Below are 144,179 nucleotides of genomic sequence, written 5' to 3'. Positions count from 1 at the left end.
AATTTGCTATACCACATTAAAAAAAAACACTATAAAGCTATAGTATATATAAAACAGCGTGTTTAGTGGCTTAGAAATAGACAATCAATTAATAGAACAAAATAGAAAATATGTAAATGAACGTATATACATTTAAGAACTTATTTTATAATAACGTGACCAACTCATTAAACAATATTTTATTCTCAGTTGGAAAAAATGAGTATGAAAGTAAAAAATTAATGGAATATCATCATTAAAAAATAATGAAAAGATTACTTACTGACATAGAAAGTTTTCCAATATATCCATATATTATAAAGTGAAAAATGATAGGTCATGGAACAATATGCATACTATAATTCCATTCTGATGTAAGATGCAGGTACATTTGTACATGTTTGAATGTAAATGCATAGAAAAGAGTCTTTAAGACAGATGTGAAGCTATTTACAGTGGATACTTTTAGAGAGGAAACTGGAATGTGGAGGGGATATGGAGAAAGTTCTCATTTTGATCTGTTTTGTTCTAGATTATTTTAATCTTTCAAACTGAAAATGTATTCATGCATTTTTTAAAAATTATGCATTCAGTAATAATTGTCCAGGAGGAAAAACAACAAAAAACAAAGAGCAATTCCATAATACACCATGGGAAAGAACTTGGGTGCCTACAAAATAGACCTGGAGCTTTGGGAAGATCAGGAAACTCTCTGGACTCATCCTCTGCATGCTCCAGGCCTGCCCACTGTCTTCAGACACAGCCCATTATATCTAGAAGCAGTTCCACCTCTCTGTCTGGGCCAAGTTCAAGAGCTGTCCCCTTGAATTTGGCCCTCACTCAGATGACCATCTGGTTTCTGGGACTGCCTTCACCCATGGACTTCATTCTTCTGACATTCCCTTGCTTTAGCTCCTCACCCCCAGGCCAGTCCTGGCTCATCCAGCCCAATGGGGGAAATCCAGACCTTCCCATCTGAAGGGTGCAGAAAGTGGATGCCAAAGTCACGGCTCCAGTGCACCTGAGCCACATGTACCACCCCCCAAGAAGAAGCAAGAAACCACATGGCAACCTCTGAGCATCCATCTTTTGTCATCACCCCCAGCCTTTTACACCATTATTATTTTCACACAGCAAACTATTTCCCACTAGAATGAGGGACAAGAGGGACTTGATCTTGTCCACTGTTTATCCCATCCCCAGAACTTGGAAGCATGCCTGGTAGGCACTCAAAGAACTCACTGGGTAAGCTCAGGAAGTCACATGTCCTGTCTTTAAATCCACCAAGTGTGGTCAATTTCAAATTCTGGAGACATGTACTCACAGTAAACAGAAAAGGAGTCTCTTCCTCTGCCTTGTCCAGCCCTGAGCAGCTGAGCACCCAGAAGGCCCGGACGCCTCCTGATAAGATCCACCCTTCTGATTTCTGGCCTCTCGGGGTCGGGTGCAGGGTGCCCTTCTCCTGCCTGGTGGGCAAGTCCCATTTCCTCTCCTCAGAATTTTTCAACAAATCGTGAACCACCTTAACTTGTAGGCCTCGGGCCATTTTCCTCCTCTGAGCCTGAGTTTTCATTTGCTGAATAAAGTAATCCCCAAATCCCCACGTCGAGGACAAGTCAGGACTCTGCAGTCAGCACCATTCCTGGCTTCTGGGATAGCAGTCACGGAATTTGCATTTTTCTGCGAGCTTGGTCTCATAAATTCCCCCAACACACCCTGGCTGAGGATTTATCAGACTAAAGATTTTCATGTCTCCTTTTCACAACCAAACTCAAGGAGAATTTCTAATTTTCTGCAGAGCCCCAGTGCTCCACAGGCTTCTTTCCCAGGGTTTTGCTTCACCAAAAATATTGATTGCTTGAGGAAAAAGCCACAATCGATCGAGCTTTCCCAAAAGCCTTAATGAGCAGAGCTTCTGCCAGCCTGAGCCATGATGGTTGATGTTCCAGCAGGAGTTGAGGAGGACTTTGTCACAGGACACAGCCGTACACAGCCCCCCAAGAGGGAGACTAACAGGTACCTAATTAACTAGCTCACTCTGCATGGAGGCAAGAGCTCTGGGCAAGGAGGCCTTGCAGCTGGAGAACAGAAAGGTCTAAGTAGGGGGAAGAGAAGAAGTCCCTTTGCATCCTGTGAGACTGTGGGAATGAGGACTAACTTCCCTGGGCCTCAGTCTCCTCATCTGTGAAATGGCTATGATCACGCTCCCCTCCTGCAGTTCCAGGACTGTTACCAGACAGAGTGATCAAATCCAGGTGCCCAACAACTGCTTCCTTTCCTTTCCCTCCAGACTTTTATAAGCCTGGAACTAACTCCCCCACTAAGAAAATGAACCTCTCAGACAGTTTTTCTGTTTTTGTTTTTGTTTTTCCTGTAATCATGTGAAAGTATCAAACCAAAGTTTCATTTGGAGCATGGACTTTGCACTTAGCACTGGGCCAAAGCAGCCCAGGAGATGGTAAAGAAACCTAAGTGGCTTCTGCTGCCTGGGGAGAATTTATAACTTGCTTGAAAACTTAAAAGGGAATATTTGCCAGCAATGGATGTCTGAACGAGGCAGCTTTTACTCCAAAGCCCTGGGGACAGAGTCTGGCGCTGGCTGCTGCCAGCCGTGCCATGTGGACCATTACTTCGTGTCGTGGAGCCCACTTCTGTATGTCTGAAACTGACTTTTTAACACCACCCTCTGGGGTTGTGGTGGAGATTTTTAAAAACATAAATAAAATGGTGTAGGTGAAACATTCAGTATTGTGCCAGGAGTGTAGCAGACATGCCTCAATGCTTTTTGAATTTTATGACCCAACAATCGGGGAATAAATAAGTGCAAGGCATCCAATGTACGATGGAGCCACACTAGATGGAAATGAACAGAAAATGCTGAGAAGCCGCAGCCATGGTCCTTGCATCTTGATTCACAGCAGCTTTTGCTGTTGCCCTGAGCCTCCTTCCCAGCAGGAGGCAGCATGCACAGGTAAGCAGATAGACATGTACTGCAATGCCGGACATACTTGGGTTCCAAATCCAGTTTCACAAGTCACCTGCTGTGTGACCTTGGCTGGGTAGTGGACCTCCTAGACTTCTGTATCTTCTCGTGGCTATAGGATGGCCACAATGACAGTCACCTTCTCACAGGCTGGGTGAGGATGAAATGGTGAAGGATGCATGGGACTGGACCACGGTGAGGCTCAGATGTGAGTTAATATCAGGAGAGTTTCTGATCCTGTCCCTCTTTAGGAATGGGGCTTCCCAAGGCCTTGGTGAGGAGCATGGAAGAGAGTCAAGGAGGGAAGGAAGCGAGAGGGATGGAGGCCCCTCACACATGCAGCGTGAAGGGGCCAGGAAGGGAGTCAGCATCACACCAGGAAGAGGGAGAAGAAAAATGGGGTCCCTTAAGCCCCAGAAACTCCTCAGTCCCAGGTAAGCCAGGACAGTTGGTCACCATAAGGGTGTGACTAAAGCAGCAGCACGGGGAGGAGCTGGGCCCAGGCAAGAGGACAGTGCAGCAGAAGCCAGGGGAGTACCGGAGGGGTCCGTGCAAGGGGAGCTAAGCCCCAAGGAGAGTGTTTCCCAGCCCTGGGGCTATTGCTCAGAGCAGAAGCTCAACACAGTGCCTTTGCTTATAAGGACATCTTATCAACCACCTCCCTTGCCCTACACACCCACTAGCACCCTGCCTGGTTTGCAGCAATATTGTTTCCCAAGCTGGTGAGTTTCCTGCCATGGGACTGCCACCAAGAGAGGGGATGCTGGAAGAGCCACTGGCCCTTCCCTCCAACTAGTGAGAGCCCGGGAATAAACAGAGATGCTAGGAGGAAAATGAGCCATCAAGACTAGAGGACAGAACAAGGAAATGGGAATGTGCCCAGGCCCCAAGCAAGGAAGCACTGACAGCTGAAATCCTCAAAGGGATTTGTAATAAATCCCACAAATAAATAAATTTGTGCATGTGTTTAACTTCACAGTTTAACGAATGTGACTATAACTGCATAAACCATGACAGGCAGTAATAATCATGAGGACAGCTAACATTTCTGAGCATTTACTGTGTGCCCGGCACTGACAGGTTGTATCCTCTTTAAACCCTCAGAGCAATCCCATCACGAATGTACAGTCTCTGTGCCCATTGTATAGATTAGGAAGCTGAGACTTCCTGAGGGCCACTCAGGAAGGGCTGATTGGCCAAGTCTGGGCTTTGACCATTTACACCTAAGAACTGCAAGTCGGGGAAGCAGCTAGGGTAGGGTGTCCCTGGAGAAAGAGAACCAAGCATGGCTTTCCTGACATAAGAGAAGCCTTTTTTTTTTTTTTTTTTTTTTTTTTTTTTTTTTTTTTTTGTGATACGCGGGCCTCTCACTGTCGTGGCCTCTCCCGTTGAGGAGCACAGGCTCCGGACGCGCAGGCTTAGTGACCATGGCTCACGGGCTTAGTTGCTCCGCGGCATGTGGGATCTTCCCGGACCAGGGCACGAACCCGTGACCCCTGCATCGGCAGGCGGATTCTCAACCACTGCGCCACCAGGGAAGCCCAAGAGAGGCCATTTTTGACCTAAGCCATTTTGTGATCTAAGCCTGGCCACAATGCTTGCCTTTGAACAGGTCTCAGTAATTAATGATCTTAAGGGAACAAAGAATGCATGTCAAGTGGAACTTAAGAGATGATGATGTTGAGTTTTTCTGACCCTCATGGGTTCAATCAACTAAAGCTTGGACTCTGTCAACCGCCCAAGCCGCTTCATAAATATGTATGTACCCTTAGCTTAAAATTTCGCCCAGTTTTGCAATTTGCGGAGACACTGCTTTGGGAAAGATTCCCAGTGTTCTCCTTACTTGCTGGAAGTAATACATCCTTCCTTCCCCTGATCTTTGGTTTGGCTGTCTCTTTTGGCTAGACACCCAAAAAGAGGTGAACCCAGTTTTTTTTGTAACACCCCCAAAACAAAGATCTGTTACTCAAATAAGGGGGAGCACTGCTGGGCAGGCAGCACCCAAGCCCACAGCCCACTGTACCTCAAGACACACTATCATTCAGTGCTTGTCTTTAGCACCAGCCGTATGCAGTAAAATCCAATCTCAAATTAAAGCCTTGCCTCAGCCCTTTTGTGTTTCAGTTGTAGAGTCATTAAAAGTAAAATAACTTCTAGAGGCACAGTCATTGGCCATACGTTCCACATCCTCCAGCCCCCAAGTGCATGTTTTCACATTTCGAATTTTCCGCCGTTCAGTTAAAATAGTTGTTTCTGACAATTAGTCAAGAATTCTCCCTCAACCTAAGAAACGTATTATTATTATTTTTTCTTTCTATCTCCAGGAGAACGGGGTGTGTATTTATAAGAACCTAATTATCAACTCCTTCAAAAGAATCAGGCTGCTTGGGCTGCATTTGTGGCATTGGACTCAACAGCACTGAAAACGCTACTTGCACCATATTACAATTATCGTCATCAATCATGCTCCCTTCGAAGCACTAAGTGGGGACATTTTCTCTGGAAGGGAAACAAAGCAGACCCTTTCTCAACGACAAGTAAGTAGCAGCATGAGAGGCAAATGGCTTAGTGGTCTGAGTCATCCAGATGAGAGTTCTGATCCCAGTCCTGCCCTCAGTCTTGACCTTGGATGAGTCACTTAACATTTCAGCATCTCAGTTTCCTCATCTGTAGAGTGGGGATGAAATGGTTTCCCTCACATCATCGTGTGAGGTTAGCAAAATAATGCATGTCACGGCAAGTCCCAGAGTGCCTGACCCAAAAGAAACACTTGCTAAATGGTAGTGGCATTTCAGTTTGATATCTTTGTATCAATATTATTTCATCAAATGAAGATGATGGGCTGGCATGCTCTCAGTAAACTGCAGAGTCCTCTTATAAACTATTGTCCATTGTCCAGGTAAGGAGCTCACCTTTTAGACCTGAGGAAGTTACCCTCCCCCACCACCTCTTCCTTGGGAGAAGCCCAGATCATAAAGCTCCAAGAGACATGAAAAGACCAGCAGCTTCGGTTCCCTGGCCTCAGTTTCCCCATCTGTAAAGTTGGCTGGTCATCTCTACTCCCTGGTTCATTGTGAATATTATAAAACTATATGAAGTGTCCTCCTCAGCACCCAGCACCTAGTTGCTACTCCATCAGGGGGGTTTCTTCCTTCTGGTGCCCACTAAGCCATCTGGTACTTCCCTACGAGGGAAGCAGCACGAGAATCTGTGTTCCCACTGGATCAGAGAGGTCAATGGACCTCTTTGATGACTCTTAGCTGGCTAAAGCTGGAATGTAAACTCAGTCTCTGGGTTCTTATTCTCTTTCAGTCTCCACAGGCACCTCATTCATTCACTCAACAAAGATCTCCTGAGTGCTTCCCATGGGCCAGGCTGTGGGCTGGGCTACTGCACCAGTCCAAGCTTGGTTTAACCAGGGTCTGAGCCAGGGTAGTGGCCACACGGAAGGGTAAGGGTGCAGCTTCTGTGTCTCTCCTTTCTATGCCTCCTCCTCTCTCTTCCCTGCTTATTCTTCCTCTTATTTTCTTCTCTCTGGGGCTTCACTACCCACACAGCCACACTCTGATGAAGTTAATAATCAGGGTGTCAGCTTTAAATACCAGTTAGCTCAAGGAAGAGAACCTACTTGCCAAAAAAAAAAAAAAAAAAAAACACCTAACAAAATTCCAGTTGAGCTAACCCATTACCATGGTGCCCAGACTGTACGACATGGTTATATTTCATTGATTCATTCATTTTCATCCATTTATTCTTGAAACAAGTATTTATGCACACCTCTCTATTAGGTGTTAGATATGGTTCTAGGCCAGAGGCCAGCAGGCTTCTTCTGTAAATGGTAAGATCTGTGAATATTTAAATATAATGTGAATATTTAAGGCTTGTGGGCCATATGGTTTCTGTCACAACTACACATTCAGTGCTGTTATTGTAGCATAGACAGTACACAAGGAAACAGAGGTGGCTATGTTCCAGTAACATTTTATTTACAGAGAGAGGGGGTGGGCTGGAGTTTGCCCACCCCCTGCTCTGGGCACTAGGACCCAGAGGAGAAGGAGACCCAGGTGCCCCTTGTGGAGGTCAGAGTCTGAATGTGAACATATTTCCGGATGGAACACTGTGATAAGAGCGAGGATAAAGGGGGCAATGATGATGATAGACAGCAGTTAATTATATGCAGCACCTACTACATGCCGGAAACTTCACCTGAGTTATTTCATTTATTTTTCCAACAACCCTAAGGAGGTATTGTGTATCATCGTTTATAGATGAGAAAAATGAGGCTCAGATGGGGAAATGACTTGCCTGGACCACATGGCAGTGATGGGTGGAGACTTTGAAGGGGAGAGGGTTGGTGTGCAGACAGGCCCTCCAGTGGTGACCCATTGCCGAGCCTGGTGGAAATACCAGTTGGGGGAGCCCCTCTCCTCCTGCCGCCGAAGACAACACTTTCTCTCACTGGACAAAGCGAGCATGGATCCCAGGAGTGTCCACTGTCCTGGAAGCATCCCCAGGGCAGGAACTGAGTATGGTCCACTCTATCTCCCCAGGGCCCTGTATGAGGTCTTGGAAAGCTTGCTGAGTTGTTGGCTAGTTGCCTCCCCCAAGGAAACACAGCGTCTGTGACTGGATCAGGCAGAACTCCCTCCAATTTTTGGCTCCGCCCTCCTAAGAGCTCATCAGTTTGACCTAAGGGCAGGTGTGTGTGTGCCCCACTCTCAGGACTGAAGGCTGCATCCCACACTCTCACTGAAAGAGAGGGGGTGCGGCTTCTAACCTACTCAGGTCACTGCAGCCTTAGCAGCAGCTGTCACAGGAAGAGGTTAAAGAGGGAAAATAACTTTCTTTAACACACACCCAGAGGAACATTCATTTCCTAGTAAATCCTACCTGGGAAAAGCGAAATCAGCCAACACTTCCGTAAATGAAACATCACATTCATCTTCTGTGAATCCATTCTTTTTTTTTTTTTTTTTTTTTTTTTTTGCGGTACGCGGGCCTCTCACTGTTGTGGCCTCTTCCATTGCGGAGCACAGGCTCCGGACGCGCAGGCTCAGCGGCCAAGGCTCACGGGCCCAGCCGCTCCGCGGCATGTGGGATCCTCCCGGACCGGGGCACGAACCCGTGTCCCCTGCATCGGCAGGCGGACTCTCAACCACTGCACCACCAGGGAAGCCCTGTGAATCCATTCTGATCTCTCACTTTCCCAATACAGCAGGCAGATGTGTGTCGACTAGAAACGACTGTCCAGGGTTACTTATTCCTGTATTTTGAAAAAATGAACAGAAAAGGTAATCAAATTTTTTTGCCCATTAAAAATTTAATTTTCCATACCTATTATAACTAAGGTCAGAAATGCAGGAGTTGGATGACATTAATTGTTTTTTACTTCTGCTTTTCAGTCTGCAGTGGCACATTTGTGAGCTTCCTAGGAATGAAACGTAGTAGCCTTTCATCACATCTCAAAGAGTTCCAGCCCACAGGATTGATTACTGTGACGATTGCTTTTCTGAAGCATGTGCCCTCTTGGGGTGGGTAAGAGTAGTCCAAAGAGGTCCAAAGAGGGACACATTTTAAATCATTGTCATTGAGCTGACTGCCAGTCTGTTTCTGGGTAAATTCATGTCATAGAAATCTGCAAGGAATTTTTTTAAGAGATAGGAAACAATATATTCCTTTTGATACTATCTGGATGCCAGGAGTATGTTTCTAAACTTCATCTCAAGCACTGGGCCCAAAATGTGTCATTACCCTTCAGGCTGCTAGTTGAAGGACCGTGTATAAGAGAATGTGTGTGGTAGGGTTTGGTCTATATTCAGAAAGAAGAATTTAAAACACTCATTATCTCAGTTCCTCTCTCTAGGGGAAAAAGCAGGCTGTAGGGATGCCAAAAACTGTAGCTATATCTGTTTGGAAGCCCTTTCTCTTCTACATTCATTTAAAGGAAAGCTATCATAGGGAGACCTGAGATTTTCACATTGTTTTCCATCTTCATTCTTTTGCACCCGCTGATCTTCTTGCCTTAGATGCCCTTTCTCACTATGTCTGCATAAAGGACGTCTACTCTTCCTTTAAAAAGGCAGCTCAGAATTCTGCTTTGAATGTGGTGAGTTAACTCCTAGCAGACACCAGTTCTCCCAGAAATTACCACTATAAACTATGCACAGTATACAAAAAGCAACTACACTGAAGGCTCTGGAGACTGATCAAAAGCAGGCACATTTTGGAAGGGAGTCAAAACATAGAAAGGACTGGCACAGGGTGAGTTCCCCATTCTTGCAGCTTTGGTCTGGGGGTGGGCTGTGATCTTGGAGTGGTGATAGAAAACCCACCATCTTTCTGAGCTGAGGAACAAGGAGATAGAGCCCATCAGAAAGTGAGGGTAGGAATCTAGGAGAGGAGAGAGCTAGAGAAGGGGTTCCCCAGGTTCTGAGTATAAACTTCATTCATGTGCCTGTCCAACCCCATGGACCGTGCATGCCTGGGGAAGACTTGAAAGAGCCCAATAAGGATGAAATACTGCCCTGAGAGTTGGCTGACCACACCCACAGGCAAACCAGAGATGACAGTCTGAATCTAACTAACTGTTTAAAAAAAAAAACCATCAACATTCTTGGGAGGGATATACCAGCAATTAGGAGTTTCCACAGCATGAAAACCAAAGTGTTCAGGGTAAAATCCAAAATTACCCAATATATGAAGAACTAGGAAAATACAACCCATTTGCAAGGGAAAAGAAAGCTGAAAGTGGTAAAACACATGATGATTCTGATGTTAGAATCATTAGAAGAAAACTATAATTGTGTTCAATGAGGGAAGAGAAAATATGCTAAAGGTGAAAAGGAAATATTAACAGAGAAAGAGAATGTGTGTTTGTGTTTATACCAAAAGGGAAATCCAGACCAGAAATACCTAATATTTGAAATTTAAAATATACTAGGTGGATAATATTGGACTTCCAGCTTTAGCTTAGGATACAGAAAGCTAGAAAGAACACTGTTCTCACCTTTACAAAAACCACAACAAAATCCAGACAATCAGAAAAATTTAAAACATTTCTTGAATTCATTGCATACAGACACTGGGCCTATTATATTCAAATTGTTGAAAACTTAAAACAGTACCTTGGACGTAGCCAGAGGAGAGAAAGATACGTTGCATTCAAAGGAACAAAGATAAGAAGTCCTACAGGTATGATTAGAAACTATGCGATCCAGAAGACAACAGGGTGACATCTTTAAAGTGATGAAAGAAAAATGCTGCCAACATGGCACTTTATTCCAGACAAAGACACCTGTTAAAAAGGAGAGAAATGAAGAATTTCTCAGACAAACAAAAACAAATAATTCATTGCCAGAAGACCTACACTATAAGAAATGTTAGATGTTCATCAGACTGAAGGAATATAATCCCAGGAAGAAACTTGGAACTACAGAAAAAAAAAGGGGGGGCGGGTTGGGAGGAGGAAGCACTAAAAATAGAAAAAAATGAAGTTAAATTTCAAGATCATTTTTTCTTATTTTTAGCTGCATCAAATCATAACTATCTAGACCAATAAGAGTAGAAATGTGTTGTGTGTTTATAGCATATAAAAAAATTAAAATGTATGTTAACAGTAGCACAAAATACTGGTGGGAAGAATTGGCTGTGTACTATTGTAAGGTCCTTACACTACAAGCAATATAATACTGAACAATATCATACTTGAAGATAAATACTTCTGTTCTTCAGGACACTGTTTAAAAAATGAAAAGACAAAAACTAAATTAAAATAACAAAAAATAAAAAAACAGAAAAAAGACAATCACAGACTGGGTGAAAACATTTACAGATCATATCTCTGATAGAGGACTTGGATCCAGAATATATAAAGAACTCTCAAAACGCAATAATAAGAAAACAAACAATGCAAGAAAAAATGAGGGAAATATTTGAACAGACACTTTATTAAAGAATATGTACAACTGGCAAATAAGTACATGAGGATATGCTTAATGTTGTTAGTTATTAAGAAAATGCAAATTAAAGCCACAGTGAGATACCACTTTGCATGTATTAGAATAGATACATAAAAAATTCTTTCGACTTTCAACATCAAATGTTGATGAGGATGAAGAGCAATTTGAACTTTCATACATAGCTGGTAGGAGTGTGAAATGATACTGTCACTGTAGAAAACAGTTTGGCAGATTCTTGTAAAGTTAAATAGACACACATCACAGGACCCAACAAATCCATTCTTAGGTATTCACCCAAATGAAATGAAAGGTGTACACAAATGTTTATAGTGGCTTTATTTTCAACCAACCAAATACAAGCCTAAATATTCTTTAACTGGTAAATGTAAGAACAAACTATGGTACATCCTTACAATGGAATACCACTCGGCTACAAAAAGAAACTAACCCTTGGTACATGATCGAGATTCAACGGCATGGAAAAATCTCAAATTCGTCATGATAAGTGAATGGAGCCAGCTTCAAAAGGCTATATACTGCATAATTCCATTTATATGATATTCTGGAAACATAAACTATAGGGACAGGAAACAGATCTGTAGCTGCCAGAGGCTGAGAGTGGGAGAAGAGTTGACTACAAGGGACCTGGGGGAATTTGAGGGATGATTAATGGAACTGTTCTATATCTTGACTGTGGTGATGGTTACACAGCTCTATACATATGTCAAAACTTGCAGAGCCATATACTGAAAAGGGTAAATTTTACTGAAGGTAAATCATACCTTATTTTTATTTATTTATTTATTTATTTATTTATTTTTGGCTGTGTTGGGTCTTCGTTTCTGTGCGAGGGCTTTCTCTAGTTGTGACGAGCGGGGGCCACTCTTCATCACGGTGCACGGGCCTCTCACTGTCGCGGAACACAGGCTCTAGGCGCGCAGGCTTCAGTAGTTGTGGCTCGCAGGCTCTAGAGCACAGGCTCAGTAGTTGGGGTGCACGGGCGTAGTTGCTCCCTGGTCTTCCTAGACCAGGGCTCGATCCCGTGTCCCCTGCATTGACAGGCAGATCCTCAACCACTGTGCCACCAGGGAAGCTCTATTTTTTTAAAAAGAAAAAAATCACTATAATGACTGAAAGTAGCCATACACATTCTGCATGAGTCCATTTATATGGAATCCTAGGCAAGGCAAATTAATGTATATTAATGAAATTCGGATCAACAGTTGCCTGAGACTGTTGGCTGGGTGAAGGAGGCGTGGACTGGAAAGGAGTATGAGGAGTGTTTTGGGAATGACAGAAATAATTCTGTATCTTGATTGTGACACTTTTTCATGGATGCATACATCTGTCAGAAGTCTCTGAACGTTATCTTTTAAATGGATGCAGTTTATTGTATATAAATCATACCTCAAGGAAGTTGATTTTTAAAAATCCACCTCAAATTTTGTGTCGTCTGTGAAGACCTCCCCAGGCATCATGGATTCTCCCTTCCTCTGGACTCCATGGATATATTCTACACATGGGTACCTTTCACAGAACTGGCTTTTCATGTCTCGTTCTTCTCCAACACCCAGCACAGAGCCTAGAATTCATTCTTTCAAAATAATTATTTCATTACAAATATGTAATTGTACCTATTAAGAGCTAGGCAATGACTGTGCCTTCATGAACATTACAGTACAGCTGGAGAGAAAGATAATAATCTCGTAGATAAGTAAACATAACTTCTCTGAGCCTCATTTTCCTCACTTGTAAAATAGAGGTAATAATACACATCGGGTCATTGCAAAGATTATAACAACCTTATAACATTATATGATGTTATACTAATGTCAGTGCCTGACACATAGTGAGCACTCAGTAAGTGGTGGCTATTATTGTCATTATTAAATTTAATTACTACTGTGACAATGGGTAGGAAGGAAATTAACTTCTTTCAGTGATAGAAAAAATGAGAAAGTAAATACTTTAGAAAGGGTCATGGGGTACCTTTCTTCGAGGGGACATTTAAGCTGGAACTTGAAATCTGAGAAGCCACCAGCCAGGCAAAGTATGTTCCTGGCAGATGGAAGAGCCTATGTGATGCCCTTGAGACAGGGAGTTGGTGGGCCTCTTGGAGAAGCTGTAAAGAAATCAGGTGGCTTCAGCCCAAGCAGGGAAGAGAGTAGAGGAGATGAGAGAGAGGCAGGGGCCCCTGCACGAGGGCCTCATAGGCACTGACATGGTTTTGGCAAATCTTGGTAAATGTTGGAGGGATAGGTGCCTGTGTTGATGGATGGACAGATGGAAGCATGGATGATTGGATAGTTGGATGGATGGACGGTTGGATGGTTGGATGGATGGATGTATACATGGTCAGATAGATGGCCACTCAACTCGGAAGTCACACAGAACTGAGTGAGCCATCTTTGCCTCTAAGCAGCTATGCAAACTCAGGCAAGTGCCTTACCCTATCCCAACCCCTGCTTCCACATCTGAAAAAATAGTGTTTAGAATAGTAGTGATGCCACAGGATTATTGAAAGAATCAAGTAGGATCATGCACAGAGGCTGCCATTTAGTAAATTTCTCTCACTGTCTCTCCTCCCCCCGCCATATGCATGCGTGCACGTGTGTGTGTGTGTGTGTGTGTGTGTGTGTGTGTGTGTGTGTTTCATACACCCATCATGGTCAGGAGCCTTGCCTCAGCTTGGCAAAACCAGAAACAGGACTTGGTGAAGCACCTGGAGCCAACCGGGCTCAGAATCCATCAGACTCACCAGGGTTGGATGCATAAACCGGAAGTCATGTTCTGTCTTGCCCTGAGAAAGAGGGACTGGGCCATTGAATGAGGACATTCTTGGAGGTCTTCAGAAGCTGACTAAGGCAGGGCAGGGTCAGGGAATGGATGGATCTCAGCAGCAGGGCAAAGCGAGGGAAAGGACAAGGAAAATGGTGAACGTGTACGCAAGTCTTCTTAGGATGGGAAGCACTTACACAGATTTTCTCATTTGATCCTCCCTACAAAGCTAGGAGGAGAGTACTATTTTTATCAACATCCCCATTTCATAGATGAGGAGCCAGAGGCTCAGAGAAGTATGTCAGGCTTCCCACCAAGGCACCCGGTTCAGTTAAGGGTGTGCTGAGAAAGTATGGATGGCCTTGGCATTGAATTTCTGACTGTGAGGAAACTTATCTGTCTTCTCTCTGGCAACAAACAAATGTGTACATTTTCTGCGTGTTCTTTGATATGGGAAATGATAAGAAGCACCAGAGCGATTAATTTGCTCAAGGTCACCCACTGGTGAGTGGTAGAGGGGAGATTCAGACCCTGGCTCCCAAGCCCAATCTCCACATCAGGGAAAGCCCTGCTATGCACACACCCGAGCCCCAAGATCTCACTCCATGGCCACCCTGCTCTCCTCACCTTGGGCAGAATGCAGTCAGTCATGAGCCTCTTTACCCCTCCCACAGGCCTGGCGGGGCAAATACAACTCCATCCACTCTATAGATGAGGAAATTAGAGCGCCCTTCATGCTCTCTTCCCACTTGTAGAACTTTGTCCAGGCTGTGCCTTCTCTGCCTACCCAGAACAGGGCCAGTGGGGGCGGGATAGATGATGCTTGGTTCTAGAACTTCCAGAGGCCCTCAGTCAGCAGGTCCTTTGTAAGCCTGGTGACCACTTCCTCACCCAACCTTCCAGGCTCAGCTCAAATCCCACCCCTTTTGTCCCACCCCCAGAAAAACCTAGTAATTCCTCCTCACGCCAAGGCTTCCTTACAGCAGCTCCTCCTGGGATTATAACTGGCTCTGCATCAGCAGCATCCCATTCTGGAAAGAACTTTGGAGGGAAATATCCGCAGGGTGGAGGGCCATGCACAGGGCTGGGATTTACTGGGAGACAGAATTAACAGAACTTGGAGATGAAGTGGATATGGGAAGAATGCTAGAGGAAGGAGGCATCAATACTCCCAGCTCTCTGGTATAAGCAATGGTGGAAGACGATGCCATTTGCTGAGAGGGGATGGAGGAAGCCAGCTGGGGCATCCGTGGAGGGGCAATTGGAAGTCCCATGAAAGCTGGAGTCCCAGCACCAATGACAACAAATCTCACAGCAAAGAAATCTTGACAAGGAGTTGAAGAGTCACCAAAAAGCTCCCTTTCCCTCAAGTCCCAGCCATTACATTTCTAGACCTTTATTTAGATGATGGAAACACCTAGAAAGAAATGGAACCAGGAATTTTCAGTGTGGATGAGCTCAGTCAAGCTCAGATGGCTGGGAAATCACCTACCTTTTTGATTCCAGCTGCTGTGTAATGAACTTCCTGTTCGTGGGGAGGAAGTAGAGAAGGGAAGGGGGAGGGGCGATGAATGTCAACAGCATCTGGGGTCCTGGGCTAAGCAAAGAGTTGGCCTTGGAGTCAGGAGGTCTGCGTTCTGACCCCAGTGCCACCTCTAATGAAGGCTGTTAAGTCTGGCCCTTTCTCTGGAATGTCTGGAAACTTTCTCCTTGTTTCAAGGCCACTTTCTGTGACTCTTGTCTCACTCTCAGCAGAGTTAGACATTTTTCTCTTTGCTCCTCAGCACCTTGTTCATCCCTCAATTACGGCAGCTGCCATATTTAATTATGATCATTCCTGGTCAGTGGCAGAAGTAGAAAGAATCAGGAAATCAGACAGTCTGGGGTTCCTGTTCCAAGCTCTTTCTCTCACTACGTGTGACCCTGGGGAAGTCCCTTTTCCTCTCTGGGTCTCTAGCCCTCACTGTTGTAAGGTTTCAAACATAGGAAGAAAAATGCACATAAACTGCTTGTTATCATTATGGGCACATGTTAACTGCACAATAAAGATCAGGTCCTTGCCCCAAGAAGATGGCAAGCTCTATTAGAATTGGGACCCTCTATCTTCTGCATCTCCAAGGATCTGGGCTTTGCCACCAGCTTGAAGTGTGTTCATGTCCTGGCTCTTCCCCTTACCAGGTAAGTGACCTTAAGGCAGGTCATTTTATTTCTCTGAGCTGCAATTTCCTAATCTGTAAAATGGTGGTTTTTGTTAGGAAAAATCATAAATGTGAAGTGTCTGGTAATGTCTGGCACTCCTCATTACTATAAAAGCCTCAAATTGTTGAATTAAGCCTTTCAAACTGCAGAGTCTGAGATCAGGAACGGTTTCTATCTTCACTAGTGTAACCCAAGGGCTGCCATATTCAGTTGCACAAATTGTGCACTGCACTATTCCAGAGCACCCTTCATACAGATTTTTTTTTTTTTTTTTTTTTGTGGTACGCGAACTTCTCACTGTTGTGGCCTCTCCCGTTGCGGAGCACAGGCTCCGGACGCGCAGGCTCAGCGGCCACGGCTCACGGGCCCAGACGCTCTGCGGCATGTGGGATCTTCCCGGACCGGGGCACGAACCCGTGTCCCCTGCATCGGCAGGCGGATTCTCAACCACTGCGCCACCAGGGAAGCCCCTTCATACAGATTTGATGTGAATTGTGCCAACTAGAGTTGTGCAGTGTGTCAGCCCTGCAAGTACCATGCCTGGCATTGTTCTAGGTGCTGTAAACAGGATCAATTCCTGCTCTCATAGAGTTTATATCATAGTAAGGAGGGGGGAAAATAAACAAGACAATAAATTAAATGTTACCAATAAATGCAAGAGGAAAGGGGGTGATGTGACAGACAGTGACTAGGCTAGGGAAGCCTTTAAGGTGACAGTGACATGAGCTGTGGCATGAATGTCAGCTGTGCAAATATGGAGTGAGGCGTTACAGGGAAATCACAAAGACAAAGCTTGAGTGTGCACAGAAGTGGGCCGAGGGCCAGCCATCGTGGGCACACAGTCCCAGGTAAGGACGGCATGCCCTTCGAAGGGCTCCAGGCAGCCTCAGGAGATTTCCTTCAGGGGCAAGACATGATAGAGTTTGTGATCTACAAAAGGGACGGGTGTGGGCTTCCCTGGTGGCGCAGTGGTTGAGAGTCCGCCTGCCGATGCAGGAGACACTGGTTCGTGCCCCGGTCCGGGAAGATCCCACATGCCGCGGAGCAACTAAGCCCGTGAGCCATGGCCGCTAGGCCTGCGCGTCCGGAGCCTGTGCTCCGCAAGGGGAGAGGCCACAACAGTGAGAGGCCCGCATACCACAAAAAAAAAAAAAAAAAAAAGGGACGGGTGGAAGCAGGGACCAATCAGGAGGCTGATGCAGTCATCCTGGTGGGAGATAAGGGCCCCTAGGACCAGAGGGTGAGTATTAGAATCAGAGAATCCAGTTAGTGCATATATCAGAAGTAGAGAAGTAGTAGACACAAATGAATGGGCTATGGAAGAGAAGGACTGAGAATTGTTCTCGTCTCTGGTGGATGGAGAGCTGCTTATGGAGTTGGGAAGCCTGGAAGAGGGATGGGTTTGAGGAGAGTCTGCAGTGCTATGAGGCAGCCTCGTGAAGCTGGTAAGGCTCAACTGATGCTCAGTAAAACCCACTGGATGAATGAATGAATGAATGAACAAATGAAAGAACGAGGCTCCATGTCCTCTCTAACCTGGGGAAAATAATTCCTCCCTTTGTGACGATCAAATGAGCTCGTGGGGGTCATGGAGAGAGAACGTTGCCTCTGATGCTGCCCTGAAGAGGGACAAATGGTCCCAGTGGTCTGACCCTGAGCTGCCCCCCGTCCTCCCATCCACCCCCTCCGTGGTGGATGGGAGGTGGCATTCCTGGTGTCCTGTGGAGGGGCCAGGCCTCTGCAGGACAGAGCTTCTGCTCATTCCTTATGCTTTCCTGTAACTCCCTAACCCTGCTGTTCTCCACACTGCTCCGCTCCCTCCCCCCATTTGGTCTTTTCATTTTCTGGCAGGCGTCTCTAACACTGTGGATTTGTGAAAATGTCAGTGCTCTTCTTTCTGCCCCATTTCACTTTAAATGCTCTTCAGAGAGACCTGCAACTTCACAGCAGAGCTATGGGACCAGAGAGAATTGGGCTTAGATCCTGTTAGTTACAAGCTGTGCTGCCTTGAGCAAGTCGCTTCCTGTCTTCTGAGCCTCAGTTCCTCACCTGCGAAATGGGCTACTTATTCAGCCTGAGAACTTACCCTCGAATGGACCCTAGACCTCAGCAGAAAGTCTGGCCCAGAAGAATAGCAGATTGAAAGCTAATGCTCAGCTTTCTCCCAAATGAATGTGAGATCCCAGGAAGATCGCTTCCCGGATTCAAACATCTACTCTTCCGCTGTCAATTCATTCAGAAAGTATTCCTTGGGCCTATCCTGTGTGCCAGGGCCTGGACCAGATATTGGAGCAGATGAAGTGTAAGTGAGATGTGGAATCCCAGTTCTTGGTAAAGGAGAGTCATGTGAATGGGCAGAGAGGGGGCTGCAGGATGACCTGGCAGTCAAAAGTCACCCGCAGTCAGCCTCCAGGAAGGCTGCTGAGAGGAGGGGTGTCTGAGCTAAAACCTGGAGGAGAAGGAGGAGCTCCCAAGGTGAAGGTGGGGGATGTCATGTGCTCTGAGGCAACCAAAAGCAGGAAGCTTAGAGAAAAGGAAGCACAAACAAAAAGGAGGGAGGAGGAAGCATGAATAATGGAAGCAACGCCATCCCATCAAAGAGCGCCTGGCTGCTTCAGGCCACAGGCAGCAGTGCTATTCAACTTAAGGAGTATCCTGAGGGCACTGGCAGTGTGCATGGGCTGGGGCAGGAGCACAGGATCTGATTTCTGGTTGCTTTGCAGAGAATGAATTGTGGATGGTAGATGAAGCAGGGAGTGCTGAGATCAGGCAGGAAATCAAAGCCGAATTCCCCTTCCACTCCTGAGCCCTGGAATCAGAAGGCCCTCGGTTTAAATCTCATTTCCACCACTTAATATTTAGGTGGAATTGGATAAGCCACTTTTCCTCTCTAAATCATGAGTTTCTCGCCTATAAAATGGGAGTAGTTATAAGATGCATCTTGGAGATGCTAAAAAAAATTAAATGAGTTGATCCATGGACAGTGGTTGGCACAGAACAAGTGCTCAGTAAACGGAAGCTATTACAATTGCTCCTTTTCCTGCCTGTTGTGCGTGTAATCACCCACCTCCCTAACATACCTTTGGACTTCAGGGTATGTGAAGTCCAAAGTCCCTCCCCATTTTCACAGCCAGTTCCAAGGCAACCGCTGTGAGCAGGTCTGGGTTGAGGGGTGAGTGGCAGAGAGGCCTCAAAGGGTTTGCGCTGTAGCTCTGTTGCCTAGCAACAGCGTCAGCCTCTGCATCATTGCAGAGCCAGGCCACATCAGGCACCCTCAAAACAAAGGCAGCAGCAGAGATGACTCACAGCCAGTCTTCGGGAGCTGGTGGGAGCAGGGCCTTTTGTGAGGGGTGAGGGGGATCATGTATACCCAAATTCCAGCTCTAGGGAGGGACCAGCCTCCATTCTAGCTCCTGCTTTCCCCCCAGGGGACCATCCCTCTCACCATCCCCTGGACCTTCTGGTATAAGGTGGAGACAAAGAGTTGATCATGTGCCCACTGTATGCCAGAGCACTCTGTGTGCATTATGTGTGCCATCCTCAGAACAGTTCTTTTTCAATTTACCATGGAGGACTCCGAGACCCAGAGAGGATAATATTCACAGTCAGAGTCTAGCTAGCCTCAAAGCCCATGCTCTTGTCATTATGCTGCAGGGTGCCTCCCAGATCCTGCTCCCCGGCCGTCACCTCCCTGAAGAGCTCTAGACCCAAATAGCCAAGCACTCCTGGCACCCATGGAGGAACCATGAGCACCACACTCAAGAAGGTCCAAACTGGGCTCCTCTTCCTCCCTCATCCAGCTCCTGCCCCTCCTGAGCCCTCTTCTCTGTGATGACACCAGTACCTACCGGGCAGCCACATCGAATAAAGTAGGTGTCATCGTGGGCCTTTCCCTTCCTCCTCGACCTCAATGCCAGTCACCAAATCAGCAAATGTCCCTTTCTCCCCCCACCCTTTCTTCTCCGTTCGTCTGTCCAGCGCTCATCTAGCCATGGTCTCCTGGACGGTATGTGCTCGCCCCAGGCCAGCCTCGGCCTCCTGCCCCATGCTCCACCCTGCAGCTCCTGCCAAAGGCCAAATCTGACCATGGCACTTTTTGCTTCAACCCTATATGGCTCCACCAACCACAATTTGAAGCCCAAACTTCTTACCAGGGCCTGCAAGATCCCTCACAATCCAGTCCCCATGCCAGCTGCCCACAGCGCATGCACAGACATTCGTGCACACACATGTTTACAGACATACACTCACACACACACACATACACACACACACACACACACACACACACAGCAATCCTGGAAGAGGGTCCTGCTCTCCATCAAGCCTTCAGATGAACGCAGCACCGGCCAGCACCTGGATGGACAGTTTCATGAGAGACCCCCGACCCAGAACCACCCAGCTAACTCACTCTGGGATTCCTGACCCACCGAAACTGTGAGATAATAAACGTTGGTTGTAAGCTGCTAAACTGTGGGGTAATTTGCTCCACAGCCATAGATAACTAAAACCTTTCCTAGAGTAGATCACCTAACCTCGCTATGCCTCCATTTCCTCATCTGTAAAATGGGGTTAATAAGAACACGTGGACAGCACTTCCCTGGTGGCACAGTGGTTAAGAATCCACCTGCCAATTCAGGCGACAGGGGTTCGAGCCCTGGTCCAGGAAGATCCCACATGCCGCAGCACAACTATGTCCGTGCACCGCAACTACTGAGCCTTCGTTCTAGAGCCCATGAGCCACAACTACTGAAGCCCGTGCACCTAGAGCCCATGCTCAGCATTCAACGAGAGAAGCCACCACCATGAGAAGCCCACACACCGCAACGAAGAGTAGCCCTGCTCACCACAACTAGAGAAAGCCCATGTGTAGCAACCAAGACCCAACGCAGCCAAAAATAAATTAATTAATTAATTTTTTTTAAAAAGAGTTACTGACTAGGAACTGCTTATCACAGTGCCCAGCGTGTATGAAACATTCAATAATTATCAGGTATTACTATGATTTCTATTATTATTTATTATAAAAGGTTTCTTTTTCATTTCCAAAGACTTTCATTTCCAAAGTGTGACTTTCCTGAGTAACACTGAACAGCATTTTAAAAATTTTTGGTATTTTATTTTTAAATATAACTTGTTATGTTTGATAGTTTGTGGAATAACATCCTCCCATATTCTCTATATTAAATGCTAAATATCAAAAAAAGAACAAAATTAAGGGCTTGCCTTAATTAGGGCTTGCCTAATACCCGAACAAGTGTTCTCAGCTTATTATGTCTTCCATAAAAAAACCTATGTACTGTGATCACTGGATGTCAATGCCATTACTCTGCTGAGAAAAAATTTCAACCTGATGATTGACAGCCTTTTCCTGCAAAGTGACGCTTCCCCTAAAAAACAATAACGATAACAATAATAATAGGTAACCATTATCTTCCACCTAGTTCTCACTCTGCTAAGTGCCTTATGTGCATAAACCCTCACATTCAGGAGCATCCAGTCAGGGACCGACGGGAACTCGAAGCTCAGAGAGCGAAGCACCGTGGCTGAGGTCCCCCAGGGAACAAGCGGCAGACCCAGGACACAAACATGCTCCACCTGACATAAAAGCTGCTGCTCAGGGGCCTTTCGAGACCGGATGTCTCCTCTCACCTCCCCAGGCACTTCCAGAAAGGCTGTCATTAGCTGTGGCCAGAGCTGTACACCTGCTCTGAAGTCAGAAGCACTTCTTTTCTGAGGCTACGTCTTTAGAACACACTCCCATCTGCACTGCAGGGACACGGGGACGCAGGGGGCCCTCCAAAGCTGGGGGGCCACCTTTTGCTTCAGGGTGTGGCACATGTCCCTAACCCCCATGCCATCCATTTGCTGCCCCATAGCCCTCTGAGGCCTCCAGATCCGAGGAAGGCCAAAGGCCTGGAGTGAATGAAAGTGCTGGCCAGTCACAGCTGGGTGATTCCAGCACCCCCTTACTGAGACGTCACAAAGGCCAAGGCACCGGAAAGCAGGAGGGGCCTGGCTCCTTGGCTCAGGGCTTCCACTCAGAGTTCTGCCATCAACACCCTCCTTGAACTTGTCTGTTTGGGAAGTCCTGCTCCACCCCCATCTCTTACCCAACAGACACCCCAGCAGGTGTCAGCTGTGGCTGGAAGCCAAACAGGGACCTCGCCAATGGTCACCAAGAAAGCCGTCTCTTCTGGCCTTTTTTCCTGGGCTCAAGGACAGGAGACTGTGCAGGACTGAGACTCTGGCACCTGTGTGAGGCCCATCAGACGTTAAAGTTCAAACGCTTTGGGTCCATCTGCCAAAACGTGGACTAGTTTTCAGACCTTCTTTCTCACCCAGCAGGAAGAACCACACACCTCTCAATTAGAGCCTGAAAGAGGGCAGGCTCTCCTTCTCGTTATCTCCCAGAGGCAGGGGGACAGAGAGCCTTTATGCACCTGGAGATGTGCTGTTTGCACAATCTTACAATGAGAAAGCCAGACCCTGAGAGCAGGCAGAAGAGGCCACATAGCTTAACTCTCACCCCTTTGCCTCCCCTGTCTCCTTGTTTAGGGGATACTCAGCTTCTCCTTGCATACCTCAACTGACGGAGAGCTTACCACCTCCCAAGATGGCCCTCTCTGGAACCCAGATTTTGGAATCAGAGCGCTGGATTGGATATTCAGTTCAGCACATGACCCTGGGGAAGCCTCTTCACTCCTGTGGGTTCCAGTGTCTCCCTTTCCATAAACAGGGCTTGTGGTCTCACAGGTCTGCAGGGAGATTCAAATACAATATTGGCTATGGATGTACTTTTGAAATGGAAAGCCACGTGCAGCAGTGAGGGTTATTTTTGTAGTAATTGCTGTCATTATGAGGCTGTCATACAGCACAAGTTGTTCCGGAGCTTCTCTGATGTAGAACCCACACTCGCTCCCCATTAGCTCCTACGCTCTGGATCTTCCCGCTGTGGGTTAATCACGCGGTTGTGGTGAGAGAGAGAATATTTGTCAGCTTTGTGAAGACGCCGATCCAATCTGAGAATTGTCATTCTGGAAAAATATAGACCAAGGGTGCGCTCACTTAGACTCCTCATTAATGAGCTAGTCACAAGGCCACATGCACCCAAGAGAGGTACATGCTCTCACCGCCCCCCATTCCTTCTTTCTGTCAGCAAGCATTCTAGTGCCTTCCACGGGAGAAACAGAGAGATCACCCCACATAGTCCCAACACACGGCACCCCTCTACTCTGTCTCCTGCTGATATATTTCCTTCTCTCCTGCTTATCACTATCAGACATTTTTTATTCATCCATTTGTTCCCCATCTGTACTCTCCTGCTAGAACAGAGCCTTCTCTGTCATGTTCTCCACTAGGTTACCAGTGCCAGCCCAGGACCTGGCATATGAGATATTGAATCTATGTTTGTTGCATGAATTTATAAATAAATGGTGAGCAAAGTGCAGCCTCTGAACCCAAAGAACTCTGTCTGCTGGGGAACAACAGACAAGCATTCAGGTGGTGTCAGTTCAATGTGATCATGATAACAGATGAACAAGGAATAGTAGGGACAAAACAAGAAGAGGCAGGAACTCTGCTTCCACGGAGTCCAGGAAGGTTTCCCTGGGCAGAGACTTGAGTTGGGCCTTGAGGGGTGAGTAGGAGTTAGCCAGGTGGGTGAAGAAACTGTGGTGCAAAGAACCAGGGTGTTGAACAAGGAGATGCATTGGTGGTAGGACACACTGTTCCTTATGGCTGAAGTATAGGGAGAGAGCTCTGGAGCACTGAAAGAAGTGAGGCTGGGGGTCTGTTCCTAAAATGCAAGGTCACGACTTGAGTGCTTCATCAAAGAGCAATGTGGTGTTCTGAGAGCTCTGGGCAGGACTGTGTTGGGGTCAGAATCACAGTTTGGAAGGTCACTTCGGTGCAGTGGGTTAGAGAGGGGGTGACTGGAGACAGGGAGGCCAGGGAGGGGTTGGGTCCAGGAGAGGGGCAGGGCCTCCTGAATGGGGCAAGGGCAGGGAGTTAAGGAGATAGGAATGAGAATGTCTAGAGTCAAGATGAGAACAAAATTAGGAACAAAGAAGAGCTGAGAGATTTTTACATGAAAAACTCATCTGCTTTATGATGTTAGCACTAGTCTAGATTCCCCAGGTAGAAAGGGAGGAGATGAGACCACATGTTGATATTTACTATGTGCCAGATACTTTTCGTTCATTGCTTCGCTCAGTCCACGAGGTGGGCATTATTCTCTCCATTTAACAGACAAAGAAACTGAGGCTCAGAGAGGTTGAAGAATCTGCCCAAGTTTTCACATGGAGGGCAGAGCCAGGAATCAAACAGTTCCTTCTGACATTAAAATCCAAGTTCCTCACCTTATATCACCTGCCTCCCAGAAGACTCAGTGGGGGACAGGTTTTGGAAAGAGGGGAAGAAAAGAAAGTAGCAAGGGACAAAACTGTGCTGCCTGCTATGGTCTGAACGTGTCCCCCCAAAATTTATATGTTGAAATCCTAACCCCTAAAGATGATATTAGGAGGTGGGGCCTTTGGAAGGTGCTTAAGTCATGAGGGTGGAGCACTCATAAGTGGGATTAGTGCCTTTCTAAAAGAGGCTCCAGGGAGCTCCCTTGCCCCTATTTCACCATGGGAGGACACAGACAGAAGGTGCTGACTTGAACAAGGAAGAGGACATTCCCTGGAAGGCAGCAACCATGGTGGCACCTTGATCTTGGGCTTCCAGCTTTTGGAATCATGAGCAACACATTTCTGTCATTTGTAAGGTAGCCAGTTGGTGGTATGGTGTTATAGCAGCCCAAACCTACCAAGACACTGCTCTTGGAATTCACCTTCAAGTGGATCTTTCTTTCTCATTGCCAAATTCTGTCTTGTCTAAATATCAGTAGTAAAGAGAACAAATTATCTTTTTTCTTCTGTGCTAATTATGCCAACATCAAATATTTTTAAAAATCCTTCCTCATTCCTGATTCAGGTACTAATTTCTTTTTCATACTTTTAAACTGAGACTGTGGAGACACAAATACACAGATATTGGCTGAAAAGTATAAATAAAAAGATTCTGGCCTTCTATAATTGCCCTTCGCTCAGTGTCTCCTCTATTCTGGGTTCTGGACATGGAAGATGCAGAGATAAATAAGCTATGACTTCATTGCTCCCAGGCTGGTGAAGAAGGCAGCTGTGTAAACAGACAGTGGCCCCTGATGACACTGGGGCTGTGGTGGAAGAATAATTAACAGACGGGGAGACCCTCAGCAAGGGCACCCAAGCCAAGCCTGGGAAACCAGAGAGTCCTTCCTGGAGGAGGTGATGAACTTCAAGTGGGAAAGGGCACTGAGCCGGGAAGAGGGGAGGGAAAAAGCATTCTAGGCCAAAGATTGTGTGAGCCGTGGCCCAGAGGCGAGCGTGGTTGGCACAGCCAGGGGATAGGAGGATGAGAACATGAGGGCAAGGTGGGAGATGATAGCTGTAGGAATCTGCAGAGCACACTCTGTGTGCCAGACCCCTGTCCTCAGCATGGGGTACGGGGAGAGCGAACAGTAGCAGCTCTCAAGGGGCATACGGTCTGGTTAGAGAGATGGAAACCTAGATTATTATATTATAGTCATAATAATAATGCAGTACAGCAGGTGCTATGGCTGAGCTTTGCCCAGGGGCTGTGGGGATCCCTAGGTAAGCACAGGAGAAGAGTTTTGAAAGACTTCTCAGAGGGCAAAATGACTGCAACAATGTTTCTTCTTTCCTTCCTTCTCCCAAGAGGTAGTACAGGATGTGGCTGAGAGTGCCAGCTCTGTTCACATCTCCATTCTGCCCACTTAGCAGCTCTGTGACCTTGGCCAAGTCTCTTAAACTCTGTTTCCTCATGGGATTGTTATAGAATTAAACACGTTAATATATTTAAAGTACTTAAAACCATACCTACCGCAAAAGTAAGTGCTCTCTGTGTTGGATGTGGTAGATTCACTTATTCAGTATCTGTGTATTAAGGTGCACTGCATGCCAGACATTGTTCTAATCACGGGAGACATGATAGGGGACCAAATAAACAAGGTCCTTGCCTTCATGCAGTTAAGATTCTAGGGAGGGAAGATAAGTAATAAGGATGCAAACAATAGATGAACAAGATAATGTGTGCTAGTGGTAAGTGCTGTGATGGAACTACATCAGAGGAGCGGGTGACTTGGTCTGCTCAGGGAAGGCCTTTTAGATGAGCTAATTCTCTGAGGATGAGGAGAAGCCAGCCGGGGAAGAGCTGGAGACAGAGAGAGCCAGACATTGGCCGGGGCAGGTCCAATGACCCTGCATGAATGCATGAAAAATCAGCTCAAGACTTCCCACTAGGATGTCTCCCAAGATGTCAGGAACCAGTGTGGCATGTTCAAGGAGGGCAAAGAAGATCAGTGGGGCCAGGGCAAGATTCAGAAGAGGAAAAATGGGAAGAGATGAGATGAATAAAGTATGGCCCAGAAAGATGGGATTTGATGGAGTTGGGGCGAGAAGACCCTTTACGTGGGAGAGTCCTTATGGGCAAAGGCTCAAATGTATGGGTCTGTTTTGCTCATGGCCGCAGCTGGAATTTAGGGTGGATGGTGAGGGTAATGGTTGGAGAGGACGTTGCGCGGATAAGAGGGTATTTGAGTTTTAGCCTCTATGCAACGAGAGACACCACAGACCAGACTTGGTGTTTTAGAAAGATCGCTGTACCATGTTAGTTTCTTCCGGCTGCTGTAATGAAGTGCCACAAACTGGGTGGCTTAAAACAGAAATTTATTGTCTCACAGTCCTAGAGGCTAAAAGTCTGAAGTCAAGGTGTCAGCAGGGCTGTGCTCTCTCTGAAAGCTGGAGTGGAAAACCTGCCTTTCCTCTTCCGAGCTTCTGGTTATTTGACGGCAATCTTTGGCATTCCTTGGTTTGTCCAAGCTTCCTACAGAGCTTCAATCTTTACCTCTATCATCACATGGCTTTCTCCCTCATATGTTTGTGTCTTCTGTCTTTTTTTTCCTTCGAATAAGGATACCAGTCAAATTGGATTAGGACCCACCCTAATGACCTCCACTTGATTACTTATTTCCAAGTAAAGTCATATTCACAAGTACCAGGGATTAGGATTTCAACATATCTTTAGAGGATGTAATTAAACCTATAATAAGTATGGATAATATCAGAGTTGTCTCTGGCCCAAATTAGCAGGTATCTGTATGCTGGAAAACACAAGAGGCTGGCCTTGGAGAAAAGGTGAAGACCCATGAGAGCTGTTTTTTGCAGATTCCAACCATAAGCATTTGCCTTTAAGACCTTCTCGGACTTCCCTAGTGGCACAGTGGTTAAGAATCCTCCTGCCAATGCAGGGGACATGGGTTCAAGCCCTGGTCTGGGAAGATCCCACATGCCGCGGAGCAACTAAGCCCTTGCACCACAACTACTGAGCCCGTGAGCCACAACTACTGAGCCCACGGGCCTAGAGCCCGTGCCCTGCAACAAGAGGAGCCACCACAATGAGAAGCCCACGCACCACAATGAAGAGTAGGCCCCGCTCACCGCAACTAGAGAAAGCCCTCGCACAGCAACGAAGACCCAATGCAGCAAAAAATAAAATTAATTAGTTAATTAAAAAAATAAAATAAATAGAGTCCATTAAAAAAAAGACCTTCTCAAAACAGTGTCTGGTGGGATTTGTTGCCTGGATCCACACAGCAGCCACCTTCCCACTGATGATATGAATCAGTAATCTTTTCTTAAAAGGCTGTGAAAGTCAGGACCTTATCTCCTGACTGGAGATGGTTTTGACTTCCCTGACTTCAAACGCACTTCAGAGGCACACACTGTTTGCCTGCTACCTCTGCCTGAACAGGACCTGTATGCTGGTCACCCCCAAGAGGGGCGTCTCTCTGCCTCTCTGGTGTCAGTGGTGGGAGGTAAGAGGAGGTGGTGGGGTGGAAGACTGAGACTTACCACTCTCTGCCATGTGCCCGCACGGGTGCTGGGCTCAGGAAGGAACCAGAATTTGAACCCAAAGGCACTAAACTTCTCAGCCTTTGACACAGTCACGCCTCATCCATCCCACACCCTCCACCCCCAGCCTGGAAGCACTAAATAAGCTGCAGGCTTGCAGAGTCCTTCTAGATCCTTTGTGTGTGTCAGGATAGACTAGTTGCTGTAACAAAGACATCTCGGTGGATCATCATGAGAAAGGCTCTGGCTCATTCACACAGAAGTTCAAAGTGAGTGTTCCTGGGTGGTAGATTCCCTGGGTAATAAGGAAGAACCGTGCAGGTCTAAGATTTTACCCGGCTTGCAAGCTAGCAAGTTGGCTTGCTACCATTCTGCAGATGCTGGCAGAAAGCACAGGACCCTGAGTCAGAGGCAAAGGATGTGAGTGTCAAGTGCACATTGGTTCTCCTTGTTCCCAAGCTCCACAGCAAAGATGCAGAGCAGCCCAGGTGGCTGCTGCACAGCGGGCTTACATCACAGACGAGGAGCCCCATGCTTCTGGAACCCAAATCTTTTGGCCTGGGTGGTAAGTCGATCTGATCTTTGCCCTGAAAGGAAGTATTATCTTTATTCTACTAGGGCAGCAAGGCAAATATTCCCTCTGCTGCAGAAGCAGACACCATCTTTATCTCCCAAAGCTGTTCACTGTACAAACATCCTTGAAAAAATAGTCTGGAACAAAAGCTGTCAGTGCGTATGCTCAGAAGACATACAGAAAGGAGAAAGTCCCATGAACAATAATCTCCCAACAGTAGCTCCCCAGTCAGCAAGGACTCAAGGGCCCAGTTTCCTTCCAAACCCTCCTCCACATCCTTAGAGCTTTCTCTATACAGATGGAAAATGGGGGAAGAGGACAAAGGATCAAGAGGGAGAGAGGATTTAACAGTGTAGGCTGGAAGTAGTGTGCTGGTATTTCACTTGCCAGAACTCGGTCACTGAGCCATGCTTTCCACAGGAGACTGAGAAATGTAGTGTAGCTTGTGCCCAGAAGGAAGAGAAGAAAAGGAATGCTTTGGTGAACCACTAGCCAGGCTCTGCTGTTCTGCTTTTTTTTTTTTTTTTAATTGAAGTATAGTTGAGTTACAATGTTGTGTTAGTTTCAGGTGTACAGCAGAGTGATTCAGATTCTTTTCAGATTCTTTTCCCTTATAAGTTATTACAAAATATTGAGTATGGTTCCCTGTGCTATACAGTAGGACCTTATTGTTGATCTATTTTATATCTAGTAGTGTTTATATGTGAATCCCAAACTCCTAATTTATCAGTTCCCCACCTGCTTCCCTCTTTGGTAACCATGAGTTTGTTTTCTGTGTCTGTCGGTCTATTTCTGTTTTGCAAATAAGTTCATTTGTATCATTTTTTAGATTCCACATATAAGTGATATCATGATATTTGTCTTTCTCTGTCTGACTTACTTCACTTAGTATGATCATCTCTAGGTCCATTCATGTTGCTCCAAATGGCATTATTTTATTCTTTTTTATGGCTGAGTAATATTCCATTGTATATACCACATCTTCTTTATCCTTTTATCTGTCAGTGGACATTTAGATTGCTTCCATATCTTGTCTGCCATTCTGCTTTAATTCTAAGCTAAACTTTACAAAGATGTCCCAAGGATTTCCAGGAATCTCCTGGGAAATAAAGGTAAGGATAATGGGGAGTGGGACTGAGAAACAGAAAGAAAGAAGGGAGGACCACTCCTCTGAGTATATAGTAAAATATCTATTTAACAAGAGTACTAGATTAGAAAAATGAGAAGCACAATTTTAAATGCTTGAGACTATACTTCCCTAGGATGACAACCATCCCAGACTGAGTGTTTCTCAAGATGTGGGACTTTGGGTATTAAAACCGGGAGAGTCGTGGGTCAACTGAGGCAGCTGGTCACCAAATGTCTTGGCTGCGTAGTCTCAGGAAATGATTTTCTCTTTCCGAGCCTCACTTTCTTCACTTAGAAAGTGAGGCATACCCTTGTAGGCCACCTTACAGATGTGTGATGAGGGACCCAAGGAGATGGTGTGTGGAAAAATCTTTTATGAAGGATCACATGCATGTGAGTGTATTTTGGAATATGTTTTTAGAACCCAGAAGGTTGAAGTGGGGCAGAGAGAATTGGATCCAAGTAGGGGGAAAGCTCAGAGATGCCATCATTGAACAGCTTAACCTATAAAATGAGGAAACATGAGATTCAGGACAATAAGCCAGAGGAAACTCACCCAAGCCCCACCCCAGAGAGTCTGTGGCAGAACTAGGCCTCTTAGCAGTGAGTTCAGTACCTTTCCTCTGCCTCTCATGGAATTTCTTGACTTCTACTCCCTGTTTCTAGCAGGACACTTGTGGAGTCCACGACACCCTCCCAAAGATGAGTACTCAAAGCCATTCTTGCTGTAGATGAGAAGACTCCTTGTAAATGTTCAAACCCACATTCACCTGGTCCTCTGTCTTTTTGGCTGTCAACTGGTTGGGAGAGGAAATTTTTGTCACTGTCATGAGTATTTATTTCCTTCAGTAAACTCTGGCATTGTATTATGAGAGCCCTAAAATATTGATATTCCCCATGATTTGGAGTCAGTAGGGAATAAAGTAGTTTGCACAAATCCTGATCCTGGTTTATAACTCAGATATTTAAAAGTGAACTCCAGCATTTCTGTTCAAATTTCAAATAAAAACCTCATATTCAGTCTGGGTCTGCTCAATTTTCTAACCTTCACTGGAGTATAAATATGATTTGCTTTCTTCTTGAGTCCAGAAATTTGCTTTACTAAGTCTCCTAACCATTTTTGTTTAAAAAGGCTAATTTATCATGGCAGCATGTGTAGGATTAAGCAGAGAATCTGCTCAAATGGACTGCCCCAATCTTTATCAGCGATGAAACATTTACATGCTTCATCATGAACACACCATCATGTATTGACAACCAAAATGGAATTCATGTTTTTTTTCTCTCCAAATCTGGTTCTCTTCCCAGGTTCCCTGTCCTAGTAATGCCAGCACAGTCACTTAGATGCCCAGAAACACAAGAATATTCTAGACTCTTCCCTCTCCCTCCCCCCTCCCCACACTCAATCTGGCACGTGCCTCAGCATTTCCGTCTCCTCAAGTATTATCTTCTAAATCAGTTGACATTGCTGCAGCCCTACTACTTACTTAGTTCAAGTCTTATCTTCTTTCCCCTGGACTATTACAATAGCACCCTGATCGGGTCCTCTGTCCCCCGTTCTCCCACCTCTGATTTCTACACAACCTAGGCTAGCGGTCATACACCATTCTGATTGTCTGCATTTTTCTTTATTTTACATTTCTCTCCTTCCTCCCTGATTCTTTATGAGCATTACCCCCGTCGGCACTCAGCCTAATGTGTCTCATATGTGGCCTTAAATATGTGCTGATTCTTATCAGCTAAGTGAGGTTGCTTGGTATAAAATGAGTTTTAATTTAAATAAGTAGTATCATGCTATTACGTTCATTTGGTTTCCCTTCTGTCTCTCACAGTTTTGTTGCAGGGAGACCTTTACATGTAGCTGTAAATACACCAAGTCTGTGGTTTCTGGCTTCTGCAGAGTACTCCACACTGCGCATCCACCATATTTTACTTGTTCTTGCCCCAATGGTGGCCACTCAGGTTGCCTTCCATCTTCTCTTCCCCCTCCATTCAAAGCTTAGAAATGACCATCCTAGGACATGCTCCTTTGCAGACCTTGGAAGCCATTTATCTGAGCTGTATACCTAGCAGTGTGTTAACAGGAACATATGGCATATGGACATATGCATGCTTCATTTTGCTAAGTGATGCAGAGCACTTTCCAGAAGGACTCTACCAGTTTATGTTCTTGCTTCTGAGCAGGGGAGTTCTGGTCTCCCCACATCCCCATCGGCATGTGGAATTATCCACTTACTAATGTTTGCCAAATTAATACATGTAAATCCATTATCACAGCATTGTTCTCACTTCCATTTCCCTCATCACTAGTGACTTTGAGCCCTTCTTCATATAGTGCTTAGCCATAGGAATTTCCTCTTCTGCTCCACTCCTTTGCCCAATGTCCTATTGAATTCTGTCTTTTTAAAAAAAAAAAAATGATTTGTAAGAGTTCTTTATATATTACAGGTACCAGCAACTTGTTGATATGACATACTGCAAAAATCTTTATTCAGCCTGTCATTTGTCTATTAACTTTTCTGGTACAATTCTTCATTGAGAATGAATCCTCCATTTTAATGTCAGATTCATCCAGATTTGCTCTATGGCTTGTCAGGGCACCGCTTTTCCCCCCAGTTTACTCCTGGTCCCAACCATGTGATGATGGCTGAGACAGCCACGTGCCTTCAGGGTTATCTTGGCTTTGTGGACACAAGCAATTGGGTCACAGGTGGGCACCTGACCCCACTGGGCCAGTGATCCCATTATTAAGGGAGGCGAAATGGGGACTGAGTGCAAATCAATCAGTCTCTTTCCAGGTGGCTGTCAAATTTGGGAGCTGTTGTTGACTATTTTCTACAGTGATAAAGCTGACCTGCAGGGTGACACCAAAATGTAATAGGTATGTGGAGAGAAGCAGAGGAAGGGCAGGATAGGAGGGCATCACAAATTTCCTTTCCATTCTCTGGTTCCTGAGTTCCAGCTCTGTAGAACGACCCAGCATATTCTTGACTTGTATTTTCCAGTTACCTTACAGAAAGCCATATTTGGGCATTCAAACACCATTTTTAAATTAACCACATCCTTTTGCCACATCTACTGCCATTTGCTTAATACTATTCTTTCAATTGACCAGATATTTTTTCTTAAACCTTTTGATTTAAAGAGGAAATTTCATATCAAGACTATAAGTAGAAAGTTAGCAGTATTTGCTATACCTAGAGGTAATGATGGAAGTAAATAGAAATAAAACGATGTAAATGTTAACTAGATACCATCACATGCTGAAGAAATGCATTCAGGCAGAGTAGACCTAAACTGAGACTTTCTTCTCAATGTAATCAGGATTTATAGAGATTTAGGGAGATAGTAACCCTTTCTTGGTGTGATTCAATGTTATGTAGTGCCTTCTCTCCAAACTCCTAAAAGCATCTCCCTGTCTCAGTGGTACCTTTAAAAGCTAGTGTTCTAATACATCTTTCCTCTCTCTCTCTCTCTGACAGGTTTTTATTTTTCTTTTCCTTAATCTATGTTTAATAATAGGTTTCTGATCATTGAAACCAAAAACAAAATAACAAAATGAGGTTTCTGCAGTTAAGGGGCTCAGTAGTTCTAATTTATCATTAAGAACCAGGCTTATGGGAAAATGGTGTAGATCACCTCCTTGGACAGTTGTCCAGGACTCAGGCATAGGAACCCCTCCTAGAAGCAAGGGAGTCTGGGAAATGTAGTCCAAATCTCAACAGCTGATTCTTTGCAATAAGTCTACACCATGGAATGGATGCATGGATCTCTTATGGATGGTGTCTGCCACACACTGTCACCAACAGCTCGCACAGGGCTGAATATGTTATAGGAGCTCAGATGAGAGAGGGAAGAAAGGTAGGAAAAAGGGTCAGAGGAAAAAAATGTGCTCTATTCCTTTCCTTTAGGTGAGAAAAATTATATTCATCCTTCAGTCTCATTATTTTAAATGAGCATGAACTACTTTTTCCACAGCTATATGGATAGTCAGCATAAAGCAGTGAAAACCTTACGGTTTTATTAAGCAGATTAATTTTCACTCCCAGAATCTTTCTGGGAGTATATCATGTATAGATTAATTCGTGAAAGGTCACTTGGAAAATACTTTTCTATAAATTAAATCTTATCCTCCCCTGACCTTCATGATGCTATCAGAGTTGAGTTTCTCTGGGAGCATATTTCTAAGTCCTATCATCTTTAAGAATCCAGTGAAACATATAATATCACAAACTTGAGTGTGAGTGTGTGATGGTTCTCAAAACAAGTCACACAATAAAATGGCCTGGGACTAAGAATTGCTCTGAAGTTGTACTAGTTTTCTAAGCGTACAGTAACAAAGTATCACAAGCTGGGTGGCTTAAACAACAGAAATTGATTGTCTCATAGCTCTGGAGGCCAGAAGTCTGAGATGAAGATGTTGGTGAGGTTGGTCCCATCCATTCACTATGAGGAAGAAGCCATCCCATGCTTCTCTCCTGGTTTCTGGTGATTTGTTAGTCATCTTTGGCACTCCTTGGCTTGTGGATATATCACCTTGATCTCTGCCTCCATGTTCACATGGTATTCTCCCTAGGGCATGTTTGTCTTTGTGTCCAAATTTCCCCTTTTGATTGCGACACCCGTCATATTGGATTATATGACCTTAACGATCATCTGGAAAGACCCTACAGTATTTCCAAAGAAGGTTGCATTCTGAGGTTCTGGGGGGTTAGGACTTCAACATATGAATTTGTGGGGATGCAATTCAACCCATAGCAGTCATTGTCTCAAAATCAAAATGTTCAAAGGAGAAATAGTAGGGACCATGTAAGAGAACAAAATGAACTGCATGGAAGCCAGCCAGCCTTTGTGATGCCTCCTGGTCCACAGCTAGAGAACAGAAAACACTTCTGATTTCTCCAACCTGTTTTCCCAGGACTTAAAATAGCAACTGACCCCTAAAACAATGGGCTGCGGGCTTGTCGAGAGGATTAGAAGGTGGGTCCTAGAGGTGGATGGCCTGGGCTCTGATCCAGGCTTACATTGAACCAACTATATGAATTTATACATGAGCCTCTGTTTTCTCATCTGTAACCTAGGCTGATGCAGACCTCATAAGATTGTTCCGATGATTCAGTGAGCAAAATGCCTGGTAAGTAGTCCCCAGCAGGCGTTGTGCTAAGCACTGGGTACAGAGTGGTGCTTAGGACAAGCTTACCTTAAAAGAGTTGTATGGGGACCCGCCACACGCCCATCGCCTAGATGTGATCAGTGCTTTGCTGCATCTCCTCCATCACATACCTCTGCACCTCTCTACCCCCTCTAGCCTTCTTTTACTCCATCTCATTTTTAATGCATTTCAAAGTAAGTTGCCAACATCAGTACTCTAGCTCCTCAACATTTCAACATGCATATCATTGACCAGCATTCAATATATTTTTTATTTTAAGATAAAATTTAGTACAATGAAATGCACAAATCTTAAAAGCACCCATTGGTGGGTTTTGACAAGTGATACCCCTGAAATGCAAGCATTTATCAAGACACAGAACATTTCCATCACTCCAGAACCTTCCCTCATGCCCCTTCTGAGTCAATCTCCACATTTGCCTACTCCCCAGAGGTAGCCATTGTCCTGATTTCTATCATTAGAGACAAGTTTTGATTGTTACAAAACTATATATGGAATCAGACAGTAGGTACTCTTTGAGGCAAGCTTCTTTCACTCATATAATGTTCTTAAGATGCATCCATGTTATTGCATGTCTCAGTGGGTTGTTCCTTTTGTTTCTCAGTCACCTTCCATTATATAGATAGATCACAGCTTGTTTACCCATCCTCTTACTTATGGACACCTGTGCTGTTTCCTGTGTTTTGACTGTTCTGAAAAAGTCTGCTATGGATATTCTTACACGAGTCTTTGTGTGCACATGTGCTTTCATATTTCTTGGGAATGCAATTGTGGGTCATAAGGTAGGGATATGTTTAGTTGTTTTTTTAAAAAAAAAAACAAACTCCAGAATGTTCTACAAAGTAGCTAAATCATTCTACACTCCCTTCACTTTCCTACGATTTTGAAAAAGGAAGATCACCCTGGTGGCCTCTGAGGAAGGTAAACTGGAGGAGGAAGGGCCCAGACCAGGCAGGTTATGGACTGAGAGGCCTTTGCAACATTCTGGAGTAGGTGACAGGAGCTGCACAAGTGCCTCCTAAATCACCAAGACCTTGCTCATCTTTCTAAAAGGTTTATAATGCAGCAGGATTTTGATCCTGTGTGTGTGCTCAGAATAATCCCAAACTACTACCAGGACACAAGACAGGGCTGAGAGAGAGAAGTCTTCATTCTGAATTTAGACAGTAATTTCTTGGGAGAAAAGAGACTTGTAAATGTGGACTATTTTAACATTTGTGCCAGTGTATTCTCTTATTAACTCTAACAAGGTTTCACCTATTTAATATGGGAGGTGGGCCAGTCTGGGCTGAGAAATGAGGATATTTCCGTGCTGTTTCTCCATTCCTTCACCGCCCTGCAGCTGGTGCAGTGAATGGCCTCCCCAGCAGCTCCCAGCAGCAGAGTGTGGGTGCTGCCCAGAGAGCTAAGCCTGTGTTGGGGTCTCTAGCCCTCTCAGTGAAGCTGGGAACCCCTTAACAAATTTTAATCAATCCCTTTTTCTCCTATACTAGCTGGCAATCTTCAAACTGGGGTGGGGTGCAGATCCCTGAGAGGATGCAAAGTCTCCAGTTTTAGGGAATCAATTTCCAGATCTTCAGCTTCCAAAAGCCCTTGTTTCTAAAATGGGCTCTCTGGTAACTTCCAGGGTCTGCCTGTTCTTTCCCACCTTCTCTTTCACAATCACACCTCTTGCACTTCACAAAAGAAAGGCTTGCTTCTCCTCCAGCTTATTATTGCTATAAAGGGCAAAGATCTCCAGGACCAAATAAAGGGAAAAAATTTCAGAACGATAGCTCCAGAGTCGGGGAGCCCCTTAGCAAAGACGTATAGTGAGGAACACTGGAACAACCTCTTTGCAGGATCCCTCTAACTTTATTCAACCATCTATTTATCTGTCTTTCCATCTATTGGTCTGTCTATCTAACTTAGAATTGTTTGTTTATTTTTTAATTTTTATCGAAATATAGTTGATTTATAATGTTGTGTTAGTTTCAGGTGTACAGCAAAGTGATTCAGTTATACATATACATATATTCTTTTTTAGATTCTTTTCCATTATAGTTTATTATAAAATATTGAGTATAGTTCCCTGTGCTATACAGTAAGTCCTTGTTGGTTATCTATTTTATATACTAACCTAGAATTAGAATTCAGAAGTGTAATAGTTGTCTCATGGTCTAGTTTATTTGAACTAAGTGATGAAGTCAGATGCTTTCTTTCACACACTTTGATTTGGCTGATAGTTTCAGTAACTGGCCTTGTCATTTAGGCATGGGGGCTGACATTCTTCAAAACTGAAAGCACTAAATGTGCAGCTTCAAGATTTCAAAGAAAATATATCTAAATCAAATACTTATACAGTGAATAATAAGGTACATCTTTTACAGGCGCCTAAACTCGTGACTTAAAAGAATTTATGTTATTAACCTGAAAAAATGTGCAAGAGAAAACAAAACTTTTAAAATTATTATTGTTTCAGGGGGATTTGGAATAAAATTTTCCAAGACCTCTGCCTTGGGATATCACCCTTCATCCAAACTGGCTTCTCAAGGTGTTTCTTCCAAATAAATACTATTGTGCTCTTTTCAGGAGGAAGTCTGGAGAATTGAATTCTCCCCAGCTCATAACTTAAGGGGAAAGAAATGATAAAGCTGTCCCTTTGCTTTGGGGAAAGGAAATGCATTTGCAGAGGATTTGATCAGCCACAATAAAGCTGCCTGATGGGCCTTGATGACAGACTGGACATGTCAGAGACCAGCAGAATCACAGGGTGCTCTTTTCGGCCATCCATATCCCGAAGGCCTCCATTGAAAGAGGCTTTCTTACCAGAATTGCAGGAAGGGGCTGCAGGCCGAAGCCCAACCAAAAAGTACCACTTGCTGCTTTTCAACCAACAAGCCTTTGCCACCTTCACTTGGAGGACAGCTCTCCTCCAACGAGGAGGCGTCCGTATCAGCAGCGGCCCCTCTGCTTGCTTAGGAAGCGTGGAGAGAGGATGCACCTGCCTGCAAGGACTGGCTCGAGCCCAGCTCCACCGTTTATGCGTGTTGCTGAGAAAAAGGTCAAAGAACAAGTAATTAAAAGCACCACTTCTCACGCTGGAGAAAATACAACAATGACTTGAAAAGATTTTCCTGTTTTCTTTCCAAACGCAATTAGATGCCAACCACCTTGACTGATCTCAAGTCCAAATAGCTGATGCTATTTTATCTAACTCATGATTACAAAAGCGTTGGAGAGCTAACAGCAAATATGCTAGGGAGAAAGTTTGTTTTCCAGCTCATCTAGTCCACACAAAGTTTTTCTCTTATTTTTTTCCTCCCGGCCAGCTCATGGTTGGGCTGCGGTGGTAGGTTATTGTCTATGGAGTGTGCTTCCCTCACCACACTGTGAAATTAACTCCCAGCACCAGAGTTCATGGCGGACTCCCTTCCCATGGCCCCCTCTAAGCTGTTTGTAACGCTGCATCCTGCCTTGCAAGGGTCAATCTGGGATCTCTGTAAGGGTAGCGCCAGGTCCTCCCACCTGTGAGTCCCCAGCAGCTGATCCAGGCAGCCTAGGCGCTGCCTGAATGATTGCGGGACATTTAAAAGAATGAAAGGGCATCCCTCTGGAGCTGTACGTGTTTGGCATCTGTCACTATCTCCTTGAAGGTGGGGTCTGCATTTTAGACGTCACTGGCTCCCCCGTTTCTAGCAGAGACTCTACATGTGGGAGGTGATCAGTGAACACTGAACTGGATGGATCACTCAACTTTGTATTCATTTATTGTAACAGCTACACAGTGACTAGTTGCTACATACGGCTCAGAGAAAGAGCACAGCCTTTGGCGTCTCCATTCGTTTGCTAGGGCTGCCAGGACAAGGACAACAGACTGAGTGGCTTAAAATAACAGAAATTTACTGTCCTCATCGCTCTGGAGGATAAGTCCAAGATCAAAGTGTTGGTGGTTTGATTGGGTCTGGGCTGTGAGGGAGAGTCTGCCCTGCCCTTCTCTAGCTTCTGGTGGTTTGCAGTTAGTCTTTGCGTGTCTCGGTTTGTAGATGCATCATTCCAATCCTCTGCCTGCACAAGGGGCTCACCTAGTGTCTCTGGTTCTGTGCCCAAACTCACTCTTTTTAGAAGGACACCAGTCACATTGGATTAGGGACAACCAATGACCTTACTTTAACTTGGCTACCTCCCTAAAGACCCTATTCACAAGTAAGGTCACAATTTGAGACACTAAGGTTTAGGACTTCAATGAATCTTTTGGGGGAACACATTTTTAAAATTTTATTTTATTTAATACAGCTGGTTCTTATTAGTTATCTATTTTACACATATTCGTGTTTATATGTCAATCCCAATCTCCCAGTTCATCCCACCACCCCGCCCGCCCCACTTTCCTCCCTTGGTGTCCATACATCTGTTCTCTACAACTGTGTCTCTATTTCTGCCTAGCAAACAGGTTCATCTGAACCATTTTTCTAGATTCCACATAAATGCATTAATATATGATATTTATTTTTCTCTTTCTGACTTACTTCACTCTTTATGACAGCCTCTAGGTCCATCCACGTCTGTACAAATGACCCAATTTCGCACCTTTTTATGGCTGAGTAATATTGCATTGTATATATGTACCACATATTCTTTATCTATTCCTCTGCTCATGGACATTTAGGTTGTTTCAATGTCCTGGCTATTGTAAATAGTGCTGCAATGAACATTGGGGTGCATGCATTTTTTGAATTATGGTTTTCTCTGGGTATATGCTGAGTAGTGGGATTCCTGGGTCATATGGTAGTGCCATTTTTACTTTTTTAAGGAACCTCCATACTGTCTTCCATAGTGGCTGTATCAATTTACATTCCCACCAACAGTGCAAGAGGGTTCCCTTTTCTCCACACCCTCTCCAGCATTTGTTGTTTGTAGATTTTCTGATGATGCCCATTCTAACTGGTGTGAGGTGATACCTCATTGTAGTTTTGATCTGCATTTCTCTAATAGTTAGTGATGTTGAGCAGCTTTTCATGTGTTCGTTGGCCATCTGTATGTCTTCTTTGGAGAAATGTCTCTTTAGATATTCTGCCCACTTTTTGATTGCATTGTTTGTTTATTTAATATCGAGCTGCATGAGTTTATATATTTTGGAGATTAATCCTTTGTCCACTGATTTGTTTGCAAATATTTTCTCCCATTCTGAGGGTTGTCTTTTTTTTTTTTTTGTCTAGTTTCCTTTGCTGTGCAAAAGCTATTAAGTTTCATTAGGTCCCATTTGTTTATTTTTGTTTTCATTTCCATTACTCTAGGAGGTGGGTCAAAAAAGATATTGCTGTGATTTATGTCAAAGAGTGCTCTTCCTATGTTTTCCTCTAAGAGTTTTATAGATTCCAGTCTTACATTTAGGTCTTTAACCCATTTTAAGTTTATTTTTGTGTATGGTGTTAGGGAATATTCTAATTTCATTCTTTTACATGTAGCTGTCCAGTTTTCCCAGCACCACTTATTGAAGACCCTGTCTTTTCTCCATTGTATATCCTTGCATCCTTTGTCATAGATTAGTTGAGCATAAGTGCATGGGTTTATCTCTGGGCTTCCTAACCTGCTCCATTGATCTATATGTCTGTTTTTGTGCCAGTACCATATTGTCTTGATTACTGTAGCTTTGTAGTATTGTCTGAAGTCAGAGAGTCTGATTCCTCCAGCTCCATTTTTTTCCCTCAAGATTGCTTTGGTTATTTGGGGTCTTTTATGTCTCCCTACAAATTTTAAGATTTTTTTGTTCTAGTTTTGTAAAAAATGCCATTGGTAATTTGATAGGGATTGCATTGAATCTGTACATTGCTTTGGGTAGTATAGTCATTTTCACAATATTGATTCTTCCAATGCAAGAACATGGTATATCTCTCCATCTGTTTGTGTCATCTTTGATTTCTTTCATCAGTGTCTTATAGTTTTCTGAGTACAGGTCTTTTACCTAATAGGTAGGTTTATTCCTAGGTATTTTATTCTTTTTGTTGCAATGGTGAATAGAATTGTTTCCCTAATTTCTCTTTCTGATCTTTCGTTGTTAGTGTATAGGAATGCAAGAGATTTCTGTGCATTAATTTTGTATCCTGCAACTTTACCAAATTCATTGCTTAGTTCCAGTAGTTTTTTGGTGGCATATTTAGGATTCTCTATGTCTAATATCATGTCATCTGCAAACAGTGACAGTTTTACTTCTTCTTTTCCAGTTTATATTCCTTTTATTTCATTTTCTTCTCTGATTGCCGTGGCTAGGAGTTCCCAAATTATGTTGAATAATAGTGGCAAGAGTGGACATCCTTCTCTTGCCCTGATCTTAGAGGAAATGCTTTCAGTTTTTCACCATTGAGAATGATGCTTGCTGTGGGTTTGTTGTATATGGCCTTTATTATGTTGAGGTAGTCTCCCTCTATGACCACTTTCTGGAGAGTTTTTATCATAAATGGGTGTTGAATTTTGTCAAAAGGTTTTTCTGCATCTATTGAGACGATCATATGGTTTTTATTCTTCAGTTTGTTAGTATGGTGTATCACATTGATTGATTTGCGTATATTGAAGAATCCTTGCATCCCTGGGATAAATCTCACTTGATCATGTTGTATGGTCTTTTTCATGTGTTGTTGGATTCTGTTTGCTAGTATTTTGTTGAGGATTTTTGCATTTATATTCATCAGTGATATTGGCCTGTAATTTTCTTTTTTTGTAGTATCTTTGAGTGGTTTTGCTATCAGGGTGATGGTGGCCTCATAGAATGAGTTTGGGAGTGCTCCTTCATCTGCAATTTTTTGGAGGAGTTTGAGAAGAATAGGTGTTAGCTCTTCTCTAAATGTTTGATAGAATTCACCTTTGATGCCATCTGGTCCTGGACTTATGTTTGTTGGGAGATTATTTTTAAATTATTAATTAATTTATTTTTGGCTGTGTTGGGTCTTTGTTGCTGCTCATGGTCTTTCTCTAGTTGTGGCAAGTGGGGGCTACTCTTTGTTGCGATGTGCAGGCTTCTCACTGTCGTGGCCCCTCCCATTGTGGAGCACAGGCTCTAGGCATGCAGGCTTCAGCAGTTGTGGCACATGGGCTCAGTAGTTGTGGTTCGCAGGCTCTAGAGCTCAGGCTCAGCAGTCGTGGCTCATGGGCCCAGCTGCTCCACAGCATGTGGGATCCTCCTGGGCCAGGGCTTGAACCCGTGTCCCCTGCATTGGCAGGCAGATTCCCAACCACTGCACCACCAGGGAAGCCCTGCTGGGAGATTTTTAATCACAGTTTCAATTTCATTACTTGTGATTGGTCTGTTCGCATTTTCTATTTCTTTCTGGTTCAGTCTTGGAAGGTTATAGCTTTCTAAGAATTTGTCCATTTCCTCCAGGTTGTCCATTTTATATGCATAGAGTTGATTGTAGTAGTCTCTTATAATGCTTTGTGTTTCTGCACTGTCCATTGTAACTTCTCCTTTTTCATTTCGAATTTTATTGATTTGAGTCCTCTCCTTCTTTTTCTTGATGAGTCTGGTTAAAGGTTTATCAATTTTGTTTATCTTCTCAAAGAACCATCTTTTAGTTTTATTGATCTTTGCTATTGTTTTCTTTGTTTTTATTTCGTTTATTTCTGCTCTGATTGTTATGATTTCTTTCCTTCTAATAACTTTGGGTTTTGTTTGTTCTTCTTTCTCTAATTCCTTTAGGTTTAAGGTTAGATTGTTTATTTGAGATTTTTCTTGTTTTTAAGGTAGGACTGTATTGCTCTAAACTTCCCTCTTAGAACTACTTTTGCTGCACCCCACAGGTTTTGGATCATTGTGTTTTCATTGTCATTTGTCTCTAGGTATTTTTTTTATTTCCTCTTTGATTTCTTCAGTGGTCTCTTGGTTACTTAGTAATGTATTGTTTAGCTTCCTTGTGTTTGTGTTTTTTACAGTTTTTCCCTGTAATTGATTTCTAATCTCATAGCATTGTGGTCAGAAAAGATGCTTGATATGATTTCAGTCTTCTTAAATTTACTGAGGCTTAATTTGTGACACAAGATACGATCTATCCTGGAGAATGTTCCATGTGCACTTGAGAAGAAAGTGTAATCTGCTGTTTTCAGATGGAGTATCCTATAAATATCAATTAAATCTATCTGGTCTATTTTGTCATTTAAAACTTGTGTTTCCTTATTAATTTTCTGTCTGGATGATCTGTCTATTGGTGTAAATGAGGTGTTAAAATCCCCTACTATTATTGTGTTACTGTCGATTTCGTCTTTCATAGCTGTTAGTATTTGCCTTATGTATTGAGGTGCTCCTATGTTGGGTACATATATATTTATAATTGTTATGTCTTCTTGTTGGATTGATCCCTTGATCATTATGTAGTGTCCTTCCTTGGCTCTTGTAACATTCTTTATTTTAAAGTCTATTTTATGTGATATGAGTATTGCTACTCCAGCTTTCTTTTGACTTCTATTTGCATGGAATACCTTTTTCCATCCCCTCACTTTCAGTCTGCATGTGTCCCTAGGTCTGGTGGGTCTTTTGTAGACAGCAAATATATTGGTCTTGTTTTTGTATCCATTCAGCGAGCCTGTGTCTTTTGGTTGGAGCCTTTAATCCATTCACACTTAAGGTAATTATAAATATATATGTTCTTTTACCATTTTCTTAATTGTTTTGGGTTTGTTTTTGTAGGTCCTTTTCTTCTCTGAGTTTCCCACTTTGAGAAGTTCCTTTAACATTTGTTGTAGAGCTGGTTTGGTGCTGCTGAATTCTCTTAGCTTTTGCTTGTCTGTAAAGCTTTTGTTTTCTCCATCAAATCAGAATGAGATCATTGATGGGTAGAGTAATCTTGGTTGTAGTTTCTTCCCTTTCATCACTTTAACTATATTGTGCCACTCCCTTCTGGCTTGTAGAGTTTCTGCTGAGAAATCAACTGTTAACCTTATGGGAGTTCCCTTGTATATTATTTGTCATTTTCCCCTTGTTGCTTTTAATAATTTTTCTTTGTCTTTAATTTTTGTCAATTTGATTTCTATGTGTCTTGGCGTGTTTCTCCTTGGGTTTATCCTGCCTGGGACTCTTTGTGCTTCCTGGACTTGGGTGGCTATTTCCTTTCCCATGTTGGGAAGTTTTCAACTATAATCTCTTCAAGTATTTTCTTGGGTCTTTCTCTTTCTCTCTCTCTTCTTCTGGGACTCCTATAATGCAAATGTTAGTGCGTTTAATGTTGTTCCAGGGGGTCTCTTAGGCTGTCTTCATTTCTTTACATCCTTTTATCTTTATTCTGTTCCACATCAGTGAATAACACCATTCTATCTTCCAGGTCACTTATCCATTCTTCTGCCTCTGTTATTCTGCTATTGATTCCTTCTAGCGTATTTTTCACTTCAGTTATGGTATTGTTCATCTCTGTTTGTTTGTTCTTTAATTCTTCTGGGTCTTTGTTAAACATTTTCTTGCATCTTTTCTATCTTTGTCTCCATTCTTTTTCCAAGGTCCTCAATCATCTTCACTATCACTACTCTGAATTCTTTTTCTAGAAGGTTGCCTCTCTCCACTTGACTTAATTGTTTTTCTGGGGTTTTATGTTGTTCCTGCATCTGGTAAATAGCCCTCTGCTTTTTCATTTTGTCTACCTTTCTTTGAATATGGTTTTTGTTCCACAGGCTGCAGGATTGTAGTTCTTTTTGCTTCTGCTGTCTGCCCTCTGGTGAACGAGACTATCTAAGAGGCTTGTGCAAGCTTCCTGATGGGAAGGACTGGTGGTGGGTAGGGCTGTGTGTTGCTCTTGTGGGCAGTGCTCAGTAAAACTTTAATCCGCTTATCTGCTGATAGGTGGGGCTGAGTTCCCTCCCTGTTTGTTGGTCTGAGGCAACCCAGCACTGGAGGTTATAGGCTCTTTGGTGGGGCTAATGGTGCACTCTGGGGCGGCTCATGCCAACAGAACTTCTGCTGCCAGTGTCCTTGTCCAGGAGTAGGGGGAAACATTTCAACCCACAACAGAGTTGACCAGACCTAGGTAAGTTTCCAGCAGTGGAACCTTATGCTCTAGGGTCCTAAGAGGATGCACCAAATACATGTGTGTTTTTCTGCAATATAATGTAAAGGAATATTCTTCCCCTACTGCCAGAGCACCTTGGAATTCCCAAAACATCTGGATCCTTTCTCAAAGGACCTTTCTAGCCACGGTATGAAGTAGGGATCAGCACCCCCACTTCACAGATGAGGAAAGTGTGGCTCAGAGAGGTGAAGTGACCTGCCTTAGGACCCGTGGGCAGAGAGCAGTGAAACTGGGATTCAAATCCGGGTCTGTTTGACTCCCAGCCCAGGACTTGGATATCACCAATTTGCTAACAGGTCCTTCATTTTCTCTTTCAAGAGCTCACTGGTCTGAATTGTGTTGTTGTTGTTTTTTCCTTGTTAATTAGTGGGACAATTTGCATAGAAGGGAATAAATTGCCGACATAGAGAGACACATCCTCCTAATCAAATGTGTTTGTTTAAAGCTGCAGGGGAAATAGCTGACCTGTGGAGATGCTGTGGATGCTGTCATCCTGCAGGAGAGCGTGACTGGGGGCTTCCAAGCCAGATGGCAGAAGGCCACAAGGAGGATGGAGGATGGCAAGGGTGGGCACAAATGGATTCCACACAAGGGTGCAGAGAGGCACACCTGGGTGCCAGAGCAGCAGGGCGGGTATAAACCCCAGCACCTGACCCCTCTGAGCCTCTGTTTCTTCATTTATAAAATGAAAGAATAATAATACCTACCACATATTCTACTGATTATATAAAGAATTATAAAATAAGTAATGTAATCGATGAATAGACAAGGAGCTATGTAGGCCCAGAAGAGGGGTAAGTCTGTATCACGAGCCTGACGAGAGTGAGCCTGAGAATGGTGAGAAGGGCAGGGAGGGTATGAACCTCACTCCGTAAGTTCAGGTGGGCAAGATCGCTCTCTTTTTTTTCCCCAAACTCAATTAAACTCCTATCTTGAGCCTTCATTCTGCTGGACCAGCAGGAGATGTAGCCTCAGCCATTCAAGGAATTTGGTTCTGGGATCTGAAGCATCTCTTAGAGACACAGTGTGCCTGTCTCCATGGTCTTTTCAGTCTGCTTTTGAGCCACAGATGAACCCCTACAGTCTTCTGGATGAAGACTGTACAGTATGTTCATTCTCTGGACATGCCTTTGCTCTCTGGAGCCTAGGTGCCCTTGGGTGGGGCAGGGGGCACTTGGTGCCCTTAGCACACAGGGTCCCTCTTCTCTCTGAGATCCCCAACCTCTCTGCTCCATCCCCTGCTCCCTTCAGCCCAGGGGGTCCTTTCTGGAATAAGGCAAATCTTTCTACATGTTTCTTCAAAACACTTCATCTGTACCCAGGAATTATCTCCCCTCTGTGGTGTAGATTTTGGAAACAAAAGCAAGAAGTTGAGGAAAGCGTTTTCTGCTTTCCTTCCTGCCTTATCCTTTTCCCACACAAGAAGCATACCTATTTCAGTAAGGCATGGTGAGGAGGATGGAGGGAGGGGAAAAAATGAAACAGTGTCCCAGCTTACAGGGCATTTGAGGCTGTGGATGCTGTGAAGGGACATCTTGGTGGGACTGAGTGTGTGTGGTGAGGGGGGTGTGGTCCATGGAAGACATGAGGGGGTGGAAGGAGCCAGGGTACAGACTGCAGTGGGCTTTCAACGTCAAGTTTGGGAGACTGGATTTAATCCTGAGGACCAGGAGGAGAACTGAGAGGCTACAGGCAGGGGAGTCATAGGGTCAATTTAAGCCAGTGAGAAGGGTGGATGGGAAGAAAAACTAAAGGAGGGAGATTGTAAGGAGGCATCTGAGGGAGGAGTGAGGGGGACCTGCCCTCAGATTCTGGCAAAGGAAGGGGCCAACTCAAGTCACTTTGAAACTGTAATGGTCAGAACTTAGCAGCCGATAGAATGTTCATTGATATATAGGGAAACATAAAATGGCACCTGGGTTTCCAGTCTGGTGACATCATCACCCAATTTAAAGGACATGGGCACATAACATATTTGGGGGAAATATGATGAAGGTTCTGGGGGACATGTTGACTTTGAGGTGCCCACAAGGATATTCAGTTAGCAAGAAACAGCATGAAGAGGTATATATGAGTATGAATCTCAATAGAAAGATCTGGGCTGGAAACAGACATTTAGAAGTTATTGGCATAGAGATTTTTTTTTTCATCCATCCCTTCAACCATCCATCCAGGAGATCACTGACAAGTAATCTGATGATAAAAATAGATTGTAGCCATTCTGTGATACAGGGATACACAGGATTTGGGGGGACCGCTATGGAGAATCCTACCCAGTTTGGAGAGATCAGGGAGATCACAGAAAAAGTGACACCTAAACTGAGTCCTGAGGTGTGAATTGGAAAGTGCTTGATGGATGAGAGAACTTGGTGGCTGAGGAGCTCACCTGAGGATGGAGCTGGAATCATGAACCTAACCCCAGAGGAAGGTCATTGTCACAACCAGTCCTAAACAAGGCATGGTGTTCAGATGGAAAATGGATTTCATTTATGTATTGGTTATGGAAATTCATTTTACTGTAACAAATAAAACCCAGAATTTCATTAATAACACCATAAAAGTTGTTTTTCATTCATGTAACACCCCAATGTAGGCAAGCGGCTCTCCACATGGTGATTCAGGGATCCAGGCTCCTTCTACCTTGTGGCTCCATCATCCCCCCAAGAGTCCTCAGCTTTACAACATCGCAGAGTAGGGAGGAGTGGGAAGGAAGAGAGAATAGAGATTCTCCACCACCTGCTTAAAAGTGCCATCCTAGAAGGGACACACATCACTTCCACCTTCCACTCACAGTCGAATGCTGCAAACTAGTATATAATGAAGCTTAAAAACAAGAGGGGTGAGAAAGATAATCCCTTACCAACTGAGGCCCTCATGGAGACAACTCGATGCTATGGAAGATGGTCATGGGCTTTCAATAGAATCAGCGATCTTTGTCACTCTCAGCATCAAAGTGAGCGATAGCAGGAGCATGGAGAACTGTTGCAGGGAAAGATGAATTGGCTGCAGTAAGGCTCAGTAAGAAAGCTGATGTGACAGATTCACAGTCTTCCATGGGTGCAGATAGGAGTAGTTATGGTGCGTGGCCAGTTACTTCCAACCCAAGCATGAGAGCTCTTCCTCAAGTTTGCCTTTTAGTGAAGCCCCATGGATTTATGTTGGGGTCCCAAGTAGAGTGTGGAGGAGGTAAACGTGCTGTCAAGATAATAAAAGAATAAAAGAGCTGTTTGGTTAAAACTCTGTAGGGCACAGGAAACACAAGCAGTCCTGCAGTGGTCCTCTGATGACAGACTGAAATACAAAGGGAAAAGGGCATCTTCTCCCATTACCCCACCAGAGCCCGAGGAAAGTGGAAACTACAGGACCCCAGGGCATCAGTGGCCCTGCCCATCAGAGTCTGAGACATTCTGGGTATCCAGGGAGCTCAGTGGATAACAGACCCCAGCAGGTTCACACATGTTCTCCAGCACATGTGAGAGTCCACCTGGGCTAGGAAGAGTGGCCTCCATAAGAGGACGGAATCTCCCAAAGGCAGATGGGGGCAGGTGTCTATGACATTTAAGGTGCAATTGTTATTAAGACCCCATCATTACTCTCAGTGGTGAGGCCTGAGAAACTCAGCTTAAATATAACACAATTCATTGAGCCGTTCAAAAATGTTAGCTTTCAGAAAATAAGTGGCTCTCTATATATGTCTTACAATGAAACACAAAGCAAGATGGCTACCCTAAAACACAAAGTTAATGAATCAAAACGTGTCTCTAGTGATGTCAGAAATTCTAAATGTCAAAAAAGGAATGTATCTGAAACGACATTACATGTATACGAGAGATGAGTAAGTAAATATATTTAAATAATAGTCGTCTTTCTCACTGTCAGAGAAATAAGTTACAATCAAGCAAAGAGAGGATGTTAGAATAAACCCTTTGCATTGGAACCAGAGGTATCAAAATAAGTTTGATTTTGATAGAGATAGATGATAGATGATAAAAGAGAAATATGGAGAGAGAGAGAGAGAGACATGGAGAGAGAGAGAGATGGAAAATGAGAGAGAGAGAGAGAGAGAGGTGTGTGTGCATACAGGGACTGCTATACCTCCATCATTTCCTAACTCTGTCCACTGAGAGGAACTAGAAACAATGACACTCCTCTAGCACAACTAACATCCAGATCTTGGTTTCTAAATACCATTCCTCAACAAAAAAGAATCAGAGCTCCTTGGAATCATGGTTGATTCCAGGACTAGGAAAGGGAGAACATAAGGTGAGCCTGGAGCATCTTGTAGTGCCAGAAACTAAGAAAGCACTGAAAACAAGTGGGATGTGTATAAAATAGATAACTAATGAGAACCTACTGTATAGCACAGGGAACTCTACTCAGTGCTCTGTGGTGACCTAAATGGGAAGGAAATCCAAAAAAGAGGGATATTTGTATACGTATAGCTGATTCACTTTGCTGTACAGCAGAAACTAGCACAATATTGTAAAGCAACTCTACTCCAATAAAAAATTTTTTTAAGTTAAAAAAAAATAAAGTGGAGAAAAAAAAAGTGGGATGTGTCAAAAGGACACAGGAACCAACCTGAAAGAGCTTCCAATTACAAAAGCTGAAACAATCTGAGCAACAAAATAGAGTATTTGATTATAATCCAAAGAATATATAAATATCCCTGAGTCCACACCAGTAAAATGAATGATTAAATCAACACATAAATGGGGACAAGAAACAACTCTTCCTTTCAGAGGAATTCTGATAAATAAAAGTAGAACGAATAGAAGAAATAGAAAATTACTACTAGAACACTACAGTAGTAATTGCTGCAGGCAAGACCCACTGATGAATGCTAAAATTAGTGTCAGAAGGTTTAAGGAGAAACAGGATATTTGTACATCCTCCAAGTACCTTCCCCCAGATTTTTACTAATTACAGAGGGAAAAATGGTAACATTACAATGGAGAAACTTGGAAAACACCACCTAAACTGAGGGATCAAGGTTAACATCACTAAGAATAAGACAGATCAATATCACATACCCCATAACGTGATGCACTAAGAACGGCATATCCCCTCAGAATCCCCCAAATCATATCTTCAGTGTAACTATGGGAAAACATCAGACAAACCTCAAATTGAGGGACAGTCTACAGAACAGTTGTCTTCAAAAGTGTCTAGGTCATGAAAGACAAGGTAAGACAGAGGAACTGTCACAAATTAGAGAAGACTAAGGAGACAACTAAATGTAACATGGGATCCTGGAAGGATTTTAGTGGAAACCTGGTGAAATCTAAATAAAGTCTGTAGTTTAGTTGTTTCTTTTTTTTTTTTAATGCACATAAGGAGTTTGATCAAAATTGTTTCTGGAAATGTGACTGAGACCTCAAAGCAATATTTATTGTCTTCATTAAAATGATATATTTGTGCCTTAGTTTAGCAAGTAAAAACTGTTAGGAGACAGAGGAAGATGGGGTGCATGTGGCTCTGTGTCAGGGAGTCTGCTCTGACAATCTTTGGGAGGCCTGGAAAGAAAGGGGTGTGCCCGTGAACTTCCTAAGGGCCCATGGGAGGTAATCTACTTCTGGGCTATGGGCACTTCACAGCCACTGAATTATTTTAAGCCACAGCAACCCTATGGGTGTGTGGGGGGGTGTTATTTATAAATAATTCCAATTTATGAATAAGGAAACTGAGTCTGAGTGAGACTTATTAAGATATAGCAGCCACAATTTGTTGAGTGCCCGCTACAGGCAGAAATTTATTATTTCATTGCATTCTTGCAAAACGAGGTAGATACAATTATTATGCCCGTTTTAGAGATTGGGAAGCTGCAGCTTAGAGAGAGGAAGGCAACTGGCCAAGGCTGCAGAGCCAGGAGTAGCAGAGCCTGGGAGCCACGCTCCTCCGGAGCTGTCTTACCCTCTGCCACACACCCCACTTCACACCCAGCCCAAACCCAGCACAGAGCCCACCATGGACCTAGAATTGAAGCATAAATTACAGCAAGTCAGTCCGCACCTCCACACAACGTTTCCCTTGGAAGGAGACAGGGAGGCAGAGGCACAGACAAGGACAGATAAGACAGAGAAGAGACAGAGCAGAGAGTCTGAAAGAGGTGTGGCCATCTCTCAGGGCAACTCGGACTCATGGTCTCTGGGGCTGAGCTCTCAGAAACACATCATTTCTGACAAAAGAGCAGAGTCCGATGAACACCCCTCTGTGCCAGACTGCATCTCATGGCATTGATGTTGCCAAGGAAACCAGCCCTCAACGGTTCCCAAGAGCTATTTTTCTAGAGAGACAGTACTGTGTACTTCTTGAAAAAATTATCAGAGATTTATTTCTTATTCTTCCTCCACATGAGTTCCCCATGGGATTAGAGCCCATCGTAGGGGTGGAGGGGGGATAAAGTGATTCACAGCAGCTGCAAGTGGTTTTTCAATTTTCCAGAAAAATGTACATCTCCCTAATATGTTCAAACCTTGATTGACTGCTGAGATCATCCCAGGCGCCATTCCTGCCTCTCCCCAAGGTGAAGCAATTGTGTCTTCATTTATCTGCCTCCCCCTCTCCCTGGCCTGGACCGTGAGCCCCAGGGCAGTGGCAGCAGCTTCCTGTGCCTGCTTAATCTTTGCATCCAGCACTGGCCCTGGGGAGACATCCCAGGGGCATCTGTGAGAGGCAGCCTTGGGCTGTCTCCTCGGCACCTTTATGACGCTGTTCCCATGGCCTGGGAGGATGGCTCTGCCGTGTCTTCTCTCCACCTCCTGATTTCTTCCTGTCAAAATGCAATCGATCCTTCAAGGCCCAGGTCTAAGTTCAGTTCCTCCAAGAACCCCAGGCTGGCACCCCACTGCCACGCTCTACCCTCCTGAGAACTTCTGTCCCAGCTCCTCTCCTGCACACCTGATTGTCTGACCTCCCCATAAACTGTGAGCATCTTGAGAGAGGTTCCCACTGCTGGAGAGCAGGTTAAAAAATGTGCAAAAGCCACAAACAGATCTTGTTCTACAAACCAAGGCACTGTTTTTATCATCATCTCCTGGTTCCCCGTGGCCCTTTGACAGCCAGCAGCGCCCTGCAAAACCCCATCCTCCAAAACCCAGGGCAGCTCTCCCCCGACCAAACCCCCTTTGGTTAAACTCTTCTAGAACCAATCTCCCACTCCTTGGATATTTGTGGGAGGAGTTAAGCATCCTCCTTTTTTCTGATGAGAAAATTCCAACTCCGCCAGGAATAGCACATGGCCCCAGGGTCGCTCCTAAAATCAGAAATCTCTGTCCCCGTCTCCTGTCCCTGAGGTTCTCCCTTCCTTCCAGTCACACTCCCAGAGCCTGTTCATTCCAGAGAAAAGATAGCTTTGGTTTATTTTTTGAGGCAATGGAGTGGCAAATCCATTTATGACAGAATGTTTGAACATGTGTTCATTAAGTCTTTAGCTGACTTTGTGTAATGGAGAAAAATAGTGGGTGTTTATGCATTGGCCATATGGATGAGGCTGCCTCTGAGAGTGGGAGGCCAGCCCACAGCCTGGCCCTGCCTGCCCAGCTCACCAGGCCCTGAACAGAGGCCGCAATCTAAGGCCTTATGAGTGCAGGTGGGGTTGTCTAAGGCCCGTTTGTGTTCAGCCGCCTTTGTGCAGGAGCCGTGCTACCTCTCTCCTCCTTCCCTCCAGCAATGCCTGCATGGCCACCACCCCCAGTGCATCAATGAGGCTAGGGAATCAGCCTCCAGCTCTGCCCACAGTCGATCTTGACCTCTCCCGCAGTGGTCTGCCATCTGAGGTTGAGAAGAGTTGTGAACACAAACCAGAAACTCCCAAGCAAATGGCAGAGATAAGCGGTTACTGCTGGAATGGGCACTGTGGTTGAGAAGCTGGTACCCAAATACGTGGGTTGAAATCACGACTCAGCTGCTTCCTAACTTCAGGCCTTGTGTGGAGATGCTGCGCTGCTCTTTCATCTCAAAATAGGGGTGATGATGACATGATGACAGTGATATTGAGTATGGGGGGTACCTACCTCACGGAGCTGGTGGAAGGCTTACAGGAACCAAGATGCTCAAAGCGCTTAGTGCTTGGAATGTAGAAAGGGACCTTTAAATGTTTGCTATCCTTAACATTCACTGCTGATGCTGAATTCAGGCTGAGAATAAGCTAGTTTGCTTTTATAAGTGTGACTTGACTTCCTGAGGCATGAACCTTGACAGCATTGCTTGGGGTGTTACAGAAGCAGATGAGGGGGATAAAGTAGTCACACACACCTGGATTGGAAACCCAGATCATCTGCTGTAGCCCCAGGGCATCTCTCCATCCCTCTGAGCCTCAGTCTCTTCATCTGTCAAATGGGACCAATAATCTCTACCTGCCTAGGTAATAATAAGCCTTAAATGAGCTCGTTATGAAAAGGGACCACTCATCACCCACCAGCTTCCTCCTTAAGCTGTTGGCCAAATGCATTCTGTAGATGGCACCCTCAGACTCTTCTTGTGCCAATGTCCGTTTCCACATTCAACCTTACCTCCAGACTTCAGGGAGTGACTATGTGTCATTCGTGGCTGAATGTCCCATGCCCAGCACAGCCTGGCCCTCGGCAGGTGTTCAGCAGATGCTCATAGGATGAAGGATGTTTGGCTGCAAGATAAGAGCCAGGTGCACCACTTGGTCCTTGCCTTTGACTTCAGCATCATTTCAGGTCCCGTCGGTTGAGGATGGAGGTCCCTCCACAGCCCAGTTCCAGCCCCAGCCTAACAGGACACTCTGCCCCCAGAGCTCACCCCTGCCCCCAGCATCTTCCCCAGCAGGCTCACTGAGCAGAAGATAAAGAAAAATGCATAGGAAGGTCAAGATGCTCAGACACATCTATCTTTATTTGTTTCCTGTCAGAAAAGTCCAAGGATTACACCAAAAAATACTTCAGCCTCTTCTACCTACTGACAAAAATACACCACAAAATTATAAAGCGCTCAGCAGTTTTGCTAGGGACAACTTGTTATTCTGCTTTAGATGACAAATGAATTTACAAGTGACTCGAGGTGACTGAAGGGTGGGGATGGGGAGGGAGGAAATGTCAGATGATAGCTTTCAGCAGACTAGTTTGAGCTATGCTTGTCTTATTACCCAGCTATTATGTACGATGATTTCAGCATCATAGCAAGCCACATACAACAAAATGCCCTTTAAATGGCCTGTTTGAGCTTCGTGGGGAACGAGTACCACATCTCATACAGCCTCTTCCAGCCAGTGCTGGCTTTGCTGGACCTGGAGCCAACACCACGCAGAGGGGCTCTCCCCAAAACATTTGCGGGAGAGCCGCGTGGGAGCTCCTGAGGTGGGATCAGGGCCACGGGAGGCCTGGGCAATGTCGGATGCTGCCTCCTGGCTAGAAGCTTCCAGAACCAGACTGCGGAGTTTGGATGGTGCCCCCTGTCAACACAACGGAGTGGCCAAAAGACGGCCACAGGTCTTAGCTTCTTTTAGAAATGATTTGGCTTTGCTGCAGCCCCAATGGAAAGTCTCCCTGGCTGTCACCTGAGGTTCCTGGTTAGGACCCTTCCTGTTCTTCCTAGTGTTACTAGCACTTTGGGAAACAGCAAACAGACACAAATTTTAAACTTGGGTGCTGTGCTTATAGCTTGGCCAAATGTCACATGCCCACACTGTGCCTTCTTCCTGCAGCCTCTCCTTCCTTCTCTTTCTACCCCTTCTGTCTCCCGGGCGGTACCCAGGTGTAGGACTAGAAACACAAGAGAAAGACAAAGGAAGTCTGCCCGCTGTTCAGTGTTTGCTTATACCCTATACATCCCTAGGCCATGCAGCCCGGCCCCAGCTCCGATGCCCATACAGACAAGTTTGTGCTAACTTTGCAAAACACACCACGCAGTGGAGGCTTTTCTCTCTGGGTTGTATGCATCCTGGGCTTACAAATGCCAAAATCAATCCTTCTCTCCAACTCAGCAGTTCCTAACTTCCAGTATTCCTCCCCTGCAGACCGGAGGCCAAGCAAGCAGCCTGCCTGCATCACTCACAAGTTCTATACCTTCCGAAGCTCACACTGAAGCTACCATCTCTTGTCTAAGAAGCCCAGAGCATCTGTGCTCTTTACTACCCTTCAGTGTCTTCCAGGTGCAGTCAGTCTACCCCTTTTTTGTTCATTTTCTTTGTTTCTTTCCTCTTCTGTTTTTAAATTTTCCTAACAAATAATAAGCAGTGGCGTTGAAAATATCTTACATGGAAACAGTCAACACGAAACATGCCTTTGTACATGAGCCTGACTCGGGGACGAATCAACCATACCAAAGGACAAAAAGAAATATTGATTCAGACAACTCCAGTGCAGGAGATTTTCGGCGAGATCCCACCCCCCCCACCCCCGCCCCCACCCCCGCCCCCATATCCCGGGAGTACAGTGTTGTCTTGTAACTGGAGCTTGGCTTAGCCCACGGGGGTCCCCCTCTCCGCCCCCGATTCTGGCTGGGGGTGGGCCTCTAATGGCCCTGGGTCTTGGGCGGCTTGGGCTCGTGGATGACGGCGGCTGCCGACAGCCACGGCCCGATGGCCCGGGCAGTGCTCTGCTTGGCCACGCTGTAGTGGCTGATGACCGTGTAGAAGCGGCTTCTGGAACTGGGGTCCTGGGATGAGTAGTAAGCATCCAGGGAGGCCGGGATACAGCGCTTGTGCTGGGGAAGAGAGAGACAGAGTCAGGGGTAGCTCAGTGGACTGCTTCCAACCCGCCCTGTGACACGGCCACCCGACCTGGGGGCCACAGGCACGCCAGGCTCTCAGCCAGAGGGCAGGGGATGGTACCTGGCCCGCGCCTGGCCCGTGTCTGGCCCTCATCAGGCTTTCCCCAGCGTCATCACCATCATCAAAGCTGCCACCTACTTGAAGCCAGAAGAAACTAACCTGATGCTAGGTTGTAGGTTCCCAGAGGTGGAGAGGTGGTAGGAGAAATGGGTGAAGGTGGTCAAAGAGGTACAAATTTCCAGTTATAAAATAAATAAGTCCTGGGGATGTAATGCATAGCATGGTGACTGTAATTAATAATACTGGAAGTTGCATTTTTGAAAGTTGCTAATAGAGTAGATCTTAAAAGTTCTCATCACAAGAAAAAAAATTGCAACTATGCAGGGTGATGGATGTTAACTAGACGTATAGTGGTGATTATTCTGCAATATATACAAATATTGAATCATTATGTTGTACACCTGAAACTAATATAATGTTATATGCCAATTACACCTCAATAAAAAGTAAAGAAGAAAGAAAGAAAGAAAGGGAGAGAGAGAGAGAGAGAAGGAGGGAGGGATGGAGGGAGAGAGAGAGGAAGGAAGGAAGGAAGGAAGGAAGGAAGGAAGGAAGGAAGGAAGGAAGGAAGGAAGGAAGGGAGAAAGAGAGAAAGAAAAAGAGAAAGACAGAAAGAAAGAAAGAAAGAAAGAAAGAAAGAAAGAAAGAAAGAAAGAAAGAAAGAAAGAAAGAAAGAAAGAAAGAAAGAAAGAAAGAAAGAAAGAAAGAAAAAGAAAGAAAGAAATGAAGGAAGGGAAGGAGGCAGGGAGGGAGAAGGAGAGATGGAGGGAAGGAGGGAGAGAGAGAGGAAGGAAGGAAGAAAGAAAGAAAGAAAAACAAAGAGAGAAAAAAGAAAAGAAAGAGAGAGAGGGAGGGAGGGAGGAGAGGAAGGAAGGAAAGGAAAGAAAGAGAAAGAAGGAAGGGAGAAAGAGAGAGAGAAAGAAAAGAAAGAAAGAAAAAGAGAGAGAGAGGGAGGGAGGAAGCTGATGATGATACTAATTCAAGGTCAACATCCTCTGCTTACTGACTGTGGGGTTACAGTAGACACTGTCGGTAGCTCTTTACCTGGCTGATTCAGCCATCCCCTAACTCCTTCTCTGGGCCATTGCCTGCAGCCAATTGCTGTCCATTTCATTCCCTTGATTGGATAGTCGTAACTCTTTTCTCTTATACCAAAAGCCTTGGTTCCTGACAACATTAATATAATTATATATTTGCATTATCCTACAATATATATCAAATGGTCACAAAATAACAAAATATTATGAGAAAGAGTTGGACTACTGAAGGAACTATAGGATTTCTCTGCAGCTCTCTGTGTCCTTAGAATATATTCCACTGAGGGTGTACAGTCAATATACTGCATTCTACAGTCATTTGGAATATTTATTTTCTTGGTAAGTTTATGTTCCCAACTTGATATACAGCTAGATTTTAGCTTGTTTTTAATTTCAGGAATTATTTTTTATTTATTTATTTTGACAAATACATCAAACATTGATACACATCAAGGACGAATGTATAGCAAGATATATCCAGAGAAGCCTTGCCCCCCACCCCTATTCTTTCTCTTCCCTCCCTGCCCACCTGAGTCACCATTTTTCTTAGTTTTTTAAATTTATCCATCCAGAATTCCTTTCTGAAAATAGAAGTAAACATCCCTGACCTCCCCTTTTCTCACTCAGAGGTAGCACCTTTTCTTCTTCACTATTATCCTGGAGGGTGTTCTGTGTCCATGTCTGGAGCCCCGCCTCACTCATTTTCACAGTTGTTTGAAATTCCATTGTGCAGATACATCATAGTTTATTCCACTGTCTCCTATTGACAGTTGTTGCCAATCTTTCAGAACCTCAGCTTCTAACAACTAAAATTGTCATCTTAGGAAGTCACGTAGCAGAACCAAAGGACATGTGTTTTTAAGACAGAACAGTCCCCATTTGATTCCCTCACTTTGAAACATAACATCTGTGATGTCTTAGAAAACTCGTAACAAAACGCTCTTAATTCTCCGTTTCCTCAGATGTAAAATGGGGGCAATAAAATCTATTTTTCAACTGAGATACTGTTTATGAAAATGTCTAGGAAGGGGGTGACATATAATGGGTACTCAGTAAATGGTAATTTATAAATATTCGTTTCAGCTCTGAAATGTTACTACCACTAACATTTGTCGAGAGCCCATTCTTTAGCAGGCCCTTTGCTGAGCGATTTTACTTAAATTTTCTCCAAAATCCTGTGGGCAGACATTATTGACGTCCATTGCAGGTGAGAAACCTGAGGCTCAGAGGGGCGAGGGGATCCCCGGGGCTCATGCAGCCAGTTCAGGGTTTTTTTGTTGTTGTTTTGGGGGTTTTTTTTGCGGTACGCGGGCCTCTCACTGTTGCAGCCTCTCCCGTTGCGGAGCACAGGCTCCGGACACTCAGGCTCAGCGGCCACGGCTCACGGGCCCAGCCGCTCCGCGGCATGTGGGATCTTCCCAGACCGGGGCACAAACCCATGTCCCCTGCATCGGCAGGCGGACTCTCAACCACTGCGCCACCAGGGAAGCCCCCAGTTCAGTTTTGCAAGGGAAGCAGCACTATCAGAGCGAAGGTGACGGGGAAAGGGCCCAGCTGCAGGATTGGGGGAGACCACTTCACAAGCTCTGCCCCCGTCTTCAGGTCTCTGCAGGAATAAGAAAGCAGCCAGCAAACCAGAAAGATTCACACCTAGGCAGAGCGCTCTGGAGACGGAGCAGTCTATTTGGAGCAGGAGTGAGCTCTCCCAGATGCGGATGGTCAGTCGAAAGTGAGGGCCAACTGGGAGGAGGCCCTCTACTGCCTACTTGAGACCAAGTCCTTCCTGCAAGCTTGAAAACTCCTTGCCAGACGTATATGACTTGTTTTTCTTGTAAGTTTTTATTTCATATCAAAATTTATTGTGAAGATACAACTTTTTAGAAAATAATTTTAGATTGCCACCATCAGTTTTGTTTTGGTGTTACTTATGCATTTCTTTCTACTAACTTTTTTACGTATTTCAAAGGCTTTATTGAGTGAAAGTTTTCTTTTTTATTGAGGTATATAGTTGATTTACCATATTTTATAAGTTTCAGGTGTATAATTTCATGAGTCACAATTTCTACATTTATAGTTAGTATAAAATATTGGCTATATTCTCTGTGCTGTACAATGTATCATTACAACTTACTTATGTTACACACAGTAGTTTGTACTTTTAAATTCCCTACCCCTATCTTGCCCCTCCCTCTGCACTGGTAACCACTAGTTTGTTCTCTACATCTGTGAGTCTATTCGTTTTATGTTATATTTACTAGTTTGATGTATTTTTTAGATTCCACATACGAGTGATATCCTACAGTATTTGTCTTTCTCTGTCTGACTTATTTCACGTAGCATAATACCCTCCAAGTCCATCCATGTTGCTGCAAATGGCAAACTTTCATTCTTTTTTGTGGCTGAGTATTATTCCATTGTATATATGTATCGTGTCTTCCTTATCCTTTCATCATGGATGGACACTTAGGTTGCTTCCATATCTTGGCTATTGTCAATAATGCTGCTACGGACATTGGGGTGTATGTATCTTTTCAAATTAGTGTTTTCATTTTCTTTGGATACATATTACATTTTAAACAGTCTGTAGGGAGGTTGCCATACCCAGAATTTAAATGTCAATGAAAAGAAGACATTGATAAACCCTTTAATTGAAGCTGACAGTCACCTGGGCCACTCCCCTGCCAGAAGCCCCTTACCTTATAGACAAATCCTTCTGGGCAGCTGTGGTCATAGGTGAAGGCTTTGTAAACCACCAGGAACACGATGCAGGCGAGGAAAGCTAGGGCCAGGCTGACGAGGATGGTGACCTGGAGAAAACAAAACAGAATCCTCCAGCCTCAGCTTGCCTGCCTTCAGTCCACATGGTGCAGCCTTCGAAACCCAGAGCCGATAGGCAGCCTGGTATGTTAGAAAGAGTAGGGGGTGGCCGGGGGCCCAAAGAACCACCTCTGTCTCAGCTCTGTCACCAACTTGGACCGTGAGCCTGACCAAACCATCTGCAGTCTTTGGGCCTCGGTGTCTCCTTCTTCCAGAAACTCTTGGAAGCTCCGTCTTGGCCCAATGTGTGATTTCCACCCCCTCCCCATTTACTTTTCCTGTTAATTCTGTGGGGGCCAGGGGATAATCATTAAGCCCTCACTTATGGTGCTCCTGCCTTCCATCACCTCCCTCTCCCTGCCACTGCTGAATTCCAGTCTCAGGTATCAATGCTTATTTCACCTCCCCTTGGACGTCCAGTACTCACCTGAAGTGCATTCTCAAACCAAACTCCTGCCCCCCTCCCATCCCAAACCTGCTCCACCCCCAGCATTTTTACCCATCTCAGGAAATGTCAACCCCACCTTTGCAGCCACTCAGGCCAAAAAGTTTGAAGTCATCTCTGACTCTCTCTTTTTCTCACATTCTACGTCCTAGCTACCAGCAGAAGCTGTCATTTCTGCCTTCCAACACATCCATAATCCAATCACTTCTGACCCCCTAAATCATCTCTTTTGTGGCCAAAGCCATCATCACCTCTCACCTGCAGTACTGAAACTGCCTTCTAACTAGGGGCCTCCTCGACCCCTACATGTATTCACACACAGCAACCTGAGAAGTCCATTCAAACTTGAAGTCAAGGCATGTCCCTTCTCTGCTCAGAAGCATCTAATGGTCTCCAAATTGCTCATAGTGAAAGCCCAGCTCCAAACCATTATCAACAAGTAAGCTTTAAAGAAAATACAACACCAAACAAACTGAAGTCACCATCAGGATTTACCAGAAAGGACTAAGTAGCTAATTTCAGAGGCACCTCCAGGTTTGCACCGGCCCCATCCCACCGCCTGTATACAAAGTGGTAGGGTAACCCCCATGATGCTGGGCACCTAGTGTTATAAGCAGACTATTTTCATGTTATTTTTAAAGCTGGTGGGCTTTTGAGTCAGTTGGCCTAGAAATATGGTAGAATTCTTATCATGGTGAGAAGGCTTATTGTGATTCAGAAGAAAAATAAAATCAACTTTGGGGGGAGGGCGTCCCTATCCCATCTCCTTCCCACCTCAGGACATGGTTTATAAGGACAGGAGGAGATGGGATTCTACATTACTCCAAATGGAGTCATTTGTTAGCAGCTGTAAATACTGGATGGAAGGAATTTGAAAAGGAAAAGAGGAAGATGGCTGTGGGAGACGTCCATCTGAATCCTATGGGCAGACACTGTCCATGAGAAGTTCCTGTGCATGTGTGTGTATGAAGTTTCAGGACGATGTGCTATTGTGATGTAAGAAATATATCTATATGGTCTTATTCCCGGTTCCTGGCACAGAGCTAAAACACTTGTAATTTCCTAAGTGATAAGATCAGGGTAGCAGCATCTTTTGTTGTAATATTTGGTTTTTGTGCCCAGTTCCTGAAATAACTCCGATCCATAAAGGTGAAAGGAGCAGCTTCTATTATTCATAACAATCCCCTTTCAACTACACCTGAGTTAATGTTATGTTATATTATGTTATGAGGTGACTTTTGGAAAGTCCCTAAGGATGGAGGCTGGTTGCCAGAGGAACTAACCATTGATTGGAGGGTTGTAACTTAACTGCCTCCCCAACCTCCAGGGAGGGAAGAGGGGCTGAAGATGAAGTTAACCACCCATGGCCAATGCTTTAATGAATCATGAAGCCTCCAGAAAACCCTAATCGAAGGGGCTCAGAAAGCTTCCAGGTTGGCGAACAAGAACACATCCATGCCCCTGAGGGTGGTGTACCCCAAAGTCCACTGGGACAGAAACTCCTGTGCTCAGGACCCTTCCAGCCCTCACCCCATGTATCTCCTCATCTGGCTTTATCATCTTTCATAATGAACCAGTAATAGTAAGGAAAGTGCTCTCCTGAGTTCTGTGAGCCATTCCAGCAAATCACTGAGCCTGTGGAGGAGGTCGCAGAAGCCCCCAGTTTATAGCCAGTCAGTCAGAAGTTCAGATGTCAACCTGAGATTTGTGACTGGCATATGAAGTGGAGAGAGTCTTGTGGGACTGGCCCTTGACCTGTGGGGTCTGTGCTGACTCAGGACAGTTAATGTCAGAGTTGAGTTAAGTTGTAGGAAATCCAGGCAACCACCACCAAGAATTGGAAAAGTGCATGGTATGGAAAAAAAAAAAAACACACATTTGGTGTCAGAAGTGAGAGTATAGAGAAAAAGTGTTTTTTCCTTTTACATGGTGACACATAAAATTCAGTTCTAAACTACTGTCCACACAATGTGCTGTGCACCCTCTCCATTCACATCCCAAAGCCTCAGCTGCAGCCTGTTATTCACTCATCAGCCTCCTCCACAGGATTAGGGTGGTGACAACATGGGGTGAGATGGTACAGAGGTCAGACTGGAGTCACCAGTCTGATGTGGAGAGAGATGGAGATGTCAGAGGCCAGAATTTGGAGCAAGAGGTGCCCCCAAAGACGCATTTACCCCTTAGAACCTCCAAAGATAGTATTTGATTAGTACAGGGACAGGAGCCACCCAAGACCACTACTCATTGCTGAGGACCTAAGAACACCCAGTCAGCAGGTGTTTGGAGTATAGATGTAAAGAATTTTAAATGCCCAGTTTTCCCAATAGCCAAAAGGTAGAAATAGCCCAAACATAATCAACTGATGAATGGATAAACGAATTGTGGCCTATCTGTACAATAGAATATTATTCAGCAATTAAAAGGAATGAAGTTCTCATACAAATGTGGATGGTCTCGTACAAGTGTGGATGGACCTCGAAAACATGCTAAATGAAAGGCCACATATTGTATGATTCCATTTGTACAAAATATCCAGAATAAGTAAATCCATAGAGACAGAGTGCAGACTGGTGGTTGCCAGGGGCTGGATGTGGGGAATACGGAATGACTGCCAATGGGGATAGAGTTTCCTTTTGGGGTAATGAAAACATTTTGGAACTAGATCGAGGTGATAGTTGCACAACATTGTGAATGTACTCAATGCCACCGGATTTTTCACTCTACGTTCTCAACTTTATGTTATGTGAATTTTACCTCAACTTTCTAAAAAAATGCCCAGAGCTCCGGCTGACTTTGTCAAATGGACCTTAAACTCCTGCTAGCAACCCCTCATCAGAGCTGCCCCCAAGACTGGGGCAGACACGCTCACAGTTGCCTCCATGGTCGCAGACCTTGAACATACAAAGGAAAAGTTGAGAGCTGCAGCCCGCCCTGCCACTACCTGATGTAGGATCTGGGGGAACCTGTAGAGACCTCCCCTTCCAAATGACTCCATACAGCCCCAATCTCCGACTGAGCAGAGAGCCAGGCCTCTTCACTGACTCGGAAGCAGGACAAGACTCCAGCATGGGCATCCCCAGGCAGGGCTGGACGCTTCTCCTGGTTCCCAGCAGGCTGGTGATGGTGCTGGGAGCTGAAGCAGGGCCCGGCAGGCTGGCTGTGAGACAGGTTCCCTTTATGGTGCGTTTTTTTTTTTTTTGGTGGAGGCGGGGGGACCTCTTTCATTCCTAACAGCCCTGAGTTAACAGCCTCCACATAGGAGGGGAAGGATCTGATTCACCATAGCACTCCTATGGCTTGACGGGGTGGGCACAGCAAATGTTTCTGAAAAAAGAAAAGAGAGGGAGGGGAGGAGAGAAAGAGAGAGGATCCTAAAGGATTCAGTGTACAACCAGACATGAGAGCCGCTACTCCAGTATGACTATGTATGGGGGTTCTTGAGCTTAGAATCACCTGGGCAGGGTTTTAAGCAGCCCTGTTGCTCTGGCTCCATCTCAGACCAATTACATCAGAATCCCAAGGCAGTTGCTGTGTGCAGGCAAGTATCGAGAAGAGTGCGGGACACAGACCCCAGGCAGGGTGGCCTATATGACCATCAGAGTCAAGGTCTGATGCTGACTGGGATGCCAGGGGTGCAGCCCACCTCACGGCATTCTTCCGAGCAAGGCTAACTTCTGCCACGTGTTCCATAGCCCCAGAACGAGGGTGATGGGAGGCCGTTTTAGTCAAAGATAAGTCTGCCTCCCCGCCCTGAATCTTGGTAACTTCTGCAACAACTAGAGGTCGGCCATTCCTTAAGAGCCTGTGGAGGTCAGAGAGTTCAGGGCTGTGAATCGGGCACAAGACCTCCTTCAAGGCTTCACAGCGCACAGGGCGGGGGAGAGGTGGACAGGAGGACACAGGCACTTGTAACACAAGGGTGGCACCATGAGTGAGGACATCAGCACAAAGGGCTGCTGGACCTAACCAGCCTGCAGGTGGGGAGATCGGGGAAGGCCTCCTGTGGGAGGTGACTCCGGAAGTGACTTCAGGGAAGAATGCCAGGATAGGGGAGGAAGAAGGTTCTGAGCGGGGGAGTCACACCTGCCACGGTGCAGAAGCTGGGGCTATTCTGGAAACATCATATGGTTTGTCGTGGCTGGTCTGGAGGATGCAAGTGAGGGAGAGACAGGCCTTAGGCAATGGATAGGTAGGAAGAGAATAGATAAGGAAGGACCAAGCTAAAACGTGGGCTTTATCTCCAGGGTGGCAGAGAGCCCCTGAAAGTTTTAAGCAGGGGAATGACAGGATTAGCATTATGTTTTGGAAAGTTGGTATGGTGGGGGAAGGGAGGAGGGAGGTGGACATGTAGGCAGGTTTGCAGGGGCAACGCTGGAGGCAGGGAGGCTGATGCACCAGGACATATGCCCTAAATAGGCCAGACCTGGGGCTGTAAGGCTGGAAGGGGTCAATGGCTTGAGAAGGCCTGGGAGGTGAGCAGAGTGATGTGAAAAGGAAGGCAGAAGGGGCTGTGACTCCCGGGAGGAAGGAGGATGTTGAGCTGGATCTGGATTCCTAATTTTTTTTTTTTTTTTTTTTTTTTTTTTTTTTTGCGTACGTGGGCCTCTCACTGTTGTGGCCTCTCCCGTTGCGGAGCACAGGCTCCGGACGTGCAGGCTCAGCGGCCATGGCTCACGGGCCCAGCCGCTCCGCGGCATGTGGGATCTTCCCGGACCAGGGCACAAACCCGTGTCCCCTGCATTGGCAGGCAGACTCTCGACCACTGCGCCACCAAGGAAACCCTGGATTCCTATTCTTAATGACTGAGTCAGTGTTGGCTATTGGCTGGAGTGGGATGGGGAGACCAAGGTTTCTGATTGGTTCCAGGGTGAGATTTTTCCTAAAGGCAGATCTCCATGGGGCATCCTGAAGCTGGCCTCTCCCTTTCCGACGGATTAGATTATTGGAATTCAGAGGTCCTAGTACTTGGTCCCTGCAGCAAAGCTCCCGATGTGGAAGGGGAGCCCCAGAGGACCCGGGAGAGCAGTCCCCACTTCCCCGCTAGAGCACCTCTGAACCTGAAAGCCAGCAGCACATCGCTATTGATTGACTCAGTTTATATAAGCTCGTTGCTTGGAAACATTCTAAAGCCCTTGGCTTTACCTCCTGAATGTAACAGCCTGGGATTAGAAATAAACAAGTTCTCGATGCTGATTTGAGTGTTTCCTTCGAGATTTGGTCCTCCCTGCTCCCCGTCTCCCTGCTCACCCCTTCATTCACTCAGCACATGTTTATTAAAGGGCCCACTGTGAGCCAGATGCCACCATACAGCAATCAGAAGCTTACGGCAGGGAGAGGGTCAGACGCTGAACTAGCAAATCACCAAATAAATAACTTCAAAACAAGACCACAGCAGGATCTGGAACAGTGAATAGGAGGGGAGCCTTGGATATAGTGGGGCAGGGGTGGGAGAAGGAGCCCACACACAAGAAAACCCTGGGCCAGAGCCACCTAGACTGAGGCGCAGCCCCAAACCCCTGAAAAGAAGAGCTCGGGGTCTCAGTGGACCTGGAAGAAGCGGTCTGAGTGAGATGGGAGGAGGGGCAAGGGGGAAAGAGTGCTGAGGTGAGGCCCTATAGGCCTTTGGAGACTAAGATCACCCTACTCTGCCCAGGAGAGGAGCTTCCTCCTCCAGCTTCCATCCAGTGCTTTCCAGGTAATGTCCTGCTCAGCCTGGCCTCCCTCTGTCACCCTCCAGCCTCTTAGGCCACCGCTCCCTGGCTCACAGTTTCCCCTCCAGCCACCCCCCACCCCCAGGCTGCTGAGGGCTCCTGCTGTCATGCTTATCCGTGCCTTGCCCAGCCCTGGAACACACCATCCCCACTACCGTGTCCCTTCCTCATCAACCGCCTGGTCCAGTCCTGGGGCCCCTTCCCTGAACACCTGATCCTGCCCTGCTCTGTAACCTGGGGCCAGCTTGGGCTGCCCTGATGGAACCCACCATGTCGTCCTTACCTCCTCATACTTCTGAATCCTCCCTCTGCTGGGAGTCCATTGGGCAAGCCAGCAATCTCATCCTTTCCTCTGTACCCAGCACCGTGACTCCCACGTTGGGGGAGACCCGTAAACATTTCCTGAGCTGAAATGCTGAACTGACTTAAGACCTGGAGGATGAACACACCCATATACACATGCACACACACACATGTACACCCCTTCTCCCCACATACACACCCGCAGACACTCAACCTGGTCCAAACCACATCACATGGGATGGGGTGGGGCACTGAAACATCTGTACTTCTCCGGCCCCTAGTCTCAAGCCCTTCCACCACCCGCCCATACACATGCTCAAAATAAAGTACCTTAACCTTGAAAAAACTCAGGGTTTGGGTTAGCACCAGCTAAGACCTGCCCAAGATCTCTCCTGCGGCTTTTGAGCATAGGTCAGGGAGAGAATAGAGGAAGGACTTAAAACAGAGTGTGCAGCCAGGGTCTCTGGTGAAGGTGCACTGAAATGGCAGTCATCGTGACCACCCTGTGATCCACACCTCCAAACAGTGATAATAGCAGCAGTAGTGGTGGTCACAGTAACAAAAGATACTAAGAGTTATTGGGAGCTTACTGTATACTAAGATCACCACCATCATATGAAGAAAGTAGAATTCTTAACCCCATTTTGCTGATGGAGAAACTGAGGCTCTGAGAGGTTAGGTGACTTGCTTCAGGTCCCACATTTAGTCAAAGATAAGTATGAACAATGCCTTGAGGTACCTCAAGGGCACCTTGAACTCACCATGCCAGAACCAGCCTGCTGTCTTCCCCTCAGCTGTGGTGGGAAGCAGCTCTGCCCACTCGCCCCTGGAGCTTGCCCTCCTGCAGCCAACCCAGCCATCCCTCCCTCCCACTTCTCTCCCCAGCCCCACCCATCAGCCACCAGTTCCCAGAGCTTCTGCCTTGGGTGTGGTTTGTTCATTTCTCTCCACCATCTTCATCATAACCTCCCTGGGTAGGACGGCCATCACCTCACCCCTGCATGTAGCAGCCTCCCTGCTGCTCCCCTGGCCTCCAGCCTCCCAGCTTCTAGACCACCCTAGACTTTCTAACAAGCCAACGTGAGCATGCTGCTTCCCTGGTGAATGAGCCATCACACCTACAGGGTCAAGTCTGAACTCCTTACAGAGCAGACAAGGCCCTTCCTGATGGAAACTCGATTTGCCTCCTCGGCCCCAACCCCTCCGCCCGCTGCCTGATGGCACCCTCATTTCCCCCACCTCTAAGCTCCTGCACCTGCTGGTCCCTTTGCCTGGAATGCCAGCTTCCCCTCCCAAGTCCATCAAGCTCCTGCTCATCCTACATCCAGGTCAAGTTTCTTCTTTTCCCCAGAGTCTTCAGGTAGTATTTAGCCACTGCCCTGTCTGCTCCCTGCTCCTGAGACACTTTTCCCAGAGCACTCTAATTAACCACCACCTGTATGCCTCCCCTCCTGAGAGGCAGTGTGGAATAATACAACACACTTCCATTTACTAAGCACTGATTGTGTGCCAGGCACTCTTCTCAGCACTGGACGTGGATTTATTCTTTTTTTTTTAACATCTTTATTGGAGTATAATTGCTTTACAATGGTGTGTTAGTTCCTGCTTTATAACAAAGTGAATCAGCTATACGTATACATATATCCCCATATCTCTTCCCTCTTGCATCTCCTTCCCTCCCACCCTCCCTATCCCACCCCTCTAGGTGGTCACAAAGCACTGAGCTGATCTCCCTGTGCTATGTGGCTGCTTCCCACTAGCTATGTACTTTACATTTGGTAGTGTATATATGTCCACGCCACTCTCTCACTTCATCCCAGCTTACCCTTCCTCCTGCCCGAGTCCTTAAGTCCATTCTCTACGTCTGTGTCTTTATTCCTGTCCTGTCCCTAGGTTCTTCAGAACCATTTTTTTTAGATTCCATATATATGTGTTAGCATATGGTATTTGTTTTTATCTTTCTGACTTACTTCACTCTGTATGACAGACTCTAGGTCCATCCACCTCACTACAAATAACTCAATTTTGTTTCTTTTTATGGCTGAGTAATATTCCATTGTACATATGTGCCACATCTTCTTTATCCATTCACGTGGATTTATTCTTACAATAGCCCTACAAGATGGTACATTTTCACTTTTTAGACTAAGGCACATAGAGGTTACATAATTTTCTCAAGGTCACACAGCTAATTAAGTAATATAGTCAGGAGTCTAACTCTTTAAAGTATGGCCTGGGCTTGTAGCCTATGCTATACTTCTCATAAAGCATTTATTCACTAACTATTAAGCACTTAAATGTACCAGAGGGAATTCTACACACTGGGCGTACAGTGCTGAGGAGGACATTGAGATCCCTGCTCTCATAAAGTTTACCTTTAACTGTTTCAACAAGTGTCCACTTCTGCAAAGGGGAGTAATAGTAGTATCTGCCCCTCAGAGTTCTGAGGATTAAATCAGATAATGGATGGGAAGCCCTATAGTGCATTGAATGGTGGCCTCTCAAAAGATATGTCCACGTCTTAATCACCAGAACCTGTAAATATGATCTTATTTGGAAAAGAAGTCTGTGTAGATGTAATTAAGCTAAGGTTCTTGAGATAAAATTATCCCTGGATTGTGCAGGTTGGTCCTAAATCCAAGGACAAGTCCCATTATGTGAGACACACAGATGGAGACAAACACACAGAGAGAAGAGAAGGGCATGTGAATAGGGAGGCAGGGATTGGAGTGATGCAGCCACAAGCCAAAGGACACCTGGAGCTACCAGAAGCTAGAAGAGGCAAGGATAGATCCTTCTCTAGCCTTCAGAAGGAGCATGGTCCTGCCAGCACCTTGATTTTGAACTTCTGATCTCCAGAACTGTGAAAGGATGAATTTCTGTTGCATTAATCCAGTGTGTGGTAATTGGCTGTGGCAGCTCCAGGGTGCTTTCCCACAGTGTCTGGCATATGTTCTATAGATGTGCACTCCTCCGTCTCTCCATATCATCTGCCATGTTTCTCAGCAGGTATTTCAAAGGCTCCAACCACTCAGGAAGACTGCCATTTCTCAACATGTATTTCTCTTGTATACCTTTTCAGCACTTTTTTCCTTGGAGAACTCCTAGTCATGCTTCAAAGCCCAACTTACAACATCTCACCTCCTCTGGGAAGCCTTCCTTTGCCAATTTGTGTTCTCACCACACTTTTTTTTCCCCTTCATCACTTAGCACTCAGCCCCCTGTATCACGACTATCCATTCTATTGTGTGTTTGCCTCTGTGGTCCCAGATCATGACCTGGCATAGAGCAGAATGTACATCCCACATTCCCTACCCCCACACCTCTTTCTTCATTTTTGGCACAAAACACTACCAAGAGTGAATTTTAGGACCCCTTTTAACTGTTCCACACCTGACAGGGTAACTGGATAAAATCATTGCATTGGGTCATCTGAAGTAGTCTGTATGATGCTGGGAAATAATTAGTTTTGCCCCTGAAACAATCTCCTTGTCGGCCTGCTATGCCCTAAAAGATGGGAAGCTTTCCTCTGATGGCTGGATGAATTAGACCGTCATTCTAGTCAATGTCTGTGCAGTTTTCTGCAGTAGCTGTGGCCCCATCCCTACAAGGTTCCCATTCTGCTTCTGCCTCTGACGAGCTGTGTGACCTTCAGCAAGACGCTTCACCTCTCTGAGCTCCCGTTTCCTCTTCTGTTAAATGGAGACAAAAATCCCACCCCACAAATTGGTGTGATGATTAAATGAGATGATGTCTGTAAATTATCCAGTGTTGTCCTGGCCCCTGGGCTTAACCAATAATAGCAATCACTTATTGACTGTAATAGTGCAGTGGTTCTGTGTCAAGAGCTTTTCATGTAATATCTCCTTTGATCCTCATGATAGCCCTATAAGCCTAAGTATCACCCCCATTTTACAGTCCCCCCGTGCACACTAAGGCACAGAGTAACTTGTCTGAGCTCACGTGGTTATTGAAATAGCAGAGCCTGACTGGAACCCTGGAATATCTGATTCTGAAGCCCTCAATCCTAAACGCTACCTTAAAAGACTTTCTGATAAATATTCCTCAGTCCTGCTGCTGCATTTGCTTGCAATATTGCAATGAAGCAAGGCGACGTGTACTGTAAACTTATTCTAGGAGGATGTGTCACCGCAGACATGAAACCCCAGGAGTTAGGAAGAGAGAGGAGAAAAACAAAAACCCTCCCACTGTCTGTCAAGCCAGGGTGCTGATCAAGGACCCTCATTATGCCAGGAAACATGAACTTTATTAACATTCATGTACTGCAGCATCTCGGCACCACGATACCGAATAAACTGTCCTTCTTTATGAAGAATGCAAACCCTGGAAATCTCAAAGCAATAGAACCACTCATAACAGGGAAATTAAACTTTGTGGGGAGATAAAAACAGAGCTGCCCAACAGACATTCATCTTTTGTATGTGACAGCTGGAACCTCCAGAGACAGAATTAGACCACCCGGCACCCTGCTCCTGGCTCTGCCCCAAAGATCCTGACAATAGGGCTTAAGAGGAAAGTGCGAGGGAATCACGGAATCCATAAATTCTGCCCAAATGACACCCTGGTTTCCCTGGCCCTCTCCCTAGCACCAAGTAATGAATAGAGTCGAGTCTTTGGAGCTGACAGTCGGTCTGAAAGCCCAGCTGTGTCACTTATTACTGTGTTCCTGGGCAAGCTGATTGCCCTTTGGAATCCTCTGCTTACTTCTCTCCACCGGCTGTTGTGAGGCAGAATGTGCTTGTGTCTGAAGCCCTCAAGCAGTGGCCTGGCCTAAAGTAATGACCTTCGTTAGCATCCAGGGGGAGCACACACACGTTACATCATTTTGTGTCCTCACAATTCTATGGGGAAGGCACTATCAATGTGCCCATTTTACAGATGGTCTATCAGAGGCAAATGGAAAGACTTTACCTATATGAGGTGAGAACTGAGTATTTGAACTCAGGTCTGTCTAACTCAGAAGTCCAGCTGCCTAACCATATGCTATATTGCCAGTAAATCTATAACTATGTTAGAGTTTATTTTTATTAAAAATGTATTGTACCATTATAAGAACAATATTGGAAATCCAAGAGAAGAAACACCCATTACAATTCTGCCACCATCTCCAGTCCGTTTTTACACGCTTGTTATTTGTTCCTATCCACGTGCCTCCCTGCATAAACCTTGATTCCTCTGCTCCTTCCATTTCACCCATGTGTGGCCCATCCAACTTTCTCTGATCACATAGAACATAGTCACAAGCCTAGTCCTAGCCACCCCAGAAGAAGAGAGGCCTCAACTTCACCATCTGCAAAGTGGCTCCAAATCATTACACTGATCTACACAAAACTGTCATGGGGTACAACCAAGATGAATAATGCAAACAGCACATTGCCATGTAAAGGCCAAAATGATAAGCTAATGCTTCTTGTTGCCACCACCGTTATCGTTACAATTGTACAGCATTAGAGCTGAGTTTGGTTCAGTGATTTCTTCAGCGCGAGGACCTTCAGCTGTTACTCTGGGTTACCATCACCTGTGACCTGTCACAGGTCTGGACCTCCCAGACCAACTAACAACCGCCCCTCAAGGGCAGGGCAGTGCCCTCTGTCTTTGGGCTTCTGAGGGCCTGAGGGTCCTACTATTTAAAGGATTTGCAGGTGATTCATGTTGATGGGGGAAAAAGCACCTCTGCCATGGGCCATCTTCTCCCGAGTGTCTGCTGCTTCTCACTCCTAATCCATAGTCCCTGCTGGCCACCAATGGGATCTTCCTATATTAAATTACCCCTCTGAACCTTTCACGGTAGGGCTGAAGGTCCCACGTGAGCCTGCTTTGGGGGCAGATTTTGTGTCCTGACACAGTGGGTCCAGGATCTTACTGAGCATCAGAGCCCTGATGCATCAAATAAAGGTGATCGATCAGATGCAGAGCCCTGGACCCTGCACCCAGAGATCCGGGTTCCCTTGGTCAGCCCAGCACTCACAGGTCAGCATTTCCACACAAGTCTAGGAGGTTTGGATGCAAGTGACCTGGAAACTGTAGTTGGATCAAGATGAGGGCCAAAATGCTTTGACTTCTGAAGAGAAGAAAGCAAGGAGCTCACATCCCTGATGGTCAGATACTCAGCATTTTACATATATGATCTCAGTCTGACCCAGCATCCCATAAAGTGGGTACTGTGCATATTCCTGTTTCTCAGATGATGAAACTGAGGATTGCAGAGGTTGCATAATTGTCAGGATTTTCCAGACCGTCAGTGGTGGAGCAAGTCCCAGAAGCCAGGCCTGTCTGGATCCCCAACATATTTTCTTCCCTCAGCACCGCACTGTCTTCATCCTCTGGTCCCCACTTACCTGTCCAACAGCACCAATTGCTTCGGCCCTAGGAGCCTTCCCACACACACAGAGAAATGCGCTGAGACACACACAAACACACGCAGACACACATACACAGTTATACACACACAGACTCACACGCAGACACACACAGACACACGCAAACACACAGACATATATAGACACACACAGAGACACATGGGCACAAACACACACAATAACAAAGACACACAGACACAACAAACACACACACAGATTCACGTAGATAGACATATCACACAGATACACACAGACCTATGCAGACACACACACAGTACAGTCTTAGTTCCTGAAAGTTCTAGGCTTTCTGCTACTGGCATGCCTTTCCACAGTCTTCCCCTAGAGGGTGTCACCCACACACACCAGGCAGCCTTCACAGATCTCTCCCTAAGGAGTGAGGTCTCTCTGGGTTCCCCCTCCCTCCATCCTCGCCACCGTCATGTGCTGTTCTGTGTTATCACGACTTCTAGACCTGTCAGCACGCCCTACCTCACCATGAGCTTCTCAAGGGCAGGGAGCGTACCTCACTGATCTCCTGCCCAGCTCTCAGCTGGGGCTCAGCACCAACAGCACATGTGTGAGCTTCGAAGGCCTCACATCCATGTGCTTCAGCCAGCCCAGAGCCAGGCCCCAGCGCAGGGCACGTGGTCTCCTGCCCCAGATGGCCGGCTACACGCGTCCTGGCCACAGTTGGAGGTGCACCGCTGCCTCACCGCATCCCAGCAGAGCCTTGTCTAGATGCAGCCTGCATCCGCATCTCCATGGAAACACCAACCCTGCAGGCCAAATAGCCTGTTCCATTAAGCTACTTTCATTTCTCAATCCCCTTTCTTGGCAGAAGAATTGATTAAAAAAAAAAAAAAAATCAAATCAGGTCAGCAAAATTGGTTTGGAAAATTAGAAATCATCTTCTCCAAGTTCCAATGTGTAGCATAGCACTGCTAGGCATGCCAGCAGGGGGTTCTGAGCCAGATAAGCCACTCCACGTCTTCCTATAATTCCTGCAAGGCTGAAAACGAATGCCTGCCAATAACACAGCAGCACACGCAGCAGGATAGCCTCTGGACAGAAGGTGGCCATCTTTGGGGGAGGCAGCGTTCCTGCCTCTCCTCAATTTCTGCCTCAGAAACTACTCAGAAGTAGTAGTTTCTGCTACTTTTGTCCATGAGGAGGAAGGAATCTCTATCCAACCTTCTACCTCCTCACGCCTCCCGGCCTACACACTTACACCCACACAGACACAGACACACACTCCCTACCTGGGAGGAGTCCTGGAGTGTTTTCACAAAAAAGAGTTAACACAGAAGACCTGAGACAGCTGCCCTTGGAAAAGTCTGCTTGGGAGGCTGAGCCCTGGCCGGCATCCTGGAACTTGGATATCAGGAGGGCTCCCATGATTCCCAGAACTAGTAAAAGGGGCTCACGGTGCCTAAACCGTGCAAACAACATGATTTAGGCTAAACACCTGCCTTCCTTCTGGAGTCCGGAACTTGGGTACGTGCTAGGCAGAGGATGCCAGCCCCCAGCAGAAACCTTGGGCACTGAGTCTCTAATGAGTTCCCTGGTCCACCACTCTCCATGAGCGTGCTCACAACTCGTTGCTGGGGGAACTGAGCGTGTCCCATGTGACTCCACTGGAAGAGGTCTCTGCAAGCTCCTGCCTGCTTTCCTCCGGAGGTCGCCCCCTGCACCTTTTACCTTTGCTGCCTGTGCTTTGTACCCTTCCGCTGTAATAAAGCATAGCCAAGACTACAGCTACACCCTGAATCCTGTGAGTCTTTCTAGTGAATCATCCACCTGGGGGTGGCCTCAGAGACCTCCAACACAACTCCCCTTGCTGTCCCCTTTTTGGTTTCCCCTGAAGGAGAGACACCATGAATCTTATGTTTCAGAGCCTGGCAGCAATGGCTACGCTATACTATGGATCCTGTGCCTTCAAGGCAGCACCAGGTTCTAGCTGTGAACTCTTCCCTTCCTGCCCCCTCTGCCAGAGCCCAGGCCCCATGAACACCTCTTCTCTGACTCCTTGCCTCATGGGTCAGGATGGCTGTAAAGTTCTCATTCTTCCTAAATGGAAGAAGCCTGGGCCATCTCTTTCTCGTCCATCCTTCCCCTCCCCTGCAGCATCTTGACCAAGGTTATTGCTAGGTGAACCTGATATTAGGAATTAGGAGCAGGTACTCTCTCTCCTACTTTCCACCTCAATTTTCCCTCCAGTGATGATGAGTATCCATCAGTATGAGATCTCTTCCTGGGGTGAGGGTGGAAAAAACAAGGTGAGAAGCTAGAGAACCACTTAGGCCTCCCATCCTGAGCCTCATGCCCAGCTGTGCTCGTGGGAGAAGCTGCCTCTTGGGTTATTGGGTGCCCACCAGGTGAATAAGGCAGTTCTTCATCTGCCATTTGGGGTTCATCCTTATGTACAGACCTCCTTGGCAGGGAGCCTCAGAAGAAAAGAGTGGAAGGATTCTGGCACCAAAAACTTTTCCCAGCCCTTGTCAATCTATAGCTGTGGGTATGTAGGCTGACCCCTCAGCTACTTGGCCCTGTCAAGGGCTCACCATTGTCACCTTCAAGCAGCACCTAGAAGTTGAATCTACCCTCCAAGCCCAAATGTTCTCAGATCAGCTATGCATGTGTCACTGTGGCCTCAGATGAAAAATTTTCCATCAGTCTGTTCTGTTTCAAGAAAGAGAGAAAAATGGGGTGGTGGCCAGAGCCTTGGCTTGGAAGCCAGAAATGCCCATGTTTGGATTCTAACCCCAGCACCTCCTGGTTCTCTATTACATTTCCTGGGCCTCGGTTTTCTCATCTGGAAATTGGGATCCTAATAACTATGTTGAAGTCCTGATGTAAAGATGAAATGAGATCGTTATGTGAAAACACAGAGGGCAACACCTGGCACAGAGCTGGTGGCCGGAGACGTTTGTCCCAAGGGTCTGGAAAGAATGAACACGCCTCAGGATCTAAAACCATGTACCCTCTGCCTGTCCCATGGTTCCATGCTTTGAGTGATTTCTTTTTTCATGCCAAACAGATGGCATTCACTCAACGCTAATGAATTCATTCTCCTATTTTGGACACATCAGACTCACACACATAGCTGTGAATGGGAAATAACCAGAGGGGCCAAAACAACGACCCATGGTGTTTTTCTTGGTTTGTTTGGACTAATGAGAAGAAAAGAAACTGTTTCCTTTGGGTTTTATGAAATATTGGGACGAGGCTGCAGACGGCCATCACTACTAACCAGAGCCAGTCTGGAGCCAGTGCAGACTCTGAGAACATACATGCTCTCCACTGGCAGCTCCACCCCTACTATCTGTGTGACTTCAGACAAGTTCTTTGACATCTCTAAGGCTCAGTTTATTCATCTATGAAATGGGAGTTACGATGATCCCTAGCTCCCGGAGGCTTTGAAAGGCAGCGTGAGGTCATACAGATTACCTGCCTGGCTTTGGTCTGAAGCAGTGTTCAGTAAGTGCCTTCTAAGTGAATGTATCAGAATGATTTCTGTTGAGATGTTATCTCTTGGGTAGAAAAGCAAATGCTGAAATGGCGGGTCAGGTCTGGAGGGTGAGCATCCGTTCTGTTTACTGCCCATGTTCTGTTTCATTCCTCACTTGGGGTCAATTCCTGAAGAAGGAGTTGGCTTTGCTTATGGTTTTGCTTTATTTCTTATTGAAAACTTTTAAAACCAATCCTATAAGGTAGGTCTTATCATTTTGCCTGCTTTATAAATGAAGAATGTGTAAGACCCAAAGAAGTTAAGTCACTTGCCTAAATAAACTCAAATAATGAGTGGAGAGGAAGCTAAACTCAGGTGTGAACCCCAAGGTTGTGTGTACACCCACTTCCTCTGGAATGGCTGCTACCAGAGTGGCTGTTTGGAATACGAAGGTTCTCTCCATCCCAAATCAAAAAGATTATGTTTGATCAGACTCTTTGGTCAGCTCCCCATGGAAGCCCCCCAAAAGCCATTAAAGAAGCCCATTCTCTAGGGCCTCAGTGAATCCCGCTGAGGTAATTGCCTTTTGAAAGGAAAGGGAAAATGAAACATCTGTGGCCTCAAACTTTATATGAGCAATAATTCAAGAATCTCTTTCAGAACCCAGAAAGGGCAGCTCCCCATGGAAGGAGGAGTGGCACAGAAGTGTGATCCCGGCCAGAGCCAGGAATTCATTTATATTAGTGGAACCTTGAAAGAGAAAAGGCACAATTTAAATTGGAACATTCCAAAGCAATAACTCATTCTCCAATTGAATTTGCTATTGGCATAATCATTAGAAAGAAGAAACAGGGGCCCTGGGGCCCAGGTTATGCAGGAGATAAATCTCTGGACTCTCCTGAGCTGTTTTTCATTTTGCAAGGGCAAACCATTGCTCAACTTGGGCCAGAGGATATTAAGACCTTTGAGAGTAAACCTCTTACAGGGTGGAGAAGCTGAGGCCTTACTTCACAAGGTTGTGTCTTTATCAGCCGATAATCAAAGGCAAATGCAGAATAGAGATCTTAACCAGTGTACCTAGGTCTAAACAGCCTACCAAAGGGAGGAGCCATCCTTTCCTGGTCACCTACTATGTTCAACCACACAGCAGACAAGCCACATAACTGAGGCAAGAGGGCCAGGTGTGGAGACTGGAGGGAATGGAGGAAACATGTCCCGTCTACATGGGGTAGCTGCTCAGCCCCAGACAATTGTCAAGGATGGGAATGAGGTCCTAATATGGCTGTTCTTCTGCTTTTTCAAGAAAAGACAGTGACTCTGCCCACAAGTGAAATGTCCCAACTTTTAAATTGGGGGCAGCAGATACAACACTATGGTTTCTTTCATTATTCATTCTAAACCTTTCAGTGACTCTGTAAAGTCAGTCTTTTTAACCCTATTTTATAGGAAATAAGGTTCCAAAAAGTGGTTGGTCCAGGGTCAAACAGCCAGTAAAGGCTGAAACCAGGACTCGCTCCCAATTTGTTCTGGGAGGTAATGAGGTCCAAGGTGATGAGCTGGGGAGTGTGACTGGTCTGGGGCTGAGTAGAGGGCCAGCCCAGGGGGCACCCAGAGCACCTGTGATCCTTACTGTACACGGCAGGGTGAGCGATTGGAGAGGTCTGGAGCACATGTCTAGGAAACAGCTGCAAAGAGGCCCAGCACTGTCTATCAAGGAGGAAGGATTTGAGGACATGGAAAATGAGGATCTAGTATTTATTGAGCCACTACTAGAAGCTAGGCCCCAGGCTCTACATGCACTGCTTTACTGAATCCACACTACAACTATTTGAAGATGTTATTATTCCTGTCTTCCTAAGGGGACTTCCCAGGACCACACAGTGAGCCCGGGTTGAGCCTCTTTGTTCTAACATTTGCTCAAAACACCTGGACCTTCCTCCTGCCTGGGCTTTAGGCAAGGAGAAGCCTGGAGCTTCCACTGCAATGTGGTCAATCACCAGTATTTTGTAAAAACCGGTCTGGGCCAGAAGGCCTCACAAATCTTACCAGTGTTATTTTGCACAAAGTGGAACTCAGTAAATTAAGATGTTGCACAAGCCTTGCTGTTTCCATGGTGAGGGATCATAGCTACAAATCTGTCCCAACTTGCAGGCAAATGCGCTTTGAGCAGATAGGTCATGAAGTTTGTTTACTGCTGCTGTGATTATGATTTTTACTTATTATTAAGAAAACGGGGCTTCCCTGGTGGCGCAGTGGTTGAGAGTTTGCCTGCCGATGCAGGGGACATGGGTTCGTGCCCCGGTCCGGGAAGATCCCACATGCCACCGAGCGGCTGGGCCCGTGGGCCATGACCGCTGAGCCTGCGCGTCCAGAGCCTGGGCTCCGCAATGGGAGAGGCCACAACAGTGAGAGGCCTGCGTACCGCTAAAAAAAATAGAAAATGAAAGGCGTCCAAGGGTCCAGGTTAAAGGCGGTGTGGCTGTCCACGTTCAGCTCTGCAGAGACTGGGATGCAGGTATCGAAAAGGAAAGCAGTGCCAGGTGGTACAAGAGGGAGCAAGGCTCTAGCCCCAGACTGGCCTGGATCCAGTCTCTGCTCCACCACTTACAGGCTGTGTGACCTTAAGTATGTGAAGCCACTTCTCTGAGCCTCAGTCTTCTTAGCTGCAAAAATGGGATTAATAACAGCCACTACCAGGCACATTGGTAGGACTCCCAAGGACGCTGGATGTAAAGCTCCCAGCAATGCTGGATATCATCACTGTCGTTATTATTAAAGTACTTTCCATAAGCAGTCGCTTATAAAACCACCTTCTTGATGCCCTGTCACTAAAATAGCATGATGCCTGGCTGGACCTCTCAATTTCATCAAAATGGTCTGTTGAGTCACAGCTTTAATTAACTTTCCCATGGTTTCACTGGGAAACCATGTTTCAGCCCCTTGCCTCTTGCCCCCTATCCCTGGCTCCAAACAATGGAAGTTCATGTCTCTTATAAACCAATTCTGACTCTGCAAAGACAAGCAAATCACCCATAGACACACAGGGTTGCACACACAGCTAGTCTGCGATGCTGCAGAGACCTTTCCACAGAGCATTAAGGTAAGGGCTTGGAACATAAGGAAACTGCCAGTGGCTGCAATCTGGGTCCCCGATTTGTGTGCATATTCAACTGTGACCTCTTGCTGTGTCTTCCCAGCAGTCTTGGCAGGATGAGCTGGGCATGGTGACCCAGAGCAAAGAATCATTGTGTTTCATATATATATGAAGCTGTTCTTTGCAGGGTTGCAGAAAACCATGGGGCTGGGGGTGAGGTTCAGGTCAGGGTTGCTTCCTGGGTACAGAAAATAAAGCAGGACAGAAGAGGCAGAATGTTCTCAGCTAGAGGCTCCGTGGTGGGAAACCACAAGCCTGCTGAGAATGCCTACGCGGGACTTGAATTTTGACTAAGCTATTTGCTCCTTGGGGGCCCCAGCCCTGAGGATTCATCTTGGTAGCCCCTGCATTTGGCCAAAGCTTGACTGCTGTAGGTGCTCAATAAATCTGTGCTTAGTAAATAAATGCCCCTAACTAGTTTCATTCATCTTATTTTCATTACACCCCTATCTTTTCCCAGAAATGATTTAAGGTGCATGATTTAATAATCATTAACATTCGCTAAGTGCTCCCAGGGTGCCAAGTTCTGCCCTGAGCATCTTATATGGTTTCCCCATTATGTCTTCACAGCAATCTTTGTGATAGGTATTATTACAGTCCCCATTGCACAGATGAGGAAAAGGAAGTAAACGAAAGTAAATGAATGAAGTAAATGAAAGGAACAAGGATGGACATACATCAGAAGCAGGTGTTATAACAGTGCCTGTACTTGCAACAGGGGGGCAAAAAATTGGTACAAGATTTTCTGGAATCCTAGCCACAGATAGGAACTGGATCCTTTATAACATTCGAGAGTCCAGAAGATAAAAACAAACTGATTGCTCAGGAGATGCACAAATGGCTCCTATCTAACATGTGTGGCCTTGGTCAAGTCACTTCTTTCTCATCTTCCGGTTCTTTGATTGTTTTTGGTTTTGTTTTCTGTACAAAGAGGGTGATTGCAATAATGTCCCCAACATAGAGCAGTTACGAAGGTCAAAGGAGATGATAAATGTGGCAAGCCCAGTGCCTGGAACCCAGCTCTATCAATTATTCACCCTGTCATATTTCTGGCCTTTTCTCCCCCTCCACTTATTGAAGGAGGCATCTTGGAGTGTGGGTGTTTAACTGTAACATCATCAGTGAGGCTGCCCAGCCAGCTCATTGTTGCCTAAAAAGAAGAAAGGAACTATGCAGGGCTTTTCAAGCACGCCTGCTCCTAAATTTCACAAGCAGTGGGTGGCTGAATTGTTCGGTGAGTTCCAGCCTGGGCCTCACTTAAATCCACGTTAAAATGAAAGGTGCCTCTAATGTCCCATTATAGGGCCGTGCCCTAGGAGGCTCAGGAAAGTCATGCTTTTCCATCGTCTCCTGCAGCCAAGAAATGCAATTGATTTTCCTGGCCTTATTTTCATATTTTAAAGAACTGTTTCCCCTGGGCTCCTCAGAGAACTGAAATGGAGAAAATCTCATTTATATTTTACCATGTAACCCAAAGACTAATCATGCACCTGACAACAGATACTGGTGGAACGCCTGGTCCATAGCAGGTCTAGGCCAGGCACATGGGATGCAGGGATGACATATGTGTGGTCTCTGCCCTTAAGAAAGACTTTAGAAGGCAAAGTGAGAAGCACTGGGGAAGGGGTTCTTAAGCCAGCCTGGAAAGAGATGGAGAAAGGGCGATTCAGGCAGAGAGAACAGTCTGTGCAAAGATACAGAGGTGTGGGTGGTACATGAAACATGACGCTTAAAAGGTAAACAGAGGCAAGCTCAAGAAGGAGCATGGGTGTCAGACTAAAGAGTTTATTGTGAGCACTGGAGAGCTAACAGATGTTTGACATCTGGTATTCACTGACATGGCTCCATTGTTTTAAAATGGAAATTGAATGGATGGGTGGAAATTGAATTGGACGGGATGAAATTGGGAGGTAGGAGAACCAGTCGAGGGCTCTAAAAATAGTCCAGACCTAAACGAGTATTCTATGAATGTCTTCTTCACAGCCCAACACTGAGCTAGGTACTTTGGGAAATACTAAAAAAAATGGGTGCCAACTGTGTTTTGATGCTTTACATTTACATACTCATTTAACTATCACAAAACAGGATTAGTATCTCCATTTTACAGATTAAAAAGACTAAAGTTCAAGGAGGTAAAGAGAAGTGAGTCACACTGAGAAAGCCCACAAGTAAGGCAGGTCTGACGGGCTCCACCCACTGCTGACCAACGTGGCCCTACCCTGCACACCAGCATCAGAAATGGAGCAGGCTCAAATACAGAAAGGAAAGACAAATTGTTGGCATCTCTGTGTGCAGCCTGGAGTGAGATGTTTTACTCTAGATCCAAGAATGACTAATGTGTTCCTAAAGGGTGATCTGTAAATACAGAGCCCCGAGCTCTATTAATATTCAATGATGAATGATGTTTCTTTCAAATCAAATTCACATAAATGGAGGTTTCAGCCGTATGCCAGCTCCTGGGAACATTTGACTGTGGGCCATGTCAGGTACTTCCATGAATCACCTGTACCACCTACCTCAAGGCCAGGGACACAGTGGCTACTCTATAAATACTTGTTGACTGAACGGGGCCACTGAGAAAAATCACTGAAGGGAGTTACAATTAGGAGAATGACAATGGGTGCATTTCATAATGTCATCTTTTAAAGCTTTAGAGAGGTAGCTGGGTACAAATGGAATTTTTAAAATTAATTCTTCACATATTTACTGAAAACTACCCATACCCTCCCAATAACACTAAGCCAGAGGATTTTATGGGTTAATTCTGTTTTATAAAAGACTCAAAGAAACATTATTTCTCTACTCTTCCCAATTTTCTAGAACATGGAGAAAGGAAAAGGCATGTATATTCTCTTTACAAACACAGCATAACACTAACAACCATACCTGACAAAGAGAGCACAGAAAAGAAAACTCAACACAACCTCACAATATTATTAAAGCAACAATTTTAAATAATATATTAGCAAACAGAATTCAGTGGTACACCATGACCAAATGAGGTTATGTAAGATTGCATTAATATTTAAAAGTCTATCAGTATAATTTACCATAATACTAGGTCACTGAAGACAAACCATGTGATCATCTCCATAAATGCAGAAAGGGCATTTGAGGGGAAAAAAAATCCAGCAAAATTTAAATGGTGAAATGCTAGAAACAGCAGATCTGAAGGTATTCACCAATGCAATTAGATAAGAAAATGACATTAGGAGTCTAAAAATTTCAAAAAGGAAATAACATAAGAAAACTAAGTATCAGAAAAGGGAAGCAATATTAGTATTATGGACAAATGATACAATTATATATGTAGAAACCCAAAGAATCAAATTTTTTAACAAATTATTTGGAACAACAAGAGAAGTTGGTAACTGCCTAGTGGCAAATAAATGTACAAAATTCAAAAACATTTTTATTAAGTATAAATAAAAACTTAATAAAAATTAAATTAGAAAATATAATGGAAGAAAAGGGCCTTTTACAATACCAACAAAAAATAGGTAAAATACTTCGGAATAAATTTAATAAGAACTGTAAAGGTGATTTTAAAGCGCAGTTGAGAACCTCAAAAGAAGATGTTAACAAATGCAAAGTTAAATCTTGTTTCTAAATAGACTCAATACTTTAAAGATGTAGCTTCTCTTCAAGTTAATCTTTGAATTCATGTAACCCAAATTTAAAAAGTTAACAGGAGTTTTTTGGACCTAAAATATATATTAATATTTACCTGGAAAAGTAAATGTGCAAGAATGGATTAGGAGTTTGTGAAATGTAAAAGGAATAAGAGAAGAAGACTTTACACAGATTTTAAAATGTATTATAAATCTAAGTAATTGAGACAATTTAGCATTGTCTCTGTTATCAATAGCAAATAATTGTCAGATCCATGGAAGAAAAGAGAGCAGAGAAGTAAACTCAAATACATATGGGAATGCAGTATCTAAAAACTGTGGCATGGCTAGTCAAAGAGAGAAAGGATTAACTAATAATCATAGATCAACTGTCAAACTGCCATTCAAAAAGAAGTCAAGGTGGATTCCTACCCTGCTCTTTACAAATTCCAGAGGGATCCAAGTTTTTTTGTTTGTTTGTTTGTTTTTTTTTTTTTTTTTGCGGTATGCGGGCCTCTCACTGTTGTGGCCTCTCCCGTTGCGGAGCACAGGCTCCGGACGCACAGGCTCAGCGGCCATGGCTCACGAGCTTAGTTGCTCCGCGGCATGTGGGATCTTCCCGGACCAGGGCACGAACCTGTGTCTCCTGCATCGGCAGGCGGATTCTCAACCACTGCGCCACCAGGGAAGCCCGGGATCCAAGTTTTAACATTAAAAAAAATCATAAAAGCAGCAGAAGAAAACATGACTTTAGGGTGAGAGAAGGATTTGATTTTTATAGAGTCAAATGTACCCATAATTTCCTTTATGCCTTCTGGAGTGTGTGATTAATTTGAGTTATAAAGCAAAAGTAAGAATTACTGAAGATATAAGAAAGAAGTTGCACCATTAACAAAACAAAAAGGCAAAGGACAACTGAAAATGTTGAATACGTGAGAATGACTAAGTTCTCAGCTTTTGGAAGAGGCCACGCAAATCAACAGGAAGGAACAGCAAGTGGTCCAACCAAGTAGGACATTTTCCAGGAAGGACACACACAGGCAACTGGTACATGGAAAGAGGCTCGATCTCACCAGTAATGAAAGACATACAAACTTAAGCAAAGGTGAAGAGCCATTTTCTATATGTCAGATTGGTGAAACTTTTAATGTTTGTTAAAACAGGTGCTGGCAATGTGGGGAAGAATACATTCGCAGGCACAGTGGAGGATGTATATGTGGTGGGAAATTTTTGGAAGGTAATTTGGCAAAAGCTATTAAAACTGAAAATTCACATTCACTTTGGCAAAGTTTTTAAGATAAAGAATCTCATACCTTACAAATATATTTGTAAAATATATGAAAGATGTATGTGTGTGTGTATGTGTGTGAAAATACACATACTAGGAATATTATTGAAGCAGAGTTCTTAGCAGCAAAAGACTGAAAGCTAAAACAATAGGGGACTGATTGAGAAAGATTGTGAAAATCCTCAGTCTACGATCATTAACAAGAACAAAAAAGGATCTCAATGTGGTGATGTGGAAAGGTCTCCGAGATATATTATTAAGAGAAAAAATAGCAAGGTACAGAAGAATATATATAAAATGATCCCATTTGAGAAAATGAAAAAGAATATCAAATGTGCATATGCATATATAAATACAAATATGCTGACATGTAGAAAACGCCTCTAGATAGAAACATAAGGAGATGTTCCTAGGCTGTTCTATAGAGCTTTCTGTGATATGGAAATGTCCTATAGATCTGAGCTGTCCAATATGGTAGCTGCTAGGCTCACGTGGCTATTGAGCACTTGAAATGTGGCTTGTGTGACTGAGGAATTAAATTTTGAATTTTATTTTATTTTGACTAATTTAAATGTATATAGCCACATGTGGCTCGAAGATCCCAATTTGGATAGCGCAGACTTAGACAATGGATAGTTTGGAGGAGAAGGATTATGAAAGGAGAGAAAGGGAGATATTTTTTCAGTTTATGACTTTCTATAGTGTTGGAATTTTGTGCATGTACTATATGTGTTACTTTTTTTTATAGTTTAAACCAGATTTTATTTGCCTTCAACTTATTATCTGTGTAGAATATACTCTACACCGCAATCTGAATGCTCTCCAATGGACATTTGATTACACAGAATCTCCAAAACTTTTACTTTATTTTTTTCTTCCAGTTTTATTGAGATATAATTGACATACAGCACTGAATAAGTTTCAGGTGTACAGCATAATCTTTTGACTTACATACATTATGAAATGACTACCACAATAAGTTTAGTGAACATCCATCCTCTCATATACATAGAAAATAAAAGAAAAAGAAAAACAGTTTTTCCTCGTGATAAATACTCTTAGGATTTACTCACCTACCAACTTTCATATATAACATCCAGCAGTGTTAACTATATTTATCATGTTGTACATTACATCCCTATTATTTATTTATCTTTTTATAAATGGAATTTTATTCCTTTGACTACCTTCATCCAATTCTTACTCTTATTTAAAAAGTTACTGACCACCAAGGTCCCAGGGTCGATAGTCATAGTAGAGGATTTAGAAGTGAATCAAAGGTGGTGTCTGTCTTCAAGAGTCCAGGCTTTCTTAGGGCCATGGGAAAACATATGTAAGGAAATAACTGCACAGAGGATGTCAAGTTGACAAACTCCCCAATGAGTAAGGTCCCAGAGGAAGAAAGGGTCAGTTCCACATCTGACAGTGGGGAAGAGAAGAGGGGCTATTAGAACAGGCTTCCCCCAGAAGATGTGTGAGCCAGCCTATGAGACGAAAAGGTGCCTGTTAGACCATGGGGGAGATAAAAGCACTCAGGGCAGAGGAAACAGCTATTTGGAGGAGTGGAGGCAGGATAGGGTAGAGTATGCCCAGGATTCCACGAGTAATTTTGGTTGGTGGGAGGGGTGTGAAGTCTGAAAGGAGAGGAGGTTGAAGAGAGGAGAAAGAGGTTCTGAGGACCAGGGACAATAGACTAAGGAGTTCAGATTTCACCCTGAAGGCCAGGGAAGCCCCAGAATGGATTCAAGCAGGAGAGAGAACTGATCACACATGACTCTCAGAAGAGACATCTGTCTGGCTATGACTTGGAATGTCAAAATCAAAGACAAACTGGAAAATGAGGGATGCAATTGAAATATTTTTATCCTATATAGAAAAATAATAAAGCTGTTTATGGATTTAAAATTGCATTTTGTACATTTTACTTTGCCCATGAACAATCACCTTTGATCCATTAAGAGTTATGCAGTACCAAGGGGAAAGAAAATTCAAAGGAATTAATTTTTCCCACCTCCTGTGACCATCTCATATTTTAGTAAGTCCCTTAGGACCTTGAGAGGTCTTTTGTCTTTTTATTAATTTTTCTAGGGCTTCAAATCTCCAGGAGATGGTGATAAGAAACTGAATACTCAACAACTCTGATGTGTGGTGGGACGTAATTCCTATTTTCAGACAAATAAATATGGTGATAAATCCTAGGCCAAGGTTTTCTCAGCCTTGGCACTATTGATATTTTAGATAGGATAATTCTTCACTGTGGAGGGCTGTCCTGTGTGCATCATAGGATATTTCACAGCATCCTTGACCTTGACCCACTAGATACCAGTACCACATATACATACAAACACACACACAGCATGGTGACAAATAAATGTCTCCAGACATTGCCAAATGTCCCCTGGGGAACAAAATCATCCCTGATTGAGAACCACTGTCTTAGAACATCTCAGACAGAAGAGCCCTTGGGGACTGTCCCACCCAACTTCCTCATCTTACAGATGAGAAAACTGAAGCTCTGAGACTGAGACCAGAAACCAGGTTTCCTTACTCATTTTAGAATTTTTTTTTTTTTTAGAGATCAGATATATTTTTTTTGTTTTTTTTCAACTTTTTCTCCAGTTTTACTGTTTATTTTATTTATTTTTTGGCCACGCCATGCAGCATGCGGGATCCTAGCTCCCCCGACCGGGGATTGACAGCACAGAAAAGACAGCACAGAAAAGACAGCTATCTGTCTGAGGATTTTCACAATCTTTCTCAATCAATCCCCTATTGTTTTAGCTTTCAGTCTTTTGCTCCCCCCTGCATTGGGAGCACGGAGTCTTAACCACTGGACCGCCAGGAAGTCCCGAGATCAGATGTCTTTTTCTTAGCCTCAGAAAAATTCAATTTTCAAAAAAAAAAAAAAAAAGCTGGAGGAATTTTAAATCAAATCAGTTGCTCATGGATGGACCTGGAGATTATCATATTAAGTGAAGTAAGTCAGACAGAGAAAGACAACTATCATATGATATCACTTATATGCAGAATCTAAAAACAAAAAATGATGCGAATGAACTTATTTACAAAACAGAAACAGACTCACAGACTTAGAGAACAAACTTATGGTTACCGGGCGAAGGGTTGGGGGGCGCTATAGTTTGGGAGTGTGGGATTGGCATGTACACACTGCTAGATTTAAAATGGATAACTAATAAGGACCTACTGTATAGCACAGGGAACTCTGCCTAATATTCTGTAATAACCTAAATGGGAAAAGAATTTGAAAAAGAATAAATACATGTATATATGTAACTGAATCACTTTGCTATACACCAGAAACTAACACAACTTTGTTAATCAACTCTGCTCCAATGCAAAATAAAAATTTTTTTAAAGATAAGGAAAAAAATAAATCAAATCAGTTTCATCTAGCTGAATATTCATTTATTTTTTCTCTCTCTCTTCTCTCTTTTCATCTGTCTCATTCTCTCCCTGACATACATGACTCATCCTAGAATTTCGATTTACTAACTTGTTTTTTCTAGCTACAAATGCTACCAAAATTAATAATGATGATGATAATAATAATAAAAGAGTATGAAAACATCCATCCTTCTCTCTTTTAGCATTTTCTTCTTTCATTTGTTCACAGTGAAGAGGTGAATGGGAAGACGTCTAGTATATATCAGAGTGCCTGTGTGCCAGGCACTCTGCCAGGCGCATCCTAAACACAGTCATTACAACAACCCTCCGAAGTGGGCATTGGCATACCTATGTTACTAAAGAGGAAACTGAAGCTCATGCACGTGAGATGACTTGCCCACGTAGCCACTGATTTCTAGAACCAGCATTCAAACCCAGGTCTGTCAGATTACATAGTAAAACTGAGTTCGGGTTGTGGAGTCTTAGAGTGCGTTCATGATTATCGCCCAAGTGAGAGTTGAATCCCCTCTGAGACCCAAATCTTCCTGCAACTGCTTGGATCACAGAGCCGAGGAGCTTGCCAGCATCTCCAGGAGGAAGCCAGACCCATGTGGCAGTTGCTATGACGACTAGTTTTCTTATAATTATAGAACATGGTGGTGACACGAAAAGCCACACAGTCACTTTGTTAGGACCTGTCTTCCTCTGACAGTTCCAGGAGCTTAAACATCATCAATTTTTTTTTAATCCCATTTAAAATAATCACACATTGCAGCAGCAGAGGCCCAGAGAGCAAGACAGTGAGGAGATTAATCCTCCCACTGTGTGAGGGGACCATGAGACAAGCCACTTGACAAGCCATGAGGAAAATGGTATGTCTTCCTTGGGAAATGTTTGCTTCTCTCTTCTCTTTTGGATCAATGCATTTAGGACTTGGCCAAACAGTGTATTTAAAGAGAAAATAGAAGAGAGCCAAAGGAAAATTGGCCTAATGCTTGGCAAGTAACAGGGATAGGCAGGAAAATTTTAGTATTCTAGCAACCACTTTTCAGTTTAGTTTAAGTTAGCCAATTACCCATATGTACAGGGTTTCCTGATTTGGAAGCTGATAGAGACAAAAGAACACACACATACACACATACTCTCATATACATACCATAGACATACCTACCCCTCTGGTCCAGAAAAGCCTGACTCTTGCCACTTATTGGCTGCATGACCTTGAATACCTTAATTAAACTCTCTGACCCTTGGTCTCCTCATCTGTCTATCAAAAATAATGCCTACTTCAAGAGTTAAAGATAAAATAGAAAATGACTAGCAAACTACCCAGCACATAATAGGAGCTCAGTGAAATGGAAGTTATTGTTATTAATTACTTACAAATAATAGTTTTTTAAATCTTGTTTTACTTTCCACAAGCATCTTCCTTTCATTACCCCAACATGGGATGTGAGAAACCTTTATGAAGCCCTACCTTCTGTACTACTTTCAGCAATCCAGCCAGGTAGCAGAAGAACTCTAGTTGAAGCCAATGTGGCATCTCAGAGCAGTGGTGGGTGCAGGCAAAGGCTGGGACATTCTCCAGATGAGAAATTGACTTGGGGAATCAAGGACAGGTTTCTGGAGGAGGTGAGCTGGTCCACAAGGCAGAAAACGTGGGCTGGCAATAGAGCCAGAGGAAACTGCATGGGCAAAGACCTGGAGGGGTGAAAGGGCATGGTGGTTTTACAGAGCCATGAGAGGCCTGGAGCACCGAGGACACAGGAGTGGTGGAGGTACTACCAGCAAGGACCACCTTTGCAAGAGACTGCATTATCACGCAGAAACCTCACATGGTTGCCTGTCGGAGTGGGGAGCCATCAAAGATTTCTCAAGCAGGATCTGATGATCGTTCTGGCTTCATAATGGGTAGAAAGGGGAAGATGGGATGAAGCTGGAAAGTCAAAAGCTGGCCTAGCAGGAGTGGTGGGCAAGGAGGAGCAACTGAGGCAGGGCAATGTCAGTTGAGACAAAGGGCCAGGCGTGAGATGGAGCCAGGCGGGCCTTCCCACTGAGACCCACCCTGGGGTGGAAGCATTCCGTCTAGCCGGATGACCAACTCCCCGGCAATGAAACTATCATGTAACAAGAGGCAGCTCACATTGATCAAGCTACCACAGGGCTTATATTATCTCATTTTGTCCTCAGGCCAGGCCTATGATGTAGACAGCATTATCCCATTTTACAGATTGGGAAACACAGGTTCAGAGAGATGAAATGACTTGCTTTAGTTCATACACACCCACAGTGTCAAACCCCCAAGCCCATGTATTTCCCCTTTTCAATACTACCCTTCACACAAGTGTGCTGGTAAACCGTCCTGGGCTGGGAAAGGGGGGTGATGCATGATTTACAGTGTTTGCTCCTCTCCATGGTGTAAATACTCCCACCATGGTTGGTTACAAACTTCCAACAGTTTAGCAAGCAGTGTGTAAACTTTTAATCAGCCAACTCCTACAGGAGTCCCATAGGAAATAAGAATATTCACTAAACTCTAGAAGTCATCTAACTAAACTTATTAACAAATGACTTGCTTTATTACTGCATTTATTTGCCAATATTTGAGTCAATGAGAATGAGATCCTGGCAATAAAAGCAGCCCAGTCATTAGGCTATGGAGTGGTCATTGAATCTCCCAGTCCCCCATCCAAACCCTGAGCACGTTCCTCCTCAGATAGCACCACGGATGTTTTCTCTCCCAGGGAAATGTTTTGTTAAAAAGAAGTAAGCCACGGGCTTCCCTGGTGGCGCAGTGGTTGAGAGTCCGCCTGCCGATGCAGGGGACACGGGTTTGTGCCGCGGTCCGGGAAGATCCCACGTGCCGCGGAGCGGCTGGGCCCGTGAGCCATGGCCGCTGGGCCTGCGCGTCCGGAGCCTGTGCTCCGCAACGGGAGAGGCCACAACAGTGAGAGGCCCGCATACCACCAAAAAGAAAAAAAAAAAAGTAAGCCACATTTGCTTTTCAGTTCTCAATAATATATGTTTTTGAAGGTCACTCTAATAGTACAATTCCATGGGGCCAAGAGAAAGCACCCAGCCATAAACATAGGCCTACATCTTTATTCTGATTTTTGATAAAACCCTAGCCAGAAGTGCAATAATAAACATCAAACACTCTTGCAGATTTTCTCCGCCAAGAACTCACATGTAAATTCTTTCCGTTTCAGATGATGACTCTACTCCTAAGCCAGCAGGCAGTGTTTTTAATAACTTACCTTAAATGTTCCTCAAAAGTTAAAAAAAAAAAAAGAGGGCAATAAAAACCAAGACAACAGATAATAAAGTAAAATCGCTTATTCCATTTGCTGCTGTCAGCAAATATTAGAATCCCACCAATGGAGGGCAGCCCCTGGGATTTTGATGAAAAACTGGTAGAAGCAAATGGCAAAGGTATAAATGAGGTCTCACCTCCCAAGGAGTGTGACATCAGGAAGAGGACATTTATGAGAATGTGTCATCGGCAAGAAGCTTAGAAGCAAAGATAGAGCCCCGATTTTAAATAAAGATATTGAAAATGGGCAGCCAGAGCTCTGGTATTTATCAATGTGTAGTTTTCCATCAGCCAGATATTTTTGTTTGCTCATTAACCTGTTTGTTTAGTTATTAAAGACATCATTTGGTGCCTAGTGTGGGCTGGCACTGGCTAGGTTCTTGGGGAGCAAAGATAAAGAAGACACCATCCCAGCCTCAGGTCAGCGGGAGACACAGCAGGTAATGTTGAGGCCAACACTGTATAACTGGAGGGTTATATAGCAGGTGCAGGAATCCCGAGGAGGAAGGACAGACTGCACAAGGGCTGGCAGGTCAGCCCTCACAGGCCAGAGCCATTTGAGTTGGGTGACGAGGGATGAATAGGGAGTTTGCCCAATGATGGAGGTGGGGAAAGCATTCCAGTGAGAAGGGACAGCACCAACAAAGACAGGGAGTCATACAAAGTATGGTATCATGAGGGAAGGACCAGGGCTTCCAGCGGGTCAGCGAGAAGACAGGTGAGCAATGGAAGCTATGGCAGGGTTAGAAGGATGGCAGTGTCCTTGAGGATATGCACATTAGAAAGAGCCCTCTTTTGGGGAGGTGAGATGAATGGGCAGGAGGGGTCTCAGAAAGGAGGCAAAGGGACCCAGAGGGAGGATGGGCCAGGAGATGGTGGGCGAGGACAGAGACCAGAGAAAAAAGCACAGTAACCAGAGACTCTCAGTGGGGAGAGGGGCCTGGACTCTGCCGGCTGTTAGATGTGGCCACCTCCCCACACCCAGCCAGGGAGGCTGATTCTGGTGTTTTGCCACGTCTCTCCCATGTTGGAGTTAGAAGGAATGTGAGCAGAGTTGAGGCCTGAGACAGAGTGCAGACACCCCCATCCCCGGGCTGGGTGGAAGAGGAAGAGAAGGAAAGAAACGCCTGACAGGTAGACTGGCCCAGCAGCATCACCCCCACCACCCGGGAGCTATTCATTGGGTAGTCAGGCTCCCTTCCACTGGCGGCAGCTTCCCTAACCTCTTACACCCGGCCACAGCCCCCTGCTTAGGACCTGCGAGTACATCCCAGCTCCACAGCCTCCTGGGCGTGGAACTTGGGAAAATTCCCAGCCTCTCTGAGCCTGTTTGCCTCACCTGCAAGTGGGGTGACAGTCTCGCCAGCCCAGTTTGCTGGGATCATTCAGTGGGATACCTTACATAAAGCGCCAATCACAGGTCAGGTCAGGAGCGCAAGCCCAAAAAGTTGAGTGGATCAGTGAATGGACGGAACAGTGAAAAATCAACACCCCATAATATTAGACCTGAAGCTTCAACTGGATTTTTGTTTATTTTTGTTTTGTTGGTTTGTTGCTGTCACTTGCTTTTAATAATAGCCCATAGAACCAGCTCCTTAAAAACTGCTAACCTCTCACTTCTAGTTCTCCCCAGCCAGCTTTATTTTAATGCGTCCATTTGCTTGACAGGAATGGTGGGTTCTGGTCCCTTTACACTAATGCATCCTTCCCATTCCGGATTCTCTCCACTGACTGTGCTCAGGGTCTGGTCTGGAGGCATCCCCAGGATCTTTCCCCATGCGCCCCGACAACCTCTAATCTGAGCTTACCCAGGCCATAGCCATCAGGGTCAGATTTCCTGAACCCAGACTCGACATGTTATTGGGGATGAATACTGAGGCGGTCCCAAAAGTCTGGGGCTCAAGTTGCAGCCCACGTGACACCCACCCTATGCCAGGCCCTCTTCTGGGAACTAGGAACACATGAGTGGACCAGTGTGACCCTACCCTCCAGGGACCAGAGGCTGGAGGGGGCTGCAAGATGCCGGAGTAGCCAGTTACAGTACAGCAGCATTCAAGAACCCCATACGATCTGCAGAGCCCAGAGGAGACGCCAAACCCAGCTCAGATGATCAAGGGAGGCATCCCAGAGGAGGTGACCATACAGAGACAGTATTCCAAGAAACTAGACAGAACACTCTTGTCTAATCCACACCTTTGCAAGCTCCTCCAGAGCAAGGATTTTGTCTTGCATATCTGTGTGTTTCCCAGCAACAGGCATCCAGCCCAGCCCAGAGCAAATTTGATAAAGACAAAGAAGAAAGGGTAGGAAAGGAAGAAGTCACTCAGACCACAGTTTGGCAAGGACAATAGCAGGGTGGCGTCAGGTGTAGCACAGAGAGTGGGATATGGAGCCATAGGGCTGAGTTCTTATTTTGTTCTGACATGTCCTCGCTGCGTGACCTTGTCAGACAATTGACTTCTTTGAGCATCAGTTTCCTCGTCCATAAAATGGGGATAATAATAACAGTCACAAGTACATAAGGTTGTTGTTAGCCTAAAAAGTGGATGTAAAGGCATTTTTAACAGGTACTAGGATTATTCATTTTATAATGGATGTGTTGAGAAGTAGTTTACCAAAAAACATTGCTTACATTCCCCAGGAGGCAAAGAGATAGCTCCCTAGGTCACTGTAGAGAGCCAGAGGCCACCCATGGATCCTGACATTGAACTGGCTACACTTTGAACAGTTCCTCTACGTTTTCCCCGCCACATATTCCCAGGGAGAAAAAGCCAGGAAAGGGAGGACCAGGTCTGTCTCAACCAACACACAAAATTCAGCTAATTAGGTAGCAAGCTAAGAACCCAGGATGAAGGAAAGGGATCTGAACAGGAAGAGAATAAAATGATCATTCATTGAGAACTAGACTTACACTTTGTGCTATTGTGTCCCGGTTTACTGATGAGGAATCAGGAGCTCAGAGAGGTGAAGGGACTTTCCCAAAGTCATGAAGCTAAGAGGTGACAGGGGTGTGACCCGAGTGGCCAGGTGAAACTTGCCCCAAAGTGCAGGTGTTCCCTAGAATACCTCTTATCAGCTTGGCACAAACAGCCTCCAAATGTAAGACTCAGTTCCTTCTCACAGGTGAGCCTGGGGACAATCAGGTCTGATGGCATGGCCGGATGCACCAGCTCCTTCGATAGCATAATCATCTTTAGAAGAACCTCCAGCTCCCAGGACTAAGAAAGAAGGAGGGGCTTCTCTCTGCATGCTCCCATCTTCTCAAAGAAGCCTGATGAACGGTCTCTCAAGTCTGTGGCCCTTGGCCATGACTGCAAAAGCTTTCATGTTAAAAAAAGTTCCAGGCGATTCTTTCAGTCTTTCTCAGTTCGTCTCTCCCTCCCTGCTCTCTCCTCTCATTCACAAAGTGAATCAGTTATACATATACATATGTCCCCATATGTCTTCCCTCTTGCATCTCCCTCCCTCCCACCCTCCCTATCCCACCCCTCTAGGTGGTCACAAAGCACAGAGGTGATCTCCTTGTGCTATGCGGCAGCTTCCCACTAGCTATCTAATTTACATTTAGTAGTGTATATATGTCCATGACACTCTCTCACTTCGTCACAGCTTACCCTTCCCCTTCCAACACAGCCATAAATAAATAAATAAAAATTAAAAAAATAAATAAAATAAAAAATTATTTTATTAAAAAATGTACTATTAAATGTATTATACAAAGAGACAATTAAGGATGATATATACCTTCATGCAAAGAATAATAACTCAGCTTAAGAAATAGAACATTTCCAGTAGCTTTAAAGCTCCCTGGATTCTTCTCCCATTGTACTCACCTACCAACCCTCACACCCTACACTCCAGGAAACTATTACCCTGAATTTTGTGCTAATCATTTCTTTTCTTTTCTTTGTTGTTTTACCACATATGCATATATTCCTAAACAAAATATTCTTTAGTTTTGTCTGATTTTAAATTTCGTATAAATACTCTGTGTGTATTTTTATGTGACCTCCTTCTTTCATTCTCATAATTTTGAGAGGCATCCACATTCATGTGTAGAAACTGTGGTTCATTAATTATTAACGTTATTGAGTGTTTTATGACTATGCCATTTTTTAAAAATTCAACAAAGGTAACATTTATTTAGTATTATTTATATAATTAATATTATCCAATTTTGTCAATTATCCATCCATTAAAAGACATCGATGATGTCTTTTAAAGCCCTGGCTCCCTCCATCACCCACCTCAGTTCAGGAGTGTACATTGTATTTAGTTTTCATGTCTCTTCATTCACCTTTAAAGTGGAGTGTTTCTTTTGCATTTCTTTATTTTTCATGATATTGACATTTAAAAAAATTTTTTGTTGGATTACAGTTGATTTACAATGTTGTGTTCGTTTCAGGTGTGCAGCAAAATGAATCAGCTGTACATATACATATATTCCCATTATCTCCTCCCTCTTGAGTCTCCCTCCCACCCTCCCTATCCCACCCCTCTAGGTGGTCACAAAGCATGGAGCTGATCTCCCTGTACTATGCAGCTGCTTCCCACTAGCTATCTATTTTACGTTTGGTAGTGTATATATGTCCATGCCACTCTCTCACTTTGTCCCAGCGTACCCTTCCCCACTCACGTCCTCAAGTCCATTCTCTAGTAGGTCTGGGTCTTTATTCCCGCCTCAGACTCTTCTTAATCGCCAGCAGAACAACCTCCCCCCTTAGGGTGCTGCATCCACCTTCACCCCAGCAGATGCATCCTCCACGTGGCCCATGGGGAGCTCTCTTTAAGGAAGTGAAAAGCCAGGCTAATAAATGCTCACAGCTCTACAAAAGCAAACAATTTTGCTCCATTCCTCCCATTTTGTTCCAAGCCGCAGGGCCCTCTGCCCACACCTGACAGTCAGTGCTGACAAAGGGCTGCCCCCAAACCCCAACGCCCTTTCTTCCCAATCCCCAGGGCCAACTGAGTCAAGCTTCGTGGGGCGCTTCCTCAGGCCCTGGACCCTGACAAGCCACTCGTTTTCTCTTGGCTGACTCACTTCTGTTCTAACCCATAGTTACCTACAGCAGGCGGCACAGATGAACAGAAAGGCTGCGGGGCCGGCTCTCAGCACTGGCCCTGCCACTTGCTAGTGGGTGAGCAGGTCACATCACTGCTCTGAGCCATAGTTCCCCTTGAAAAAGCAGGGGATTATATCAGCTTCTCAGGGACTCGTGGGCATCAAATATGGTAAAATTACCACATCACCAAAAGTTGCCAACAAAGAGGAAAAAAAAAAACAATGACAACATGGTCCAACACCACGGCTGATAACACAGCCACAAACGACATTTTGAGACATTTCTTTCCATGTCCTTTTTCCTCTGCATACTTGTGGTTTTTTTTCACACTTCCAACCATAGAAAACATACAATTTTAATCTCTGCTTTTTTCACTCAGCTTCCTCTATGAAGTATTTGCCCAAATTATTGTATGTTTTCAGAACCATCATTTTAAATGATTGCTAAATAAGGAATAATTCTATCAAAAACTGTAACACTCTATTTGGTAAAAAGAGCAAATTTTTAAAATATTCTCATTTTTTCTGATTATTGTAACAATTCATGCTCGTGTAAAATTGAGAAAGTAAAAGAAAGATGAAAATATCTCATAAGCCCATAATTCAGAGTAAACTAAATACTCTCCCACCAAAAGTGATTCCTAAGAAACTGAAACAGTCCATCCTATGCATGTGGTCTTACATATGGAGTCATGAGAAAGCTGCTGAAAATCTAGCATTGTTTCTTTCCAACGCTTCGATTTTACAAATAACACTGCAATAAACATTTTTGTGCATGAATCTGGGCATACTTCTGATGATCTCTGCTGCCAGGAGGACAGGTCAGCTTTACTCCCTGGCCTGATGCCCATACATTATGCACCAAGATACTCCCCTCCTCCCCTCACAACTACCTGCTGGTTCTTGCAGATACCTGCATGCAGTTCAGGCCAGGTCAGCGTTCACTGGGCCCATGCTGTGTGCCAGACACTAAAGCTACAGCCAAAAATAAAAGCAATTCCTGCCCTCAAAGAGGGGGTCAACATCCAGGGAAGTCCCACTTTCTGGGGGGAGTACACAGAGGTGCCATATTCCCTCCCAGGCTCACACACCCAGCTGCTCTGACACACGTAGCAGGGAGAAAGATAGGGACAGAAACGGACCAATATGTTTATCCATGTATAATACATACTCCAACCAAGTATGTATTATACAAATACATACAGACAACCAACCAATGGCTGTTTTCACTTCCAAAGCCCTCAGCCAGCCATAGTTGATACAAAATAGTTACTATTAATCATGCACTTATCATGTATAGATCCAAGTGCTTTGCATGTATTCTATATTTCATTCTCACAGTAACCTTCTATCATCGCCATTTGATAAATTAGGTTTATTGACTAGCTGTGGCCGCATGGCTGGTATGAGGTGGAAACAGGGCTCAAACCCAGCCAGACTGCTTCAGTATCCATCCACAGAACCACTTATTCTACTGCCTCCATGGCTGATATTGCCTCCTAAGTATCTTTTAGGCCTCTCTCCACTCACCTTCCTTTGCTATGCCACTATTGTTCTTTTACTTGCAGTAACCCAGCAGTCTCCCCACCCTCCGTCTATTACTCATGTAAAAGCCAGCATGCTTTTTCCAAAAACCCAGTTTAATCATATCCTTCCTCTTCTTGAAGTCCTTTGGGGTTTCTTTCATGCTTCTAGCCTAAAATAATAATTCCTCCATACAGCCTGTGATGCCTGGGACTGTCTGCTCTCTGCCCACTTTTCATACCTCATCTCTGTCTGGTCCCCACACCCCTCCTAGAGCTGAGCTTCACTGCCCTTATTCCTATTCAATGTTGGGTTCAACTTCCCTCCAGCTTCAGGGCCTTTGCACAAGCTGTGCTCTCCTTAGCCATCTAAGTGACTTCCCCAGGGTACTTCCCTGAGCTTCCTCCCTACATCCTCACAGAGCAGCCTTCATGGCTCCTTCACGCAATTCATCACAGTGATATATATTCATCAGTTCTCCTAGTGACCCGGCCACCAAAAAATAGAAAATCAACCATTCGGTTTTTACCACTAAGAAGTCAACTTTTCTCTCCCTTTGTCTTTTTTGTATTTGTTGCAATCAATCAATGTCTAAAATTTGAGTTTCTTTATACATTTCTATCACATTTCCTGAAGATTGTGATGGAAAGGCAGAGAGACAGAGACAGGAGGAAAAAGAAGAAATGAGACACATTTATCAATTATCAAATTGTCTGAACATTGTGGAGTAGGAGAGAGGATAACTTGTCCTCAAGAGGCAGAGCTTTAGTTATTTGATTAGACTCAGTGACCCACACCCAGTCTTTCTGTTACACCATCAAGACACTGACCGTAAATTCAGCGATTTTCGGCACCCGGAACTTCCCTTTGTTCTTCTGTTCGGGCTGATATTCTGTTCTTGTCTTCACAATCACCTGAAATGTTCAACCAGTGTTAGCATGCATAGAGACTTGAAAGACTTTTCTGTTCCTTTTTTTTAGTAACTAGAATTTACTGTATATTGCATAAAGATCAGAAAATAAAGAGCCTCTCACTCAAACAAACACAAGAAAATAGAAAATTCAAATTACCCATAATACTTTCCAATTCCAACAGACAGCCATAGGTGACAATTTTGGTCTCACCTTTCCAGAAGTTTTTATATGCATATATATATGCACATATTCTGCATATATATTTGCTATTTATGCAAATACATACTTTTATGAAACAGATTCATACTTCATTTTATCATACAACACTCTACTAACATTTTCTCCATGTAGAAAAATACATGATTTCATTTTGCCTTTTGATGTAGCTTAATATTTCATTGTATGCATATACCACAATTAATCTAACCAGTCTTGACGGTTGAACATGTAGGTTGTTTCCACAGTTCAGGGTATATAAACAAGTTATGATGAACATCTTGTAGCAAAACTTTTGCACACATACTTAATTCCAATTTCATTTAGGGACTTCCACAAAGAAAAACATAAAGGTCTATTGAATCTATTGTATCATCTTATTTTTCTGAAGTCTGAATATTTTGCAGAGGTGGTTAACATCTTTTCAAGATAAGCTGTCAACCTGCCAAGACATTTATGGAACTCCATCCCACTGTGTAGGCAAAGTGGAAGAAAAAAGAAACTTGACAGATAATCAATAACTATTGCCAAGTGTCACAGTGTCGTGGGTAATACAGAAGCTGTCTGAGTCTCGGGGCCTCAGCTGTAAAATATGGACAATAATCATAATCATAACCCCTAGTTAACAAGGCTGTTTCGAGGGTTGAATGAGATGATAGTGGGTAATACTTGTGGAATAATTTATTATGTGCCAGAGCTAGATCAAGCCCTCCATATACTTTATCTACATACCACTGTTATTTCCATTCTCCTGAAAGGAAAACTGAAGCGCAGAGCTGTCAAGTCACTGATCCAAGGTCACACTGCTCAAAGGAAGCAATCTTCTAACTATGATCATTCTTCTCATTAGCGCTTAAATTAACCGAATTTTCACTGAAAACTTTCACCAAGTTTTCCTAGAGACTATAGTCAAGTGTATGTACTCCTGCAAGAATTCTTCTATGAAGAATTTTCTTTAAGGTCTGTGAGGCATACCTTGGACAAAATATAGCTCAAAAAGGAAAGGATGGGGAGGAACTACTATTATTGAACATCTACGGTGTGGCACTTAAATATGTTAGCTAAGGAGGATCTGGGTCCCAGCCCATCTAGAACATCACTCCTTCCCTGACATTTAGAACTCATTTGCAAATGTAAATTCTGTTGTTGTGCTCCACCCCCTTTGGACTCTGCTCCTCCAAATATTAAAAAGTGAGCCCTGGCTTCCTTAGAGAAATGGTACAGCTAAACAAGGATGAGGGTTTTGCAGGGAAGTGGGGTGGAGAATGTTCTTTTTATTTTTTTCTATCTCCTGTTCCAAAGAATAGGAACGCAGGAGCTTCTTTGCCACAGGTAATAAAAATATCCCTCATGCTTTACAAATTTACTATACAGCAGACACTGGGCTCTTGACATGCACTATCTCACTTAATTCTGTGCAGTGGGGCAAATACTGATACTGTCAATATTGTAGGGAGATGAAACATTGTGCTTTGGGTTCAAATCCTGGCTCAAGCACTACACATTCTGTGTCTTAGTTTTCTCATCTATTAAATGGGAAAATAACCATCACTACCTGGTTGGGTTGTTAAGAGGCTTAAACAAGTTAATGTAAGTTAAGCACTCAGACCGTTCATTCAATAACAATGTTTTTTTGAGCACTGCCTCTGCGTGCTGCCAAATGTTCTTCCAATAGATATCTGAGGCAGATATGGAATTGGGCCTCGCTTGCACCTGTCAGCCTGCAGGTTCTACCTCTCCAGTCCTTCGAGAGCAAGGCAAGGATTTCTCAAGAACAATACTGTTCAAGCATGGTCTGAAAAAAAGGTTTCAAGGGTGAATAGAAGTTTCCTGGGTGAACAAGACAAGATATTTTATGCAAAGTGAACCACGTGGTCAAATAAACAAAAGTGTAAAATAGCATATAATCTACACATTTGGCCATTTTGGTGTCATGTGAACTTCAATGTGTTAGTGAGAGTTAAGAGCTAATATAAATGTAAGAGTAAATGCCAAGGCACGGTTCACAGGCTAAGTGTTTCTATTAGAAACTCACAACATTCTGGGAAAGCCCAAATGAAATAATGTATGTGTAGGTGATTTGTGAACTTAAAATATATTCTACAAATTGTAATGATTAAAAATATTTGGAATATCACTAGATCAATTGACAGGCTATGAAGTATATTGAAAATTTAGATGTCTGATCATTTCTCTGAATCCACATTTTTAGAAATATTCACAAACTGGGAATTATAGTTTCTTCTCCCAATTCCCCATGTTGTGTGTGTGTGTATATATCTAATGTCTGTATGTATATATATAAATATATAAATATATTATAATACATCTCAATGTCTATTTCTAAGATAGTGAATTTCCTGGTCAGTGTGCCATGTGACCTATAACCCTTAGGGCAATAACTACCTTTGCCTTTTATGATAGACAGCATTCTAAAATTGTCCCCAAGCTTCCCACCCCTGTGTATATACACTGTACAACCTCCTCCCTCAAGAGTGAGGACATGATCTGTGAATATGATGGCATAGTCACTCCCATGAGTATGCTATGCAAACTCGGTCACAGCAGACTGGAGAGAGATTCTCCTGCTGGCCTTGGAGAAGTAAGTCAACATGTTGTGAGAGGGCCATGCAACTAGGACCTGAGGGTAGACTCTAGGAGTTGAAAATGACCCCGATCAACAGCCAGGTCACTCAAGAAAATGGGGACTTCAGTCTTACAACCACAAGTAACTGAATTCTGTCAACAACCTGAATGAGCTTGGAAAAGGACCCCAAGAACCAGATGAGAATGCAGCCTAGCTGACAGCTTGATTTCAGACCCATGAGACCCCCAAGCACAGAACCCATCTAAACTGTGCCTGAACTTCTGACCTATACAAACTGTGAGATAATAAACTTGTGTTGTTTTGAGCCACTAAAGCTTTGATAAGTTGTTACATAGCAACAGAAAACTAATATGCCTTCCCACGTTGCCAAGTCCATATCAACCATGTCTTAGCTTGAGTCCTTCATTTCTAGATCCTTAGCCATCAGACTGGTCTCAAGAATAACACATCAAGTGTTAAGAAGCATTTAGCTTCTTAGTTCTTAGCTTCTTCTTAAACTTCTTAGTCTTTTCCTCTGCCCCTTTATTTTTTTTTAATTTTTTATTATTATTATTATTATTATTATTTTTTTTTTTTTTTTTTTTTTGCGGTATGCAGGCCTCTCACTGCTGTGGCCTCTCCCGTTGCGGAGCACAGGCTCCGGACGCGCAGGCTCAGCGGTCATGGCTGACCGGCCTAACCGCTCCGCGGCATGTGGGATCTTCCCAGACCAGGGCACGAACCCATGTCCCCTGCATTGGCAGGTGGACTCTCAACCACTGCGCCACCAGGGAAGCCCCTGCCCCTTTATTTTTATAAACATCTTTCCCAAAACTTCTCAAAAAGCCCTAAACCATTTATATCATTCCATGTAAATTTTAAAGACCTCATGCAGTGGCCAACATGTTGAGATAGGAGACAAAACTAAACAAATATTACTGTTGGAATGAGACAATGAATAACCTTTACAGCCAATATCATTATAATTGTCATAATAAATATTTTGTGGTTGCTTCTCTAACATCCATTTCCTTCTTCAATCAAAAGCCCCCCTCCCACGGCCCAATATTGCTTTCAAGAACTCTCCCCTGTCCCATGTGCAGCCATGTGGTTTTGTGGAATTGATGCCTTCCTTGATGGCAGGGATGGACCCTAATTAGGTTAAACCAGTCAGAGCATATTATTCTATTGATCACAAAATTTGATTGGCTCAGAGATGGGCATGTTACCTAACTTGAATCAAAGAGATATGAGGCAATACTGACTGGGAACTTGGGGATAGACACCTCCTTGCTCTTTATGAGTGTTCTCTAAAGAACATGTTCTTCCTCTGGATGGTGTGGTGAGAACTTAGTTCTGAAACTGCTGAAGCAATTGTTACTACTATGGGGAGGAGCCAGGATGAGGTCAAAGGCAGCATACAAAAGAGGGCAGAGTCAAGAGGAACCCGGAGAAGTGAAGATGAGCCCTGATGACACCCTGCCCTCTGGATCACACCTTGCCTGAAACCAGACCCATGCTGTACCCTGCAGTCATGGGGGCAGGGAGGGGGGCAAATATATACTCTTTGAACCTTAATCCAATTTAGGTTGTGTTTTCTAGTACTTGAGGTGAAAAGCTTTCTATCTGATAGAAATGTGTTCCAAGAAAAAATGAACTGTAAAGCCATTCGAATTTAGTAAGATGGTCAGCACTAAATAAGTATAACAAAACCTATAGATTTTCTCGGCACCAGCAAAAAATCACCTCAAAATATGATGAATCCACCAAAAGATACACACAACAATGCTCATAGCCACTTTTTTCATAATAGCGCAGAACTGAGAATAACCCAAATGTCTATTAACAGGAGAATGGATAAATTGCGGTTTATTCATAAGATGGAATGCTACACAGCAATGCTACATAGATGTGGGTAACTCTCACAGACATTATATTGAACTAAAGAAATCTGATGCAAAAAAAGTATTTTTATGTCCTGTGTGATTTCATTTATATCAAGTTCAAAATATATAAAATAATTTCTATATTATCTGAATAAATATATATATTTAATATGCCATTTACCATTTGCAGGAGTGATGCTGAGTTTAGGCAGAGTTGGAGTCATAGCCCTCCTTCAAATCCATATACTACTTTGCCCTGAACCCCTATGAGATGTTGCTTATGCCCTGAGTGAGTTTCTAATGAAAACACTTCTTTTGGCCTCAGAACACTTCTCAAACCACTGAGTTCAAACTAGGCCAACAGACAGGTTGACTGACCCTGTGTCAGTCCTCAGTCATATGCTCCTCTCTTGAGCTATACCATATTTTCTCCAAAAGCAAAACCCAGGTAATATTTTACCTTTGCCCCTAAGGAAGTGTTAGCTCATTCGAACTCCTTCTCCATGTCAAAAGCAGGGCTTTGCTCATTTGCCTGGAACAAATGGGCAGTCCTCTGGCCTCATCTTCTTTGACCTCTCAGTAATATTCTTTGACCACTCACTCCTCCTTAAAAGTCCTCCTCCCGGGTCCACGGTCTTCTCCCTGCCCACTGACCAGCCCTCCTCAGGCTCCTCCTCAGATTCCTCCCACCCTGCTTGACTTCTCAATGTTAGAATCTCTCAGGTCTAGGTCGTGGGCATGCTTCCTTTCTACAAGTCCCTTCTGAGTGTTCTTACTCCCATCATTTCCAAGTCCATCTTTATTCTCATAACTCTCAAATTTACATCTCCAATTCAGACCCCACCCAGCACTCAGATTACCCTACTGGACATTTGCCCTTGGATAGATAGACACACATAAATTTACCATGTCCACAGCAAAGCACTTAGGTTCCCTGACCCACCTTCTCCAACCATCTTGCCCTCATCATTCTCTTCCCCGTATAATCGCCAGCTAAGAAAATAGCAGCATGATATGTCATTGTTTATGTCAAGTCATACACAGGAATCTGTCATGATCCCTCCCTTCCCTTCAGTCTCCAAATCTATTCCAATCACCAGTTCCTGCTTCCTCAAAAACTTCTCTCGAATAAACCCATTTGTCCAGTTACACTGCCAACACCCTAACGCAGAGCACCGTCCTCTCTCCTTGAACTTTTGCTCTGACAGCTTCCTTGTTTCCATCCTTGCCTCCCCAAACCCAAACAAAAAGAGATTTCTCGACCAAGAGAGCGTCATAAACCAGCAAACATTCAGAAGACATCCAGGAGGCTGGACCTGGGAAAACCACAAAGAGGTAGTTTTGAGTGGCCAAGGAAGAGGTGAATTGAGCAATAAACAGAGGCTCTGAATGCCATGCCTAGCATCTTGAAGATGAACTTGAGAACAGTGAGGAACTGAGGAAGGATTATAAACCAGAGAATGGCTTTCCAGGTGTGCATTACAGGTAGAGGAGAAGCCTCTGGCACAGTGAAGATACACTGGAGAGATGTAGAGAGTAGGAAAAACCAGCCCTACAGTTACTGGAATCAACCAGCTATTGGGCATGTCATGAAGCGTGGTGTGCTGCTCCCATGGACTGGAGCCAGAAACAATTCCCTTCTATAAAAGGAGATATAGTAACAGTCAATTTTTTTAGTACTATGAAGGGGAAAGCATAAGAAATGTTAGCCGATCGTTATTAATTGTACCTTGGAGGAATCAGTTTGCATATGCAAAGAAAGAGAGAGAAGAGAAAATAAATTTGCAAAGAAAGGCTCTATTTTCTGCAGTTGAAAACAAAATGGAGCAAAACAGAGCCCTGAGCTCCTTGATTAATAACAGAAATGGGAGGAAAAAGTAGAGTGGAGGAAAAAATTCTTTCTACCCTTGTTATTATTAAAAGTGGGGTTTTATAGACACTTGCGAGAATGAAACTCCAGGTTTTCAAATATCATTGTGGATATAGGCAAAGAAATAAATTTGTTTTCTTTTCATATCAATACATCAGTTCCCATTGTTCGGTCAGCAGCTGACATGAAGAACATAATTTAACATAATTGGCATTGTGAAAATGGGATAAATTATTCATCCCGAAAGGACCCCTCATCTGGATATATTCCCCCTTTGCTGGCAAGGCCAGATAATACATGGTGGTTCAGATGGTGCAAAGTACAGATCATAAAAATTTAAAATACTACTTCCCAGGATTATCAATAATGAAGAGGTTCTCACATGGAGAGGCCCCAGGATTGGCAGGGACAATAAATAATAGTGCAGAAGTGCTGACAAGGAGCACGGTTGTATTTTTATAAGCTGGACTTGCACAGGCCAAAAATAGACCTAAGCTGTATCCTTCGGCTCATTCCTGCAGCAAAGAGAGAAGTTCGGAGCAGGACAATAGAAGGCTAGCCCCTGAGCACCTCTTGTGTGCCAGACACTGACTTACAGGCCCTACTGATGTGTCCTCAGTTAGTTCACACAACCCCCCTCTCCGATCCTCACATCTCTCCTTTAAGATCATTATTATTCCCATTTTTCAGATGAGGAAATTTTGCCTCAGAGACTTCAGTCACTTGCCTGTGATCAAATGACTGGTAAGGGGTTGAGCTGGTATCCAAACTCAAGAACATGTTGCTGTTTTCTATCATTTTGTTAAGGTACCCACTATGTGCCTGGCACTGTACCAAAAGCTTTACATCCTATACCTCAGTAAATCCTCTCAATCACTCTGAGGTAGGACTGATTATCCCCATTTTATAGAAACCTGAGTCTCAGGGAGCAGAAATGACTTCACAACCTCACATAACCATTAAGAGGCAGAGCCAAGGCTTGAACCTGAGCTTCTGGCTCAGATCAAGTGCCACGAGTAAGGTCATCATTCAAAACTCGTAACACTCAAAGTCTGTTCATATGGCACCTGATGCTCCATAAATGCTATTAACTGAATGAACAAATGAATGAATCCTTCGTCTAAAGAGACAAGGTGAATTCACCCCAATGGGGCCTGAGTATATAGTTGGGAACCTTCTCTCATTTACTGCCTCACTCCTCAACCCACACTCCATCTCTTTGGGTTCAAACAATTCTTAGAGGAAGATATTCCTGTCCTCGTTTTAACAATGAGAAAACAAAGAGACAGAGTGGTTAGTAAACTGGCCCAGGGTCACACAGCGAGTAGGGGGTGGAATTAGGATTCAAATTCAAACTGCATTGCTATAATGCATGTGCATCTATACAGGCCTCCCTCTACATGCAGGGGCACTAGCTTGTTCCACAGTGGTCTCTCCGTGTGTGAACGTGAGCAAGTAAGTAAGTCACTTCAGCTCTCTGAGACTGTTTCACCCTCTGTGAGATGGAGGTGATTTTTTAAAAATAGAAAATTTGATATATGCTCATGGTAAAAAAATGTATGAAAATTGTAGAATAAAAGTTTTCAAATGGACCCCAGCCACTCCATCCATACTCTAACCATCTAATGGTTTCTTGTGTGTCTTTTCAAGACTATTTTATGAATTGTAAGAATGAAACATACACACGTGTTTCCACAAATGGGATCACTCTATACCATACTCTTTAAAGTTGTTTTAACGGAGCAATGTGTCTATTGTTTTTGCCACATGAGCGCAAACACAAGAAAATCTGTCTCATCCTCATAACAATTGCTTACTATTCCACATCCATGCACCAGAGTTTATCCAACCACTCCAATCTCATGGAACATTCCAATTGTTTTATATATATATATATATATATATATATATATATATATACATGCCTTTGCATACTTGAAAAATATACCCATAGAATAAATTCCTGCCAGTAGCAAGCATACCAATTAAATAGGATATACAGTTTAAATTTATAAACAATATCCAAATACCCTCTAAAAACCATTGCATCCCATTATATAACCAACTGGAGCGCAATGAGAAGATCTGCTTTCCCCCAGTGTTATAGCAACACTAGGCTCTATTACATTTTTTTGCCAATCAGACAAGTAAAAATTTATGTTTCATTAAAATTATGTTTTCAAATTATAAATAATTTTTAATCTGCTTATGGGTCATTTTTTGTCTATTTGCTGGAATCACCTAGTCAGAGCCTTTGCCCAATTTAGGGTGATTTATAATCTGTGAGTCTCTGAAGATCAGAACAAGGGGGCTCAATGAGCCTGGAATCGGCAGAGATGTGCATTCTCTGCTCCCCGGGGAAAGGCTGACAGTTCTCTGATCCTGTGTATCAGGGAGAAAAAGAAACCCTCTAGTGAAGCCATGAGAATGACCAAGAAGGCATGGAGGACTCAGTGACAGAAGCAGCATCTCCTTTGCCCAACATCCTTCCAGATCTGCCCCTTCGGACCCCTGCACCCCCGCTGTTGAAACCCCATCCTTCTCAGCATGTCTCACATTTACAGTCATCCTCCAAAAATGTCACCTTCGGGAGACATATTCCGAATATCCAGTGAAAGAAAGGAAACTCTACCAATGAGCACCATCTTTGTGCCATTAGACAATTTTCACTTTTTTTTTTCCTCACAGTAACCCAGTTAGGTAGCTATTATGTTCATTTTACAGAAGAAAAAAAAAAAAAAAAAAAAAAGAAGCCCAGAGATGCCAAGCAACTTGCCTAAAGCCACACAGTACATAATTAGTTTAGCTGAGAGTTGAATCCAAGTCTCTAGGACAACCAAGCACATGCGGTCTACCACACAAAGTGAAGGGTGCTAAACATCAATAATTGATCTTTTAATGTCTGCATTCCTTTCCTCCCACAAGCAGGTGAGCCAACGTCCTCTAGGATGTGTAAAGACTTAGTAACCAGTAGAAAGGAAAGGTACATTTGCCTAGAGCCTGGCAGCTGGCTTGATGAATACACATTTCTTCTGGGGTTTTGCCAGGGTGGGGTTGTGCCGGTCTGTGGCTTGCTTTCCGCAAACCAGCCATCCCTTAGCTGGCATTTCCCAGCACTCTTGGGTGCAGATCTTGGCTGCACTGTTTTCTTTTGGTGTGTCCTAGGACAGCATTCCCCTTCTCTGAGCCTGTTTTGCATGGTTACAACCTCACAGAGGAGTTGTGGGGACATCTGGGTTCTTGTGGTCACTTAGATAAACCAAAGGCACGTCCTGGAATTTGGTATCTACAGACTGATGTTCCAGCTTCTCAAGAGCTTGCTCCCATGGCCTAGAGAGAGCCACCAGACTGCTTAGATTCAAGGGGAAAAAATAAGCCCAGCCTTACCCTAGGCAAGGGGCAGGGGGCCTCATTCAGCCAGCATATCCTGCTGTCCTCCATATGCCAGGACTAAGGCTACAAAGATGAGACAGAGCCAGGACCCTCAGGCCTAGTAGGAAAAGCTCCTCAGTCCCGACCCAGCACCAACTCTCCATCAATCCATCCACCTCCCCATTTCTGCTGCCACCGTCCTGGTACCCAAGACCACCATCCCCTTCACGATCACAGCCGTAACCTTCTAGCTGATCTCCTGCCCCCCACTCTTTTCTTCCACCATACACGGCCAGGGCTGGGGGCTTGGTGGTACTGCAGGAAACCCAGTAGCCTCTGTTGTGGGGACATTTCTCTGGTGCTGCCTCATTTGGAAGATGGATTGGAGAAAAGAGGAAGAAGAGACCAGGAGACCAAGCATAAGTCCTTTGGCCCTAGGGTGGCCCACTGCAGCCAGAGGAATCTTTCTAAAATAGAAATCGAATCCTCTTACTTTCCTCTTTAAACCTCTTCAGAAAAATGCACGGGGCCCCTCATGAACTGGTGCCCACCCCACGTCATCTCGCAAGTCTGTCCTCCTCCCTCAACTGACCCAGCCCAACCCCACCTCCTGACTGTTCCTCCCATTTCCTCAATGCCTGCCCACATGCTGGTCCCTGTGGCCCCAACTCCCCTTACCACCCCATCCTCCATCTCTCAGCCAGGGCTCCTTCCTCAGAAGGCCCTCCCCTGACCATGCTGCCATCATGATTTAATCCCCTTAAGTCTTATCATCTCTTAACAACACAGCACCTTATTCTTTCCTTAATAGCCCTTCCTGCAGTCTGCATCTCTGTATTTCTATTGGTGTGCTGGCTTGTCTGAAGCCCTTCTGCTCCACTGAACAGCAAGCTCCACGAAAGTAGTGGCCATGCCTGACTTTTCATGGCTGTACTGCATAGCCTAGCATAGGGCCTGCCACATAGAAGGTGCCCAATAGACATGCTGGGTGAGAGAGCGAGTACCTTCCAGTGTGATAAGTATAACCTTAGTTATAATTATGGGTAGTCAGGGAATGTATCCAGGAGAGCTGCCATCTGAACTGGGCTTAGGAAGAGGAGCACTGGCTTATCAGACAGGCAAAGGGGCAAGAAGAGAATTCTGGGCAGAAAGAATGGTGTGGGCAAAGAGGAGGGAGCAAGAAATACCCTGGAGAATGTAGAAGATTCCAGGGCGTGGTTTCTCAACCTCCGCACTGTTGACATTTTGAGCAGGGCAATTCTTTTTTTTGAGGGGGGGGGCGGAATTTTGTGCATTGTAGGATAGTTAGCAGTATTCCTGGCCCAAAACATCCCTCCTCCTATGTCACAACCAAAAATGTCTCCAGACATTGCCAAATGTCTCTCTGGGTGGGAAAAGTCACCCCCGGTTGAAAACCACGACTCTAGGTAGTTCTGACATGCTGGTGTGCAAGGTAAAAAGTGAGGAGTGATAGGAATGGAAGCCAGCGGTCCAGATAATGGAGGACCTGGAGTGCCAAGGTCAGGATTTGAGGACTGTACTCTGTGTGGGTGACTGGAAAGGCTTTCCATGGGAGAAGGACGGGTCGCAACTCCAGAGGCACTACTGCAGGTGCACTGTGGAGGATTGATTAGCGTGATAGAAGAGGTGGGGAAAGGACCACGAGGCCAGCCAATCTCGTCTCCTAAGACATGCACAGTCCCGCTAGCACTGGGTAGGGAAGGAGCCCTGGAGGCCGTGACATTCTCTCTGCAGTATCTCCCCAGGCCCCACCTGCATGTCCAGGAGAGCTCAAGAAGAAGCCATGGCCGTAGATGAGAGAAGGCAGAGTTTGAGGAAGCACTGCCTGGGGATGGGAGACTTCTCATTATTGAAGGTAGCATGGTGCAGAGGGGAAAGCTGTGGTGTCAGGTGCACCAGGGTTTCAACCCCAGCTTTTCCACTCTCTCTGTGACGCTTGGACAAGTCAGTCCATTGATCTGAGCCTCAGTTTCCCCACCAGTGAAATGGGTGCACTAATACCCACCTCACAGGGCTGCAGGGAAGATTAACTGAAACGACAGCTATGAATGCCCTGCATGGGCCATTCCTAGCCCAGAGCAAGGGCTTCAGACATGCTTTTCCTCACCACTTAGCCTCCAAAAGCTTTCCCCCAGAAACTCTCATTCCATACTAAAGAGTATTTAGTGAACAAGATAATTGTCAGTATTACACACCAAGCACACTCTGTATTTTACATTTTCAAGAGGAAAACCCATGATGTAACATTGGAGTTAAATATACTTCTTTCTGATAACCTTTTTAGCTTCAAATCCTCACCATCTGGCTGGACATAATGAGAGAGCTGACAACTGTGTCAGAACTCACCTTGCCTTCTCTACAGCCCTGTGAGGTTGAGTCCCCCCTCTACCCACGAGGAGGCTGAGGCTGAGGCAGTTAGAGAACCTCACTCAAGTCCTGAGCCAAGGTAGGCTCATAAAAGGTAGAGCAGTGAACCCCCCAAGAGAGGGGCTTCCGAGTCTGTGCTGGTAAACACAACACTGCTCTCAGTATTTGGCTTCTTGAGTGGAATTTACTGTTAACACATCTGTTCTAATGTCAGGGGAAAAAAACCTGGTTTACTCTTGTAAATATTATAAAATCTAAATCCTAGCACAGAAAACTGCTGATACAATTCCCACTCAGAGAAGAGAAGACAGAGGGAAGAGAGACAAATCACAGGAGTTGAGCTGAGGTTGGTGATGGAGCTCTTGCTAGAGTCCAAGTCTGGGGACTCCCAGACCAGCTGGCCCCCTATTCCTGCTGAGGTGGAAGGTTCTAGAACAGCACTGCCTGGGCTCTGGGTTCTCCAGATTTTTCCAGGAGGCTTACCAGCTCTGCACTTTGGGAAGTGACTTTACCACTCCATGCCTGGGTTTTATCGTCTTTAAAAATTGGATCAAAGTAGCAACTCCCTTATTAGGTCCTATTAACTATTGAAAGGATGAAAGAACATTGTGTGTGTGTGTGTGTGTGTGTGTGTGTGTACTTATGATTTACAACAACATCTAGCATTTAAGAAGCACATGAAAATGATAATTTTTATTCTCTTATGGTTAGTTTTGTGCCAGTCACTTTATGTATAAGAGGCCACATCTAACTTTGCCCCAACCCTTGTGAAGTAGGTGTGATCCTCCCCACTTCATAGAGGAGAACACTGAGGTCCACCTGGTACAAAGACTTTATCATGAACATCAGAGTGAGTCTGTGAGGTGCCCCTGTGGCAATGTGTCCCTTTAGAGATTTGCATGTTACAGGATAATTTTGTTTCCTTTCCATGCATGCAAGTCCACAATGTATTATCTTCGGGCTTTGGGACATCTGGACCAGATGCTCAGTGGTTATCAGGTGTGTCTCCTCTCTCAAGGAAGGAAAGAAGCCCTTGGAGGTGGGAGATGAGGGTGGGCAGAGTAAGGGGAGACAGAGGCCATGATATCTCTAGATGACCCGCAGATGTGTGTAGAGCTAAGAGGAGAAGTGACCTCACCACAATCCCTTTTCCTTGCATACCTGTCAGGGACATACAGATCTTCGAGACTGTAAAGGGTAAAGATTCTTCCTGAAACTTCACAAAACCTTGAGAGAATATTCCCTCTGCTTCCATTACATCTGGGATCAAATTCCAGCATTGCCACTTACTCCTTCTGTGAATTTGGATAACTAGCCGAATTTCTCTGGTCCTTCACCTTTTGCCCACAAACATGGATGTATAATCCCTGGGTAATGTGCATCTAACACAGTGGTGCTCAACTTTGGCTGCACACAGGAATCACCTGGGAAGATTTAATTAATATTGACACCTGGGTCTCACCCCCAGAGATTCTGATACAATTTTTCTGATACAGATATCAGGATTTTCAAAAGCTCCCCGGGTGACTCTAATATGCAAGTCAAAAACTGACAACCTCTGCTATACAGGTAGCCAATACCCAATTAATACTGTTCCTTCACATTTCTTTACTGCTAACTGTTCAAATTTTATTTTCAAAAGGCCTTACCAGTTTCTCAGAATGGCTCAAGGATTCTTTATTTCTGCCACCCCTATGAACATTTTCATACTAACATCTGCACTTTCAAAACAGATGACTCAACCCTTAGCCAATCAGCCAGGACATTTATCTAGCTTTGGCTCCTCTTCTGTTCATTGGATAGAGCCAATTGGTTAAGACACACAATGCCCTCCTGGAGATGCCGATGAGAAAATCAAACAAATGGAATGATCCATTGTTCACTCTTCAGCAAGGGAACTTCATCATTTGCCTCCAAATCTATCTCTTATGGTATGTAAAAGCTCACATTATAAAACCCCAAGTTCTCTCAGATGGATCTTAAACAATATCCTTTCTCCCACCTATGTCCATGGGATAACTCCACCACTTTTGTATAATTGCTCACCTCCATTCTTCATGGACTACTCCCATGTCAGGAGATGTGCCATCAGCCAGTCACTCATTTCCAGCCACGCCTCCGCCAAAGACACTCTACTTCAGTCATGCTATTTCCCAAAAGCTCTCCATCCTTTGCATATGTGTGCCCTTTGCCTTAAATGCCTTTTCCTCCAATGGTCTACCCAGGAGGTTTTTACTCACCTTTAAAAGCAAATACAAATGTTCTCCTCTGCAGCTTACCTAATCTGTCCTCCCAGTCCTCTCTGCCACAACAGAGTTTAGTTTTTTCCACTCCTGTGCTCTCACAATCTTTGTAATGCTCAGGCACTGCATTTGCCATGATGCTTTATATTAATTTCAGTGTTATACTGAATAGGGATTTTGTAATGTGTCTTTTTATAACCAACTTGCAGCATAGGAATGGGGCCTTAGGAGGTGCAAACTAAATGCCTGCTGTACCGCATCCAATTCTCTGTCCTCAAATCTGTAGCAGTCAATTTTTGAAACACCTTCCCCAAATAATCAAGACAATTTTCTCTTTCATCATCTAGAAGCTTATTAGTATTCATCTACTATGATGAAACTTTTAAGAGGAAAGATTAATTTTCTTGCCCATGTATGTATATGTGAACAAAAAAAATGAATAAACACCATAAATCTGAAATAACATAAGAGATGTCATGTCTCTGGAAGGAATAACTACATTTTACAAGAAAGGGAACGTATTTGGCTGATGAGGGAATGAAAGGGTTTGGGGGAGGTGGAATTTTTTGCTGCTTTATTTCCTGGGAAAGGGTGAGCATGGGGGGCTGATGAGGAAAAGAGCACCTGCTTTACCTTTTCCGGAGCAGGTAGCTGTAAGTGATTAACCTCCAAGGGAGTGATGAGAGGGACGGTCTGGAAGCCATCCTCAACCGAAGGCGGCTTGGTTCCCTTCTCACTGGGGTTACTGTTCAGCTTCACCATCCTTATGCCTTTTTTCCCAGACCTAAGGCAAAAGCAGTGGGATTCTAGTTACAGTGGGAAGTGAGGCAGGAAAACAGAGGGCTGACGACAGAGAACATAGCGCTGTCCTCAACAGTTCCACTCCGGCAGCTTCAGTGTACAGATCAGTCATCGATCTTCTGCTAGATTTCCTGACATGATTCCCATCATCCAGTAAAACTTCTTTAATCATCCAGATATGCCACCACCTACCCACGGCACTTAAGAGCTTTCAAATTTGAGAAACTCAAGGAAAATCCTACGCTCACACACAAAATATACAATCTTAAAAAAATATCCAAGACACTAGAGCTAACATAATCATATAATCTCAGTGGAAAGCTTATTCTTAGTGCAAAAATAAATCCTATTATTCTGGGTCACCCTGCAGTATGATAAATTTCACCTTACCATCTTGGTTGCTATTTTATTATGTTGTTGTTTTTTTTCCATTAATCTCCCTAAAATACAATAAATACATTCAGTGCCCCTATGTGTACTGTACCCTTTTACTCAATATGTAGGTTGTACAGGAGATTCAATTTCCTAAAACAAAAAAGGTTTGGCTTGAACCTGATCCTGTTATTCAGCCATGGAATGCCTCCATTTCCTCAACAGCAAAGGGCCATTTTTTTTTTTTTTTTGGTTCCATGGAAAGTTAGCAATCCCCATATTGCAAGATTGCCAACTAAATAAACAAATCACATTTATTTCTTTCCAGCTCCCTTGGAAGTGAAACGGTAATCCCACCCCAGCCCCAGAAGCCCAGCACAACTGAATTTTTCTTGTCAATCCTGCTGATGGAACGTTATTAGACAAAATAGGGTTGTTGTGGGAGTGAAAGGGAAAGGGTTGGAGGACATTGGGGAGTGGTTATAGCAAAAACAAATGCCTACTTACTGTGCTGCACTCTTGGGGGGTCAGAGCAGATTCAAGCCAATTTGAAGAGGAGGAGGACGGCCAGGAGTCCTCCCTCCTCAGCCGGAGCTTGTGGTGCTGAAAGGACAGCGCCTTGCGTGCGTCTGGAGTGGGAGCTTCTGAGAGCGAGGCGCAAGCGAGCGGGCTCCTGGCAGCTGTCTGCCTGCTTGCTCACTCGCTCGCGCCCCCTCCCACCGGGAAACGGGCTCCCACACCATCTGTCATCTGGCACCACCTGCTGTTTCTCATGCATGGCCACAACCACAGTATGGGAGAAAATGGTTTCAAAAAAGTGGGAGGGATTCTGGCCATAAAAAATAAAAAATTAATACGCACCATATTATAAGCAATCCTTGAGCCTTCAGAAGAACTGGAGGAGACACATTCATTAGGAGAACAGGCCACTCCTAAGATCTTCCAGAACAATACTATGAAACAGAATTGTTCAGGACCTGCATCGTGCTCTGACCTGTGTAAGGAGAGAAGGAGAACTAATATTCATTATCTCCCACACAGTGGGGACTTTTCCAGGCTCTTTCAGACTATTTCCCTCATTTGCAAATTGTGATTTCTAATAGTACCTACATGATGGGTTTAGTGTGAGGTGTGAATGTGATAACTTGGGGAAAACATTTAGCTCAGAGCAGAGTGCATGGCAAGCAGTGCATAAACAGAAGCTCCTATTCTCACAATGCTACTGTCATCATGCAGGTCAGCTAAGGTCACAGAGCTAGTATAGCGCCTGGAACTGGGATTTGAGCCCTTATCCATTGCTGTCAAAGTCTGTATGCAGTCCACGACATTACGGGGCTTCCAGGTTGGTGTCTGGAATCAGAGAGGGCAAAGTCCTAGTGTCAGCTCTACGAAATTCTGGCTGTGGGGATCTTAGATATTTTGCATTCACTCTCCAAGCCTCCGTATCTTTATCTCTGATAATAACACCTCCCTTGTAGACTTGTTGTGAATATGAGAAGAGATTGCACTCAAGGAAACCCCTTTTAGTTCAGGGACAGGGATCTGAATGGCTGAATTGTTTCATCCCTGAGGGTTGCTCTTACAAGCCCTTCAAATCTTCCGAGGTCAAGGCTGTTTCCACTGGTTTCTCCCAGTTGTGTCCAAATCACACTCGGCCATTCATTCCCAGCTGCAGTGCTGTTTATGATGCACTTCATGAGGTCTTGGCATTAGTAATAGCATCCCCTTTCACTTTCAAAAGTATCCTGGCTGGCACGATAAATTATTTGGTCACCTTAGTTGGTGTTCACATACTGAGCATATAGTCTCCAAGCTAAAAGGCCAGGAGAAAACATATATATTACCTGTACTGTTTAGGAATGAAATGTGTGTGTGTATGTGTATGTGTGTGTGTGTGTGTGTGTGTGTGTGTGTGTGTGTGTGTGTGTGTGAAAAGAGAGAGAGATTTCTGAGACAATAGAGACTATACTACATGAGAGCTGCGTAGGGCACTTCTGTTAATAGAGGTATGCATATATATGAGAGGGAGGCATTCCAATAAATGTTAGTCCCCCACTCCCTCCTTTTCCAAAGACCTGGAGGATTTTCAGGTGTAGGCATTGACTAAGGACAACAAAATGTAGACAGCTACATGGAAACAATTGTGAACACTTGTATTTATTCTATTATTGCTGCCTCCAAAGGAAAAGGGAAGTCCCTTCAATGCCACTTGTGATTGATTCACAAGCAGAAATTGTGCCAATAACTCTAAGCCACAGGTCCTGAGAGTTTAGTAAGGTCCAGGATAAGGGCCTGTCTCATTGAAATGGAAAATTCAGGCTTCCTTATATGTGAGGACAGGAGAGAGGGTGCAGAAAGAATTGGGGCCAGAGTGATGTGGAGAAACCCCTTGCTGAAGAATTATATTGAGGGGTGTTAAATGTAACAGACTATTATTCTCCTGTAGAGCTCTGGAAAAGATGTTTGACAACTGAAAACAAAAATTATATTTTCTGATAAGGTTCTCCAAGTATGTAGATGTAGATGTAATATATTAGACAATTGCAACATAATAAGTGAAGGATAAAGGGACCAATCTGGTGGTAATATATATTCCACTTGAAGTGGTAAAGTACTGATTCCAACTAAACTGTGAAAACTTCATTATGCTATTGTAATCGCTAGTATAACCAAAAATATACTGAGATAAAGTCCAAAATGTAATATATAAATTTAAATGGAATACTTAAAAACGTTCAAATAGCCCAAAAGAAGGCAGAAAATGGAAAACAGAGAAACAACGACAACAAAAAGGAGAGAACAAGCAGAAAACAAATAATGAAATAGTGACTTAAAGTCAAACATATCAATAATTACATTAAGTGTAAGTGGTCTAAACAAACCAAATTAAAAAAAGAGTTTGTCAAAATGAAGGAAAAGCATGAACCAAATATATGCTGTCAACAAGAAACTCACTTCAAATAAAATGATACAGGTAGGATAAAAGTACTGGCTCAGGCTTTCAGCTCAAAGGAAGACAAGGTGCAACTCTCTTCTGTCCTCCCACCTCTAGTTTCATCTGACACTAGCTGCCTCTGTCATGCCACCCAAGTGTGACACCAATGAGATCAAAGTCATGAAACTCAGGTACACCTGTGAGGAAGACAGTGCCACATCTTCCCTGGCCCCCAAGATCATCCTGCTGGATCTGTCTCCAAAAAATGTTAGTGATGACATCAACAAGACAACTGGTTACTGGAAGGGTCTAAGGATTATAGAGAAACCATTCAGAACAAACAGGCCCATATTGAAGTAGTACATTCTGCCTCTGCTCTGACCACCAAAGTCCTCAAGGAACAACCCACAGACAGAAAGAAGCAGACAAACAGTAAGCACAGTGGAAATATCACTTTTGATGAGATTGTCAACATTGCTTGACAGATGCAGCACTGATCTTTAGCTAGAGAACTCTCTAGAAACATTAAAGAGATGCTGGGGACTGACTAGTCAGTGAGCTGCGATTTGATGGCCTTCATCCTCATGGCATCATAGATGACATCAACTAGAATGCCCAGCTAGTTAAAAACTACAAAGGAAAATATTTCACTAAAGGATTATTTGACAACAAAAGAAAAGGTAATGAGATGGAAGAAGATGCATCATGATAACGCTAAACAAAAGAAAGCTGGAGTAACTATATTATTATCAGACAAAGTAGACTTCAGAGCGAAGAAAATTACCAGAGATAAAGAGGGACTTTACATGGGCTGAAAGGGTCAATTGACTAAGAAGACATAACAATCCTAAATGTGTATGAACTTAATAACAAAGCTTCAAAATACATGAAGCAAAAACTGACAGAACTGAAAGGAGAAATGGACAAGTTCACAATTGTAGTTGAAGACTCAAACACTCCTATCTCCTTAATTGAAAAAACAAATTAAAAAATCAGCAAGGCTATAGAACAGAGTTTCTCAACTTCAGAACTATTAACATTTTGGACTGAATAATTATTTCTTGTGGGGAACATGGGCTGTTCTGTGGACTCTAAGATGTTTAGCAGCATTCCTGGTCTCTACTACTAGGTGTCAGCAGCATCTTCCCCCAAGTTGAGACAATCAAAAATATCTCCAGACATTGACAAATGTCCCCTGAGGGAGAAGGGCAAAACCACTACCAGTTGAAAACCACTGTTATAGAAGAACTGAACAACATCATCAACCAACTGGATCTAATTGACATGTATAGAAAACCCCACCCAACTACAAAAGAATATGTATTATTTTTAATTGAACTTGGAACACTTACTAGGATAGACTATATCCTGAGTTACCAAGATATACTCTCTCCTGAGTTATAAAACAAGTCTGAACACAGTTTTTCAAATTGAAAATTATATAAAGAATGTCCTCTGACCATAGTAGAATTAGACCTGAAATCAATGACAGAATGATAATGGGCAAGTCTCCAAACACTTGGAAATTAAACAGCACACTTTGAAATAATCCATGTGTCAAAGAGAAAGTCTCAAGGGAAATTTAAAAATGTTTTGCACTGAACAAAAATGAAAATATGAGATATAAACATTTGGGCAGTTCAGCTAAAATGGTGCTTAGAGGAGACTTTACAGCATTAAATGTGTATAACATAAGATAATAAAGGTCTCAGATCAATAATCTAAGCCATCACCCAGAAAAAAAGAAGAGCAAAATAAACCCAAGCAAGCAGAAGGAAAGAAATAATAAAGAGCAAAAATCAATAAAATTGAAAGCAGAGAAAACAATAGAGCAAATCAATGAAACCAAATGCTGGTTCTTTGACAGGATCAATAAATCAGATAAACTTCTTGAAAAACTGACAAAGGAAAAAGAGAGAAAATACAAGTTACCAATATCATGAATGCAAGAGGGAATAACACTACAGAGCATACAGACATTAAAAGGATAATAAGGGACTAATACAAACAACTTTATGTACATAAGTTTGATGAACTAGTTTAAATGGACCAATTCCTCAAAAACCATAAATTACCAAAACTCGCCCAAGATAAAGGTATAACCTGAATAGTCCTAACTAAAGGAAATTGAATTTTTAGTTTAAAATCTTCCAGAAAAAACAAATCTCCAGCCCCAAATGATTTCACAGTGAAAGCAACCAAATATTTTTAAAGAAATAACACCAATTTTACACAATCTCTTCCAGAATATAAAAGAGCAGGGAAACAATTCCTAATTCATTTTTTAAATCCTGCATTACCCTAATACAAAAACAGACAAAGACAGTACAAGACAAGAAAACTACAAGTCAATATATCTCATGGACATAGGTGCAAAAATCTTCAACAAAATATTAGAAAATCAAATCCATCAGTAGACAAAAATAATGATACACCATGAACAAGTGGGCTTTACCATGGGGATGCAATTCAACGAGAAAATGATTTTAATAAAATTTAACATTCATTCATAATAAAAATTCTCAGAAAATTGGGAATAGAAGGGAAGTGCCCCAACCTGATAAAGGGCATATGAAAGAAAGAGATAAAGGCAGGAAGGCAGGCAGGAAGGAAGGAAGAAAGGAGGGAGGGAAGGAGGTAGGGAGGAGGGAGGGAAGAAGGGAGGAGGAAAGGAAGAAGGAGAAAGAAAAGGAGGGAGGGAGGAAGGGAGAGAGGAAGGGAAGAAGGAAGGAAGGAAGGGAGAGAGGGAGGGAGGAAGGAAGGGAGGGAGGGAGGGAGGGAGAGAGAGAGAGAGAGAGAGAAAGAAAGAAAGAAAGAAAGAAAGAAAGAAAGAAAGAAAGAAAGAAAGAAAGAAAGAAAGAAAGAAAGAAAGAAAGAAAGAGAGAGAGAGAGAGAGAGAGAGAGAGAGAAAGAAAGAAAAAGAAAGAAAGGGAGAAAGGAATGAAAGAAAGAGAGGGGGGAAGGAAGGAAGGAAAGAAAAGCTAATGTATAATTAATGGTGAAAGAATGAATGTCTTTCTCCCAAGATCTAGAACAGGCAGGAAAGAATGTCCACTCTCACTACTCCTAGTCAACATCATACCTGGAGGTACTAGCCAGTGCAACAAGGCAAGAAAAATAAATAAGAGGTAAACAGATTGGTAAGGAAGGAATAAAATTATCCTTCCTTGCAGACAACATGATTATTTACATAGAAAATTCCAAGAAATGTATTTTTTAATTCCTGGGACTACATTTAAATTAAAATCTCTAGTCTAGCAAAGTTACAGATACATGGATGTACGAAACTTAATATTTCTATATTTTAGCAGTGAACAATTAGAAACCAAAAGGTTTTTAATATATCATTTAAAATAGTGTCCCCAGATGAAACACTTAGGTATAAATCTAGCAAAATATGTACCAAATCTGTATGGAGAAAACTATGAAATACTTATGAAAGACCTCAAATACGTAAATAACTGAAGACATACCATGTTTATGAATTGGAGCAGTCAACATAATAAAGATGTCAACTCTAAAAATTTATTTATGGATTAATTTTCTATTATAATCTTCAGTAGCAATTTTTGTAAGTAAATCTAGATGATTCTAAAATGTATATGATAAAAAAAAATCCAATCCAAAACATGGACAGAAGACCTAAACAGACATTTCTCCAAAGAAGATATACAGATTGCCAATAAACACATGAAAAGATGCTCAACATCACTAATCATTAGAGAATGCAAATTAAAACTACAATGAGGTATCACCTCACACCAGTCAGAATGGCCATCATGAAAAAATCTACAAGCAACAAATGCTGGAGAGGGTGTGGAGAAAAGGGAAACCTTTTGCACTGTTGGTGGGAATGTAGATTGATACAGTCATTATGGAGAACAGTATGGAGGTTCCTTAAAAAACTAAAAATAGAACTACCATACGACCCAGCAATCCCACTACTGGGCATATACCCTGAGAAAACCATGATTCAAAAAGAGTCATGTACCCCAATGTTCATTACAGCTCTATTAACAATAGCCAGGACATGGAAGCAACCTAAGTGTCCATCAACCGATGAATGGATAAAGAAGATGTGGCACATATATACATTGGAATATTACTCAGTCATAAAAAGAAACGAAACTGAGTTATTTATAATGAGGTGGATGGACCTAGAGTCTGTCATACAGAGTGAAGTAAGTCAGCAAAAGAAAAACAAATACTGTGTGCTAATACATATATATGGAATAAAAAAAAAAGATTCTGAAGAATTTAGGGACAAGACAGGAATAAAGACACAGAGGTAGAGAATGGACTTGAGGACAAGGGGAGGGGGAAGGGTAAGCTGGGACGAAGTGAGAGAGTGGCATGGACATATATACACTACCAAATGTAAAATAGATAGCTAGTGGGAAGCAGCCACATAGCACAGGGAGATCAGCTTAGTGCTTTATGACCACCTAGAAGGGTGGGATAGGGAGGGTGGGAGGGAGATGCAAGAGGGAGGAGATATGGGGATTTATGTATATGTATGCTGATTCACTTTGTTATAAAGCAGAAACTAACACACCATTGTAAAGCAATTATACTCCAATAAAGTTGTTTTTAAAAAAATAAAATTAAACTAAAAATAAATTTTAAAAAAGTAATAATAAAAATATAAAACATAAAATGTATATGAAAAGGCAAAGGAACTAGAATAACCAAAACCATTTTTTAAAGAAAAATAAAATTGGATGAATCACACTGCCCATTTTTAAGATTTACTATACACAGCTACAGTTATTTATACTGCATTGTATTAGTAATGGGATTGACAGATAGATTAATGGAAGAGAATAGAGACAACAGAAATAGACCCATATAAATAATAGTCAATTGTTTTTTGACAAAGTGCAAATGCACTTCAATGGATAAAAGATAATCTTTTTAAAAAATGGTGTCTGAACAATGAAACTTGACTTAAACCATATGCCTTATACAAATATAGATCATAAATCTAAGTGCAAAATATGGAACTATGAAACATGTGCAGAAAACATAAGAGGAAATTCTTTGTGTCCTGGGGTTAGGCAAACAGTTCAAACACTTGACACCAAAATCACAATGTATAAAAGATTGGTAAATTATCATTCATCATGTTTTAAAATTTTTGTTCTGCCACAGACACTTTAAAGAAGACAAACTACAGACTGAAGAAAATATTTGCAAATTATATATACCTGACAAAATACTTGTATCCAGAACATATAAAGAGCTCTCAAATCTCAACAGTAAAAAAAAAAAAAAAAAAAAAAATTAAAATGAGCAAACGACTGAAACAAATGCTTCATCAAAGAGAATGAATAGGTGGCAAATAAACACATTAAAAGATGTTCAAAAATCATTAGCCACTAGAGTCCTAGAAGAGGACATAATGAAGTCAATCAACCATTGTGTGAATGAATGAATCTTTATGACCCCTTCCAAGACTTAATAGAGAAAGAAATCGAGTATGATCAAATGGAAGAAAGAAGCTTAAAATGCTTTAAAGGTAAACTTCACCTACTTCCCATAGGCAATAATGTGAAGTGGAAAAAGTATGGATGATGAGGTCAGACATGGGGCTTTGAACCCACATCCAACATGGTTCCAGATCTTGAAGAAGTCACAGTCCACTAAAAGACTCAACTAGCAGGCAGATACATAGTCCTTCCTGTGTGCCAGGTACTGTGATAAAGATTTTGTATGCGTGTTCTCTTACACTTCACAACAAACTTCTGAAATAATGATAACAATATTTAACATTTTTTGAGTACTTACTATGTGCCAAGCAATAGTCTAAGCACTTACCATGTATAATACCATTAAATTCTCACAATTACCTTATAGTGTAGATACTGTTATTACCCCCATTTTACAAAAGAAGAAAAATCAAACTCATAGAAGTGATTGCCCAATGTCAAGCAGCTAGTAAGTCACAAAATTGGAAGTCTCTCTGAATCCAGACACTAACATGCCCACTATAATAAAGGGAAGCACAGACTACAGCAGGATTACTGAGATTCCACTACCCAGTACTAGTCTAGGAAAAGGAAAGGTTTCCCAGAGGAAGTCTTAGCTGAGATCTGAGGACAAATAAGAGACAGGAAGGCAAGGAGGGTAGAGACATGTACTGAGGCTTGGGCAATTTCCAGGAATGCATAGTAGTTTGGTCTGGCTGGAGTTCAGAGTTCAGAGCATGGAGTTTAAGCTGCAGAAGAAATAGAAGTGAGCAGAGGTCAGGTAAGGAAAAACTTTCCTGTGTGTTGTCATTAATCAGGACTCTGGTGATTTCAAATAACAAGTTTGTGGAGTCACCTTATATTGAATCAGAAATGTATTGACTCACATAGTCCAACTGTAGTGACCACAGAGATGGATCAACTGATTAATTTGTCTATCTTTTTCTCTGCTTCTCTCTGTGTTGACTCTATTTTCTCAGATCATTTTCCTCCATGAAACAAAAGTTAAGGTTAGCAACAGCCTTCAGGATTACCTCTTAATGGACAATGAGGTTCCCTTTCTCTGAAGAGTACTGTTTAATTCCCAAACATTTGGGGATTTTTCTAGATATCTCTTTTGTTATTAATGAATACCTTATTGCACTGTGATAAAAGAAAATATTATTTAGGATTTTATTCCCTTGAAATTTATTAAAACAGACTTTGTGGCTCAGCCTATGGCCAATTTTGTCAAATGTTTCATGTGCACTTGAAAAGAATGAGTATCCATGGCTTCCCTGGTGGCGCAGTGGTTGAGAATCTGCCTGCTAATGCAGGGGATACGGGTTTGAGCCCTGGTCTGGGAAGATCCCACGTGCCGCGGAGCACCTAGGCCTGTGAGCCACAATTACTGAGCCTGTGCCTCTGGAGCCTGTGCTCTGCAATAAGAGAGGCCACGACAGTGAGAGGCCCGCACACCGCGATGAAGAATGACCCCCACTTGCCACAACTAGAGAAAGCCCTCACACAGAAACGAAGACCCAACACGGCCAAAAATAAATAAATAAATGATTAAATAATTAAATAATTTTTTTAAGAAAGAAAAGAAAAGAATGAGTATCCTTGAATTGTTGGGTGCAGATTCTGTATAGGTCAACGTGGTTAGGGTTGTTTATCATATTGTTCAAATCTGCATGGTGATTTTTTTCATCTGTTTGTTCTATCAATAACTGCAATAAGTGTACTAAAGTTTCCTACTGTAATTGTGGACTTACCTACTTCTTTTATTTCTGTTAGTTATTTAATCCCTTTTTAAAATATTTATTTATTTATTTTATTTTTGGCTGTGTTGGGTCTTAGTTGCAGCACATGGACTCTTCATTGTGGCATGGGCTTCTCTCTAGCTGTGGCTCGTGTGCTCAGTAGTTGCAGTGCACAGGCTTAGCTACCCCATGGCATGTGGGATCTTAGTTCCCCCACCAGGGATTGAACCCACATCTCCTGCTTTGGAAGAAGGATTCTTAACCACTGGACCACCAGGGAAGTCCCTATTTCTGTTACTTTTTGCTTTACATATTTGAGCATACAAAATTAAGTAGGTACAAATTTAGAATTGTTTCTGCTGGATTAACGCGTTTTTATCATTACGAACTATCCTCTCTCTCTACAGTTGCATCTTGTCTTAAAGTCTTCTTTATCTGGTGTTAGCATAGATGTACCAGCTTTCTTTTGTTAATGTTTGTACAGGAAATACTTTTTCATCCTTTGATGAAATCTTCAATTTCTCTGTGTCCTTCTATTTGAGGTACACCCCATGCAAGCAGCATATACCTGGGTTTAAATTTTATCCAATCTGAAAACCTTTGTCTTTTTACTGACTTGCTAACACTGAATCTAATTATAGATATATCTGAGTTAAATCTACAATCTGACTATTTTTTTCTGTGTCCTATAAATTCTTTATTCCTTTCTCCTTTTTTACCCTTTTTTTGAATTAAAATATTTTGTTAGTTTTACCTACATTTGTTTTAATTATTTCTTTTTTTATTACTTTGCTCATTAACTTGCAGATTGCATTGTGCAACTTTGATTTATTATAGTTTAATATAAATTAATATTTTTATTTTTCAAGGACCTTAGAACAATTTAATCACACTCTTCTACTTTTGTGATCCTGCTGTCATAAATTTTATATTATACATATATTGAAAACCCACCAGAGATTATTTTTTTCCTTTTCTTTTTTTTGAATTTTATTTTATTTTATTTTTTTATACAGCAGCTTCTTATTAGTTATCTATTTTATACATATTAATGTATATATGTCAATCCCAATCCCCCAATTCAACCCACCACTACCCCCACACACCCGCTTTCTCCCCTTGGTGTCCATACATTTGTTCTCTACATCTGCGTCTCTATCTCTGCCTTGTAAAACCAGTGCATCTGTACCATTTTTCTAGATTCCACATACATGCGTTAATATATGATATTTGTTTTTTTCTTTCTGACTTACTTCACTCTGTATGACAGTCTCAAGGTTCATCCATGACTCTACAAATGACCCAATTTCATTCCTTTTTATGGCTGAGTAATATTCCATTGTATACATGTACAGCATCTTCTTTATCCATTCATCTGTCAATGGACATTTAGGTTTCTTCCATGACCTGGCTATTTTAAATAGTGCTGCAGTGAACATGGGGGTGCATGTGTCTTTTTGAATTATGGTTTTCTCTGGGTATGTGCCCAGTAGTGGGATTGCTGGGTCATATGGTAATTCTATTTTTAGTTTTTTAAGGAACCTCCATACTGTTCTCCATAATGACTGTATCAATTTACATTCCCATCAACAGTGCAAGAGGGTTCCCTTTTCTCCACACCCTCTCCAGCATTTGTTGTTTGTAGATTTTCTGATGATGCCCATTCTGACTGGTGTGAGGTGATACCTCATTGTAGTTTTGATTTGCATTTCTCTAATAATTAGTGATGTTAAGCAGCTTTTCATGTGTCTCTTGGCCATCTGTATGTCTTCTTTGGAGAAATGTCTATGTAAGTCTTCTATGCATTTTTGGATTGGGTTGTTTTTTTAAATATTGAGCTGCATGAGCTGTTTATATATTTTGGAGATTAATCCTTTGTCCATTAATTCATTTGCAAATATTTTCTCCCATTCTGAGGGTTGTCTTTTCGTCTTGTTTCTAGTTTTTTTTTGCTGTGCGAAAGCTTGTAAGTTTCATTAGGTCCCATTTGTTTCTTTGTGTTTTCATCTCCATTTCTCTAGGAGGTGGGTCAAAAAAGATCTTGCTGTGATTTATGTCAAAGGGTATTCTTCCTATGTTTTCCTCTAAGAGTTTTATAGATTCCAGTCTTACATTTAGGTCTTTAACCCATTTTAAGTTTATTTTTGTGTATGGTGTCAGGGAATATTCTAATTTCATTCTTGTACATATAGCTGTCCAGTTTTCCCAGCACCACTTATTGAAGAGACTGTCTTTTCTTCATTGTATATGCTTGCCTCCTTTGTCATAGATTAGTTAAGCATAAGTGCATGGGTTTATCTCTGGGCTTTCTATCCTGTTCCATGGATCTATATGTCTGTTTTTGTGCCAGTGCCATATTGTCTGATTACTGTAGCTTTGCAGTATAGTCTGAAGTCAGGGAGTCTGATTCCTCCAGCTCTGTTATTTTCCCTCAAGATTGCTTTGGCTATTCGGGGTCTTTTGTGTCTCCATATAAATTTAAAATTTTTTTGTTCTAGTTCTGTAAAAAATGACATTGGTAATTTGATATGGATTGCTTTGAATGTGTAGATTGCTTTGGGTAATATACTCATTTTCACAATATTGATTTTTCCAGTCCAAGAGCATGGTATATCTCTCCATCTGTTTGTGTCATCTTCGATTTTTTTCCTCAGTGTCTTATACTTTTCTGAGTACAGGTCTTTTACCTCCTTAGGTAGGTTTATTCCTAGGTATTTTATTCTTTTTGTTGCAATAGTGAATGGAATTGTTTCCTTAATTTCTCTTTCTGATCTTTCGTTGTTAGTGTATAGGAATGCAAGAGATTTCTGTGCATTAATTTTGTATCCTGTAACTTTACTAAACTAATTGCTTAGCTCTAGTAGTTTTCTGGTGGCATCTTTAGGATTCTCTATGTATAGTATCGTGTCATCTGCAAACAGTGACAGTTTTACTTCTTCTTTTCCAACTTGTATTCCTTTTATTTCTTTTTCTTCTTTGATTGCTGTGGCTAGGACTTCCAAAGTTATGTTGAATATTAGTGGTGAGAGTGGACACCCTTGTCTTTTTCCTGATCTTAGAAGAAATGCTTTCAGTTTTTCACCATTGAGAACGATGTTTGCTGTGGGTTTGTCACATATGGCCTTCATTATGTTGAGGTTGGTTCACTCTATGCTCACTTTCTGCAGAGTTTTTATCATAAATGGGTGTTGAATTTTGTCAGAAGCTTTTTCTGCATCTACTGTGATGATCATATGGTTCTTATTCTTCAATATTTAATGTGGTGTATCACATTGATTGATTTGCATATATTGAAGAATCCTTGCATCCCTGGGATAAATCCCACTTGATCACAGTGTATGATCATTTTAATGTGTTGTTGGATTCTGTTTGCTAGTATTTTATTGAGGATTTTTGCATCTATATTCATCAGTGATATTGATCTGTAATTTTCTTTTTATGTAGTATCTTTGTCTGGTTCTGGTATCAGGGTGATGGTGGCCTCATAGAATGAGTTTGAGAGTGTTCCTTCCTCTGCAATTTTTTGGAAGAGTTTGAGAAGCATAGGTGTTAGCTCTTCTCTAAATGTTTGATATAACTCACGTGTGAAGCCATCTGGTCCTGGACTTCTGTTTTTTGGTAGATTTTTAATCACAGTTTCAACTTCATTACTTGTGATTGGTCTGTTCATATTTTCTATTTCTTCCTGGTTCAGTATTGGAAGGTTATACCTTTCTAAGAATTTGCTCATTTCTTCCAGCTCGTCCATTTTATGACATAGAGTTGTTTGTAGTAGTCTCTTATGATGATTTGTATTTCTGCAGTGTCCATTGTAACTTCTCATTTTTCATTTCTAATTTTATTGATTTGAGTCCTCTCCCTCTTTTTCTAGATGAGTCTGGCTAAAGGTTTACCAATTTTGTTTATCTTCTCAAAGGACCAGACTTTAGTTTTTTTGTTTGTTTGTTTGCAGTTAGAAGGAATCTGGTTGCTTTCTGCTGTTGCTGAGCTGCTGTGACAGCTCTGGACAGCCTACATTCAGAATTATTATTATGTAATAAAAATAAACTTCTGATTTGTTTAAGCCACTGCTTGTTGAGTGTCTGTAATTCCAATAGCTATAGGGCCTGACTACAGGCAAACCTCTTTTTTTTGTTTGTTTGTTTTGCGGTATGCGGGCCTCTCACTGTTGTGGCCTCTCCCGTTTCAGAGCACAGGCTCCAGACGCGCAGACTCAGTGGCCATGGCTCACGGGACCAGCCGCTCCGCAGAACGTGGGATCTTCCCGGACCGGAGCACGAACCCACATCCCCTGCATCGGCAGGCGGACTCTCAACCACTGCGCCACCAGGGAAGCCCCAGACTTTAGTTTTATAGATCTTTGCTATTGTTTTCTTTGCTTCTATTTCATTTATTTCTGCTTGATCTTTATGATTTCTTTCCTTCTACTAACTTTGGGTTTTGTTTGTTCTTCTTTCTCTAGTTCCTTTAGGTGTAAGGTTAGATTGTTTACTTGAGATTTTTCTTGTTTCATAAGGTAGGTACTGCTATGAACTTCCCTCTTAGACCTGCTTTTGCTGCATCCCATAGATTTTGGATCATTGTGTTTTTGTTGTCATTTTTCTCTAGGTATTTTTTATTTCTTCAACAATCTCTTGGTTATTTAGTAATGTATTGTTTAGCCTCCATGTGTTTGTGTTTTTTATATTTTTTCCCTGTAATTTATTTCTAATCTCATAGCATTGTGGTTGGAAACAAAGTTTGATATGATTTCAATTTTCTTAAATTTACCGAGGCTTGATTTGTGGCCCCAAATGTGATCTATCCTGGAGAATGTTCCATGTGCACTTGAGAAGAAAGTGTAATCTGCTGGTTTTGGATGGAGTGTCCTATAAATATCAATTAAATCTGTCTGGTCTATTGTGTCATTTAAACTTGTGTTTCCTTATTAATTTTCTGTCTGGATGACCTGTCCATTGGTATTAGTGAGGTGTTAAAGTCACCCACTATTATTGTGTTACTGTCAATTTCCTCTTTTACAGCTGTTAGCATTTGTCTTATGTATTGAGGTACTCCTATGTTGGGTGCATATATATTTATAATTGTTATATATTCTCCTTGGATTGATCCTTTGATCATTATGTAGTGTCATTCCTTGTCTCTTATAAAGTCTACTTTATCTGATATGAGTATCGCTACTCCAGCTTTCTTTTGACTTCCATTTGCATGGAATATCTTTTTCCATCCCCTCACTTTCAGTCTGTATGTGTCCCTGGGTCTGAAATGGGTCTCTTGTAGACAGCATATATATGGGTCTTCTTTTTGTATCCATTAAGCAAGCCTGTGTCTTTTGGTTGGAGCACTTAATCCATTCACATTTAAGGTAATCATCAATATGTATGTTCCTATTGCCATTTACTTAATTGTTTTGGGTTTGTTTTTGTAGGTCCTTTTCTTCTCCGTGTTTCCCACTTAGAGAAGTTCCTTTAGCATTTGTTGTAAAGCTGGTTTGGTGGTGCTGAATTCTCTTAGCTTTTGCTTGTCTGTAAAACTTTTGACTTCTCTATTGAATCTAAATAAGATGCTTGATGGGTAGAGTAATCTTGGTTGTAGGCTCTTCCATTTCATCACTTTAAATATATTGTGCAACTCCCTTCTGGCTTGTAGAGTTTCTGCTGAGAAATCAGTTGTTAACCTTATGGGAGTTTCCTTGTATGTTATTTGTCATTTTCCCTCGTTGCTTTTAACAATTTCTTTGCCTTCAATTTTTTCTCAGTTTGATTACTATGTGTCTCGGCATGTTCCTCCTTGGGTTTATCCTGCCTGGGGCTCTCTGTGCTTCCTGGACTTGGGTGGCTATTTCCTTTCCCATGTTAGGGAAGTTTTCAACTATAATCTCTTCAAGTATTTTCTCAGGTCTTTCTCTCTCTCTCTCTCTTCTTCTCGGAATCCTATAATGCAAATGTTAGTGTGCTTAATGTTGTTCCAGATGTCTCTAATGCTGTCTTTATTTCTTTTCATTCTTTTTTTCTTTATTCTGTTCCACAGCAGTGAATTCCACCAATCTGTCTTCCAGGTCACTTATCTGTTCTTCTGCCTCAGTTATTCTGCTATTGATTCCTTCTAATGTATTCTTCACTTCAGTTATTGTATTGTTCATCTCTGTTTGTTTGTTCTTTAATTCTTCTAGGTCTTTGTTACACATTTTCTTGCATCTTCTCGATCTGTGCCTCCATTCTTTTTACAAGGTCCTGGATCATCTTCACTATAATTATTTTGAATTCTTTTTCTGGAAAGTTGCCTATCTCTACTTCATTTAGTTGTTTTTCTGGGGTTTTATCTTGTTCCTTCATCTGGTTCCTAGTCCTTTGCCTTTTCATTTTGTCTATCTTGCTGTTGATGTGGTTTTTATCCCACAGGCTGCAGGATTGTAGTTCTTCTTGCTTCTGCTGTTTGCCCTCTGGTGGATGAGGCTATCTAAGAGACTTGTTCAAGCTTCCTGATGGGAGGGACTGGTGGTGGGTACAGCTGGGTGTTGCTCTGGTGGGCAGTGCTCAGTAAAACTTTAATCCACTTGTCTGCTGATGGGTGGGGCTGAGTTCCCTTCCTGTTGGTTGTTACCCAGCCCTGAAGGCTATAGGCTCTTTGGTGGTGCTAATGGTGGACTCTGGGAAGGCTCACGCCAAGGAGTACTTCCCAGAACTTCTGCTTTAAGTGTCTTTGTCTCTAGAGTGAACCATAGCCACCCCTCACCTCTGCAGGAGAGTAGGTCTGGTTCAGTCTCCTATGGGGTCACTGCTCCTTCCCCCTGGGTCCTGATATGCACACTACTTTGCCTGTGCCCTCCGAGAGTGGAGTCTATGTTTCCCCCAGTCCTGTCGAAGTCCTGCAGTCAAATCCCACTAGCCTTCATAGTCTGATTCTCTGGGAATTCTTCCTCCTGTTGCTGGACCCCCAGGTTTGGAAGCCTGACATGGGGCTCAGAACCTTCATTCCAGTGGGTGGACTTCTGTGGTATAATTGTTCTCCAGTTTGTGAGTCACCCACCCAGAGTTCATGGGATTTGATTTTATTGTGATTGCACCCCTCATACCATCTCATTGTAGCTTCTCCTTTGTCTTTGGATGTGCGGTATTTTTTTTTTTGGTGAGTTCCAATGTCCTCCTGTCAATGATTGTTCAGCAGTTAGTTTTGATTCCAGTGCTCTCACAAGAGTGAGTGAGCACATGTTCTTCTACTCCGCCACCTTGAACCAACCTCCCCACCATAGATTATTGTTTTAATTAAGTTTTATTGTTAATATTCATTTTTTTTTTTGGTTTTAAACATTTTTATTTGAGTATAACTGTTTTACAATAGTGTGTTAGTTTCTCCTTTACAACAAAGTGAATCAGTTATACATATACATATGTTCCCATAACTCTTCCCTCTTGTGTCACCCTCCCTCCCACCCTCCCTATCCCACCCCTCTAGGTGGTCACAAAGCACAGAGGTGAACTCCCTGTGCTATGCAGCAGCTTCCCACTAGCTATCTAATTTACATTTGGTAGTGTGTATATGTCCCTGCCACTCTCTCACATTGTCACAGCTTACCCTTCCCCCTCCCCATATCCTCAAGTCCATGCTCTAGTAAGTCTGTGTTTTATTACCATCCTACCACTAATCTCTTCGTGACATTTTTTTTTTTTTTAGATTCCATATATATGTGTTAGCATACGGTATTTGTTTTTATCCTTCTGACTTACTTCACTCTGTATGACAGACTCCAGGTCTATCTACCTCATTACAAATAACTCAGTTTCATTTCTTTTTATGGCTGAGTAATATTCCATTGTATATATGTGCCACATGTTCCTTATCCATTCATCTGTTGATGGACACTTAGGTTGCTTCCATGTCCTGGCTATCGTAAATAGAGCTGCAATAAACATTTTGGTACATGACTCTTTTTGAATTATGGTTTTCTCAGGGTATATGCCCAGTAGTGGGATTGCTGGGTCATATGGTAGTTCTATTTTTAGTTTTTTAAGGAACCTCCATACTGTTCTCCATAGTGGCTGTATCATTTTACATTCCCACCAACAGTGCAAGAGTGTTCCCTTTTCTCCACACCCTCTCCAGCATTTATTGTTTCTAGAGTTTTTGATGATGGCCAATATGACCGGTGTGAGATGATATCTCATTGTAGTTTTGATTTGCATTTCTCTAATGATTAATGATGTTGAGCATTCTTTCATGTGTTTGTTGGCTATCTGTATATCTTCTTTGGAGAAATGTCTATTTAGTTCTTCTGCCCATTTTTGGATTGGGTTGTTTGTTTTTTTGTTATTGAGCTGCATGAGTTGCTTATAAATTTTGGATATTAATCCTTTGTCAGTTGCTTCATTAGCAAATATTTTCTCCCATTCTGAGGGTTGTCTTTTGGTCTTGTTTATGGTATCCTTTGCTGTGCAAAAGCTTTTAAGTTTCATTAGATCCCATTTGTTTATTTTTGTTTTTATTTCCATTTCTCTAGGAGATGGGTCAAAAAGGATCTTGCTGTGATTGATGTCATAGAGTGTTCTGCCTATGTTTTCCTCTAAGAGTTTGATAGTGTCTGGCCTTACATTTAGGTCTTTAACCCATTTTGAGTTTATTTTTGTGTATGGTGTTAGGGAGTGTTCTAATTTCATACTTCTACAGGTAGCTGTCCAGTTTTCCCAGCACCACTTATTGAAGAGGCTGTCTTTTCTCCACTGTGTTTCCTTCCCTCCTTTATCAAAGATAAGGTGACCATATGTGTGTGGGTTTATCTCTGGGCTTTCTCTCCTGTTCCATTGATCTATATTTCTGTTTTTGTGCCAGTACCATACTGTCTTGATTACTGTGGCCTTGTAGTATAGTCTGAAGTCAGGGAGCCTGATACCTCCAGCTCCATTTTTCGTTCTCAAGATTGCTTTGGCTATTCGGGGTCTTTTGTGTTTCCATACAAATTGTGAAATTCTTTGTTCTAGTTCTGTAAAAAATGCCAGTGGTAATTTGATAGGAATTGCATTGAATCTGTAGATTGCTTTGGGTAATAGAGTCATTTTCACTATGTTGATTCTTCCAATCCATGAACATGGTATATTTCTCCACCTATTTGTATCATCTTTAATTTCTTTCATCAGTGTCTTATAGTTTTCTGCATACAAGTCTTTTGTCTCCTTAGGTAGGTTTATTCCTAGATATTTTATTCTTTTTGTTGCAATGGTAGTGTTTTCTTAATTTCATTCTCAGATTTTTCATCATTAGTGTATAAGAATGCCAGAGATTTCTGTGCATTAATTTTGTATCCTGCTACTTTACCAAATTCATTGATTAGTTCTAGTAGTTTTCTGGTAGCATCCTTAGTATTCTCTATGTATAGTATCATGTCATCTGCAAACAGTGACAGCTTTACTTCTTCTTTTCCTATTTGGATTCCTTTTATTTCTTTATTTTCTCTAATTGCTGTGGCTAGAACTTCCAAAACTAGGTTGAATAAGAGTGGTGAGAGTGGGCAACCTTGTCTTGTTCCTGATCTTAGTGGAAATGGTTTCAGTTTTTCACCATTGAGAACAATGCTGGCTGTGGATTTGTCATATATTGCCTTTATTATATTGAGGAAAGTTCCCTCTATCCCTACTTTCTGCAGGGTTTTTATCATAAATGGATGTTGAATTTTGTCAAAAGCTTTCTCTGCATCTATTGAGATGATCATATGGTTTTCTACCCAGCAAGGATCTCATTGAGATTTGATGGAGAAATTAAAACCTTTACAGACAAGCAAAAGCTGAGAGAGTTCAGCACCACCAAACCAGCTTTACAACAAATGCTAAAGGAACTTCTCTAAGCAAGAAACATAAGAGAAGGAAAAGACCCACAAGAACAACCCGAAATAATTAAGTAAATGGTAATAGGAACACACATATCAATAATTACCTTAAATGTAAATGGATTAAATGCTCCCACCAAAAGACACAGACTGGCTGAATGGATACAAAAACAGGACCCATATATATGCTGTCTACAAGAGACCCACTTCAGACCTAGTGACACTTACAGGCTGAAAGTGAGGGGATGGAAAAAGATATTCCATGCAAATGGAAATCAGAAGAAAGCTGGAGTAGTAATTCTCATATCAGACAAAATAGACTTTAAAATAAAAACTATTACAAGAGACAAAGAAGTACACTACATAATGATCAAGGGATCGATCCATGAAGAAGATATAACAATTGTAAATATTTATGCACCTAACATAGGCGCACCTCAATACATAAGGCAAATACTAACAGCCATAAAAGGGGAAATCGACAGTAACACAATCATAGTAGGGGACTTTAACACCCCACTGTCACCAATGGACAGATCATCCAAAGTTAATATTCATTTAGATTTAACCAGATGTTTATCTTTTATGTCACTTTTTATTGCTGTCTGCATTTTGCACTTCAATCTAGGATCATTTTTATTCCAAAATTTATTCTAAAAAAGAATAGTCTTTAGTATTTACTTTAGTATAGCTTTACTGTAATAAGATCCCTCAATTTTGCTTGACATTGGCTTTCTATTAAAAAGGATATTTTTGCTCAGTATAATGTTCTTGGTTGGCAGTTGATTTTATTTTTCAGCACTTTAAAAGGTGGTATCATATTGTTCTCATTTTTCTTGAAAAAGCAACTGTCCATCTTATTGTTTCTCCTTTGAAGATAATTTCTTTTTTACTTTGTATCCTTTTAATATTTCTCATGGCTTAATTTTCAGAAGTTTTATTATGATGTACCAAAATACGTTTTTAATTTATCTTGAATAGGGTTCATTGTACTTCTTGAGTCTGTGGTTTGATGTCTTTTGTTAGATTAGACAAATTTTCTTACCTCATTTTTAAAGTAGATTTTATTTTTTTAGAGCATAAAAACTGAATGGAAGGTACAGAGATTTGCCACGTGTCCTCTGCCCCTACACATTCATAACCTCCCCCATTCTTAACATCCCCCACTTGAGTGGTACATTTGTTACAATTGATGAATCTACATTGACACATCTTCATCACCCAGAGTGCATGGTTTACATTAAGTTTCACTCTTGGTGTTGTACCTTCTATGGGTTTGCACAAATTTATAATGATATGCATCTACCACTAGACTATCATACAGAGTAGTTTCAGTGTCCTAAAAATTCTCTTTACTCCACCTATTCACCACCCTCCCCCTTAATCTTTGGCAACCACTCCGTCCATAGTTTTGCCTTTTCCCTAATGTCATAATTAGAATCCTACAGTATGTAGTCTCTTCAGATTGACTTCTTTCACTTAGCAATATGCATTTAAGTTTCCTCCATGGTTTTTTTATGTCTTGATGGCTCATCTCTTTTCAGTGTGAATAATATTCCATTGTCTGCATGTACCTACTGAAGGACATGTTTGTTGCTTTCAAGTTTTAGCAGTTATGAATAAAACTGCTATAAACATCTGTTTGCAGGTTTTGGTGTAGACATAAGCTCTCAATTAATTTGGGTAAATACCAAGGAGTTCAATTGCTGGATCAAATGATAAAAGTATGTTTACTTTTGTAAGAAATGGCTAAACTTCTTCCAAAGTGGCTGTACTATTTTGCATTCATACCAGCAATGAATGAGAGCTCCTGTTGCTCCACATTCTCATCAGCATTTGGTGCTGTCATATGCTTATTTGCCACCCATATATCTTGTTTATGGAGGTGTCAATTAAGGTCTTTGGCCCATTTTTTAATTGGGTTTTTTATTATTGTTTAATTTTAGGAATTCTTTGTATATTTTGGTTAACAGTCCTTGATTAGATACTACTTTTGCAAATATTTACTCCTAGTCTGTGACTTGTTTATTCATTCTCTTGACAGTGCCTTCTGCAGAGCAGAAATTTTAATTCTGATGTAGTCCAACTTATTACTTATTTCTTCCATGAGCCATTTGTTTGTTGCTGTATCTTAAATGTCAACACCAAACTCAAGGTCATCTAGAATTTCCCCTATGTTATCTTCTAGGAGCTGTATATTTTGGCACTTTACATTTGGGTCTTTGGTCCATTTTGAGGTAATTTTTGTGAAGGGTATAAGATCTGTGTGTAGATTCTTTTTTTTTTTTCTTTTTTTGCATATGGATGCCCAATTGTTCCAGCATCATTTGTTGAAAAGACTCTTTTCTCCATTTTATTGCCTTTGTTCCTTTATCAAAAATCAGTTGTCTATATTTATGTAGGCCCTATTTCAGGGTTCTCTATTCTGTTACATTATTCTACTTGTCTATTCTTTCACCAGTATCACACTGTCTTGATTACTGCAGCTTTACAGTAAGTCTTAAAGTCAGGTCGTTTCTGTCCTACAACTTTGTTCTTCTCCTTCTATATTGTGTTGGCTATTCTGGGTCTCTTGCCTCTCCACATAAACTTTAGAAGCAGTTTGTTGATACCCATAAAATAACTTTTTCTGGGATTTCTATTGAGATTGCATTGAATCTATAGATCAAGTTAAGAAGAACCCACATCTTGACAAAATTAATTTGTTCTACCCATGAACATGGAATGTTTCTACATTTATTTAGTTCTTTGATTTCTTTTATCAGATTTTTGTTTTCATCAGATTTTTGTTTTTTTCCTCATATAGATCTTGTACATATTTTGTTACACTTATACCTAAGCATTTCATATTTTATTTTTAATTTCAAATTCTACTTGTTCATTGCTGGTATATAGGAAAGCAATTGACTTTTGCATATTAAATTTGTTTTCTGCAACCTAGATGTAATTGAGTATTAATTCCAGGAATTTTCTTGTTGATTCTTTTGGATTTTTTACATAGACAATCATATTATCTACAAACAAAAACAGTTTTAATTTTTCCTTCCCCATCTTGTATACCATTCATTTCCTTTTCTTGTCTTAATATATTATCTGGTACTCCCAGTATGATGTCAAAAAGCAGTGGTGAGAGGGGACATCCTTGCCTTATTCCTGATCTTTATAGGCGAGCTTCCAGTTTCTTACCATTAAGTATGATGTTAGCTGCAGTTTTTTGCAGATAATCTTAATCAAGTTGAGGAAGTTCCCCTCTATTCCCAGCTTGTTGAGAGCTTTTATCATGAATAGATGTTTGATTTTATCTAATGCTTTTTTTGCACCTATTGAAATGAACATGTGATTTTTCTTCTTCAGTCTCTTGAGGTAATGGATTACATTAATTGATTTTCAAATGTTGAACCAGCCTTGCATAGGATAAATCCCACTTGGTTGGGTGTATAATTCTTTTTATACATTATGGGATTCAATTTCTAATATTTTATTGATGATTTTTGCATTTATGTTCAATAAAAGATATTGGTTTGTGGTTTTCTCTTTTTGGTAGTGTCTGTCTGGTTTTGGCATTAGGATGATGCTAGACTAGGACTAGAATAATGAGTTTGGAAGTTTTTCCTCTGCTTCTATCTTCTGAAAGAGATTGTAGAGAATGGTATCATTTTTTCCTTAAGTATTTGGTAGAATTCACTGGTGAACCCATGTGGGCTGGGTGCTTTCTGTTATGGAAGGTTATTAATTATTGATTCAGGTTCTTTAATAAATATAAGCCTATTCAGATTATCTATTTTTTCTGTGTCTTTCAAGGAACTGGTCCATTTCATTCTAGGTTATCAAATATGTGAGCAAAGAGTTGCTCATAGTATTGTTTTATAATCCTTTTAATATCCATGGAATTGGCAGTGATGTACCCTCTTTTATTTCTGATATTAGTAATTTATTTCTTCCCTCTTTTTTTTCTTTGTTATCTTGGTAAGAGGCTTATTAATTTTATTGATATTTTCAAAGAATCATCTTTTGGTTTCATTGATTTTCTTTGTTGATTTACTGTTACTTTATTTCTTCAGATATTTATTAGCACCACTTTATTCTCTTTTTCTGGCTTGCTAATTACATATGTTTTAGATTTCTTCCAATGTCTCTTATGGTATTTTCTGCATTGTCCATCTATTTTTGGTTTTCCTCTACATACTTTAAATATTTTCTGTCTTCCACTTGACTAATCTTTTCATCTGTGTAATCTTTATGCGTTTTATTTTCTGTTTAATTTATCCAATTTACTATTAAATCATCTATTGAGTTCTTGATTTTCGTTACTAATTTTTTTCTAAATAGTTTTTATAGTTCTTTTTATCAAATTCAGGTCTTTGGTGACACTCTGCATCTTGTCATTTTTTGATGCTATTACTCACATATATTTTTAAATCCATGTTTGATAACTTTAGTATCTGTATCTCATGTGAATCTCTATTATGTCTTTTTCTCTCCTGACTTTTACTAATTAGACTCTGGCATGCCTATTAATTTTTTATTGAACGTCTTACATTGTATATGAAAAAAAGTATAAAGGAACTAGATACTATTTTCTTCTAACAAAGTTAAATTAATTCTCACAGGGAGTTAAATAGGAACAATTCACCTTGATCCACTTAGGGATTGAGATAGAGACTGAGTTTCAGTTCTTGTAAGGTCTGGTCTATTTGGGGTTTCAACAGTCCCTTGGGGGTTTCAAACAGAAGTCTAGGTCATTTACCAAGACTCCTCCTCCAAGGCAGACGTTGAACTCCAATTGTTATCTCTTCTGGCACCAGGAGGCTTCAAATGTTCTGTTTAAGTTTCTTAACCACTTCATATCCACTTTAGATTTGGGCCATCCGTCTCAAGTACAGATTAGGAATCAGAGAACCTCTTGAGGAAAAAAAAATGGTAGGGAAGTTTGGGCTGACTGCTCAGCAGTTCCCTTTTCTCTGGGAACATGTCCCCTTCCAGTCCTGGATATCTTGGTAGCAATGAACTCCAATGTTTGATTCCCCAGTCCCAAGAGACTGCTGAAAGCTCTTAGTCACTGCGTTCTTCTCAGCTTCTAGGTCTGCCATTAAGAATTAGCAGTGTGGGGCTTCCCTGGTGGCGCAGTGGTCGAGAATCCGCCTGCCGATGCAGGGGACACGGGTTCGTGCCCCTGTCCGGGAGGATCCCACATGCCGCGGAGCAGCTGGGCCCGTGAGCCGTGGCCGCTGCGCCTGCGCGTCCGGAGCCTATGCTCCGCAGCGGGAGAGGCCACAGCAGTGAGAGGCCCGCGTACCGCAAAAAAAAAAAAAAAAAAGAATTAGCAGTGTGAAGGAGGAAAGCAGTAGAGAATCTGAGGCTTGCCCCAATCTATTATTAACTTCTCTCCAGAACCATAGCTCTTCAATTCCTTGCTTCATTGGTCCCTCTCTTTCAAACAGCTATTTGGGGCTTTGTTTTGTTTTTAATTAACAGGCTTTGTTTTTAAAAGCAGTTTTAGGTTTACAGAAAAATTGAGTGAAAAGTACAGAGTTTTCATATATCCTCTCTCCTGCCACCCCACCCCCACCCCACACATACACACACAGCAAAACACATACACAATTTCTCCTATTATTAACATTTGACATTAGTGTGGTACCTTTGTTACAATTGATGAGCCAATATTTATACATTATTATTAACTAGAATCCATTGTTTACATTAGGGTTTACTTTGTGTTGTACATTCTATGAGTTTTGGCAAATGTATAATGTATCCACTAGTACAAGTATGTAATATACTCATTATTACAGTATCATACAGAAGAGCTCCACTGCCTTAAAAATCCCTTGCGGCAACCACAGATTATAAATTCCACTTTTTCAAAATGACATAAAGTTGGAATCCTACAGTATGTTGCCCTTTCAGATTGGCTCCTTTCACTTAGCAATATACATTTGAAGTTCCTCATGTCTTTTCATGATTTGACTGGTCATTTTTTACCACTGAATAGTATTCCATTGTCTGGATGTTCAGTAGTTTATTTATCCTGTCATCTATTGAAAGACATCTTGGTAGCTTCCAAGTTTTGGCAATTATGAATAAAGCTACTTTAAACATGTATGTGCAGGTTTTTATGTAAACATAGTTGTCAATTCATTTGGATAAATACCAAAAACAGTACTATGGGATAGAACAGTAAGAGTATGTTTACTTTTGAAAGAAACTGCCAAACCATCTTCCAAAGTGTTTGAACTATTTTTCATTCCCACCAGCAATGAATGAGAGCCCCTGTTTCTCCACATTCTCACCAGCATTTGGTGCTGTCAGTGTTTTGAATTTTAACCAATCTAATAGGTATGTAGTGGTATCTCATCGCTGTTTCAAACAGCTGGTTTGAAACACAACTATATATATATATATATATATATATATATATATATATATATATATATATATTGCTTAGAACAACACCTATAAGTGAAAAATAAATATTTACTCTTATTATTCAATTATTAGATAACCATTTTTTATAACTAGCTCAGGTTTTATTTTTAGTTTTATAACTTATTAATTTATTTTTAAAATTATTTTCTTATTCTTCACTCCCTTGTTTGTATCCCATTTTTCTCTTTTGAACTTCCTGGAACAAATATCTAGTTTATTGATTTACTTTCTTCCTGTTCTATAATGAAATAAATTAATGCTATTACTTTAATATATCTCTGATTCATGCTGCTTTTTTATTACCCTCCTTCAAATATTGTATAACTGAAGATTTGCTTCTCTGACTCAAGAGTCATTCAGTAAAATAATTTTGTTTCATTTTAATTCCTAAATGCTTGGTTTTCATTGTTACTAATTTACATCTCTTGAGACTAGTTTCTGGTTTCATTGCACGTAGTCCAAGAGTGTTTTCTGTTTATTTTCTGCTTTGGGGAAAGTAGTAAATTTTCATTGTAGCCTAACATATGAACTATTTCTGTTAAAATTCTCTTAGCATAAGGAAAGAAGTCATATTCTATATAAATACAGATTTTTATACATAACTATTAAATCAAGTCTGTTCCTTAAGTTATTTAAATCTTCTATACCTTCATTGATTTTTTACTTGCTTTATCTGTCAAGAAATGAGAGAGGGGTGTTGCTGCTTTCCATTATTTTTGTGATGTTTCTCCTTGCATTAAAGTTACATTATTTGGCACATACTTTCATGATGCCACATCTTCTTGTGAGTTTTGCTTATAGATGTAAAATAACCTATTAGTCCTATTTAATATTTCATGATTTGGATTCCTCTCTATGTAAAATATAATTGCAAACCCTTCCTTCTGTTGTTTGTATTTTGCTCTTACTGGTCTTTTATAATTGGACTTTATTTCTTGACTAGGTCACGTTAAGTAACCTTTTAAAAAAATATTCAATTATTTATTTTTTTATATTTTATTTGGCTGCATTGGGTCCGAACTGCAGCACATGGGACCCTCACTGTAGCATGCGAAATCTTTCGTTGTGGCATTCAGACTCCTTGCTACAGAGCTACAGTGGGTGGGCTTCTCCCTAGTTGTGGCGCAGGCTCCAGAGCACATGGGCTGAGTAGTTGTGGCATGCGGGCTCTCCAGTTGTGGCACGCAGGCTCTAGAGCATGCAGGCTTAGTTGCCCTATGGCATGTGGGATCTTAGTTTCCTGACCAAGGGTCAAATCTGTGTCCCCTGCATTGGCAGGCAGATTCTTAACCACTGGACCACCAGGGAGGTCCCTAAAAGCACTTTAGGGGCCTCCCTGGTGGTGCAGTGGTTAAGAATCTGCCTGCCAATGCAGGGGACATGGGTTCGAGCCCTGATCCGGGAAGATCCCACATGCCGCAGAGTGACTAAGCCTGTGTGCCACAACTACTGAGCCCGTGTGCCACAACTACTGAAGCCCACATGCTTAGAGCCTGTGCTCCACAACAAGAGAAGCCCACATACCACAACGAAGAGAATCCCCCACTCATCACAACTAGAAAAAACCCACGTGCAGCAACAGAGACCCAACACAGCCATAAGTAAATAAATAATTTTTAAAAAGCACTTTACATGTCTCATTATAAATCTTGTTTAGTTGTCAGTTTAAGAATTTATTCCAAATTTAATGGTATGATAGGAATACAAGGTTTTTAGAAATCTGTCCTAAGACTCTCCCAGAGACAAGCATAAAAGGAAGCTATGCTCATATTATTGTTAGGAGCTCTATATTTAAATTTCAAATAACTGCAGTCAGAAAGCTATGAAAAGCTTGAGATTCTCTTTCTTCTTAAAAAGGGAAGGGGACACTGTCTACCTTTGATTTAAAGGGGAAAAGGACAATAGAGAAGCAGAAAGGCAAGTGGCAGAAAACCCAGTGCAATGTCTCCTCTGGTTGGCTAGAAATAGATGAAGAAGGAGACACTGTAAAGGAGGCAAACCCTGGGGTGAAAATTGACATCTGCTTAATACAGGAAGGCTTACAAAGAACCATTCCAATTAAGGGCTGGGGATCCACTTAGAAAGAAATAAGCTGATAAGAATAAAGGCTTTTTGAGAAGTTTTTAAATTTTGTCTGGAAATGTATGGTTTAAAAGGCTTTCCAAGGGGTTCTCTTCCTGTTAAATGATCGATCCTCCCATCTGTCTCGTCTAACAAAATGCTTCCCAGTCTATGCTGTAAAATAAGTCTCAACTGAGTGGAAAGTTCTGTTGTGGGACAGGTTTCTCCAAAAGCCAATTTTGAGAGTTTGAATGCAGAAAGTTTATTCAGGAGTGCTCTCAGAATAAAGAAGGGAAGGGAAGGAAGCAGAATTGGTTAGGGGGAGAACTTGAATGGTGATACAGTCTCAACAAAGCCCTCAGCCAATCTCACAAGTACCTATAAAGCTGGGATGGCCCTTCAAAATTGTCCTGAGTTGAGATGCAAGTGAACGCCCTTCCCAAGAGGGCAAGACCTTGGCCAAAGTGTCACTCTTCAGCCAAGGGCAATTCCTGGAGAGGGTTAATAGCTAAGGCTGTCAGCCAACAGCCAAGGAACAAAAGACTTTCCATCCTGAAGGAGGAATCTATCTGGGAGCACAGCATCCACCACAGGTTCTATCCTAGGCTGTCGTAGGATAGGATATGAAGAAATATCATATTCCTTCACTTGGCAATCACACCCTGAGACTTCAAATATCATTCATATATAAATAACTCCTAAATTCCAACAGATAGATTTCTTTTAGACTCCAGACCCCTATATACAACTCTTTCCTTGACATCTTCATTTGGATGGTTCACAGGCACCTGAATCTCAACATGTCCAAAACTGAACTCCTGGTCTCTCTCTCTCAAAACTGCTCCTCCTCCTGTGTTGTCTTTCAGTGAATTGTCCCATCATCCATCCACTGCTCCAATCAGAAAACTGAGAGGGACCCTTGAGGTCTTCCTAACTCCTATATCCAATCACCAAGTCCCTATAATTCTCACTCCCAAGTATCTCTCACACCAGTCCACACCTCCCTATGTCCATGACTCCCCCTAATTGCTATTTCCCTACCTAACAAGTCTCCTGAAAACTCTGCTTTCCTCCACACCAATCTTTTCTTTAGACTATAGTCCAAGCAATTTCTATAAAATAAAATTCTGGTAGTGTTATTTCCTTGTTTAGAACTCTTGAGGCTTTTCTTCTTTACTTTTAAAAGATAAAGACCAGGAGGGATATTCAAGATGGTGGAGGAATAAGACGTGGAGATCACCTTCCTCCCCGCAAATACATTAAAAATACATCTACATGTGGAATAACTCCTACAGAGCACCCACTGAACGCTGGCAGAAGGCCTCAGACTTCCCAAAAGGCAAGAAACTCCCCACGTACCTGGGTAGGGCAAAAGAAAAAACAGAGACAAAAGGGACAGGACCTGCACCCCTGGGAGGGAGCTGTGAAGGAGGAAAGGTTTCCACACACTAGGGAGCCCCTTCACTGGTGGAGATGGCGTATGGTTGGGGGAGCTTCAGAGCCACGGAGGAGAGCACAGCAACAGCAGTGCTGAGGGCAAAGCGGAGAGATTCCCGCAGAGGATCGGTGCCAACCAGCACTCACCAGCCTGAAAGGCTTGTCTGCTCACCAGCCAGCGGGGGTGGGGGCTGAGAGCTGAGGCTCAGGCTTCTTCGGAGGTCAGATCCCAGGGAGAGGACTGGGGTTGGCTGCGTGAACACAGCCTGAAAGGGGCTAGTGCACCACAGCTAGCCGGGAGGGAGCCCGGGGAGAAAGTCTGGACCTGCCTAAGAGGCAAGAGACCATTGTTTCAGGGTGCACGAGGAGAGGGGATTCAGAGCACTGCCTAAACCAACTCCAGAGATGGGCGCGAGCTGCGGCTATCAGCTCAGACCCCAGAGATGGGAATGAAATGCTAGCACTGTTGCTGCAGCCACCAAGAATCCTGTGTGCAAGCACAGCTCACTATCCACACCACACACACACACACACCCCACCACCCCATATCACACCCCCAGGGAGCCTGTGCAGCCCACCACTGCCAGGGTCCAGTGA

The 144,179-nt window shown here is 43.1% G+C and overlaps 1 protein-coding gene and 1 pseudogene across 1 annotated transcript; one reads left to right on the top strand and one right to left on the bottom strand.

Annotated features, from left to right (window-relative positions):
* Positions 1-53,592: 53,592 nt before the first annotated feature.
* Positions 53,593-114,424, bottom strand: NSG2 (neuronal vesicle trafficking associated 2). Its single transcript, XM_059060429.2, has 5 exons — positions 114,204-114,424; positions 113,157-113,307; positions 97,878-97,961; positions 59,283-59,393; positions 53,593-55,422 (listed from the first exon to the last, which is right to left on the bottom strand). Exons 2-5 carry the CDS (start codon positions 113,283-113,285, stop codon positions 55,231-55,233), a joined length of 516 nt encoding a protein of 171 aa, XP_058916412.1. The 5' UTR covers positions 113,286-113,307; positions 114,204-114,424; the 3' UTR covers positions 53,593-55,230.
* Positions 114,425-116,697: 2,273 nt separating this feature from the next.
* On the top strand, positions 116,698-117,241 carry LOC131754938 (large ribosomal subunit protein uL11-like; annotated as a pseudogene).
* Positions 117,242-144,179: the final 26,938 nt, after the last annotated feature.

The sequence above is a fragment of the Kogia breviceps genome, chromosome 4 (genome assembly GCF_026419965.1).
Source record: "Kogia breviceps isolate mKogBre1 chromosome 4, mKogBre1 haplotype 1, whole genome shotgun sequence".
Lineage (NCBI taxonomy): Eukaryota > Metazoa > Chordata > Mammalia > Artiodactyla > Physeteridae > Kogia > Kogia breviceps.
Note: the sequence above shows the minus strand (reverse complement) of the source record. Positions and strands in the feature narration are given on the sequence as shown.

Excerpts from the sequence above, each read along its gene's own strand:
- NSG2 (XM_059060429.2), bottom strand. The coding sequence starts at position 113,285 with ATGGTGAAGCTGAACAGTAACCCCAGTGAGAAGGGAACCAAGCCGCCT. Across the intron at positions 97,962-113,156 it reads AGCTACCTGCTCCGGAAAAG|GTGATTGTGAAGACAAGAAC; the intron begins GTAAAGCAGGTG and ends TGAACATTTCAG. Across the intron at positions 55,423-59,282 it reads CAGAAGGATTTGTCTATAAG|CACAAGCGCTGTATCCCGGC; the intron begins GTAAGGGGCTTC and ends TCTCTTCCCCAG.